We start from the raw sequence: 144,179 nt of genomic DNA, 5'->3' as shown, positions 1-144,179 counted from the left end.
TTTATTTGTTTTTTGTATTTTTTTTTCTGTTAGTTTTCTGTTAGTTTTTCTCTCAGTTTTAGCCAAAGCAGCCTGATACCAGTGGTCACCACAATGATGCTGGTGAAAGGTAATGATCGCCAAGATGGTGTCAATGGTTCTGGAAGTAATAGGATGTATGCAAGAAAAATATATGAGGTAAAATTAAAATCTCATAGACTGATTGGCAACATTGTATAATGTAGTAAAAGTAGGAGTGGTCAATGTTTACCCAGTACTGACTGAGGAGAGAGTCCTGGACCTGGAAGCTGTGGACAGATCCAGGACCAGACTTGGAAGCTGCTGACCTCACCAAGCAATTGATCTCACCTTTAGGCACTGTTTGGGGGAAGGGGAGACAATTGGTTTTCTACTCTGATATAATAAATCAGTTCTCCCAAACTTCACAAACTAAATGTAGAGAACAAGAAAAAGAAAGTGAGTAAATCTTAGTCCACAGTCTTTGGACTCATTACTATTGAATGGTGATTTCACTAATAAATAAGGAATTCTGGAAGGGGGGAAAAATGGGCTGAAAAGTTAACTTTGGTTTTGGTCAAGTCAAGTTTTAGGTGAAAGTAAGGATACAAAGGTATAGATCTCTAGAAGGTGACTGGAAATTTATAAGGTCTGAAACTTATGCAGAAATGCTGACTGAAGGCAGACCCATTTTATTGAGGCTATGAAATCAGTCAGATTGCCAAGAGAACAAGACAGAAAGCCAGGGTAGAGGAAAATGCTTATGTTTGTAGGTGAATATCCTCCATGTGATGAGCACAGCATTAAAAGTTACATGTGTTATCAAATTTAACCAACAACAAAATAAGGAAAAAACTACCAATTCCATTTATAGGAGAGCAAACAGGAGTCCAGATAACTTATGCATCATTCCCAAGGTCCAACGGGTAGCACAACCAGGATTCCAATGTCAGTCAAAAAACAAAAGCCGCTGGGCATATATCTGGAGAAAACATAATTTGAAAAGGCACATGCACCTCAATGCTCATAGCGGCACTATTTACAATAGCCTAGACATGGAAGCAACCTAAGTGTCCATCAACAGATGAATGGATAAAGAAGATGTGGTATAAGTATACAATGGAATATTACTCAGACTTAAAAAAGAATGAAATAATGCCATCTGCAGCAACATGGATGGACCTAGAGATTACCAAAGTAAGTGAAGGAAGCCAGACAGAGAAAGACAAATATCATATGATATTGCTTATATGTGGAATCTAAAAAAAAAAAAAATACAAAAGAACTTATTTATAAGACAGAAGTAGACTCACAGACATAGAAAACAAACTTATGGTTACCAAAGGGGAGGGTGGGGAAGGATAAATTAGGAGTTTGAGATTAAAATATACACACTACTATATATAAGTATATATATATATATATAATATATGTACGTATTACTGAATCACATTGTTGTACACCTGAAACTAACATTGTAAATTAACTATATTTCAATTAAAAAATTTTAAAGCCTCTGTACCTTATTCTTTTCAAATGCACATGTTAAAAATTTAGTTGTAAGGTTGCTATAATGCCTATTCTTATTTTAATTTTTATTATTAAAAAATCATTCTTACAGGACTCAACTCATAAATATAAACTTTGTATGAATAGTGTAGAAAAGGTATTATTCTCCCAATATTATATTTGGGGAAACATGCTAAAGGTCATATACAAAACCACTCAGTGAATCACGAACCTAATACTAACATTTAATAAATGTTATTGACTCCTTACTGTATGTGGGGAATGAAAGCTACTAAAAGCCCAGGCACTCTCAACAAATTTACAGTCTAGTTGGAGAGATGATACATATATACATATAAAAACTGACAGTACAATACCAGATAGTATAGGATAAGCTATTAGAGTCAGATATTCACATTTTTAAAAATAACTATCTTCCCAACAAATCACTCTTGCTCTGCATTAAAAAAGTCATGAAAGACCAAGCCATTTTATAATAAATTGTATTTAATCAATTGTATTATGCCTGTTTGAACTTAAAAATTATTCCTAAATTGGAATGAAAATATATTCAGATATACTTGCAAGTATCTAAGCAAGTATATTCAAACCTACATTATATTTTTATGCAGTATTTTCACATTAATAGTCTAATATATGGATAAAAAATCACAAAGTTTTCATGGAGTGTTTTCTTCTACCCATGTCATATTTACTGACCTAATCGTACTTATTTACTCTTGTTACATCACCACTAAGTCATTGTTTCAACATGTCAGGGAATATGAACCTCAAGTACATTAGACATTATGCTAGGCTCTGGAGCCAGGAAGATGAGTAGAGAGTGTTCTTACCTCAAAGGAGCTCATAATCTCATAGGGAGAAAACAATTTAGAGGGTTGCTCACTTGGAAACATATTTCACAGCTTACAGTAAGAGGTACATTTCCACTAAACACACATTTCAACATGCTAAAAAAAAAAAAAAAGGAATGTATTTGATCCAAGGAAATTGCAGACTTCGGACTGGAACCAGTATTAATGAGATGCTAAACTAAATTCTTCTCACTGCAGAAAACTAAAAATTTTTGGTATATTTTCCACCAGACTAAAAGAAAATTTATACAGGTAAATAAGAAAACTTGCCATCTTTACACAGCATTTTATATTAATACTTAATGAACATGGTGGTGTATTTTCTGATTTAAATACAGCCACTTAACAGAAACAAGCATTTGAGTGTGTACTAAAGTGAGACCAGGAAATCTGAAAGAGAGAAATTAGAAAATAGCTGAACGTATTATTCAGCTGTGAGAAAGAAGGAAATCCTGCCGTATGTGACAACATGGATGGACCTTGAGAGCATTATGCTAAATAAAATAAGTCAGGCAGAGAAAGACAAATATTGTATGATCTCTCTTGTATGTGAAATCTAAAAAAAACCACAAAACTGAACTCACAGAAACAGAGAACAGAATGGTGGTTACTTGGTGCTGAGGGATGGAGGAGACGTTGGTCAAAAGGTACAAACTCCCAGTTGAAAGATAAATAAGTTCTGGGGATCCAAAGTATAGCATGGTGACTATAGTTAACCATACTGTATAATATGCTAGAAAGCTGCTAAGAAAGTAGATCTTAAATATTCTCATCACAAAAAGAAATGGTAATTATGTGATGTGATGGAAGTATTTGCTAACACAATGTTGATAATCATTTTGTAAAATATAAGTGTATCAAATCAACAGGTTGTACACCTTAAACTTTCACAATGTTATATGTCAATTACATCTCACTAAAGCTGGAGGGAAAAAAGAAAATTGTTGGACAAACAACAATAAAAAATTTTAGGAGTCAAGAATGTCAAAGATCATCTAAGAGCAGAATTCTGTGAATATATTCATCATGTAAATATTGGAAGATGTAACTAAGCACCTTAAAGTTATTGATAAATACTCTAGAGATATTTCATACCAAATGTGGTTCCCATCTTTACAATCAAAGAAAAACTCTCTTTAAACTCTAATAAAAGAGTTCATATAGTAACAGGAAAACAATATCCCACCATTACCTCATGCCATACTTGCAAATTGGTTTTAGCATGATTTTTAAGTTTCTTTTGAAGACAGAAAACCCACGAGGTCTCTAATATATGTGTCTGAAACATTTACACAGTAAAGTAACATGATAAATATCTCTCCTGGGCTTCCCTGGTGGCGCAGTGGTTGAGAGTCTGCCTGCCAATGCAGGGGACACAGGTTCGTGCCCTGGTCCGAGAAGATCCCACATGCCACGGAGCAGCTGGGCCCGTGAGCAATGGCTGCTGAGCCTGCGCGTCCGGAGCCTGTGCTCCACAATGGGAGAGGCCACAACAGTGAGAGGCCCGCGAACCGCAAAAAAAAAAAAAAAAACTCTCTCCTTCTTCTCCTTTCTATGTCTTCTTTCCTCTTCCTTTAGGCTGACTGCCTTGACCATTTTTTATATTGATTGAATCTATTCAATTAATAGGAATACGGCATAAGGAATTCTGATAAAAATTATTCACACTAAGTTGTTAAGAGAGAACAACAGCAGCAAAAAAAAAAAAGACAAAGACAAAGAAAAAATATGTTCAACACATGGAAATGAATCACTTAATGTGGAGTTCAAGGAAACAGTGGGAGACATCTCTTTCCCCAGACTCCTTCAGGATGTCCCCCTAAGTCATACCCATGTATGGAACCACCTTTTATTACAATAAACAAGGTCTGCCATCCTCCAAAAATATAAAAGTTTGAAAAATGAATAGGGGTAACAATAAACTGTGTCTATACCACCACATTCAGAGAGAACCAGATGGAGAAATTGAGTCAGCATGATTGCTATATTTCTTGGATGTCCTAAAACATTAGAATAATAAATATTCTGCCTATTGTTGTAAAAACAAAAAAGTAAAAATGTCCAGGAAATGTCAGTATGTTGGCCAATTTCCCAGACTACTTCTCCTATATGGAAGGAACAAAAAAAATCTCTGCCATCCTAGGTATTCCAGTTGGGGCTTAAGAAAATGTCTCACCATATGTGAGCCACATAGTAGAATAAAAACTATGATTAAGAAAAATCAGTGAAAAATTTAGCCAAACACATTATGGTCCTGCATTTTATTCATGGTGGTCATACAACCTGATCATGAATCACTAGTCTCAGAAGGCTACTTATAGAACCCCATACCTGCTAAACTCAAGGGAAAATTCAAACTAAATCTTACGTATCTGTGGTATAGTGGTGACCATAGCTGCCTTGCAAACTAAATCTTGTTTTAGGAGTCCTTCCTAGGGTCATATAAGAGTATAGTCTGGAAAATTTGAGGAAAGACCTCCAGTCTTGAGTGCATTCTGTTCAACAGGCCCATATCATTCATTCAAAAGCAGTTTCCAAAGCCTGGGCATGGAGACCTCGCTCCATGGTTCCCTAAGACTCCAGAACCTGAGAGGTCCTGCCCCTTCATAGGGTCATGTGTGGCAGGGTGGCCCAGGTCCTCTCTCTCACATATCATGCCTCCATGACCCTTCTCTTATTCTGGGACAGCCTCTTCTAGGACCAGGAAAATCTGCTCTTCCCCTCTTAAACTCAACTCAAAACATCAGCTTCTGTCTCTACCTGCTCTAGGGCATTAGTGGATCTAAAAAACAAAGAAGAAAACATTAAGAGAAAGCAAGTAAGGACATCTAAGATCTTTAGAAATACCATGCTGGATTCTTCTTCCAGGAATGGATAAAGAAACACCATTTTTCTCTTGGGAAAACTTCAATAGAATACATTAAAAGAAAAAAACAGAAAAAGAAAGTTCAAGAGACCATCCATATATGAGCTTGAAACATACAAAATTGCCACTTTCTTATTTCAAGATGTCTAAATATCAACAAGTTCATGTGGTTCAGCCTAATATTTTCTTAATAACTTATATTTGTTTGACTAATTTCCATTAAATCAATTTTTAATTGATCAGTTACTTGAGCGTCAACTTCTACCTAAACATAAAAACATGTCAGTGACTTATCAACCTTTCCCCAGAAGCCATTATTATCTGGCATAATTCTCATAGATGTTTCAATATAATGCTGTCTAGTGTATACATCCTACCAGTGTGTAGTGTGTGCCTACATTTAGGCTGTCACCTTAGTTACATTGGCCCAGCCGGCAGGGAGAGGTCCAAAAGAAAAATGGAACCCAGGTACCTGAATAAACTGCAGTTTTTACCTCTCCCCTAAATCATCTGAACCTCAGAAAGTAATTTTTTTTTAATTTTATTTATTTATTTATTTTTGGCTGTGTTGGGTCTTCATTGCTGCATGCAGGCTTTCTCTAGTTGCGGTGAGCAGGGGCTACTTTTCGTTGTGGTGAATGGGCTTCTCATTGCAGTGCTGCTCTTGTTGCAGAGCACGGGCTCTAGGTGCAGGCTTCAGTAGTTGTGGCACGTGGGCTCAGTAGTTGTGCCTCGCGGGCTCTAGAGCACAGGCTCAATAGTTGTGGCACACGGGCTTAGTTGCTCTGCAGCATGTGGGATCTTGCCGGACCAAGGCTCGAACCCGTGTCTGTTGCATTGGCAGGCAGATTCTTAACCACTGTGTCACCAGGGAAGTCCCAAAAAGTAATGTTAAAATATTTTCTAGCTGAAAAGCATTTGGTACATTTCTCTTCTCCCTTATAGTATCAGAGTAATTAATGCCATGATGACCAGAAAAAGGCTAAAGGAATAAATAAAAAGAAAAGTTTGATTTGTCTTTTTTTAATTTTTAAAAAATTAAAAAAAAAATTTTAATTTTTAAAATTTATTTATTTTTTTGGTCACACAACATGTGAGATCTTAGTTCCCCAACCACGGATAGAAACTGCGCCCCCTGCATTGGAAGTGTGGAGTCTTAATCACTGGACTGCCAGGGAAGTCCCAAGATGCTTTCATTTCTCTTGAAAATTATTTTCAATAATTTAAAAAATTACTTCAAAAAGGAAACCTCAGTCGAGTTCCAATCATCTCAAATGCCTAATCATTTCCCATCAAGTTAACAGTTTTAAGGTTCTCCAGAACAGAAAGAAGGAGTCTCCTTTCTGTCTAGTAGAGGATGAGTCTAACTTCCACCCAGGGGAAAAATCAGAGGAAGGGGGCCACATTGTTGCTCAGGCTGGGTAGCCTTTGCTGGTGGTCTACAAATGGGCAGACTGGTACTCACTCAGATTCAGACTGATATTCATTCCAGAACCCTTTCACCAGAATGACACAAACTAGACTGTGATGGACATTTCAGCATTCTTTTACCAAAGGCTTAAGGGGTGTCCCAGAGCAGCACAGGATCCCAAACTTCAAGGTCATTAAAGTCTACACTTATCTAGACCTTTTGTAGCACCTGAGTAGAGCAACATCTTCCTATTTAGGTCTTTGGAGGGTGCTCCTGTGGACACTCTCCCTCCCATTCTCTCACCTTTCTCCCAAGCATCTTTGGGTTTCCTTCAGCCACCTTCTTTTTAGGCCCTCTCCACACAGCACATGTAGCTCTTCCTCTCAGGAGACCTAAATCCTCAGCCTGGTCTCATCTTCTGCTTTGCCGACTGCCATCTCAGATTTTTTGGAGAATTCAGAGATGTTTGTCTCTGCTTAAGCTTCCTCTGAGTCAGTGGTTTATGGAAAGGGTGGGTATTTCAAGGTCAGTTAGGACATTCTTCATCCATAATGTCGCAACTCACTTCCTTCCTAAATACTTGAAGGTTTACACCCCTTCTCACAGAGAGGGTTCATTTTCTTCCAAAGACTCCATGGTGTGGTCTCCTTGAGCAAGGCCCTCTCTATTCTTCATAAGGAATGTGCATATTAATTATTGCCTTGACTTTGACCCTTATTCCTTGTGAAATAACACCTTTAACCTTATGATGGCAAAAGCTCATGGCTTTCCTGGCCTGGTTTTTACTGGAAGGTCTCCACATTAATTGAAAATGCTCCTACCTGGGGACTTCCCTGGTGGTCCAGTGGTAAAGAATCCACCTTCCAATGCAGGGGACGTGGGTTCAATCCCTGGTCAGGGAACTGAGATCCCACATGCCGCAGGGCAACTAAGCCCACGCCACAACTACTGAGCCCGTGTGCGTCAACTAGAGAGCCTGCATGCAGCAAACTACAGAGCCCACGCGCTCTGGAACCCACATGCCACAACTAGAGCCCACGCGCCCTGGAGCCTGTGCACCACAACTAGAGAGAGAAAACCTGCACGCCACAACTAGAAAGAAGCCTGCATGCCACAACGTAGAGCCCGCATGCAGCAACTAAGACCTGACGCAGCCAAAAATAAATAAAGTAAATAATAAATAAATGTTTAAAAAAAGAAAAGAAAATGCTCCTACCTGAGTCATTCAAGATGAATCTTTCCAGGCTCAAAGAGTGTCACACTGACAACCTAGTTTCTCTCATGACAGCAGATGTGACATTTACCTGATGCAGATCTAGCTAACCTCTGGAAATCAAGACCAAGTAAATTCTATTTAGGTATAATGCTGAAAAAAAAAAAGAAGCTGGTTTATGTGACTCAGGCATAGCTTCCATATCCTTACCTCCCGTTATCAAAACTATGATATACTTATTCATACTCACTTGAAGTACCTGAAGAAAAGCATGTTTATTGATTCAAAAGATTATTAACCTAGATCAGATCAACAAACCTTTCCTCTGACAGTTTAGCTATTAAATGCTATCTAAACTATCTCTGTCACAGCTACTCAACTCTATTACTGATGCTTGAAAGCAGCTATAGACAATACATAAATTAATAGATGTGACTGTGTTCTAATAAAACTTTATTTACAAAAATAGGCAGTGGGCCACATTTAGCCTGCAGGCAGTCATTTATCAAGCTCTGTTATAGATTCTCATTCTAAACTGTAGAATTTCAATAAGACTTTAGGTTTATATTGATTCAAAGATTATTATCAAAGGTATATAAAGGTATTTATCAGGATAGATCTATTTACATGCAAGATATTAATAAAGAAAACAGCAACAAAATTTCAAAACTCAAGACTTCAAGAAAATTGAGAACACTTAGTTCATGTACCTTATTTTACAGATGATAAAAATGTGCAACAGATTTTAGCAAGAACAGCTTACCCTAATCCAAAATTATCATAATCCAAAAAATATATTACAAAATTGAGAAAGCAAAACACAATGTGCACGTAAGTAACTCTGGGGATATAAGTGCTATCAGTTATATCATAAAGGTTCTTTGGCCTACTAACACCTACAGAGTTAGATGGAATTCCAGCTATTTCTCCTTACTCCAGTCTAAAGGGCCCTTCAAATATTAAGAGCTGATCCCAGAGAAAACCCCCAATCCCCACCTTAATACACACACATACACACATCATGTATACAGTTATGGGTTTCCAAAATTCAGCCCAGGCCAACACAGGTATAAAAATTCAACTGAAATTTACCTTGACACTGGCCAATAAGAGTTACTTCCACAGTTAAAAAAAAATAATAGGGGCTTCCCGGGTGGCGCAGTGGTTGAGAGTCCGCCTGCCGATGCAGGGGACACAGGTTCGTGCCCCGGTCCGGGAAGATCCCACATACCGCAGAGCGGCTGGGCCCATGAGCCATGGCCGCTGAGCCTGCGCGTCCGGAGACTGTGCTCCGCAACGGGAGAGGCCACAACAGTGAGAGGCCCGCGAACCGCAAAAAAAAAAAATAGGGTTTCCCTGGTGGCACAGTGGTTGGGAGTCCCCCTGCCGATGCAGGGGACGCGGGTTTGTGCCCTGGTCTGGGAGGATCCCACATGCCGCGGAGCGGCTGAGCCCGTGAGCCACGGCCGCTGAGCCTGCGCGTCCGGAGCCTGTGCTCCGCAACGGGAGAGGCCACAACAGTGAGAGGCCCGCGTACCCCAAAAAAAAAAAAAATGATAATAATAATAATAATAATAATAAAGTACATCAAGATGTGAGAAATAATAATACTTGGAATTAAGTCAATGGAAATTTAAAATACAAGATAAAAATATTAACACTGGTTGGATCTTTAATAACATGTATTTTAGTTTTTGTAATTTTTTTCTGTATTTTCTAATATTTTTCCCATCTGCATTTATAATCTGAAAAAAATTAACCAAAAAAATTACTTGACACAGGATATATTATGTAATAAAAAGTAACCCCTTGAAGAATGACTTAATGTCACATTCATCTCTGTTATCACTAGTTCCTAGCGAAATACACATAGCAGGCATTTAATAGGTGTGTATATGGTAGGTAACTTGAGAACATTCTCAGTTAAACAGGTAACATTAGTGAAAGTATCTAAACACTAAAATATCCTAACAAAGTCATTCTCATCTTTATTTGTAATATCCATTATTAGCATGCAAAGCTATTTGGCTTTATTAAACTCCAGAGTTATGTTTCACAGCTGTGTTTTTGTAGCTGGGAAATTTAGTCCCCCAATTACGTCTTAGCTGTTTACATTTTAGCTGTGAAATAGGATTTTGTTTTTAGCTAGCTAGCAAGAGAACTTTTGTAGCATCAATTTCATAAATTGTCAAATCAGAAATAACAGCTTTAAATATATCAAAATGGACCTTGCTTTTTCTCATGTGTTAATATCTGCCATGTAATAATTAGTGAGGTTAAACATTTAAATCACTTTTTTTCATAGAAACTTCTATTACTTTTTGGTAAAGAAAACATCCAGGGCTTCCCTGGTGGCGCAGTGGTTGAGAATCTGCCTGCCAATGCAGGGGACACGGGTTCGAGCCCTGGTCTGGGAAGATCCCACATGCCGCGGAGCAACTAGGCCCGTGAGCCACAACTACTGAGCCTGCGCGTCTGGAGCCTGTGCTCCGCAACAAGAGAGGCCACGACAGTGAGAGGCCCGCGCACCGTGATGAAGAGTGGCCCCCGCTTGCCACAACTAGAGAAAGCCCTTGCACAGAAACAAAGACCCAACACGGCCAAAAATAAAAATAAATAAATTAAAAAGAAGACTCAACATTTAAAAAAAAAAAAAAAAGAAAACATCCAATCTAAGGAAATGGCACAGGGTCATTGCTGCTTCTTCATTGAAAAAGTACACGGAAAATGCTCTGTTCTGAGGCAAAGTACACAAGTACATGAACACAAAACAAATATTTTGCTAAGGAACAAACTAACACATTGTAGCTTAATGTGAGTAGCAATATCCATGAAAACCAAGATTTAACTGGCTTACCAGGGATGTTTAGAGAGTCTAGGGCAGTGATACTCAGAGAAAGGTCCCTGGATCACCACATGGGAACTGCTTAGAAATGCTCAGTCCCAGGCCCCAGCCAGAGCTCTTGAATCTGCATTTTAACCTTAGAGAATTCATGTCCACATTGAATTTGAGAAGCACCAGTCTACTGAGAGATGTTTTCAGCAAGAATTTTGGACATAATGTGCAAGCTGTACCTTCAGAGACAGTAATGAGAATAGTTAATCACAAATATACCAGAATATTTGTATTTGCATTCAGATTTGTGTCATTCTTACCATAGTTACATTTGGAAACCACATACTTATTTCCCTGATATTCCATTCTTCACACTGTATTTGGAAATTCCTTTTGGAATTTGGTAAGACTCACAAAATCAGTGTCATTACTTTATAGCTTCACCTTCTTTGGGACCAAAAGCAGCTTTTCACACTGATTTTATTCATAAAACCAAGCCAAATAACTTTGGGCTCTTTCCAAAATCAAAACCATTTTCAAATATAAATATTTACTCTCTTTGGGAGTAAAAAGATTGGGCTGCAGGCTCTGAAAAGCAGAAGAATTATTTTTTTAATATTTGAATGATGGCAGCGTAAGTGTAAAAACGTATAGCAAGTGACTCCTTTAAAAAGGGCAACTCTCACTATGTGTAAGTTCTGGCTTTTCTGTGCTTTAAACTGGGCACCCCACTGAAGACTAACTGATTAACAGGATGACCTGATGAAAATCTTAAGTAGTGCTGTGCTGTTACCTCTTTAGCAAGAACATACCTTGAGATTTCCGAAATCTAAACAGACATTTGCATTTTTATGGTCTGGACCATTCTATTAACAAATTAGCTCTATTGTCAGAGAAAGGAGGGGAATAGATCCTTTGTTTGGGGCCCGGGAAAGGGAAGACTGCTGATATCTGGGGGTGAACCCTCAGAGGTTGAATGTGGGACAGTGGATTCTGAGATGGGGAATACAGTGGGGGGGGGGGGAGAATGGGGAGCACATCTACACGGGGTCCTTGGATGGTGCATGAACTCAAAGGATGGGCACCAAGATCAGAATCCTGGGGAAAATCCCCTTATTCAAAGGATGGTCCTAGCTCAGAGCTTTGTGGAGCACAGTGTGGTGACAGGAAGCAATGCTGCCTTGGTCCCAGAGGCTCTGGGCCCACAGTGGCCAGATATCTTCTTTGGAGACTCTGTAAACCCAAAGAACTCTTGGATAAACCAGGAGAGGGGAAGAGGTGCTCCAAGGGTACAATATTGATGTTTACGCCTATCAAAAAGATCAGATGCAAGCTAATTCCAATTCAACGCAGAAATATATAACAGAACAACAGTTCCTGCAACCCAAGCGTTAGAGAGCAAATCCTACCTATACCACTATTTTCTGGCCATACCAACCAAGGATGTTAAATAAAGATTCTCACAGGCAACAGCTGTTAAAATGGTCAATTCTGTGAAGAGCCACTTTAGAAGTAACATGGGAGAACAGTGAGGTAGCATGATCCAGATCTGTGGAGTGGGATATGATGGGCCAGGTGATGGAAATGTAGCCCAGGGCCTAGGAAACGTGCAATATCCATTCAGTCTTCTAACTGTGTGCACAGAGCTCTTTCTCTATTACAGTCATTGTGCTAGGCAGAAAGGATACAAAGCAAACAACCACTTTTCTGGGGTTCATGTTAATGAAAAGAAAGAGATACATAAACATGCAACTGATATGTGCTATCAATGGAGCAAAGCAAAGTGGTTAAGTTCATGGGTTTTGGGCTCAGACACATCTGTCTGAAAACTTACTACCCAAGTGATCTTAGGCAGGTTATATAGAGCCTCTGATTCTTGTTTTTCTCCATCAATAATAAAATTGTAGCACTTGAGAATTCAGTAGATGTTAGCTATTATTGTTTTTTATTAAAGTATATCTTAATGGAGTGATATATTAATTCTACCTGTAGGATTAAAAGGCTTCATCAGAAAATACATTTGAATTTTACCCTATAGGATGAGTGTAATTCTACAGGTAAAAAGTAAGGGAATGGTATTCCAGGCAGAGAGGACAACGTGGATAAAGTCACAAGAACATTCAAGTACATGGTCCATCCAGGGACAAAAGAGCATTTAAAAATACAACGGTAATAAAAAGTCTGGAGAAGGAGGCAGAAATGATGATGAAAATGTAAAAGAGGGCTGTCATGCAGCAGGCCATATAACCTGTAAGTAAGGGAGAGAAGAATCAGATGCATATTTTAGAAAGATAATTGTGGTGCCAGGTAGAGACTGGACAGGAGGAGAAAAAGTCAGTAGGCCAGGGCATCTAGGATAGGAAATATCTGATGAAATCAAATAAATATTCCCCAGAAAACCTTTGGGAGCTGTTGGTGTGGGAGATCGGGAGGCCAAACAATCTGTACTGCTTTCCTTCTCCCTCATTTACATACAAACGCACCCTCAGACACATGTATTTATGGGTTGGTCATACAACCTCCATGCCTCAGTCTTCCCATTCATAAAAAAATAATAATAATAGAATGTTCTAAAGACTAAATGGGCTGATACGTGAAAAGTGTCAGGCCCATAGTAAGGGCTGTATAAACACTGTTACTATCTCATGTCTTCCTATCATATCAACACTTTCCATTTTTCCCTGGTTTAATCACTGTCCCCTTCCCATTGTCAATTACTTTCACATCACCAAAATTCCACTCATAAGTTTTTAGGCCTAAAATATTCAAGGAGTTCCATAACTTTGATTCAATTCAATACATTTTAACTGGTTCCCTCTTAACTTAGAAGAAGTTCCAGACAAGGTAGGGAATAATAAAAGGAATCATTTTCTTCTCCCTGCACTAAGGAAGCTCACATTCCAGTCAGGGAAAATGAGAAGTCCATAAGGTAGTAAGTAAAATGTAGTGTGTTATAAAGCAAAAGATAATGAGATAAGTTACAACCAAATGCAAAATGGAAAAGCACTTTGATGGGAGTGAGAAGACCCATGAAGGATCCAATACCTAGTGGCCAAGTTGCCTGGGACAAGTTGCAAAAGCTTGGCTAGGCAGAGAGGTGAGATGGTTAAGCACTTGTGTCTAGAACTAGACTAGATGAGTTCTCATCTGACTCCACTACTTACTCACTGTGTAGCTTCAGAGGTTACTTAACCTCTCTGCACCTCTGTGGTTCAATCTGTAAAATGAAACGACAATAATAATTTCTACTTCCTGCAGCTGCTATCTAGATCAAATGAATTAAAACATGTGAAGTTCTTAGAAGACTGCCTCACACAAAGAAAGCACTCCATAAAAAAGTGATCTATTTTCAATATTTCTGAACCTCAGTATCCTTTCCTATAAAATAAGAATAATTGTCATCACCAACCTATCTTATGAAGTTGCTGTGAAATAACTTACATGAAACGAGATAATTTATGGGAAAGTTTTTTGTCGATTGTTGAGTGTATAATATACAAATAAATGTATAATGTTATTTGTAATACAAAATGAACATTAATACCATTAGGTAACAGATAATTCCTTTTCAGAGTGTCCTTTGGCCACCTTGTAATCTGAATTCCATTTGGAACCCTTCCTAAATGCATCAGAACTGGAATGAAATTTTTAGATCTCTCTTGCTGGAATTCTATTCAATGAGAATTTGCAACAATGTGGAAAATGACAAAAAGTATTGTTGGATTTTTGTAATAATCATTTGAATGGGTTGTCTTAACCAATGAACCTGTAGGCATTGATGACCATATTTTTGAGATGATATTAGAGTAAATACAGGAAGTTCAATCTTTTTTAAATGTTATCCACTTGGGATGTCTGTTGACATTTTGCAAAGCAAACTATAAATGTACTTAAACCGATGAGTAAAACATTAAAATTAAAAATCAGCCTATCTTTTCTCAGAGTTCCTTTTTCAAATAGCACAGAGAACTTTACACAAGCTCCAGGCACCTCTGTATTTAATTCCTAGGGGCAATGGTATTCATTGGTGCATTTAGCAGCCTGGTCAGGTACTGCTGAGTCAACCCTGTTCTGGGACTTTCCTTGTTTGTGAATGCAGCACACAGGCCTAGAGATGTCATTATTCCAACGTTATGATAAGGCACTCACTTATGCTGCTTTACAGGAGAGAGAACCAAAGTTTAAAAAGCCAGAGCCACTGATTTATATTATACTACTGTAACACTCTTAAATAGAATCTCATTTTAAAAGACAGGACCTGGAAGAGAAAAAGCTTTACTGGCTTAATCCACAATCATAGAATTGGTCGCCATTTCAAAGGTGTTTCTTTTCTCTTTTTACCATCAGGAGCTTCATTTTCACTGGATACCACAGTCTTGGTACTAAGGCAGCACCAATTTATTTGTAGCACAAAGCATGAAGACAATCTTCCCTTAACGGGAAAACTACTGTAAGTCACCAGAGTGATAATCTTCACAGTCCAGTACCTCGTAGCTTGGACATGTTTACTAAATACAATTGCAGCAGTGATGACAAAAGGTATGAGTGCATGCTTCTAAATTATCTTATTTGAATAAATGGCTGCAAATTAGCTTATTTGGGGGAAATGGACACTTTCTCAAAATCTTCAAAGTGCACTAGAAAACATGAAGCTTTGGTGTATTATAATTAACTTAAGCAGGAAAATGTAGATGGTAGGTGCCTCCATCAATGCAATTTGGCATGATTAATGAGAGAAATCTATAACAGCAAAGCCTATGGCTCATAAAGTGCTTCCTGCTGGGGGAATCTTAAAATCATAAATAGTAACATGTTTACTTTTTTGCCCTTTTATAAGAAAATTATGGTACAAATACTTTTTCCCAAGGTATCACAGGGCCTTAACAAAGCTAAAATGTGGCATCTTCACCCCTTGATTTATAACCTCTATAACCTTTACTTAAGAATTTATCCAAAGTAAATTCCGAGTGCCTACTTTACTAAATATTTCTTTTGTTTGACTACATAAATGGAACTTTTGTTTCTAGAGTCATTTGCCAGGGGGTGATGCTGATTATGAGAACTGAAACTAAAAATGACATGCAAAGTCTCATAGGTAGCAACTAGATACAATTTTAAGTTGGAAAAACAGTTTGCTTTATCAAGAGAACGAGGATTAGAAACAGCACTCCTTCTCGATCGCAATGCTGTTATCACTTTTTACAGCTGAGATTGCCCTCTTCTCTGCTCTAAACCACACCCAGAAAGCAGTCAGTCTCTGAACGTTTGTTTACCACTCTCCTTCCCATCTTATTACTGCCATGGCTGCCCTTGACAAAGCAGCTTTCAAATAGCCATGAGAGGACTAGAAAATTTTTAAATAAATAAATAAGGCTTTACGTAGGTAATTCACAAACAATTGATATTTGACTGTGGAATTCTGAGGCATGCATTAAGATATGCCTATATGCCCACAGGCTCACACACTGTGCCTGAACTCAGCACCTATTTTGTACAGTCCAGCTGTCAGCTTTTCACGATACCAGCAAGAGACGAACAAGAAGAAACTAAACCCTTGAGGGTTGACAGGATAGACCCGGATCTGGAATGACTGAATCCTCACAAGTGTTTAGAACCCCTAGACTGGTGGTGTCAAGTAGTCATCCTGTATCCAATATGTGGGGATTCAGCCTGCCAGTAAAGCTCACCTGAACCTCGCAGAGCTAAGGGCAATCTCTCAACAAGGATGGAGGAAATATTTAAAAACAAGTCATAGTGCTATACTCAGAAGTACATAGACGCTCAAAGAGTTAGAAATCTGGGTAATCAGCGGCACACATGTAAATTCACACATGCTAATCATCAGCAGCTCTAGTTAGTCTCTCCTATTACAGTCACTAAAACTAAACTAGTTGAAGGGCAACTCCCAAATGACTGTGAACTTGTGTGTTCTTCTATACATTTAGCTAAGTAGGTTTTATCTAGTTTAATGCCACACAGTATTTAACATCAGGTTACACACTTAGCCTCTGGGGGCAAATAACTAAACACATTTACCAAGATAATACAATAACCATTTACAAACAATCCACATTATACATGACAACACCCTGGACAACTGTGGTTCCAGTCCCTGGAATCAAGAAACAACACACCAAAACGACTCAAACAGCCTTCAACTGGTAAAAGAATAAACAATCTATAGTGTGTCCACATGAATGTGTTATGTCCAATGAATGTAGTATGTCCAATGAAATACTGCTTAGCAGTCAAAAGGAATAAACTTTTGATACACCCAACAACATAGATGAAGATCAAATTCACTATGCTAAGTGAAAGAAGCCAGGCACACACACACAAAAGCTACCTACTGTATGATTCCATTTATATGCTGCTCTGGAAAAGGCAAAACTATAGGGATGGAGAACACATCAGTAGTTTCCAGAGTTTACATTTATGAGGGAGTTGACTACAAAGGGCAAAGGTTGACTACAAAAGCAAAAGATAGCACAAAGGAATTTGGGGAGTGGGGTGATGAGTGTTCTGTTTCCTACTAGTAATGGTGATTACAGGACTCTATGCATTTGTAAACCTCATAGAATTTTATAACCCCCCAAAAAGTGAATTATCCTATATGTAAATTTAAAATTATATAAAAAGTGTACAAATTTTAAAATTATTTGTTCTAGTTCTGTGAAAAATGCCATTGGTAGTTTGATATGGATTGCATTGAATCATAGATTGCCTTTGGTAGTATGGGCATTTTAACATGATTCTTCCAATCCAAGAACATGGTATATCTTTCCATCTGTTTGTGCATTCTTCAATTTCTTTCATCAGCATCTTATAGTTTTCAGAGTACAGGTTTTTTGCCTCCTTAGGGAGGTTTATTCCTAGGTATTTTATTCTTTCTGATGCGATGGTAAACAGGATTGTTTCCTTAATTTCTCTTTCTGATATATCATTGTTAGTGTATAGAAATGCAACAGAGTTCTGTATATTAATTTTCTATCCTGCAATTTTACTGAATTCATTGATGAGTTCTAGTAGTTTTCTGGTGGTGTCTTTAAGATTTCCTATGTATAGTATCATGTCATCTGCAAACAGTAACAGTTTTACTTCATCCTTTCCAATTTGGATTCCTTTTATTTCTTTTTCTTCTTTGATTGCTGTGGCTAGGACTTCCAAACCTACATTGAATAAGAGTGGTGAGAGTGGACATCCTTGTCTTGTTCCTGATCTTAAAGGAAATACTTTCAACTTTTCACCATTGAATATAATGTTAGTTGTGGCTTTGTCATATATGGCCGTTATTATGTTGAGGTGTATTCCTCTATTCCTGCTTTGTGGAGAGATTTTATCATAAATGGATGCTGAATTTTTTTTTGTCACTATAGGATAGTTTGCTTTTTCTAGAATTTTATATAAATGGGATTATAAAGCATGAACTCTTTGTTTTTGCCTGGCTTCTTTCACTCAGCTTAGTTATTTTTTTTGACTTGAATTATATATATATATATATATATATATATATATATATATATATATTTTATACAGCAGGTTCTTATTAGTCAACAATTTTATACACATCACTGTATACATGTCAATCCCAATCGCCCAATTCATCACACCACCATCCCCACACCCCCGTGGCTTTCCCCACTTGGTGTCCATATGTTTGTTCTCTACATCTGTGTCTCAACTTCTGCCCTGCAGACCAGTTCATCTGTACCATTTTTCTAGGTTCCACATACCTGCGTTAATATACGATATTTGTTTTTCTCTTTCTGACTTACTTCACTCTGTATGACAGTCTCTAGATCCATCCACATCTCAACAAATGACTCAATTTCGTTCCTTTTTATGGCTGAGTAATATTCCATTGTATATATGTACCACATCTTCTTTATCCATTTGTCTGTCGATGGGCATTTAGGTTGCTTCCATGACCTGGCTATTGTAAACAGTGCTGCAATGAACATTGGGGTGCATGTGTCTTTTTGAATTATGGTTTTCTCTGGGTATATGCCCAGTAGTGGGATTGCTGGGTCGTATGGTAATTCTATTTTTAGCTTTTAAAGGAACCTCCATACTGTTCTCCATAGTGGCTGTATCAATTTACATTCCCACCAACAGTGCAAGAGGGTTCCTTTTTCTCCACACCCTCTCCAGCATTTGTTGTTTGTAGATTTTCTGATGACTCCCATTCTAACTGGTGTGAAGTGATACCTCATTTTAGTTTTGATCTGCATTTCTCTAATAATTAGTGATGTTGAGCAGCTTTTCATGTGCTTCTTGGCCATCTGTGTGTCTTCTTTGGAGAAATGTCTATTTAGGTCTTCTGCCCATTTTAGGATTGGGTTGTTTGTTTTTTTAATATTGAGCTGCATGAGCTGTTTATATATTTTGGAGATTAATCCTTTGTCCGTTGATTCGTTTGTAAATATTTTCTCCCATTCTGAGGGTTGTCTTTTAGTCTTGTTTATGGTTTCCTTTGCTGTGTAAAAGCTTTGAAGTTTCATTAGGTCTCATCTGTTTATTTTTGTTTTTATTTCCATTACTCTAGAAGGTGGATCAAAAAAGATCTTGCTGTGATTTATATCAAAGAGTGTTCTGCCTATGTTTTCCTCTAAGAGTTTTATAGTTTCTGGCCTTACATTTAGGTCTCTAATCCATTTTGAGTTTATTTTTGTGTATGGTATTAGGGAGTGTTCTAATTTCATTCTTTTACATGTAGCTGTCCAGTTTTCCCAGCACCACTTATTGAAGAGACTGTCTTTTCTCCATTGTATATATTTGCCTCTTTGTCATAGATTTGTTGACCATAGGTGTGTGGGTTTATCTCTGGGCTTTCTATCTTGTTCCATTGATCTATGTTTCTGTTTTTGTGCCAGTACCATATTGTCTTGATTACTGTAGCTTTATAGTATAGTCTGAAGTCAGGGAGTCTGATTCCTCCAGCTCCGTTTTTTTCCTCAAGACTGCTTTGGCTATTCGGGGCCTTTTGTGTCTCCATACAAATTTTAAGATTTTTTGTTCTAGTTCAGTTCCTTTAGCATTTGTTGTAGAGCTGTTTTGGTGGTGCTGAATTCTCTTAGCTTTTGCTTGTCTGTAAAGCTTTTGATTTCTCCATCGAATCTGAATGAGATCCTTGCCGGGTAGAGTAATCTTGGTTGTAGGTGCTTCCCTTTCATCACTTGAAGTATACCATGCCACTCCCTTCTGGCTTGTAGAGTTTCTGCTGAGAAATCAGCTGTTAACCTTATGGGAGTTCCCTTGTATATTATTTGTCATTTTTCCCTCGCTGCTTTTAATAATTTTTCTTTGACTCTAATTTTTGCCAATTTGATTACTATGTGTCTCGGCATGTTTCTCCTTGGGTTTATCCTGTATGCGACTCTCTGCACTTCCTGGACTTGGGTGGCTATTTCCTTTCCAATGTTAGGGAAGTTTTCAACTATAATCTCTTCAAATATTTTCTCTGGTCCTTTCTCTCTCTCTTCTCCTTCTGGGACCCCTATAATGTGAATGCTGTTGCATTCAATGTTGTCTCAGAGGTCTCTTAGGCTGTCTTCATTTCTTTTCATTCTTTTTTCTTTATTTTGTTCCACAGCAGTGAATTCCACCATTCCGTCTTCCAGGTCACTTATCCGTTCTTCTGCCTCAGTTATTCTGCTATTGATTCCTTCTAGTGTAGTTTTCATTTCAGTTATTGTATTGTTCATCTCTGTTTGTTTGTTCTTTAATTGTTCTAGGCCTTTGTTAAACATTTCTTGCATCTTCCCCATCTTTGCCTCCATTCTTTTTCCAAGGTCCTGGATGATCTTCACTATCATTATTCTGAATTCTTTTTCTGGAAGGTTGCCTATCTCCACTTCATTTAGTTGTTTTTCTGGGGTTTTATCTTGTTCCTTCATCTGGTACATAGCCCTCTGCCCTTTCATCTTGTCTGTCTTTCTGTGAATGTGGGTTTTGTTCCACAGGCTGCAGGATTGTAGTTCTCCTTGCTTCTGCTGTCTGCCCTCTGGTGGATGAGGCTATCTAAGAGGCTTATGCAAGTTTCCTGATGGGAGGGACTGGTGGTGGGTGGAGCTGACTGTTGCTCTGGTGGGTGGAGCTCAGTAAAACTTTAATCCACTTGACTGCTGATGGGTAGGGCTGGGTTCCCTCCCTGTTAGCTGTTTGGCCTGAGGCAACCCAACACTGGAGCCTACCTGGGCTCTTTGGTGGAGCTAATGGTGGGCTCTGGGAGGGCTCACTCCAAGGAGTACTTTCGAGAACTTCTGCTACCAGTGTCCTTGTCCCCACAGTGGGCCACAGCCACACCCCGCCTCTGCAAGAGACCCCCCAACACTAGCAGGTAGGTCTGGTTCAGTCTCTGCTGGGGAGTCTCCTTCCCCTGGGTCCCGATGCACACACCACTTTGTGTGTGCCCTCCAAAAGTGGAGTCTCTGTTCCCCCAGTTCTGTCGAAGTCCTGCAATCAAATCCCAGTAGTCTTCAAAGTCTGATTATCTAGGAATTCCTTCTCCCGTTGCCGGACCCCCAGGTTGGGAAGCCTGACGTGGGGCTCAGAACCTTCACTCCAGTGGATGAACTTCTGTGGTATAAGTGTTCTCCAGTCTGTGAGTCACCCACCCTGCAGTTATGGGACTTGATTTTACTGTGATTGCACCCCTCCTACCATCTCACTGTGGCTTCTCCTTTGTCCTTGGACGTGGGGTATCTTTTTTGGTGAGTTCCAGTGTCCTCCTGTCAATGATTGTCCAGCAGTTAGTTGTGATCCTGGTGCTCTCCCAAGAGGGAGTGACAGCACGTCCTTCTGGATGCTGAATTTTATCAAAAGTTTCTTCTACATCTATTGAGATGATCATATGGTTTTTAATCTTCTATTTGTTAATGTGGTATATCACATTGATTGATTTGTGGATATTGAAAAATCCTTGCATACCTGGGATAAATCCCACTTGATCATGATGTATGATCCTTTTAATGTATTGTTGGATTCAGTTTGCTAGTATTTTGTTGAGGATTTTTGCATCTATGTTCACCAGTGATATTGGCCTGTAATTTTCTTTTTTTGTGATATCTTTGTCTGGTTTGGTATCAGGGTGATGCTGGCCTTAAAGAGTGAGTTTGCTACCTGAGGAGACAAAAGACCTGTATGCAGAAAACTGTAAGGCACTGATGAAATAAATTAAAGATGATACAAACAGATGGAGAGATATACCATGTTCTTGGATTGGAACAATCAACATTGTGAAAATGATTATACTACCCAAAGCAATCTACAGATTCAATTCAATCCCTATCAAACTGCCACTGGCATTTTTCACAGAACTATAACAAGAAATTGCACAATTTGTATGGAAACAGAAAAGACCCCAAGTAGCCAAAGCAATCTTCAGAAAAAACAGAGCTGGAGGAATCAGGCTCCTGGACTTCAGACTATACTACAAAGCTACAGTAATCAAGACAGTATGGTACTGGCACAAAAACAGAAATAGATCAATGGAACAGGATAGAAAGCCCAGAGATAAACCTACGCACCTATGGTCACCTTATTTTTGATAAAGGAGGCAAGAATATACAATGGAGAAAAGACAGCCTCTTCAATAAGTGGTGCTGGGAAAACTGGACAGCTACATATAAAAGAATGAAATTAGAACACTCCCTAACACCAGACACAAAAATAACTCCAGATGGATTAAAGACCTAAACGTAAGGCCAGACACTATAAAACTCTTAGAGGAAAACATAGGCAGAACACTCTATGACATAAACCACAGCAAGATCCTTTCACTCACCTCCTAGAGAAATGGAAATAAAAACAAAAATAAACAAATGGGACCTAATGAAACTTAAAAGCTTTTGCACAGCAAAAGAAACCATAAACAAGATGAAAAGACCACCCTCAGAATGGGAGAAATATTTTCAAATGAAGCAACTGACAAAGGATTAATCTCCAAAATTTACAAGCAACTCATGTAACTCAATAGCAAAAAAACCAAACAACCCAATCCAAAAATGGGCAGAAGACCTAAATAGACATTTCTCCAAAGAAGATATACAGATTGCCAACAAACACGTGAAAGGATGTTCAACATCACTAATCATTAGAGAAATGCAGATCAAAACTACAGTGAGGTATCACCTCACACCAGTCAGAATGGCCATCATCAAAAAATCTACAAACAATAAATGCTGCAGAGGGTGTGAAGAAAAGGGAACCACGTTGCACTGTTGGTGGGAATGTAAATTGATACAGCCACTATGGAGAACAGTATGGAGGTTCCTTAAAAAACGAAAAATAGAACTACCATACAACGCAGCAATACCACTACTGGGCCTGAGAAAACCAAAATTCAAAAAGTGTCATGTAGCACAATGTTCACTGCAGCTCTGTTTACAATAGCCAGGACATGGAAGCAACCTAAGTGTCCATCGACAGATAATGGATAAAGAAGATGTGGCACATATATACAATGGAATATTACTCAGCCATAAAAAGAAACGAAATTGAGTTATTTGTAGTGAGGTGGATGGACCTAGAGTCTGTCATACAGAGTGAAGTAAGTCAGAAAGAGAAAAACAAATACCATATGTTAACACATATATATGGAATCTAAAAAAAAAAAAAAAAAGGTTCTGAAGAACCTAGGGCAGGACAGGAATAAAGACGCAGACATAGAGAATGGTCTTGAGGACACAGGGAGGGAGAAGGCTAAGCTGGAATGAAGTAAGAGCATGGCATGGATATATGTATATATACACTACCAAATGTAAAATAGATAGCTAGTGGGAAGCAGCCACATAGCACAGGGAGATTAGCTCAGTGCTTTGTGACCACCTAGAGGGGTGGGGTAGGGAGGGTGGGAGGGATGCAAGAGGGAGGAGATATGAGGATATATGTATATGTATAGCTGATTCACTTTGTTATAAAGCAGAAACTAACACACCATTGTAAAGCAATTATACTCAAATCAAGTTGTTAAAAAAATAATAAAAAATTAAAAGTTAAAGAAAAAAAAGAGTGAGTTTGTAAGTGTTCCTTCCTCTGCAATTTTTTGAAATAGTGTGAGAAGGGTAGGTGTTATCTCTTCATTAAATGTTTGATAGAATTCACTCATGAAGCCATATGGTCCTGGACTTTTGCTTGTTGGAAGTTTTTAAATTATTGATTCAATTTTATTACTGGTAATTGATCTGTAATAAAATAGAAGAAAAGTAATAAAATAGAAGAAATATTCTCTATTTCTTCCTGGTTCAGTCTTGGAGGATTGTACCTTTCTAAGGATTTGTCCATTTCTTCTAGGTTGTCCATTTTATTGGCATATAGTTGTTTGTAGTAGTCTCTTATGATCCTTTGTATTTCTGTGGTGTCAGTTGTAACTTCTTTTTCATTTCTGATTTTATTGATTTGGGTCCTCTCTCTTTCTTTCCTTGATGAGTCTGGTTAATGGTTTATCAATTTTGTTTATCTTTTCAAACAACCAGCCTTTAGTTTCATTGATTTTTTTTTTTTTTTAGTCTCTATTTCATTTTTTCTGCTCTGATCTTTATGGTTTCTTTCCTTCTTCTAACTATGGGTTTTGTTTGTTCTTCCTTCTCTAGTTCTTTAGGTGTGAGGTTAGGTTGTTTATTTGATATTTTTCTTGTGTCCTGAGGTAAGCTTGTATCACTATAAACTCCCCTCTTAGAACTGCTCTTGCTGTGTCCCATAGGTTTTGGATCATTGTGTTTTTGTTGTCATTTGTCTCTAGGTATTTTTTTATTTCCCCTTTGATTACTTCAGTGATCCATTGGTTGTTTAGTAGCATATTGTTTAGCCTCCACGTGTTTGTGTTCATTGCAGTTTTTTCTTGTAGTGATTGAAAATAAGGAAACACAAAAGACCCTGAATAGCCAAAACAATCATAAGAAAGAAGAACAGAGCTGGAGGAATCACACTTCCTGACTTCAGACTATACTACAAAGCTACAGTAATCAAATCAGCATGGTACTGTGACAAAAACAGACACATAGATCAATGGAACAGGATAAAAAGCCCAGAAATACACCCACACACTTATGGTCAATTAATCTATGACAAAGGAAGGAAGAATAAACAATGGAGGAAAGGCAGTCTGCTCAATAAGTGGTTCTGGGAAAACTGGACAGCTACAGTACACATAAAAGAATGAAATTAGAATATTCTCTAATATCATATACAAAAGTAAACTCAAAATGGATTAAAGACCTAAATGTAAGACCAGATACTATAAAACTCCTAGAGGAAAACATAGGCAGAACACCCTTTGACAATCACAGCAATATCTTTTTGGATCTGTCTCCTAAAGTAAACAAAACAAAAGCAAAAATAAATGAACAGTGCTTAATTAAACTTAAAAGCTTTTGCACAGCAAAGGAAACCATTAACAAAACAAAAAGACAACCTACTGAATGGGAGACAACATTTGCAAATGATATGACCAATAAGGGATTAATATCCAACATATATAAACAGGTCATACAACTCAACATCAAAAAAACAAACAACCCAATTTAAAAATGGGCAGAAGAATTGAATAGAGATATTTTTCCAGAGAGGAAATGCAGATGATCAACAGGCACATGAAAAGATGCTCAACATCACTAATCATCAAGGAATGCAAATCAAAACAACCACGAGAGGGACTTCACTGGTGGCACAGTGGTTAAGAATCCACCTGCCAATGCAGGGGACACAGGTTCAAGCCCTGGTCCAGGAAGATCCCACATGCTGTGGTGCAACTAAGCCCGTGTGCCACAACTAGATGCCCATGCACCTAGAGCCCATGCTCTGCAACAAGAGAAGCCACCACAGTGAGAAGCCCACACACCACAACAAAGAGTAGCCCCTGCTCACTGCAACTAGAGAAAGCCTGTGCACAGCAACGAAGACCCAACACAGCCAAAAATAATTAAACAAACTAATTAATTAATTTTTTTAAGTCTGGGAGTTAAAACTTCATCAGGGACCAAAATTTAAAAAAAAACAAAAAACAAAACACCATGAGATATCACCTCATGCCTGTCAAAGTGGCTATCATCAAAAAGAACAGAAGTAACAAATGTTGGCAAGGATGGGGAGAAAATGGAACCCTTGTACACTGTTGATGGGAATGTAAATTGGTACAGACACTATGGAAAACAGTATGGAGGTTTCTCAAAAAACTAAAAATAGAACTACCATATGACCCAGCAATTCCACTCCTGGGTATAGATCTGAAATAAAAAAACAAAAACAAAAAACACTAATTCGAAAAGATACATGCACCCCAACGTTCAGAGCAGCATTATTTACAATAGCCAAGATATGGAAACAACCTAAGTGTCCATCAACAGATGAGTGGATTAAGAAGATGTGGTATATGTATACAATGGAATACTACTTAGCCATTAAAAAGAAGAAAATTTTGCCATTTGCAGCAACATGGATGGACTTGGAGGGCACTATGCTAAGTGAAATAAGTCAGACAGAGAATGACAAATACTGTATGACATCACATATGTGGAATCTAAAAAAATATAACAAACTAGTGAATATAACAAAAAAGCAGACTCACAGATAAAGAGAACAAACTAGTGGTTACCATAGAGGGGGGACAATATAGGGACGGGGGAGTGGGAGGTACAAACTATTGAGTGTAAGATAGGCTCAAGGATGTCTATTGTACAACATGGGGAATATAGCCAATATTTTGTAATAACTGTAAATGGAAAGTAACCTTTAAAAATTGTATAAAAATTAAAATTTTTTTAATTATATAAAATGTGTAAAAGCTTCAGTACTTTTCATGTATTCAGAGAGAATTGTCTTTTGAATAGTCCTGTTAAAAAGCCTTCCCATACTTCTCTATGTCCCCTCATCCTTCTAATTCTTCTTCTTTTTTTTTTTAAGGGAAATAACATTACTCATAGAGGAAAAACCCTTATGGTTAAAGGATCCCTCTCCCCCCAGGGGTAACCTCCATCCCGAAATTGGCATGCATCCTTCCCTGACATGTTTTTATACTTTTACTATGTAGTTATGTACCAACAACTTTTGTGTTTGCAGAGCTTTTTAAAAGAGATTAATATTACATTAATATCACATTTCATTTGCAATTTGTTTTTTCATCCAACATTGCTTTCAAAACAGTCCATTCATTTTTAACTGCTGTAGAGTATTTCATTGTAGGAATATGCCAGTATATTAATTCATTGTAGTCCAGACAGATATTTATGCTGCTTCCACAGTCCATGTTACACTGTACCACATTTATCTGTTATATCTCTTCTTCCTGCAAGACCATGAGCAACTCTAGGACAGAAAACTTCCAGAATTCCTGTTCCAGTACACCTGAGAATCATGGTGCACATAATGTGCTTTGCATGTAAGACGATGCTGTGTACCTGGCATGGAATAAGCACTCCGTAAAAATGTGTTCAATGAATAAATGCTGACAAGATATTATTTCATCTTGTGCTCTGTACTTACCTCTCCACAGTGTAAGATTTGAGGGGGAACTGACTCAGTTTTCACTAGAAATTCGTGTCAAAGTAGACATCTATGAAACAAAGTCACTTCACAATTATCCTGCTTTCGCATTAGAGGATCTCAAAGCACTATACGAACCGCGATTTTCTCCAGTGACACTTTTCCCTTCTATGTGCCTCAAGGTCAGTTCAGAGCAGTATTCAAAGCCTGAATACCCTTTACCGGTGGCTGGCTGGCTGGCTGTAAAAGACCGGTAAATCAGAGTCTGGATGTAAGTTAACAGTAACAACCTACTACTCCCAGGTCTTGTTTTTTCTTCGAAGATTTGGTTTTTCTTTTCATGGGTCTTGTTTGCGCTCTAAGCGCTCAGCTGTGCCACTGGAGGCGCTGACTTTAAATGGCACACCTCAGCAGGCCTTGCGCCCCCAAGCCTTCTCCTCCAGGCGCCCGCTTCTCACTCTCCCTGATTCTACTAAGCAGATCTAACGCTGTTTGATCTCACCTCCAATTCTTTGCGGTTTAAGGAGCTGTGTAGCCTTGATGCACAAGACAAATACGCACTGTAGCTCTGGACTTACAGAATCATCTATCATTCTGCCTTGGGATGTGACCAGTACATTGTGTGTTTCACAGAAATTAATCTGGTGCTTAGGAGGAGAAAGGCATTTCAAAATCAGTCTGCGTGCAGAACCTTCCTGCAGACCCTGCAGAGGCATTTTCAACGCCTTTCGCCCCGCCCCGGCTCAGCAAGTCTCAAACTTGACCTTCGAGAGGATTTCAAGGGTAGTGCCTTCCTCCCTTTCCCTCGTAGGCCTCCTTCTGGGAAACAGCTGCCCGGGCCCAGAGCTCTGAGAATCGCCCGTCTAGGCGCTGGGTCACGGCGGGGGAAACCAGAGGAGGGGTGGGCGGGAGGTGGGGAGGGGACTGAGTTGGGGGAGGAGGGCGTGGGGGGGGCAGAAGATGGAGGGAGGAGGAAGATCATCTGCATATGCATGAGGCACCCAGCACTGCCCTCTTCCCCAGCAGCTGCTCGGGGCGGGAGCGGAGGAGGGAGGGGGTGGAGAAGGGAAGAATGAGGAGGGGGCGGGGCGGCAAGAGTAGCGGCTGAGGCGGACTCAGGTTTGGAGAACGGAAGAGGTGATTTGCATGGAGCCTGGTGATTGGCTGAGGGCTGGAGGCTGGGCCTGAGAGGCGGCTCCTGAATGGTTTAACGGACAAATTACAGGATTCATTTGGCTACAGAAAAGCCGGAGAGGGCCAGGTCTGCGCAATATGAAGCCTGGCCGCGAGGGGGCGCAATGTCCCATCTTTGTTCTAGTTAAAGGCTCCTTTTCTCTCCTCCCCACAAGCCCTCCGCCCATCCGTGTCCCCACCCCCCCACACACACACAGACACGCAGAAAGTGCAGAGAAATCCTGTGATCCAGTCAACTGGCTCTGCCCCGTCTATTAAGAAAGATGAAAACTCCTTTCTCTTCCATCTCCTTCATGGGAGACCACTTTTCATTTCAGACTATCACAGCAATAAATATTCCTCAAGGAATAAAAAAGGCACTTTGCCAAAAGATAAGAGAATATATATGAAACGGGTGGATTATAGAGACAGACAATTCATGTAGGCAGGGGAATAGGCACACGTATGTAAATATGCACATAATCACCCTCAGAACACAAAACATGGAGGGGGGCAGAGACATACAGGAGAGAACACACATCACTCACAAGGTGCTCACAGGTTGTACACACTCTCCCATACACCCACTGACCAGCACACCACCACACACACACACACACACACATACACACACACACAGACACGGACCTCAGAAAAGGCATCCAAGTGAATTCACATGCAGTGGAAAGACTGCGGACAAAATATGAGAAGAATTTAAATGGCTCATCCCCTCCCCCTCCAACAAATACTCAAGCGGAATGATTCTATTTGCATAATACTAATATACACAGGACGCAGACACAGGCAACAAAAAAAAAGGCTCCATTTGAGGCACACACCGGAGAATGCGTGTACACATGCGCGCGCGCACGCACACGCCCGCGCAACTGTGGGCGGGACACACCCACAGCCTGTGTCCTCCGCCCACGGGCACAAGCAGAAGATAGATGCCATCAACAGCGCTCAGTACAGTTTTCCAGAAAACACTAACGCGAGAAAAACGTAAGAAACCCACCCTGCTCAGCCACAGAAGCACCATTAGTGAACCCAGGTTTTCTAAATACACACACACACACACACACACACACACGCTTGTCAGACGAGAGTTGGGTTCAAAGAAATAATGGATGCACAATAGATAACAGAGCTAGAGCATGTCATCAGGTTAAACAATACTTTGAAATTACTTCAGCCTGAGATGGCTTTCTGGGATGCTCCTGAAAAATCATACCTAAGAAAAATCAAATATTTTCATTTATTCTGCTTTTCCTTTCTTTTTTTCTCCTTTCCTTCTTATTTTTAAGACAGAATAGGAGAAGCCCCCTTCCGCAAAGGAGGATAGCCCCTGTTTTTGTTTTGCGAGCTCCTGAGCTCTGCCGTTGATTTCCCTGGGAGGAGGGTGCTAGGGAGCTGTCCTCTCCGCAGCCTCCCAGCCAGACAGCACCACAAAAGGCATTATTACACATTCCAAATAACAAGAGCTGTCTATATATTTACAAATCTGTTCAAATATTTAACCTCTTAACTTGCTAAATATCCCCTCTTCTTCCTTTCTCTCTTGCGCTCTCCCCACTCCCTCTCTTCCTTTTCCTTTCTCTTTCTAAACAGGCTGGAGACGGGGAAGCGCACTTCTGGGGTCCAAAATGTGGCCAGGGGTGCTGGGCTTTACCTGACCCTCTATGAATGCCTATTTCGTTTCCAGGAAATTGCTCCTTTGCCTGCCAAAAGATCGGGTTCGAACCACCAGAGCTACCCTTTTCTAAAGGACAAGTTTTGATGTTGCCTCTCGGTTTTTAAACTGCCGCCAAAAGGCATCTCCTAAATAGGAGGGATTTTCCTGACCCTTTAGAGTTGCCAGTGCCTCCAATCTGGGAAGTTTTCCTCTACACTGTACCTCAAACCCATCGAGGAACTGGTTAGTAGAGGGGCAACTTATATAATCCAGAACCTTCTGAAGCCAGGGAGTTTCAACAGTATTTGGTGACCCAACCAAGGCCAGGGTTTAGGCACATGCCTCTTGCAGGAACCAAACTGGAATGCCACCGTTGAGAATTTCTTACTGCCCAAATCTTTCTTCATGGGGCTGATAAACTCACTCTAAGGGCCAATGTAGAATGTAAAGTTGTATAGTAGTGGTCCTTTAATGCAGCATAAACCTTAGATTAAACCAAAATCCAGGTGTTCTCGCTTTGATGCATAAAGGGAAAAGAAAAGTTGTGTGTGAGCTCAGCGGGAAAGGAGCAGGAGACCCGCTGGGGCAGGGACGCTGCTCACGCCCTACCCTCCAGGCAGGTGACCTGGGTAGACTTGCCTTTGAAGTACCCACAAGTACCCTTACTCTGGAGTGTTCCGGCTTCATCCAGGACCCTGCTGTGACACAATTTAAAGTGCCCTAAGGGAGCTTCTCCGCGCCATTCTGGGGTTTTCTTTTCGTAAAAACAAAGAATTGCAAGGAAAATCCAGTACTTTTAAAGTTGACGCCGAAAGGAACACTTCCTCTGGGCACGTTTCCTCTGGCCTCAGATAACTTTTTTATGTATTTTGTTTGGGGATAATGCAAAGAGTGAAAGTGCAGTTTGGCGAGATAATGAAATTTATGTTTCCATGTCAGATTTGTTCGGTTGACCATATTTCAACTTCACCATCTTCAGACGTCTGTTCACCTCTGAGGCGCCCTACCCACCAGTGGCCAGAGAGCACCTTAGACAAACCAGCCTTCACCTCGGACCCTAGCCCTCAGCGGACTCAAGTTGGGGATACACCTCTGAGCGGTCCAAGAACTCCTTGCCCCGGGTATCTGCCAGTCGCTGACTCTCCCAAAAAGCTGAAACGCGCCCGCCTGCGCGGTAATGACCTTTGCTCGCTGCTGTCGCGGCTGGCACGCCAAGCCAGGGGCACTCAGGGCCACCCAAGGCTTTGGCAAGGGGAAGGCGGAGGGAGGGAGAAACTAAGGTGTACTTTTGTTTTAAAGAAGTATGCTAAATTTTTTACAAATGCTAAATAAGAGAAGGAGAAGGCTGAGTTTTGCTTTTTTGTTTTGTTTTGTTTTGTTTCTGAAAAGTATGCTTACTCTTTGTGCCACGCCAAACCCGGAGGAAAACGTTGGCACTGCATTATTATGCTGTGAATTCTGTAAAATGCCATCTATTTGCATGATCATGAGATGGTCAGGACATTTCTCCCCTATTGCACAAACCCCTTAGGAAAACTGTGGGCAGTTTAAGAGTTTTCTAGTTTTACCCTGATTGGAAAAGATATTCATCCAGAGACATTATCTAAATCTGCGAAAGAATGAGGGCTGCTTGTTATGCGTCCTTCGTCTCCAGTAACGTGTGCCATCCAATTAGAAGCAATTTAAGCAATCAAGGCCGTTATGAGAGAAGGGGGTGTTAAAAATAGGTTTTCTATAGCCTCAGCACTCTAATTCGTAAGAAAATCTAAAATTACATATGTATCATTTCTTTATATGAAATAAATATATAATTCCAGTGTCTCCTGTTCGCTCTTTTTTCCTCCATGGTCCCTCCCCCACTGCCTGCCTTCCTTTTGGAAATTCATAACAGAAGCGAAATGTAAAGCTCCGATGAAGAAAAGGGACTAGGGCTCCTAAAAAGTCTTTCTGAGACCAAAAGAGAGGATCTGGTTGGGTCTTGGCCCAGCCTTTCCCCGGGCTCCTCGCTGTTGTAGCGCCCTTGGTAGTGGTTGCTCTCTGACTTCCAATCCGTGGTGAGCGGAAAAATCCCAGAAGTAATGCCCAGAGCGGAGGGACCCCACTCCTGGAATCGAGCTATATGACCCCAGGGCTCCCGGGGGTCAAGGGCTGGCCGACGGAGACGGTGCGCTCTGGTCACTCGAGGCAAATCAGGATAGATGCTGACACACGCGTACATCTTGGGCGTTAGGGGTGCAGAAAAAGGGCAAAGAGGGTGTGTTGGGATAAAGAAGGTAAATAAAACAGGTACATGTTTCCAAACAGAACGGGAAAAGTAGAAATCAAAAAAGTAAATCAAAACAAAAGATAAACCGCAAAGCAATGTCCTCTAGCAGAAGCAAGAATGCAGAACTAGGGGGTACCACTTCCCACCCATTTCCCGCGTTCCCACCGGGCCTGCGCGGGAGGAGGGGGTCCCGGACCAGGGGCAGGTGCGGGAGTGGCTGACTCTCGCGCCTCTTCCCCACCCCCGCCGAACCTGGCCCTCCCGGCACTGCGATTTGAGAGGCAATTTTATCCTCCCCAGCTCTCCCCAGAGAGCTTTAGCGAGCCAGAGAGACCGGGTCAGGAAACGGACAGAAGCGAAGCTGTCAGAACTTCCAGGAAGCGAAGGGCCAGTCCCCGTGCTTCCTGCAGGCGACGGGTCCGGAGTTTTTGATACCTTTGGCCACGCGGGCCCTAGTTCTCTGCAGTGAGTTATGCTCAAAGCCAAACGTCTAGGACCTGAACCCTGAAAGCCCTGGCAGGGTGTGGGGGGCGGAGAGGAGTAGCACCCTGCGCCTAGCTCTGGGCCCAGAGTGGCAGGAGGTCGCCCCTGCACTCACGAGCGGACAACAGCTGTCTCCAGGGGGCTGAAGGCCTCCAGAGGGGGAATTAATCACGTGGTAGTAACACCCTTCAGAACCCAGTCCTCTGGAAGGAGCTCAAGGTCAAAACAACATTCCCTTTCCAAAACTTCTAAGGGTAGAACATGAGTGAAATGCGGACGGTTCTTGTCTCAGAGGTGCCACTGTTTTCCAAAACAATAGAAGTTCCAGAGGAGGCAGCGATGCCTCAACAGGACAAGCTGAGGATCAAGGTCTGGGTTTGTCGGAGTGTGAGCCACAGACCAACTGCCACAAAAGCAGAGGCAGACGCCAGGGCCCCTCTCCACCCGCGGGCGATTCTTCACAGAAGGTTCTCACACACAGCTATGAAACTACTGCAATATTAAAATCCTTCCTAATAGCACCTAATTTATTTCCTATTTGTTCTGCTTGTTGGTATCTGTTTCATGAACTGAAACCATTTGATTTTTAGCAAAGTGATCAATTTAATAATTCAGAAATTATTTCTATTTTCAAATAATCTTCCCTGGAAAGTAATGATGAAATTTTTTTTTGAATTTAAAGCTTCATGAAAGTTTCTTTGAAAAAATAAATATACTCTATTCCTACATAATTGAATTAGAAATAGGTGACATTTAAAAATGTACAGATATTAAGAATATTTATGCTAATGAGGTTTTCTGATTTCATAAATATAGTTACAAGCATTTCTTCATTTAATTCTTCCTTTTGCTACCTAATGCCCTAATATGTTAGGGTAGAAATCAGAATAGATATTATTGACAAGTAATGGTACCCTTTTAAAAGTTAAATTTGTCCTTTAAATCTACTCTTTTCATATACCAGATTGGAAGTTTAGTACACACATACACTTACATGCATAAAATATACTATATCATTTTCTCTGCTATAAACTAGCTGGGTGAACTTGATGAAGTCTTTTGTCCTTACTGGGTCTTGGCTTTGTTAATTTTGGGAGATTGAACTAAATAATCTACAGTTCAAAAACTGTAGAGTTTATGAAATATTTTACTTCAATATATTTTGCAGTTATATAAAATTATAGGACAATATTAATATCAAAATAAATATTTTCCTATTTTATACAAATAGTCTATATTTAAACTGTCTACTCTATGTAATACTCTATGTTTTAACTGTCTAAGAGAACTTTCTAACCTGATCCATCACCCCTAACAGTCTAAGGGTCCATGAATGTACAGGAAGGATCATAAAGAATTTTGTATCTTTATGCATATATCTACACTTCTGTAAATGAGGTCATAACTTTCACTAAATTCCCAAAGTGATTCATGATTCTAAAAAGTTTAAGAACAAGTGATCTATACTGGAAGCATTTATGAACAAAAACACAACCACCACCCCAGCAATCCTTGCATTTGCCTTCCTTTGCATGTATGAAAGGGTTGGTTCTTAAAGTAATTTAAGGGCACCAAATGTTATGTGAACTTCTACAACAGCACCCGATCTAGTTGTGGAAATGAAGATCTCAGGAATGGTGTTATCTATAAGAATTGTATGCCCCTAAAAAGAGCTTAAATTTTTCCTCCAGCTACTGAAGTTAGTGAATTAATACCTTTGATAATGTTACAACTTTCTCTGGAAGACAGCTAGTTAATTTCAGCAATTATGAGAATCAGAAACTATGCAGAGAATGTGGTCTCTGAGACTGTCCTTGAAATTGTCTTTTTGTCCAATAATAAAGAATTTTTTCTCAGTTCTTTTCCTCCACTCCCCCCATCCCTCCTCTTTTCCCAATATCCAGTCCACACTTAGGACCATTTTTCCAGACTGACATGAGCTTATTTAGTCTGAGCAACATTTTCAGGGCTCATCAGCAGCAAATTACAACAACGAAATTTTTTTTTTTCAGTTTGGCCCCAAGTCTATGAAATTAATTTCTATGTCTACCATTACAACACTTCCCTTGGAAATATCAGTGACTGCACAAGCCACAGACAGATCAAGTGTAGGTGCTCCATCATCTGAATGGGGTTGGGTTATGTTTTCAATTGGAACAAGGTATTAAGTGATTAAACTGTGCCAGCAGACATAGCACTTTTATCAAGCCCTTTTCTTTCCAAGCAGGCACAGGGATAGTCAATCTCTGGTCCTGAAAGTCTCCAAGGAAAACTTGGAATGCTTCAGGAAATCATGTTTGCAATTAAAGCACGGGCATTTTTCTCCTCATCACAGAATAAAAGCTGAATACCATTTTTGAAACTTTACCTTTTTTTTTTTTTAATTTCAATAAGCTGCTTAAGATCCTCTTATTCATTGACAGGATTTTTGGCACCATTCTGCTGCACTAGTTCACAACCATTTAATTGTTAAATGTTAACAGATTACAAGTGACTTAACAGAGGCACATTCAGAATTCCAGACATCATTATCTTAATTCCTACCACATCCAGATTCACACAAGACAGAAGATTAAATACCAATTTGGGCACCGTATTTTGCCTGCCCTTTTGTTGACAGAGGTAGAATGCTGGTATGTCTTCACCTTATCCCCATCAGCATACCTGGCACATGGCTCAGAGAATAAGTGAATTAGTAAATGAATGAATAAATATGCAGGCTACGGACTTCCCTGGTGGCGCAGTGGTTAAGAATCTGCCTGCCATTGCAGGGGACACGGGTTCAAGCCCTGGTCAGGGAAGATTCCTCATGCTGCAGAGCAACTAAGCCCGTGTGCCACAACTACTGAGCCCATGTGCCGCAACTACTGAAGCCATCAAGCCCAGAGCCCATGCTCTGCAACAAGAGAAGCCACCGCAATGAGAAGCCCACGCACAGCAACAGAGTAGCCCCCACTGGCTGCAACTAGAGAAAGCCCGTGTGCAGCAACAAAGACCCAACGCAGCCAAAAAAAAAAAAAAAAATACAGGATACTTAATGTCTATTTGACTACTTGGAACCATAGAAGTGGCAGTTTTTTAGTGATTTCTATAATGGGTCCTTTACTATAAATGCTCTTACATGAAAAATACAAAACGAACACAATAAAATACTAAATACATATCATAAATCTGAATAAAATTGTTAAGCTGTTCATTATCATAAAATTCTTTTTAAGTCTTCCAACTGATGGAAATGGGGTAAGTAAAATCTAAACTTCCTTGGGAAGATCAGCAGGTTACAGTGTCAGGCATTGTTCTTAGAGCTTTGTGTGGATTATCTCATTCAATCTCCCAGGAAAACTTCTGAGATATGGACTATTATGACCATTTTACAGGTGAGGAAATAGAAGCCCAGAGCGGTTAACTTACTGCTCAGCATCGTATGATGCTGATGACTGGTCTATGCTGGAGCCAAGATTCAAATAGAGGCAGTTTGATCACAGAGACAGAGCTCTTAGCCATTAGATGGTACCTAACACAAAACAGTGTTAAACTGATGCTCATATAATTTGTTGAAAGAAATATACAAACATGAGAACTAAATAAATACTCAGAAAAATAGCAGGTACTTGCTTCCAAGAATCTAAGGATTATACTTACATTGCTAATGGCAAATGGATAGGTAGGTAGGTAGGTAGATATGCAGCATAGCATGGACTGGAGAGTCAGGTGAGCTGGGTTCACATCCTATACTCCCCATCCTCCCCACAGCATGCGGGATCTTAGTTACCCCCAGTGACTGAACCATGCCCCCTGCAGTGGAAGTTCAGAGTCCTAAGCATTGGACCACCAGGGAATTCCCTGGATTCACATCCATAACTCCCCATTTTTTGACTGTGAGACTTTCGGCCAGTTACCTAACTTCTCTGAGCCTCACTTCTTCAACTGTAAATTGGCATTAAAAATACTAAGCCCACGGAATTGTAATGAATAAACATAATGGATACAAAGTACCTGATATAAAATGAGTATATAATAAATGTCAGTTATTATTATGTAGACATAAAAGACTGAATTGTATCCTAATTGCAGCTCTATTTTGAAAATTGAAATGACAATATTCAGTTAGGTTAGACTCCCCTAGCTACTTCTACAATATCCCATGTTTTTTTACATTCTGATATTTTCATAGAATGTTACACTTAATATGTTCTCACACTTAATATGAAACCAAACAGTTATGTTCTTTGTATGTCAGAGATAAATTTGCAAACAATCTCCCTGCCCCCTACTAAAAGTACTATCTTGGAAGTGTTAAGAATATCTCATCTGGAAGAGGCCTGAAATATGAGGAAGATTTGGGCAAGGGCATGAAGGAGCTTGAAAGGCAAGTAGACAGTCTTCTTAATCTGGTCATTAATTTTCCTGTAAGAAGAGCTCTCTCTGCCCCTTATTTATTTTTTATTATATTTATTTAATTATACAATACTTACTTATTTTATTTATTTATTTGCCATATGGCAGGGCTCGTGGGATCTTAGTTCCCTGACCAGGGATTGAACCCGGGCCCTTCACAGTGAAAGTGCCGAGTTCTCACTACTGGACCACCAGGGAATTCCCATAATATTTTTTTTAATTTTTATTTATTTTTTTTGCGGTACGCGGGCCTCTCACTGTTGTGGCCTCTCCCGTTGCGGAGCACAGGCTCCGGACGCCCAGGCTCAGCGGCCATGGCTCAGGGGCCCAGCCGCTCCGCGGCATGTGGGATCTTCCCAGACGGGGCACGAACCCGTGTCCCCTGCATCAGCAGGCGGACTCTCAACCACTGTGCCACCAGGGAAGCCCAATATTTTAAATTTTTAATCAAAGTAAAGCGTATGCATGGTTTTAAAAAATAGTGTAGAATGACTTAAAATGAAAAGCCACAGTCTCCTGCACTAACTTTCTCTACTTCCATTATAGTTCCTCATAAAGAATAACTTTAAATATTTTAAGCTCTTTCTGGTTGTTCTTTTTCTGGTGATTACCACCATATTGTTAAATGTTTATACATCTACCATGGGAAATGCAGATATAGGTTACTATACCACGTCCCACACCTTTTCCCAATATAGTTTCATCAGTATTTTTTAGTTTCTATATTGTTTGCCTTTTAAATTCTAAATAATACATTTTGACATGTATTTCTTGATACAACAACCTCAGATAATTTCCTTTGATTTCACACTTTAGCTCTCCTCCCATCTTTCACCACCCAATTAGCATTCTTTGTATTTTGTACTTACCTTAACAAAATTGATGACCTTACATTCTGCTTTTTTAATTCATAAAATTAAGTTTATGAACATTCTTATAAGTTGAATATAAAATTCAAAATCAATAGTTTTTAATTTGTTGTGACAATGTAAATATTATTTATTGTACAACCATAATTATATTTCATCTTATATGCCTTTTTGTTTTTCTTGGAGTTTCCTATTGTCTTTCTTTTTTTATTTAATTATCTGTCTTTGTTGCCTCCATAAGTTTTGCAGGGTCTCTAACATGGTATCAAATCTTTGGAATCTATTCTTTGTCTAAAATCTCCCTCCATACGCCTCTCCTTTTCTGCTCCAATATTGACAAATTTCTCTCCAAGTTATCTCACAACTGCCAGGTTGAGACATCCCTTCATTACTTTCCAGGCTGTAGCCAGTTTTCTGCGTTGGATCTCACATCATTCTTTTTGTATCACTCCTTCCACTTCCCCCTTTTTTGCTCAAGTAACCTCCTAACGTTGAGCACATAGGAGACAATTTTTCTGAGTTCTTTTTTGTCTAAAAATGTTCTTCATTCAGTTTTCACACATTGATAATTTGGCTGGGTGTAGAATTCTCGGTTTAAAATATTTTCCCTCAGAAATTTTAAGGCATGATTCACTGTCTTTTGCTGTGGCTGATGTGAAGACTGAGCCAATCTGATTTTCATTCCTCTGTAAAAACTAAAGCTTTTTGCCCCTTTGGAAGCTTTTAGAGTCTTCTCTTTCTCCTTAGTGCTCTGTAAATTTAAATAATGTATCAAATGTGAGTTTGCATTTATTCATTGTTCTGAACATTTAATGGATACTTTCGTGCTAATTACTCATGGCCTTCAACTCTAGCTCCTGTCTTTAGTTGTCTTTTTTTGTTTCTGAAATTCCTATTTGTTGGGAGTTGGTTTTTGAGATTAATTCTTTCTCCCTCACATTTCCATTGTTTTTTCCATTTATTTTTCTACTTGTTTTACTTTCTTTTAAATTAAATTTACTTAATTTTATTATTCAACCAATTGATTTTTTTTAGTCTGATAATCACATTTTTAGAATTTTTAAATTTTTTTATTATTTATTTTATGTATTTATTTTTGGCTGCGTTGGGTCTTCGTTGCTGTGCGTGGGCTTTCTCTAGTTGCGGTGCACGGGCTTCTCATTGCAGTGGTTTCTCTTGTTGCAGAGCATGGGCTCTAGGCACCGGGCTTCAGGAGTTGTGGCTCACGGGATCTGGAGCACAGGCTCGGTAGTTGTGGCTCACGGGCTTAGTTGTTCCACGGCATGTGGGATCTTCCCAGACCAGGGCTCGAACCCGTGTCCCCTGCATTGACAGGCGGATTCTCAACCACTGCGCCACCAGGGACGCCTGATAATCACATTTTTAAATAGCAAGAGCACTAACTTGATCTATAATTTCTTTTTCATAGCATCCTATTCTTTTTTATAGCATCCTGTTCTTATTTTATGGATGCATTATGTTTTCTAAACTTTCCATGGTATGAATTAGAATATTTAAGGGTTTTTTTTGTGGCTGTTCATCCTGAATTACCTGTTTCCTTCAGAATGCTGCCATCTCCCTGACTGTTTCTCTTTAACGACTGGTTTTCTTGGCCTTTGTCACTTATTTTGCTGGCTTTTCTCAAATGATCAGAGATACTTGTTTCTGTTTATTACTAGGAAATAGTAAAATGGCTCACTGGTAGCTCTCTGAACACTGGTAGAATCCTTTTTACTAGCAGTTCAATAAATGAAATGTGATTGGGCAGCTGGCCATTTTGCTGAAGAACACACTCTTGCCATAATTCAAAGGCCTTGTTCTGGGGTGGCACTGCCTGCACTTTGACAATTTCTCTTGTGGAGGCTCTTCATTGTATTTGCATGAGAAAGATATAATTTCCTGTACTCTATACACTGGGGTGGGGGCTTTGATGGTATATATAATCAGTTAAATGCCTGTTTTTACTCACACATCTCACCCCCATCCTCCCTCACACCTGCAATTTCTGAGTTATGAGCCTTCCAGGATTCCACAGGGCAGACTGGCCCCATCTTTGCCTGATTCACTTCAGCATATATTCTAGGTAGTGGATGCTTCTTTCCTGGTACATCAGTTGCCACTCCTGAATCTGTTTGTCAGATTCTGGAACATTTCAAAATCTCTCTTTTGCTATTAGACTCTTATGTTCTTTAGTTTATACTTTTAAAGATGGTTTTCTATAATTTATTAATGTTTTAGGAGGGTCAGACTGCCATATTGAGTCAGAAGCTTATGTTTAAAAATTTAAAAGCTTTTTTATATTGTTTATACTTATTTCATACTACACCTGATTTATTGCTTTTTATTGGCAGTTTCTAATTAATCATGAACCTGAGTTTAATTTACAGTATAAATTGGAAAGTTAGTTCTAAGACACAATCTCTGATGATTTAAATGACCAAACATAACTCTTTTTCAAATTTATGCTTCATAATATAAAATGGATATGAAATGTTTATTTCTAGGGGGTCCTATGTTAGTGTTAAGAGCCTAGAAAAGACAATGTTGGATTTACTGAAATTTATTTATACCACACATATTTCAAAAGCTACTTAAAGAAACTAGAAAATCCTACTTGTAGCAAAAGCATACACACCAACAGTTGGCATTCCATTACTAGACAGATGTAAGTTTGCTTATCAACAAAAAGAGAACACTGGATCCTTCCTCAAAAGTATCTTCAGTACCATGACAATGGTCACAACAGTTTACTTGATATTACAAATGACACACATTCTTTGACCCTCATTCACTTATTCACTTTATAGATCAGCTCCACAGGGATTGTGGTCACATCTATTTTTCACTTGTGCATCGCCAGTGCCTAGCATAGCTCTTGCACATTGTGGTCAATTGATAAACATGCATCAAGTAAATGCTGAATGAACTATGTGTCCAAACGAGATCCTAAAACTCATAATCCGGTTTGAGAAATTAGATGCATTAAGATTTATTAGGAATAAGAGCCTGCAGTGTGTGATATATGTTATAGGGGTCACCTGAGCAAGTGCAATAATAGGCATTCAAAGGAGGGAAAGATTGCTTTAAGCCAGGATGATTGCAATATCAAGCAGAAAATGAGGGATAGGATTTTGATAGGTAGAAATAAGAAGGGAAGAGCTTTACATGGAATAAAAGGTTTAAGTCAAAATAATATCTATTTTACAAAGTGTTTGTAGTCATTCAATATATTTAACTTAAAAAACAAAAGCCTGACTTACAGAATTCAAAAGTAATAGTTTCATAAAGAAGCACTGAATGCAGATCAGATTTTCTTTCTTAGATCAAAGTTACTGAATTGACATTTAGACATAATCATCTTGGTATATAAAACCACATTCTTGAGGCAAGGTTAAAGTGCTTCATACCACATCTGCTTGGCTTTGGGGCTGAATTAAAATATACTACTAATTCAATATGCAAATGTCCCTTATAGTTTTTTGTCTGCTTTTGAAAGAAGGACAAAATCTCTCATTCCTGATTATTTTACTAAGTTTTGGCAGTTTCAATGCGTAGCTCTTACATTTTCTTAATGAAAACAGAATGCCTGGATATTTTAATATTTGTTTACAAATATCCAGGTGCTTGCACGTTAATCATATAAAACAGAGTGGATCAGGCAGAACTAAATGAATCTGGCTGAAATTCATCAACTAAGCACTGCCCACAACAGACTGTGACGTTCAAGTGGGTGGATGCACACACTTGCAACAGTATTTATTATCTGGGGGCCCTTTGGAGCAGAGTTGAGAGTCACCATCAATTTCGATTTTCTGATAAGAGAAAGCACATCTCAAAAAGCTATATTCTAACATGTTAAGTCCTCTCCTAAAAGGGGTATATCATGCTCTTAAGTAGAATGAATGATCAACAGCGTGGTGGTAAATAGCACACTGGTGAGATAAGTCTTGAAAATGTGGACTCTAACCTCAGCTCTGGCAAGAATCACCTATGTGAGGTAACCACATGGACCAAGGTTTTTCAAGCACTCTTAATGTTACCAACTACTCACATACTAGAGAGCTACTAAAGGCCACCCTCCCCCCATCCCACTGCTGAACTGGTTATGCCTTGGAACTGACTTCTCTGTATTTAGTTTTGTCCCGATTTAAGATTACCTTCTTCTTAATGAACTAGCTCAGTTCTATCAATACAACTCTAGCTCTAAAGAGATTAAATGTTGTCCCATTTACAGCCATCACGTGGAGAAGTCATGTACTTTTCAGGACATCTCAGCTGTGTAAATCCATTTTAAAAGGCAGAATTATACATGTGCTTTAGCGGAACCCCACATTACAAGTCAATATCTAAACCACCTGGTCATTTTAAATTTCAAAGATTATGCCTTATTTTTCCTATTTTACATAAGCAGGGCTTACTGTTGCTCTAAACATGTAAATCAAAGTCCAGCAAAATAGTGTAAACTAATGGCAAAGCAGAAAAGTATCATTAAAACCTGCTATTACAGGGCTTCTCTGGTGGCACAGTGGTTGAGAGTCCGTCTGCCGATGCAGGGTACACGGGTTTGTGCCCTGGTCCGGGAGGATCCCACATGCCGCGGAGTGGCTGGGCCCGTGAGCCATGGCCACTGAGCCTGTGCGTCCAGAGCCTGTGCTCCGCAACAGGAGAGGCCCCAACAGTGAGAGGCCCACGTACCACAAAAAAAACACAAAAAAACCTATTACAAAGTTACTGACTCTCTCAAAAGTACCAACTATTTAAACATTAGTCTCCATGCATCTCAAAGGGACTAAAAGGTCATCTTCTCATTTTTCAGTGTCTCAGCCACCTTGCCCACTCTTATCCCATTTATTTTCCACTCCACATATACCTATACCCATTCAGACACTAGTATTCCAGTAGTTTTTTAGACCAACAGTTTATAATTCTGGCAAAGCCATAAAACAACAGAAGGCTGCTCTGGAGTTTGCAGCATTGCCAAAATGACACCCATGTGTGAGCTCTTCTTTTGTGGCATGCAAGTCTCCAGAACAGAGGCTCTGCTGCTGTTAGCAATGCAGTATCTCTGGGGGGAACGTTCAGAGCCCCCAAGTGTAAAGGAGCTACACCTGGGAAGATTATGAGAGCATTTGGAGGCTGTGCATAGTACTAAAAGCTCTGCCGAATTGTTCCACTGCAGCTGTAGTCAGTAACAAATTGAAGCACTTTATAAAATTTGTAGCTCTTCAATAATTTTGAATCACTTTAAAGTGCTCATGCTCCAAACCATAAAGTCTTTCTTAACCATTGCAAGCTTATGAAAGGCACATCATCAAAATGACAGTAATCAACTCCTTCAATTTCAGGTGTGAAATTGTTCTATGTTTTTTCTCCTTGTTTTTGTTGTTCACCAAGTGCCAAAAGAAAAAAAAAAATGGTCATAAGGACACAATGTAAAAAATCTCCATTTTTCAACAGCACCAAGTAAACAAAATTCTAAGAAGGTCTCAGATTAGGAAATATTTGATTTTAGGTAAGATCCCCTAAGGGGGGAGAAAGAGAGAGACAGAGAGAATTATATCTGTCCAGGATCCTAAATGAACAGAAAGAGGCAATTCACAGGTACAAAGAAGACTGTTGATGCAAGTTTTGGGGAATGCCCTTGAAATAACATGCTCAATTTGTCAGGGAAAGTAAGAGGTGGGATGACAAAGGAAATGGATTACGCACTTTATAGTGTATGAGTTTCTTTTTGAGTTAAAATAAATGTCCTATGGCTTAAACCACCAACTGAAGAACACTAAAACTCATGTTGACGCAATTTTCTAGTTTGCTTTTGTCTTTAAATTATTGAGTTGATGCCATTCAGATTACGTCCTTCTAGATAATGGATTATATCAGCCCTGGTTCAAACTTGTTCACTACCAAACCAAGTAAATCCACACATTACTTTCTAAGTGAAGGTGTTGCACCAGACTACTGTAATAATGTCTTCCATTTCCTGGGACAGCTAGAAATTATCTTAGAAACGTTCTATGTCCAGTTTCAGCACAACTCAAATTTAGTTCACTTGAAAGCATGCATTAAAATGAACATATCGTTACAAATTTGAGGTTGCAGTGACACACATCACTTCTGCTCACTACTCTAGCTCACCCTAGTTGACAGAACTAGTCACATGGCCCTGCGTAACTGCCAGAGAGCTGGGAAGTATGGGAGAGCACTTACATATTTGAGAAGCAGTAAATATCTCTGCCATGGGTTCTACCCAAAACAGAGCAGATGTACCCTACTAATTTTTTAAATCATACCAAGTTTTTATACAGAGCTTACGCTCAAGTCTAAGATGACCTTTTTTTTTTTTTCCAAACATAACATTTGTTGAACCTTATTTTTCCTTCCTTTATTTATATAGTTGGTGGAACTAGGAGCAGATTTTTTCTCATCTAAACAAGAGCTCAAATTCATAAGGGCAAAACACAAGCAAGCTTTTATTCTTTTGAGTCCCAATGTGCAATGGACTAACTATGTCCTTCCCCAATTTTATGTAGAAATCCTAACCCCCAATGTGATAGGAGGTGGGGCTTTCGTGAGGTGGTGATTAGGTACTGAGAGTGGAACCCTCATGAATGGGATTAGTGCCCTTATAAAAAAGATCCCAGAGGGCTTCCCTGGTGGCGCAGTGGTTGCGAGTCCGCCTGCCGATGCGGGGGACGCGGGTTCGTGCCCCGGTCTGGGAGGATCCCGCATGCCGCGGAGCGGCTGGGCCCGTGAGCCATGGCCGCTGAGCCTGCGCGTCCGGAGCCCATGCTCCGCAACGGGAGAGGCCATAGCAGTGAGAAGCCCGCGTACCGCAAAAAAAAAAAAAAAAAAAAAAAAAGATCCCAGAGAGCTCTCTTGTCCCTTTCCTCCCAAGCGTGTGCTAGGACACAACTCGAAGACAGCTGTTTGCAACACAATGTGGGCATTCTGATCTCAGACTACCAGCCTCCAGAACCATGAGAAATAAATTTCTGTTGTTTACATATGGCCACCCAGTCTATGGCATTCTGTTATAGCAGCCCAAACAAACTAAGACACAGTGGGAAAGAAACAGATCTCTAGCTGAAGGGTCTGGTTTCTTCTCACTGCAGGTCAGCTGGTGTTCACGCCAGTGGTAAGAAAGGGGGATGAACTTGTTCCACAGCCTGTGGAGCCTGAGAGAACATGACGCTTCCTTGTCTAATCAGGGAAAGAGTACTGCCTTCAGCACATCACCAGGTATGACAGGCTTGGGCCACCAAGGAAACAGGGCCCTCAAACCTCCTCTATTTACAAGCCTGCTGAGTGTAGCTCTGGCTCTTAACTAGAAGTTGATTTGCCCAAACCCAAGTAATCTACCACTGCTATGAAAATATATAGCTAACAAGCCAATAACACACATTATATATACAGTATTGGGGCCTTAATTTAAACTAATAACCCAGTTGCTTCAGACAGCTTTGTATTTATGACTTGACATTATTTCAATTAATTTAAGAGACATTTCAACAACAGAAGAAAACCTCTTTTCAAAGCAGCACTTGGATTTGGGCCTCCGAACCCCCCAAAAAATCAACAGCAGACATTTACCAACCCAAAAGCATGTACTTCTTCTTGATCAAAAAATAACATTGATTTGACAAGGCTAACACACTTGAGTAGAACTGACTGATGTACTAAAACTGTTCCATGTAAGTGAGTTTTCATGTGAATTAGTGTGAATCTAAGAATGTAGTGGGAAACAGCTACTATACAAGTTACAAAGAGCTCCAGGGGTTCTCAACTACAGGAAGGGTGCCTTCCTAGGAGGCAGCTAGAAATGTATAGGAGTTCTTTGTTTTTTGCTCTTCAGTTATCTCAAGTTTTTTTTTTAGCAGGGGACCTTCAGTGGCAATAGTGAGTGGGGAGTCAGGGATACCAAATATCTTGCAGTGTGTGGACAGTCCTACAATAAAGCATTTCCTGCCAAAAATACTGAGCTAAACAAATGCAAAAACTTAGGATAAAAGAAATCAAGCATGGACTCTTATATTCTTCTTCCAATGAAGCAGAACTCTCCCTATCACATACCCAGAGAAATGCAGATTAGTCTCGAAAAAGATAAAACGCATCAAGAGATTGGAGAAATTTGAGACAAAAGTTAATAACATCTTAAGTTAGTTTTTATTCAGACATTTAAAAAGTAATCTTTGATCCCTTCCTCTTCTCGAATGCGAGGCATTAGGTGGGCTGAGCAAGATAGACATCCATGCTGGGAAGAGGGGGCTCTGCCATCGTCAGTATATATCAAAAATAAATGAAAATAAATATAATTGCATTTGTGTATGTTTTCGTGTCTGTGTGTGCGCACTCACACTCCTATATTCCATAGCTCTATCCACTGTCCACTGAGAGGGCTTGGGAACGACGACAATCCAAAAGCAATAAACAGAACTAAATGCTCATCTCATGGTTTCTAAATACCATTCTCCACCAAAATAAACCAGGATTTTGTAGAGAAATGATTGATACCAGAGTAGGGAAAGTATGAGTCTGGTATATCTTGCTGTGCCAGAGTGTAAGGGAGCTCAAAGAATGATGGGAACGTGTCAAAGGTCAGAGAAGCCAGCTTGAAGAAACTTTCACTGGCAACATCTGGGACAATGAGTATCAAAATATGTAACAGATAGTGAGTGGCTCACTTAATAAACATGAGTCCATATGATTTAAGTAATTAATGAATTATAAGTTTGGTGAGGACCAGGATATTTACAATGCTTCAAGGTACCTCTCCATAAAATACTTATTAATTACAAAAGGATAAAAACATCTTTACAGTGGCAGGCACCACCTTAAGGGATTACAGTGAAGATCATCAGGAACTGTGTGTCAGCTGATAGGCAAGACTCCACTGTTCTAATAATCCTGCCAAAGTTGAATAACCTGAATTTACTCATAAGGAAATATCAGACAAATCCAAACTGAAGGTCCTTATATAACCTAACTGGCGAATAATCTTCAAAATGGTTAAGGCCATGAAAGCTAACAAAAGATTAAGGAGCTATTTCAGACTAAAGGGCATGACAACTAACCTCAGTGGATGATTCTGCACTGGATTACATACAGGACATCATTGGGACAAGGGGCAAAACTGACTGTGGTCTAAAGTTTAGACAGAAGTCACATATCAGTATCAAATTCCTGATTTTGATGGTTGTATTATTATTATATAGGAGAATGTCTTTGGCAAAGAAACACACTAAAGTATTAGTGAGTGAAGGGGCATTTTGTGAGCAATTTACTACGAAATAGTTCAGCAAATTTAAAAAACAAAACAAAACATGCCCTTTGTTCTGTACTCAAAACTGTGATGTAAATTTAAGAGTCTCAAAATAACTAACAGTAATAATAACCTTTCTTTTTTAAAGGGTTTGTTATAAATCAGGCTATTTGCTAAGTCCTAGGAATACAGGAGCAGGAAAAAAAACCTCAGTTCCCGCCACTTAGTGCTTATAGTCTGGCAGGGGAAGCAAGAGTTGAACAAGTAATTATAAGTGCAAGAGAGGAAGCTGTTCAACTGTAGAGACTGAAGGAAGGTCCCCCCTAAGAAGGTGATCTTTATGCTAAGAATATAATGATGTACAGGATGAGCTGGGTGATGGGTGAAATGTGTACTGTGGGGCATGAAAATTTTGGACTTTGGCAACAGGTATCACTGGTATGATATAGCTGTGTAAAAATCACCAGACATGCAGTGAAACTGATTATTTACAATGTTCACCATCAATACCAAAGGACTTTAAAGTGTGGATACCAATAATTTAAGCTCTTCAATAAATGATTAAAATGAATTTGAGATATTATTGTTTAACAATAATGTGTAAAGAGTAGATTAAATTTTAAAAGAAAAATATGCTATAACATCTTGATTTTAAATAGCTCCTGCCCTCAAAGGAATTCAACATATTTTCACTTATTAGTCAAATTTTAAGCATTATTGTTAGGGAGTGGTTTATCTATACTATTTTACACTTGGGGAAACTGAGGCAAATGACTTTCTCAAATTCATATCATTTATCAGTTGTAGGGCCAGGACTATGTCCTTAATTTTTAAACTCCCACTCTAATGTTTTTTTAAATTACTTGCATTGAAAATATATCAGCCATGTTATCATGGCATGAAAAAGAAAGTATTTTATACTCTTTTCATCATAGAACCAAATATATTTACAAACTAAGAATAGTGCTCAGTACTCAGTACAAATATAGAATTACTTTAATCAATGTCAACTTATTTTCTCCACTATAAGCCTCACTCTCTTCTGTCCCAGCTCTTTTCTTTTTGATGACTATTCTAGAGATTTCAGACTTTTCCCTTTGCAACTCATTCTCAAACAGAAGTGAGCTTCTTCTTCAATGATTCTTAACCTATTTTTAGCTACAGATCTCTGAGAATTTGACAAAAGTTATGAACTACTTTATCCTCAAAATGTTCACACACAGAAACATTTGCATGAAATTTTAAGGAGTTTGCTGAGCACTCTCCCTTCTCAAGGTCATTCATGTACCTCAGATCATGTGTCAGTCACTGATTATTTCAACTTTATTTTCGTGACAACCCTGCAAGGAAGGTATTGTTATCCTCATAATACAGAAGAGGAAACTGGGCCATATGAAGTGGTATAGCTGGAACTGGAATCAATGTGTCTTTCCTTCCCTAGGTCCTTTCACCTACATATTCTTACCTACAAAATAGGCCTCAAAACTCACCCAACTAAATCTAAAGTCTTACATTCAGCCTTCACCCATCCAATGAGCTTCCTCCACATGCCAAATATTTTAACCATTTTGCCACTCATCTGAGAAAAATCAAGTCTAGGAAAGCTGCCAAACCTCTCAAGAGGTTTACAGAATTATTATTTTAATGGTTTTCCTCATGCTACGTGGTCTCTGGAGGCTGCTTCCTAAAAACCAGTCTAATTTCTAGGGTCCCGGGAAGCTAGTTTTAAAAGCTGCTCAGTGAGGACTGGTTCCTTTGTCCACAGCTTCCAATTATAACTACCACGCTGACGATAACTAGGGATATGGCTTGGCTTGGCTTTCTAAGTACTCAGCCTCCTTCTTCTGACCTGTTAATCTCCTTGGTGACAAAGTGCCCTCATCTCTAGAACCATTCCTGCACCTCTCACCCTCTCTCAGTATTAAACAAAGAAGGAACTATATGGCAGTCAGGTAGCATTTTGGAATAACTGGCTACACATAACTGAAACTCAAGTAGGTGAAAACAGTACTTCAACCAGGCAGTTACTTTTTAAAAATTTGTATGTCTAAATGTGAAATAAAAATGTTACCTTCTTATACTTCTGTGCTTTAACAGGCAGAGAGACAAATTATTGTTGTTTGATTGATTGACTACTAGAGCAGAAGAGTGAATGAGCTGAAGTCCCATAGATGAATTTAACATGGGTAGATTCAGGTTTTGTGGATCCTGAAACATAAACAATTTGGGGGACTCTCTTTAAGAAAAATACATAATTATGTATTAAAAATTAGGTTAAAAAGTGGAGTTACTGGGAATGAAAAATCACATCAAATCACAAGTATTACAACCTTGAAAATAACACAAATGTCAAAAAATCCAGAAAAATAACATAATATTTTTATTAGGTGACATACCTCTGGCCCATCTCATGACATGATGCTGGATGAGTCAGCATAGTGAGAGGCATATTCTAGAAGTCAGCCCTATACTTCGATGACCAGCAATAATTATACATGGAAGTGACAGAAAGCCACATAAACATACCCCACTAAACCTGAAGGACACGTTTATCTGTAATTCAGCTCCCCCTTTAATGGATGTCCCAGACACTCCAACACTATCCAACCTCAGGAACAGTGTAACAAGGGGAAGTCTGAGTTTGAGCCAGCCATCTTAAACAACTGCACATTTTGCAGAGAATGTTAACTTTGGAAGAAATACAGGAAAACAAGCTGCTACAACTTGCATTTTGTCTATTAGAAAATAATTGTCTTCATCTCAGACCATCACATGACCTTTGCCTTGGCAATGAATGTAGAAAGACACTCTGCTATTAGATTGCTCCTCTCTCCTCTGCAGGAGAGAACTCATCCCTTTCCCTACTGTCCCTAATCTGAATCCCAAACCTAGGCTCCATTATCTTTGTCTCTGGACAAATGTATGCCCTACACATTTAGTATTTTCTGCTTTTTCATTAGCAACTACAAAGATAAAGAGATTTATTGACTTTTTTCATGGAAATAGAACCAAAAATCCTAAAATTTATATGGAACCACAAGACTCCTTTTCTTTCCTTTTTTTTTTTTTTCTTTTTGGCTATATGGCACAGCATGCAGGGGAATCTTACTTCCCCGACCTGGGATGGAACCTGCGTCCCCTGCAGTGGAAGTGTGGAGACTTAACCACTGGACCACTAGGGAAGTCCCTGAAAGCCCCCTTTTCTGAGAAAAAAAAAAAAAAGAACAAAGCTGGAGGTATCATACTCCTTGATTTCAAATTATATTACAAAGTTGTATTATTCAAAACAGCATGGTATTGGCAGAAAGATGGACACACAGATCAATGGAACAAAATTGAGAGCCCAGAAATAAACCCACACATATACAGTCCATTAATTTAGGACAAAGGAGCAAAGAAGATACAATGGAGAAAGGATAGTCTCTTCAATAAATGGTAATGGAAAAACTGAACAGCCACATAAAAAAGAATGAAACTACACCACTATCTTACACCACACACTAAAATTAACTCAAAATGGTCTAAGACCTGAAACCATAAAAATACTAGAATAAAACATAGGCAGTATGCTCTTTGATATCAGTCTCAGCAATATCTATTTGGATATGTCTCCTCAGGCAAGGGAAACAAAAGCAAAAATAAACATATGGGACTACATCAAATTAAAAAGGTTCAGCACAGCGAAGGAAACCATGAACAAAGTGAAAAACAACCTACTGAATGAGAAGATACTTGCAAATCATGTATCTGATAAGAGCTTAATATCCAAAATATATAAAGAACTGATATAACTCAACAACAAAAAACAAACAACCCTATTAAAAAATGGCCAGAGGGCCTGAAGAGACATTTTTCCAGAGAAGACATACAAATGGCCAAACACATAAATGAAAACATGTTCAACATCATCAGAGAAATGAAAATCAAAACCACAAGGAGATATCACCTCACACCAGTTAGAATGACTATTATCAAAAAGGCAAGAAATAAGTTTTGGAGAGGATATGGAGAAGAGGAAACCAACATACACTGTTGGTGGGAATGTAAATTGGTGCAGCTACTATGGAAAACAGTATGGAGATTCCTCAAGAAATTAAGAATATAACTACCATATAATCCAGCTATTCCACTTCTCGGTTTTTAAACAAAGAATATAAAAACACTAATTTGAAAAATATATACACCCCTATCATCATCACAGTGTTATTTACAACAGCTAAAATATGGACAAGCCTAAGTGCCCATTGATGGGTGAATAAAGAAGATGTGGTATATAAATATGGGGTGCTACTCAGCCTAGGCTAAGGTGATGTTGTTTATCTGGTTTCTCCACTGACAAGTTAGCTTTTTTCCCCTTTCCATACAGTAGTCTTTGTAAGGAAATCACTATGCATGTATTACTACTCATTACTCTGCTGAGTAGTATTGCATTGTACAAATATACCAATGTGTTTATCTATTCTACTATTGATGGATACCTGGGCTGTTTCTAGTTGGGGCTATTACGATTAAAGTCGCTATGAATTTTCTTATCAAGTCTATTTGTGTGTGTTTTTATTTCTCTTCGGTAAACACTTAAGTGTAGAATTGCTGGGCTGCTGGGTAGCTGTGTTTTTAGTTTTATAAAACGTTGCCAGAACTTTTTATAAAGTGGTTGTATCATTTCCAATGTGGCTGCACCACAAAGTATCAATATGAAAGTTCCAGTTGCTTCATATTCTTGTCACCATTTAGTGGTGTCAGAGTTTTAAATTTTAATCATTTCAGTGGATACATTCTGGGATCTCGTGGTTTTAATTAGCATTTCCCTAATGAGAGGTGATGTTGAGTGACACATCTTTTAAAATAACATATGAATGGAAGGCTGTCTCTGAACAGACTCTTGGTGGGGTAGAAAAAGTCCCCAGTAAAAAACTAAAACTTAGAAGCCGGGGCCTTTCACTTCCAGCCAAGGTGAAGTTAATAGAGAGCAGATGCACTTTTTAATTTTACAAAACTAAAAAACTGAACAAAATACATGAAACAACAGTTTTCAGATACTGAACAGGGAGCACAGGACAGTGATTCCTGAGAGAAAAAAAAATTACGAGGTAAATTCTGCTCCAGCTTACTGACTGAAGCGTTCAAGCCACACCTCTGGGGGGAAGAAAACAAAACAAAAAACAAACAAAAAAAACCTTAAACTAAGCCCAGTTGTCTCCCTGAGTTGTGAGAACCCGGTGAGGCAACTAGAAATCATAGAAGAGTATCAGAAAGGAGAGCTGCAAAGAGAGTGAGCTCTAGAGATTGGCAGAGTTCCTTTACATCTTCAGCTGAGCTCTGATCAATAGATGCATTTGAGGAAATCACACAATGTTGGGGGAAGAATCACCAGAAAGGAACAGGCACAAAAATCCTTAGGACTCAAAGAGGGGTAGGGATAGTTCCTGTTCCCACCAGCCAAAGTGAGAAAACTTTGTAACACATGGGGAATTGGTAGAATGCTCAGAAGAGTATTTCCTCAGTAATGGGTAAAAATTAACACTAAATTAAAAGCTGCTCTCATTTTAAAAGCAAGCCTCAAAGAGTCAAAACTGTCTCCTAGGTTTCCAAGTAACTTAGCCACATTCCTGAACAAAGCTCAGAAATATTTAAAGAAATACAAAAATATCCAGTACCCAACAAAGGCAAATTTCAGTGTCTGGCTTCTAGTCCAAGATTTTCAGGAATGCAAACAAACAAGAAAATATGAACCACAATGAGAAGAAAAATCAATCAACAGGCACAAGTTCCAAAGTGACACAGAAGATAACATCAGTAGACAGACACTGAATTAACTGTTATAAATATATTCTATATGTTCAAGAAAGTACAGTATAAACATGTTAAGGAGAGACATGGAGAAAATAAAAATGACCAAATTGAACCTCTAGAGATAAAAAATACACCGGATAAGTTAAATACAATATTAGACACTGAAAAAAAAAGAAAAGAAAAAAAAGAAGTAGTGAACTTCAAGACATAGCAATAAAAACTATCCAAAATGAAACAGAGGGGGGAAAAAGAACTAGAAAAAAATGAACAGGGTATCAATGAGTTGTGGGACAAATTCAACTTTTTTTTAATAAGAGACAAAAAATTTTTTATTGTTCTGCAAGCCAGTTAAGTAAGTACAAACACCATACTTCCAAATTCTCAAGTAAAGTGACAAGACCAGAGAGTGGTCTTCCATTAAAATGCTAAAACTGAAATCTACTACTTCTGTGAAGAACCTTAATATTCTCAAGCAGAATCAATACTTAAAAAGGTAAAGAAAACTATTATCAAATTTACTGCATATGTCTGATCATATAATTGAAAAGCCTTTTGTGGCGGACCCAGGTAGTACTATTAATATTTTATGTAACCATCCTAACTTCTAAAGATCTAATACTCTTTTCTTTCAACACTTTCTTCTGCAGAAAGAGCTATCAAAAAAATTATTGTAAAATCCAACAGTGCATTGCAACTGTGTTTCTACTTCTTTCCCCAGGATGGAAAAATTAGTCAGTCTTTAACTTGACCTGAGGTAAAAACCTAGTGCTCTAAGAACCTCAATGAACTCAGTGCAATAAATATAAGAAACTGTAATAAGGACTATCATATTAAAATTGCTAGAGATTAAGCACTTTTCCATGTGCTTTTTTGTTAACTGTGAAGTATCTATATTTCTTGCCCATTCTTTGTTTTGTTTTTTTTTAGTCGTTCTTCATTTATCCTGAACATTAGTCCATTGTCTCACATTTTGCAAATATTTTATCAAACTATGACATGTCTATTTTCTTAACAGGTTTTTTGATGAGCAGAAACTTTTAATTTCTTTGGAATTTTATTTGGGCTGGCCAAAAATTTGTTTCGGTTTTTCCATTAACATCTTACAGAAAACCCGAACAAACTTTTTGGCCAGCCCCAGTAGCATTAAAATTAACTTTCTGGTTAAAATTGTTTGTGTCCTAAGAAACTTTTGCCTACCCCCTAAAATTATCAAACTATTCTCTTATGACTTCCTCTAAAAACTTTATAGTTTTAGCTTTTACAATGAAAAATATGGTCCCTCTTGAATTAATTTTTGTGTGTAGTATGAGATAGGGATTGAGGTTCATTTTTTTAAATGTGGATACCCAATTACTCTAGTGCCAATAGTTGAAATGACTGTTTTCCCCATTGTTGCAATGTTGCTCTTTTAAGATTTTACTATTAAATTTAAAAAATTGTTATTAAAATTTTTTAAATAAAATTTTGTTTTTTTCTATAATTCAATTCTTTCTCTGATGTAGCTGTTCCGTTTCAACAGACTATTAAGTTGACAGACTACCAACTTTAGACATCAGCTGCTTATCCAAAACAGGTACACAGACCATCTACTATAATGATGGAAATTTAAATACGTGGAAAAAAATTACATTTCATGCTCTAAGGAATTGTTAAAAATAGAAAAGACAGAATGAGCTTACACATATAGGGTAAACAAAACACAATTACAATAATTCCTATATCTTATCATTGCTACTTATTCAAAGTAGCCCTACTAACACAGTTTCATTTGTTTAGTCTTTTGGAATTTCCTATTCATAAGTACAAATTGTTTCACTGTAGAATGACAGAAAGAAAATACATTCCAAACAAACTAAATAGATTTTAAAGCTAATTTTTGTATAGAACACTATTTTAGAAATATATATCTCCCTCATATTTAATACTTCAGCAATGGGTACTTAATATATTCAAACTGTGCTATATATATATTTAAATTTTTGATAAGATGTTACTAATCCAAATTTGTCCTCAGCTATGCTACCCTTTGCATAATTACATTTGTGTAACAGATTATCTGACAGATAAAGAACTATGGGTAAAATCTGTCTGCCATATACATATCATATTGTCCGCCAAATGGACATATCTTCAACTCTTTTGCAACCCTTTGAGTCTTTAAAAGTTCTACTGAAATAAAATGCAAAAATGTCCAAATTAAGTTAAAAAGCACTTGACAGAAAAACTATAAAAAGTAGACTCAAGAGATTATACTTATTGCATATTTTAGTTCATTAGTAAATAAGCAGCATTTAATTCAATGGCTATAATCCTTCCTATACAATGCACCAACTGAAAAGGGGAATATACAATATTGTCCATTTCTTAAAACATTTCTTTAGTGACCTCACACTTAGCAAAGTCCAAGTAATCAGGGTGTTTTGCTGACCAATGAACCACAGTGATATAAGAAGAAACCCTATGATGGTATTCATTTTCTTCAAAGCATTATTCAGAAATCATCTTCTCAGTGAGGCTTTCCCTCAATGCTCCATTTAAAATTCTATCCCTACCCTCCAACTTCATTTCCCCCTTCCCTGATGCCCCCCCATCCCCTGCTTATTAGATCTTATCACTATCTAACCTATCCCACATGTGATTCATATTCACTGTTTAGTGCCTGCACTTGCCCACTAGACTCTAAGCTCCTGGAGGGCAGGGATTTTGATATGTTGTTTACTGCTGTATGTAGGGCAGTTTCTGGAATATTATAGGCACTCAATACATATTTATTAAACAAATAATTGAGTACAAACGAAAATACTCCTGGAGAAAATGTTCTTTGTAAAGTCATTCTCAACTAACAATAAATAAATGTCCTCTAACTAACATGATCTGTAACCATTCCTGAAGCCAAAAATAGCTATTCATTTTTCTCATGCTAACATAAACAGAAATAAATATCAGACTTGGAAATGTATAGCCATACATTTAATGTAAACTATTTATTTTATTTTACATGTGATAAACCTGAGGTCAATAGTGATGGTAATTCAGTTTTGTTTAATTAGTATCAGTTAACGCCTAATAAGTGCAAAAAAACAGCTAACTGCAGGAAGAAATGGGATGAGAAGAAATGCTTCCTGATTCTTAGATCAACATTCTTGCCAGAAAATTGTGCTGCTACTTCATTTATAAAATGGGTAGCCTTTTGCCAAATGGGGGAAAGGAGGGGTGTAGCTACGTACAGGGAGTTATCAGGAAAAGGAAAAAAGACAAACACAAAAACAAAAAAAAAAACAACAATAGGATAGAAAAATACAAACTCTCTGAATCATTAAAGATAGGCCCTTCCAATGTAATCTTCTGTAGCTAAAAAGGAGTTCAATGGTAACAAAAGAGGATCATATGAACAGGCTATATCTGGTTTTCTTTTTTCTTAGGTACGAAATAAGTCAAGTGTTTACCATTTTAAAGAAGGGAAAGGTTACTAACACAACATTGTAAATCAACTATACTCCAATGAAAATTTAAAAAAAGAAGGGAAATGTTGACATTAGCTCTTTGATCATCCTTAATGCCCATGTCAGAGTTTTCAGGGTGTATAACCAGCTCATCTATAAACTCAGGGTATAGACATGACGGGACAAATGGGAATTAAAAGATGAGATTGTATGACTATTTGAGACACTGAGTTCAAGCTCTAGGATCATAATCTGATTCTTTAAGCCACCTAAAGCTCTGTGAAGACAAAGGATGATCCACATTCAAAAATCACTGAGTTTTATTTTGCTGAATAGAGCCATATACCACGACAGACCATTTTCAATTATGTGATGGCTCAGAAAGTGTGTATGAATTCAGAGAATGTTGAGACCCCATGCTTTACAATACTGAGAAGTTAATCTTTCATTTGAAAGAATAAATCTATCCAGTGAAGTTCCAATTACAGATTTCATAATGAATTCTACTTATTGCTTCCTGGACCTATCAATTCCATTAATAGATGAATATCTCTTCTGAATCAAAACTCAAGAAGAAATGTCACTATTTTACCAATGATATTTATATTAGAAACAGTAAGACAATGAGCCCACACTGCATGGATGCACTGGTCATTTATGCATAACAACTGAAATTCTGGGGAAAATACCAAAGATAATCAAAATGCATGCAGTATTAAGATAAAATTATATGCTTTTCATTTCAGACAAATCAATGGGAGTAGGAAGGATAATAAGCTCTAATTTTTATAGTGCAATGGGGGGGGGGCTGGAACCAACAAGTTGTCAAGCAACATTCTACAGATCATAGTAAAAGCAAGATTTTACGGGTTCCTAGTTGACTTGGCAAAAATATAAAATAAAAATAACTGACTTCTGAAGCATTTATACTGACTAAAGCCCAATATAAAAAATAAAAGATTTCTACTGGCCTAATTTGGGGTATTCAAAAATATTATTTGCAATCATTTTGCAACATATACATGTATCAAAAATCATTATGTTGTACACCTAAAACTAATACAACATTATATATCAATTATATCTCAGTTTAAAAAATATTACTTGGTTTACACAAAGTACAAACCCTTTTGCATTTAACATAATTATTGGTACAAAGACAACATGCTTAAATAAACCAGTTAGTAGCTGTAACTATCATTCTCTCAAAATTTGCTTTAAAAGGCTAAAAAAACCTAAACCAACTCATCACTTCAGTTAACAAGCAGTTTGTGTAAGTTCATAATATACTTAGGGAGAATTCAAGTTTAAAAAGAGTCAATCAATAGTATTTCAAAAATACGTTATTCCATCCAATAATGAATTCTATTCCTTTCCCTCCATATTACTCCACTATACAATCCTTGAAAATCAAAATAATAACTTTAATTATAATTTTCACAGTATAGCTTTTTAATAAGAATGGTTATAAATACCAGGTGAGATTTTTTGCAACTCCAACATGTAAGAACTTTCATAAACAAAATAAATGTCATACTTCATATAATCTTGTTATAAGATACTTATTTTAGTGATGCTGATATCTCAAGATATATTTGGAATGCTGCTTTTGGAAATACACATGAACTATCATTAGACTATATTCACAATTCATTTCAACCAAAGAGTTTTATCCAACTTAAGCATTTACTTTATCACTCAGTCTTATTTAAAATATCATTTATTTTCAAAATATTTAACCTACACCAAAAGACAGGAACTTGCTGTACTGAGATTATTTAAATGAATATGAACCACAAGCCTTCAAAGTAATTCCAAAAGAAGAGTTTCAAAATTGTTTTCAATAGTGACAATAGCACTGAAACATAATACATAGCCTCTCAAGACAGTTATATGAAAGAATATTTACCAGTAAATTCTATTCATTTGGAAAAAAACTCAACAAAACAAAACTGTTTATCTCTTATATTCATTCCCTATAGAAAAAAGCATCCCCAAAAATTTACTTTTTTTCCCCATTTCATTTGAATTTTTCATTCGAATTACTTCAATTTCTGCCCTATAAAGTAAAAACACTACAAATAAAATAAATAAAAAATAAAATACAAACACTACAAATTAAAACAAGTCCTATTTAACATAGGTTTAAATAATACTGGTAAATCTGTCAAAAGGTTCTAATTATTTTTAAATGACAGAAAAAGAATTTTAATTTGCCAGGAACCACCTAAGTATTTATAAAATCGGAAGTACTCTCACACATAGGCAATACAAATAAATCTCTTGCTCAGATGAATTTTCAAAATGTATTTTAATCTTGTTCCAGAAAGAAAGAAAATTTCTAGATACAAATACATCTCATTCAGTCACATTTTAAAATACATTCAGCAACTTAAAATATTATAAGAACCCAATATTTTCATCTTTTATAATCTCAATATATTATATATTTAATATATAATATATATGTACAATACATACAGGTAGTCAGCAGGATTACAAAGTAATTTTTTAAAAGTTTGATCAATATTGATAAATATCTTTAGACTATTAAAAAGAACTATACTTAGGATCATAGAATAAAATGGGCAGTCCAAACCTAATAGCAAGACTGCAAATGTTCATGTAGCCAATTATTTTAAAAGATCCCTCAAGTTGGCTAGAATGCATTTTAAAACAATATTCTTGCTACTCTCAAGCAGCAGTACTTGTAGATATTAAGCATGTACAACTCCATTAAATTTAAAATTACTATGCAGCTTTCTTTACTGTAATATACAGTAGCTATTCCTTTCTGTTGGATTTTGCTGTTGTTGCTGTTTGAAAAGTGACTCACATAGTACCAACAGAAGTGACTTTAGCTCCTTTCCCTCCTCTAAAGCATGGCTCAGTTTGAAGATTGTTCTATAGGCAGCCATTATGAATATTAACAGTACCTTAATACCATTAAGAGCAACCAATCAATAACTGGAGTCATATGAGAAGTTTCAAAGACTGATGGAGGTTTCTGTAAACCAGGGTCATCAGAAGTATTACACTTGTAGATAGCTCTCTCACATCCATTAATACAAGGAGTTAAAATTCCAATGCCACAGTATAGCAGTTAACAATCTATTCTATAATTTTAAATATTAATACCATTAATCCACCCTGAGAATACAGAGGAAGTATTTAAAACAAGATATTCTGATATGGTTTTCCTTCCTTTGTATTTGCTTTCTTCTGGTTTTTGTCAGACCTTCAAGGGTACGAGTATCTGAATTCAGAGTGTGACTTCGATATCCTTTTTTGTTAACTGAGATTCACGCCACAGTGAGATACTGGTGATAGAAAAGCCCAAAAAGGCTTGTAGAAAAGAGACAAGCAGCAATCCACCAGGTCAGAAAAGACAGAAGTCCTCGAAAAAGCAGAGGAGTGAAAATGTTTTTTAAGCTGCTCAGTGCCACTGTTATTTGTGTAACAGTTACCTTCATCTTCCCATCAGCAGATGGTAATTCAGAGTAAACAGAATTGGAGGGCGGACTATTATCCACTGGCAAGGTAGAGATAGATTCTGGATAAATCCCCCAGGAATGATTACCTAGAAAATTCAAGACGCAAATAAAACGTGAAAAGTAATTCCAAAGCTCCTTATTTAGAAAAAATAAATTCTTTAACTTATACTTGAAATTAAGAACAAAAAGTTTAGTGGCACAACAAATTATTCAATGTTGAAAATAAAGTAAAATAATAATCTTTCTACACACCTGGGGAAAATTTACTTAACTTGACCAGACTATAATCTAACCTTATCAGTAGAGGAGCACATAAAAGCTAAAATCTAATTTAATTAACTGCACTAAAATCTGGTAAAATAACAAAAACATTTTTTTTCTTGTATAATCCATGAATCAACTACCTCTAATGGGGTGACAGGGACAGACTCTATAACTTCTTAGAATCTTTTCTACCTCTAGAATATCAGAATAAATTCTTTCTCAGAAACTCTCTCTGATGTCAATGTGAGAGATTATTAATAGCTTCCAGAAATATTTTTATCATATACTTTCCTATTTTGGATAGAATATGAGTCACATAATTTACAACTGAGCTACTCTTTTATGTTCCATAGATTCCTGAAGGACATTTACATCTATCACAGCTCTAAAGCATCTATAAGCCCACCCAATAATGCTCTTAGTTCCTTTGGCTTCTGAAATCCCAACACTGGCAGACTGCCTGACCTAAGCAAAGAAATGATCAATACAACAATAGATTCTCGAGTAACACCACAGATGGGCTGGATTGCTTAGTGAACAGACTTACAGAAACACTTTGTTCTGCCACTGAGAAATCTTTACTCTATCAATGTAAGTTATCTGAAGCAGAACTCACCAAAGAGTTCTGTAATTCATAAGTTTACAAGTACCTTGTAATAATTTAAATGTTATGCACTAACAAAACTTTAAATCACTCTCTTACAACACAAAATATTAAAACGAAAAGTGATCACTCCAGTTACTCAGAATTAACCTTTAGCAAAGAAGTCTTTTAACATTATAAAATGATATGGGCCTGAATTTTCAAAATCAAGATGATAAATCAATGAATCAACTTCCACAGCTTAAAGTTTCGTATGTTTCCTCTTAAAACTTTTAAAGAGAAAAACAATTTTAAGAGGATTATTTCTTTGTAGGTAACAAAAAGCATTATTAACTATAGGTAGAAAGTAAAGCAACATGTTTCCCAGTTGTCAGGGTATGCCTACCTAGAGTTTTCAAAAGCAGGGTTGTGTGAAGCAGCATGACCAGAGGAGCCACATACTGCAGTGCAATGACACAAAGGTAATAAAAGACTCGAGCGACCTGCAACCAACAACATTCTTAAGTTTCTAACACGGTTGACATGTTATGAATGAATTAAACTTTCATATAATTGTCAAACTGAATTGCTTAACAGATGAATAATCCTTTCATGGGAAGAAAGCTAAATGGTAATATATTTGTACTTCATTATAAATGCCACCAGACTGACTTCAGAAAGACTCAGTTCAAAGGTTCTTTAAAATGTGAAAATATTAAAATAAATTCCTTAAAAATATTTCTTAAGTGATTAATACAAATTGGAGAAACAAAACCACTAAAATTCAAATTGCTTATATTCACTTACTATTTCACATATAAAACAAAATGCTAAAATCTCTAAAGACAGAACCTAAAATATCAAACTAAATAACAATAAGTCATATATGAGCATAAATAAAAACATTAATCCCCATTTATATTTGACTGAGGTAAAACCACAAAGTATGAAAATACATGAAAGGTAAAACATAAAAAAAGTTGTTTGAATCTTGATAGACACTTCTTACAATGAAATTTCGAGAGTAAAAAACAGAGGACCCAACACCACATTTCTTCAAAAAGACACGATCAGGTTATAGGTCCAGTCCATTATAATGGTGGATGGATTCTTAGCACCTTCCTTCTCTGGAATCCCCATTAAGTTAAATTTTATGTTTCATGTTCAAGTACTTGGAATAATGTTAAAAGGAATACATTTAGTCACTAAAACTAGTATTTCCTACTCTTTAAGTCGTAAAGGCTATACAATAAATTGTGATGTCTTTCAAATCAATTAGGGGAGTCCCATTTACCAAAAGTAGATATACCACAGCTTTGCAACCTGAACTGTATGATACTTAATGTACTTAAGGCAAGAAGGGGAATTGAGACCCTTTCTTCACCTAGCACCAAAATCAGATCAAAGTCTCTGACATGTCAGTTTAAGATTTTCCCATCTATTTATAGTCATTTACAACTCAGTATTTGCTATTTTTCATTTTGACTGCAGTATAAAACTTACCATTTTCTGAAGCTCAACCGTGCTTATTCGCCCTGCTTCTTTCTTCATCTGATCCACACATTTCTGGGCTAAGTTTAAGTAAGCTTGCAGGTGACTACGCATCATGGCCAACCGCAAAGCACACAGCAGGATTATTAACCAGAGTCGCAGAGTATCGAATGTAGCTTCTGTCATTCTACAGATCAAAAAGTTGATATGGTGCTCTCAAAGACCAAAATATGCTAGCATGCTAGTTATATGTGTTAATGTTCATCATTTAAGATATAGGGAAATCTAGACTTAGCTACAGATGGAGATATAAAAAGTATCCCACTCTACCACAGACTTACCTACATGATACTTTCACTTGCTTAACAGATAAATGTATCATGAAATAAAACAGTACGAGATACATCTAGCAGAAAAAAGTAGAGCAACACTTGGAGATTCTTTTCTCTATCTACCCTCCTCCATGGAGGGAAAAACGGCTATAAAACGAAAAGGGAAGTTGGGTGCTCTTAAACTGGAGACTATGAGAAAGAAGGAAGGAAACCAGAGGAGCTTGCCTGTGGAACTATCAAGTTATCAACCCATCTATTTCTGGCTACAGTTTTGTTTGATTATATAAATACCTGAGTAGGATCTTTCACTCTGCTGAATTCCTGATTGGGATCAAGAATTCTGATATAGTGACAAAATCAGATGTTCCCTAAAGGACTTTAGAAAGAAGAGGTAAATTCTGATGCCCTTTTGGGGTCCACGGTTTCTGCTTTGATAAAAGATAACACTGTAATTTGAAAATAATGCCTACCCCATGCCTGACTCTATTCAAAGCTCTAGCACACATCAGGCGCTTAATATGTGACTGTTGAAATGTGTGGAGTGATCTGCCAGACAGGATCTGGAATTTATAGGGGTCTCCCCCAAATTCTTAAGACCATGAGGGTAGTATGGATGGCTATAAAGAACACCAAGTGGGAAAAGATAAAAAACCTTACAACACTTTGCTCCAAAATAGGCTCCATTATCACCCCTTCCTTCTGTCCAGTGTAAGCACCTAGGAAAGGGACTAAAACAACAATATGGAAGTTGCCTGCGGAAAGAGTTGAAGAACAGTACAGGAAACAGAAAAGGCAGAGAAGATGTGAAAGTGTACAGTTTGGTTTGAACTATTTATGAAGTGGAGGGAAAATAGGGATGGAACAAAGGCTTTATTATGTATGTTCTCTTTTGGTTTCCTTTTTATAAGGTCATGAGTGAACATGGATATAAAGCTCCAATAGAGATGTACTGTTGGTTAGGAAGCATAAAGGCATAACTTTTTATCAATACATTTACACTGTAATGAACAATGAGATTAAGGTATCAGTCATGTGAGACTGACAGTACACAAAAGTCAAGACCATACACAGCCTTGAACCTTTCCAGGGGCTTACAGACAATATCGTGCTCCCTGGTGTGGTGCAACCAGGAGGCTTGACTGGCAGTATTCTGAAGACAGCTATTACGCATGCTCTGAAGGAGACAGGTAACAGAAATGAAGCGAATGGTATAAGGCAGTGAATCAAAACATATCTGCTCTGTTTATGAGGAGTTCAGGATTTAGATAACAATCCCTAATTAAATAGTGCCGCTAACTCAGATTATTTAACCAACTTCATAAGGATTTGGTAAGTTGATATGATGGGGTATCTCAAGAAAGAGTCTGAGCTGGGACAAAATATACAGGTAAAGAACAGGCAGAAGAAACTTCTCCAAATTCCTGAAGCCATTCTAGGGTTCACCATATATGTTCTCTTCTGGTTTTCTTCTCACAAGGTTACACACATATGGACTCTGCTTGCTCACATTTTATTTTTTTGATGCCCAAGCAGAACACATGGTTGGATGAGTTTAAATACATTTCCAGATTGAAACTGCATTCTATCCATTTTTGCTTCTGACTACAAATAAAGGCCTTCGACAAACCATTTAATCCACGTGACAGACGAAGAACCTGTGTTGACGGGCAGCCATTTTTTCTCAATCTACAACATGGACTTTGGAGTTTAAACAAAAATTAAAAATCACCTGTCTAATCACTTAATGTAATGATCTGACAAATAAAAAAATAATAAAATGGAGCAGAGATATGACTGTAATTCTGTTTCATTTATGAAGGTCAGGAAAGGGAATGGGACAAAGGAAATAAAGCTATAGGAAGAGGAATCTAGGTCTTCATATGCAACAAAATTTTTCCTGTAATTTAATACACTAAGGGGAAAATTCCTTCTTCCTACTTCCTTTAAGCATAGTATTCACTACTAATCTGTACATAGTTTTGTAGGCTACAAGTGGGGAAATGAATGTTGGTATAACTACTAAATGCTTTACATACACCAGATCTGGCTGAATAACCTTAGCCAAATTATTTAACCTCTGAGTCTGTTATTTCATCTATAAAATGGAATGAGAACAGCAATCATAAATAGAGAATTACTATAAGAATGAATGAGATAAAATATGTAAAATATCAATACCCAGCATAATAACTGGTGTATGTCACAAATGCTAGTTTCCTTGTTTTCTTAATTAAACTAAGGCAAATATAAAATCAGAAAACATAATTACAGAAGTATAAAATCCAACTTCCATGACCAAACTTCAACGAAGGACTAGGAATGCTTTCAGCATCAAAGATGTGGGTTAAAAGTTTATCTGAGATTTGGTCTGGAACCCTACGATCCTTAGGATTACTTTTAAATACTCAGTGAACCTGTCAAGTTAAAATTACCATTAAAGCTTACTTGTGTGTGGGAAAAAATGTTATGACTTCAATGTATACTTTCTTAGTTCAATAAGATTAGGTATTTTTAAAAAAATCATGGTCATCACCGATTCTACACTTCAAGACAAATTTGTACCCGGATCTAAAAGAAATACATAATATAAAATGCATACTGTGGAATCATTGACTAGTCAAGATTTTCTGTTTTAATTTTCATGAGGCAAAGCAGTGAAAGGAACATTTATTAAGCACTTACTTCCAGCTGGTTGCATTACATGTGTTCTTTCATTTAATTCCAATGATAACCTTGTGAGGTGGATACTATTATCTTCATTTTCCAGATGGGGAAACAGAGGTTCAGTGAAGTAAAATAATCTCCCTCAAGTGACAGTTTTAGTGAGGATCAGAACTGGGGTTTGAATCCGCTCTGCCTGAATCTTTTTATTACTCTAACATAGTTCCATAAGGCTAATGAGTTAACATATCAAGTATAGTTATTAATGCCTTTTAATAAACTGTTTCTATGTTACCTTCTTCTGTTAAAATACAGTTGTCTAATTGGGGAAATACGACCTAACATTAGGTAACAACGTTAAGGTTTTATTTTTAATTTTGATAGCTATGATGATAATATTGTCATGTAGAAAAAAAAATCCTTATTTTTTAGAGATGCATACTGAAGTTCTTAGGAATAAAAATGTTATGCCTCTAATTTACTTGAAAAACTACTTCATCAAAAAACAAAACAAAAAACAGTGAAGCAAATATGGAAAATGTTAACAACTCTTAAGGGGCCTAACATATGATTTTCCATTTATACTACTCATTTTTTCCTCCATAATTTTCACAATTAAGAAAAAATAAGAGAAATGTAGTGTCTTTAAAAAAGCAGAAAAACTTACAACTGTATAAGATAATATTAGTGCAGAGTAATAATCACCCAAAACCATTAATGAAGATCACAAAAAGGTAAAATGATGACCTATAGTTTCTATTTTATAATATATTTTTAAACATTTCTATTAATGTTTTAAAAATACAGTGTCCTAATGTTATCATTAAAAAATGTGAACACAGTAAATAACATTTTAGAAAAGTTTTGATTATATAATGAAATAAAAATTAGCCCCCAAATACCCATACTTACAAAGGGACACTTTCTTTACCCAATGGTGGGTTCATAATGTAGTCTTTGGTGATTGGTTTTACCCAGAGCAGAACCATAAATAAAGGTGCCAAGAAGTTGATATGAAGTAATGTTCTGAAAGTATGTAAGAAATAAACATAAAAATCCAGAAACAAAATACACTAATAAACTACAGAACCTTGGGACTTAAAAAATGAAGGTAGGAACTTATATTCAGTACTCTATATTAAGGTACTATTGTCATCATTATTTTATATTTATCACTACTACTTAACACTGATTTGAGCCCTTGCACAAATACTTCATTATTTTAATTGTTCAGATGAGAACATTCAGATTGAGGAAAGTTAAATGACTTGCTCATGGCAATATTACAGGTTAGAAGGAGATCTAGCACTAAAATCTAAATCTGTTCACTCCTATTCTAGTGTTCTTTAACAATCTCCTACTGTATCCCTGATTTAATACACTAATACTTAAATGATTCTCTAACTTTGCACAATCAATGAATCCAGTGGATTTTCAGTATAGGAGTCATCTTTTGACACTTTTCAGTCCAGCTAAAACAAAGTGCCTTCTCATTATTTACAAGTAAGATACAGTGATTAGCAAGGTCCATAATACTAGAAGGCATATGGCAGACGGAAGCTACTGCAGCAACTTACTTATAAGTGAGGAAACTTTCAATATGTAATGAACATGTATAATGTTTTAATTACATTGTTAAAATCATAAATGACTCACATTTTTATTTCTTCTTGAAGCATTATGAACATACCTGAAATTAATTTCCCTAACCTATAAAAACCAAGGAAATTTATATTACTCCTACAAGGCAAAATACCCAATACAGCAAAAGGTTTCAGGTGTGAGATGTAATGTCATTGTTAATTGCTGTCCCAAGTTTGTATCCTACAGAGATAGATGACTGGTAAAGACTGTCCTTATTTCAGAAAGACAAAATTCTTCAGATTATTTTATTACCATGTACTGCTTTTATTACCAACCATGCTGGGGGAGCTAAACTGGAGGGTTTAAAATACACACACACACACACACACTTTAAAATACCACTACAGTGCAAGTGATAGTGATTTATGTGAGCAAATGGCCAGATCAGGAAACCAAGAACACCTGACAGGGAGAGGTGGAACTCTGGTTCTAAGCTCTGGCACTAAAACAAGTACTACTGCCTGGCCATGGGGGTAAGGAGAATGCTGCTCTTTGTGCCAGTCATGCTGCTCTCATAACAAAACTAGCTTCACACACCCTGTATCCGGGCAGAGTGCTACAACAGAGTGTGTGTGTGTGTGTGTGTGTGTGTGTGTGTGTGTGTGTGTGGCGTGGGGGGGCGTGGGGTTGGGGAGTTTGCAATACACTGAAAATAAAACTCGAAATGCTACAACAGTGTGTGTGTGTGTGTGTGTGTGTGTGTGTGTGTGTGTGTGTGTGTGTGTGTGTGTGGCGTGGGGGGGCGTGGGGTTGGGGAGTTTGCAATACACTGAAAATAAAACTCGAAATTCCCAAAGGGAAAAATCTTAAGAAGCCACATTTTACTGAGAAGGAAACTAAAATGTGCCCCCATCCCCAACCCCAAACCACCGCTAAATGCTTTAAATGTTTTTATAAAGTGATTCTTTCATCCCACAGCCTGGGTAAACCATCGGGTGCAGGGGAAGAAAGCAGCAGTATTAGGTATGCAGTGTTGCTAGGGAACACTCTAGTATCAAGGAGCAGCCCACAGCGGTTTCAGTAGCTGGTGAAGGGCTCCCCTCCACCCACTCTTTCAGCTTATTTAAATCATAACACTGGGGTTAGTGGACTGAAGTGTGTGTGTAGAGAGGAGGGGGGGAATCAGGTTTTGTTTTAAAAGGAGCCATTAGAGAGACGGATGGTGGGAGAAAGGCAGGATGTAGCCAAGAGCATGCTGAGTAAAAGGAGAGGAAAAAAGAGGGATGAAGAAGTGTGTACTGGGAGGTGAGAATAAGTAAATACACACACAAAGCAAATACAGAAAAATGGAGGTAAGGAAAAACACAAAAAAACTTCCAAAATTAAAATAAAGGAAAATGACACAGGTAAGAGATAAGAATGTGAAAAGACTAGAGAATCAGCATCATTAAATATAGGCTTTTAAAGAGCAGAAATGTTAGGAAATATGATTACTCAGAGAAACTTAATGACTATAAATACATATATCAAAATGGAATATTCTCAACTTAGGCTTCTACTGCAAAACAAAAAGAGGACTTGGAAATTTGGGTCTGGATATGAAATGAAGATAAAAATCTGTCACTCTGCCAAGGTGTCCACACCAACAACAACAAAACATCTGTGACAACCACAAATAATATAGTAAATGGGCTCTGAACAATATGCAGAGATTCGAATATGATTTCTCCATTTGAAAACTAAAATAGTAATCTATGATATTTAACACTGTACGGTATTAGCAATCCCGAACTAAAATAATCTTGCAAACAGATCAATAATATAAGGAAAACAAACATTTCTTATGTATACAGACTTACTTTCAAAACATTTTTAAATAAAATACTTTAAATAAAAAATATTAAATTATTTAAATAAAATTTATATGAAATTCAAATAAGTATTTTTAACTTAAAAATTCTGATTTAAAGAAATTTCCATAGATCCTTAGATCAGTGGCAGAGATTCCAATATCATAAACATTCATCTCTGAGTTCAAAAGAACTAACATAAATATTGATATTTCCATTTTAACACATAAAAGAGAAATTTAATAATTTAGTGGGGTTTTTTTTTACATAGGACTTAAAATTTAGAAGTGAATGAAAGAAGCTTCTTATAGTAGAAAGAGGAAGAAGAGTGACATCAAATGATTATTAATTTTCAATACAATAATTTATGATTTCATTACAATAATATACCTTCATTAAGATGAAAAACATATATTTATCTGCATGTGCTTATGTACATTTTCCGCTTACTGTGTAATTTTTTCTGTTGCCAAATTCAGGGCATCCAGATGCATTTGAGCCAGCCGTAATCCAGGAAATGTCAAAAAAGCCCCAATGAGTGAACAGAAAATAGCCAGGAAAAATTTGAAAGTAAGTTTTGAAACAGGTCCCCTAAAAATAAAATTTTTTAAAAAGCTGATAAACTTTTGAAGTTAACTTTCTAGAAATTTCCGTTCTTCTAATCACTTTACAAACCACAATAATAACAGTAATACAAAGTAAACTCCTACAAAAAGACTGCTCTTATTCAATCATCCATAAAGGATTCTGATGAAGTATAAAGTAAATCAGACATCTCTTAAGCCACAGTTTTAACAATCCAACCTACATGTTCAACATAGAAAATAACATGTGATTCATAAATTTCATTTACTCTCTAGTAGAAGAGGAATTAAGTTAAATAAGAGCAAATTCAAATGAGAATTCTATAAAAGATACTTTATACAAATGTAAAAAACATGAGTAAGAATATTGCTAAAAAAGAGACAGTCCTACTTAAAAAAGAACTCTTTTCACTGATTAAAAACAAAGAACCACTTATAGTAAATGCTATTTTACCAAAAATGGAAAAAATTAAATCCGAATAATAATTTTAAAAAACTTACTGAGATTCTAAACCTTGCTTTTCGAGAAACTGCATCGCACTGTCTGAAAAATTTGTAAACCCTGTAGGGGGAAAAAATTTACTCTTATCATAGGGGTAAAATACAGAATCTTTGGAAATAAAGTGCTAGAAAACAGAACATCTTAAATTTTGAAGTGATGAGCATAGCTCTTTCATGTGCTAATTAGTATGTCATAATGCAGTAAAATTTAGTTATTAGGAGAAATAGTCTTTGAAAACATCCCTTTGATATTTGTACATTCCATGAGTATGCATAAAATTTGCATTAAAATTTGCATCTTTATCTATGTGAGTCAACTTTAGCATTGGTGAAACTTATTTAACTTTAAGGAAAAAATGGGGTGGGAACAGCATTTTTGGAAAAAGGTAGCAAAAGCTTAGCTAAAAAAGAAACAAAAAAAAGAAGATCTTAAGAATAATAAAGATTAATTATTTAGAACATTACAGAACATACGCCTCAAACCTAATTTTAAAAACTTAACAGATATGAAATTATTACCTGTTTCGAGTCCAAATTCCAGATAGTTTTCGGTTACAATCAAGACTGCCATTGCTTTCACAAAGAAAAAAAATCCAAAGGTAACACAGACTGATCTTTCACCACCATCTTCTACTTTAAAATAGTGTGTAGTTAATGAAAATAGAACTTTGCTGCAGAAGGAAAAGTTCAGGAAAAACCACAAATAACTTTGTGGAAGTTAAACACAACCATCTTTACAGGGCCTGAACTCCAATAAAGTTTGACTACAACATTCATTTTGATGCTACAACATGCTTATCTACAAAGTGCCGTCTGGAAGTAAGTGAAAAACTAATGAAAATCTGAATAGTCTTCCAGAAAATACGACATAAAAACAAAGCAAATCTAAGTGAAGTTTATAACATTCTTAAATTAATAAAAAGTGTACATACACATACTAAGCTGTAATTAGGGAAAGAATGTATTTCTACTTTATCTAACTCAAATTTACTAGGAGGTTATTACAATAATTTTATGAAATAGGTTCTCAGTGAAACTATTATGAAATAGTTCTCAGAAAAGCCAAGGTACCAGTTATCTTAGGGAACTACCTTTTATTGGGCATATTTGTCAAGTAGTTTATATTTAGAATTAAACACACATCATAGGAATCATCTCTATATCATCCACTAATTCAAAATTTGAGAATTACTAATAGCCAATGTGTAAGCTGTGGCACAAAAACTAAATAAGCATTTGGGATCAGCATTTCACAGTAAGATAAAACAAAATACTTTAAACAAGTTCCTGTTGAGTACTCAAAAACAACCGAAGGCTCAACATGCTCACCTATTTTTAAATATTTAAATTTTATATGAAAATACTAAAGAGACTATTTTACCTGAGCCCTCCCCCCCTTAGTAATTAATCAAATCAAGAGCAAATCAGTGGATGATCCATAGCTAGAATCCAGATTTCCATTATACCAAATTGTTCTCCTTGAAAGCATAAACCCACCAAACAAAATAAGGTGCTTGGCCAAAAAAATCTAGAAAAGCAACTTTTACATTAATTATATGTCAAGCATAGGAAATAATAGCAGCTGTCATTTAGTACTTGCCAAGTGCTAAGCATTACCAATTAACTAATTTCATCCTTACATTAGCCAACTATTATCATTACTTTTCCAGATTTTAAAAAACTATGGCACAGATAGGTTAAATAGCTTGCTCAAGATCACACAGCTAGATCAGAGGCAGTTGGGATTTAAATCTAGGCAGTCTGGATCCAGAGTATGTTCAGCTAACAACTTAGTATACTGCCTCTAAGATACTGTATACAGCACCTAAGCTATGTGGTAGTTAGCAGCAACACATAAAATCATTTTAAAAATAGAGCTGCCTTGACGGAAGTAAATAGTTCATTCAAACATCCTCACAATCAGAAGTATTCGTATTAAGGAATGGATGGGCAAGGATAAGGACGCTCGTCCTTGCTCTTTAAAAGGAAGATGTCCTTTGCTGCCTATTTAAAATATGCTAATATAGTTATTACCCAGTCTCTATTAAGATCCTACCTAGGATACTGGATATAAATGTAGAGTCCCAGCTACTCTAAAGCTTACGGGCACCTACCCTAAGTAAGCCAACATGAAGGTAATAAAGACAGATGACTTTCTTGCATGTTTCAAATGCAACTTGAAATAAATCTCTACTAAACTCCGTATCAAGGATTCTTGTCTCTTGAGCACTGCTTAGTTAGAGGACCAAAAGAAGTGCCTGGCACATAGTAGGTACTCAATCAATCAGTGAACAAATTTTGCCATAGAAATAATGTTTTACATGGTAGTTTAGGTAAGCTGAAACTATTAACTCTATGCTTTAATGGTAAATAGACCTTTTGAAGAATGAGATAAAAACAATTCTTTCTCTGGGATAATATACTCAAAGTAAAAAAATAATACAGAAAAAGTTTTAATCTAAGATCTGTTTTTATCAGTGGTAATAACCAAAATACAAATTATTTACCACTCAGGATTATAAATTTAAAGGATGTTCTAAGTTTTATAAAGGCTTAGGCTTTGTTTTCTTAAGGCTTATTTAGAAGATAGTTCCCTCTTTTACATGTCAAAAAAAAATGAAGTATAAGAATAGCTCATTTTTATCCACCTATTCCTGGGGCAACGAGGCCCTCAGAAGTGTGTGATGGGAAGTGTCTTTATTAACCTCCTTTAGTCAAGCACCTCATTTTTCAGTGAGTATCATCCCCCTTCCTGACTTTCACTGTTCTCACCTCAGTTAATCCCACTCTAGCTAATCTCCCTTTCACACAAAACTCTCTGCTCTTTCTCAACTTCCATGATTCAAGATAAATATTTGCTATAATTTATTTTCCTAATTACTTACTGGCAATAGAATTATTTTCTTTGGAAAAAAATGTGGTCTTGTGTGCTAATTATAGATCAAATGAACTTTCATGGGCTAATCTGAAAGGAAATGCCATTTATAGCTTTATTTCTCTAAAAAGATTATTTTATTTCCAAGCATTTCAGAATACAATCTACATGCAAGGTGCAGGTACAATCTAAAAATTGCTGTACTAGGAATTTATTTCAACTTCTTAATATATTTCTTTACAGACTACTATAATATTACTTATAATGCTACATTCTATAAATTAACTGATTTCCTTTTAAGACAAACAAAAACAGATCATGAAAAGCTAGATGATACCCTATTAACTTTCTGATTAAAAAGACCTCTGCATGTTTTCATATTTGCTATAACAAATACATGCTTTAGGATCCATATAACCAGAAATACTATAGAACTTAGGCATACACCTTCTGAAGACATTTACCAGGTATGTTACTTTCATTCTAAATGTCTTCTTAAATCAACTATACTCCAATGAAAAATTTTTAAAAATTAATACCTTTGTTATTATGTTTAGAGAGAACTATCTTTTCAAAGAGATTTGGAAATTAAAAATCCATATAGTTGGGGCTTCCCTGGTGACACAGTAGTTAAGAATCTGTCTGCCAATGCAGGGGACACGGGTTCGAGCCCTGGCCCGGGAAGATCCCACATGCCACGGAGCAACTAAGCCCATGCACCACAACTACTGAGCCTGTGCTCTAGAGCCCACAAGCCACAACCGCTGAGCCCACGAGCCTAGAGCCCGTGTTCCGCAATGAGAAGCCACCGCAATGAGAAGCCTGCGCACCACGAATAGTAGCCCCCGCTCGCTGCAACCAGAGAAAGCCCACGCACAGCAATGAAGACCCAACACAGCCAAAAGTAAATTTTTAAAAAAATCCATATAGTTAAAAAAATAAAAATGAATGTCTTCTTATATTCACCATAACTCAGGTTACGTATATTATATATATATATAATGGTCAAGTATTTGAACAAATTACTTATTTATTTATTTATTTATTTATTATTTATTTTTTTTTTTTTTTTTTTTTTGCAGTACGCGGGCCTCTCCCTGCTGTGGCCTCTCCCGTTGCGGAGCACAGGCTCCGGACGCGCAGGCTCAGCAGCCATGGCTCACGGGCCCAGCCGCTCCGCGGCACGTGGGATCCTCCCAGACCGGGGCACGAACCCATGTCCCCTGCATCGGCAGGCAGACTCCCAACCACTGCGCCACCAGGGAAGCCCCTTAATTAATTTTTTTATTGGAGTATAGTTGATTTACAATGTTGTGTGACTTTCTGCTGTACAGCAAAGTGAGTCAGTTATACATATACATATATCCACTCTTTTTTAGATTCTATTCCCATATAGGTCATTACAGAGTACTGAATAGAGTTCCCTGTGCTATACAGTAGGTTCTTATTAACAAATTACTGCTCTAATGTAAAAATTAAAACTAATAAACATGGAAATGCCACTGGTTTACATTATTTCCTCCACCAAATATTCAGCACCCTGACACAAGGTTATCTTGCTCAATTTAACTCTGCAGTACTCTGGTTATTAGAGTACTGCAATACACAGATATCTGAAACTCTACTGAAGTAAAAGAGCTAATCCACATAATAATAGATGTCAGTTTTTCTATGATATTGAACATGAGGGAAAAAGGGAAGCTAAATTATTTTACAACAAGGGAAATAAATCCTCAAGTCTTATATATCTGTAAAACCAACAATCTTTGCAAATTATAGTAAGAATTTAAAGAGTGATATTTACACTCCAGTTCTTACTTTGTAATGAAGAATTTTGTGGTATTTCCATCTCTTATTCCTTCAAAATTCTTTCTAAAATCACCTAACATTATTGTTCAAGTTTTCCCTAAACATAGTTGTCAATCCTCTTCCTATTTTGGCTAACAACTACTAAATCATTTATAAGCAATAAGACTATACTACATCACTGCAGAAGCTGGCATGATTTTGTTATATTAAGCTTAAGTAGGGCTGTCAAATTGATAGGATGTCAATTTCAATTAAAATGATTGATGGGGGTTTAACAAAGCACATTTAGTTTCCATGTCATTTTAAATTGTGATGTGAAATTTTTAAACTTTTCTATAACTTAATCATTGCATATATCCTACCACTATTTTCTCCTCCTTTTCTGTAAGAATATCATTTATTTCAGACTTTTTGCATTTATGCTCTCACATCAAAGACACTGGTAGTCTACAGTTGCTTAAAGTGAAAAGACTTTACAGGGAAAAAAAATTAGGAAGACTATGTATTCAGGTCAGAACTCTGACAGTAATCAACAGGCTCCAGCTAGGGGAGATAAAGGCAGGACCTGTCCCACCATCAGCGGCACACCCATCCCATTAACCTGGGTTAAGATACATTGTTTGTAATGAAAGATGCCTCTGAGAGAAGTCAGCTGTGTGTGCAGGCAGGAAAAAAAAAAAAAAAAAGGTTACAAAGCATAACTCTAAACCATCTTGCATAAACTAAGCTCTTGGAAGAGTTTTCTAACTAACCAAAGTAATAAACACATTGTAGTTTAAATTTACATTACGAATGATTTTTTTTAGTAGTTCAATTAATAAAGAAAAACTACAAAGTTAAGACTTCCCTGGTTAATCTTCTGAACTTCTCCTTATAGGAAAGAACAGCATTATAAGAGTCTATAATACAATTATTTTTAAAATTATGTAATTTAAAAAGCATAACCTAATTATATTTATGATTAATGTGATATTAATCACTTCAGTAAGAGTTAAGCCAGGTTAAGTGTAGACAATACAAAAGCAAATAACAAAGGAAAAAATCTGGTTTTTAAATAAATAGGACTACTGGAGCTTTTCCCCATGCAAATAGCTTTTCTTATAATGAAGTAGAGTACCAAGTTCTCTAAGACAGCAAGTTAAGAACAATTTTACAAGTCTTAAAAGAAACTTCATCTAACTTTAAACATTCAAGATGCAGTTTTATGAAACACGAAACACTGTTTTAAGAGTGGTGATGAGATTCTAGAATACAGATGCTCAAACTTTTCTCTCCAAGATATTCTGAATCCCATGCTCCTTACTCATCTATCTCTTCTCTGAAACTTAAAAATAAAAGAAACAAAGCTAGTGGTTCATTTTACTACTATCAAACATTACAGGTCCATCTCTTTCTTGGCATTCTAACGAAGAGCTTACATATTAGGAGATAACAGGGAAAAAGGAAAAAGATTTAAAAACAAAACATAAAAACTCCAAAACCACAAATGAAATGCTTTTGAGATTTAGCTATGATCTCTCTCATTGCCTGAGGGCCCCAAGCCCAGGTTGGAAAAACACTGCTTCATTTTTACTGCAAATGGATACTACAGTCTATAAAGATACAATTTCCAACTTCTTCACTTACACTAAAAAGCAAAATAACACCTTTAGCCAAAAGTGATATCAAATGACCAAAATGAAATTTCTCAAAGATTATACCTACTGCCAAATTTTGTTACCACAGATTTATTAAATAAATTACAAAATATGTCAACACTAAAGGGAAAAAAAAAACAAAATTAGATTCAACCAAACCCAGGTTATAATGCCTACATCTTGAATTCATACTGAAGAGTAGATAAATCTTAAAACCAACTACTTATTGAGCTATGTTGGAACAAAACCTTCCCATAACCCAGACTGTAAACACACAAACAATATTCTGATATGTAATACTATGATCTAGCTACGCCCATATGTTCAAGTTTTCATTCAATAGTTCCCAAACCTCCACTTAAATCAGAACAGTGTATTTACCATTGCCTAAATGTAACAGTTATACTGTCTTGGATCATAACTTATTACCTGAACCACCCTCTTCCCTTCCCTCTAGCTAATCAAAGGCTCAGCTCAAGCTCCACATCCTTCACGAAGCTTACCATTTACCTCTTCTGCCCAGACCATTCCCTTCCCCTTTTGAACTCGTAGCACGTACTACTATAACTCACTTGCCGAGTATACAAGCTACCTTGAACTGTAGTGTGACACAGATATAAGAAAGTAGAAAAGGTGATGAAATGATCAATCCAGGAGGCACAATATCCAACCAACAAAAGTGAGAGGGAGAAAGAGAACAGGGGATGGGAGGATTACAGAAGGGAAAAAACTATCAGAGACATAGTACAAGATAATTTCCAAACTTGAAGGTTCCAAATTAAAAGAGCCTACCAAAAGCCCAGCACAAAGAATGAAAAAAGATTCTCAACAAGGCACACGATCATAAACCTTCAAAAACCAGACAAATAAAGAGAAGACTGTAAAAACCTTCCAAAAAGAAAAATAAAGCAAAACAAGTCATATGCAAAAGATTAAACATCATGACACTGTACTTCTTAACAGCAACTTTTGACACTGAGGACAATGGAGCAATGTCTGCAAAATTACGAAGAAAAATACTGACAACCCAGAATTCACTATTCAACCAAAATATCAATTAAATAAATGAGAGCAGAGAATTAAGACACTTTCAAAACTGCAAAGTCTAAAACTGGTTACCTCACATGTGCAAAAAGCTCCACCAAAACATTTGAACAAACCAAGAAAGAGAAAAACACTGATTCCTAGAAATGGGAAATTAAACTTGGGAGAAAGGCAAAGGGAATTCCTAGGATGACAACAAAAATAAGTCCCAGGATGACAGTTGTGTAGCAAGCCAAAAGGTCAACCAGTCCAGATAAAAGCCAGAGAACAGAGGTCTCTGGGAAGGGTATCTCTATGGGGCTGGGGGTGGGACGGAAGAGGAACTAATACAAATTATAAGTGATGTTGTGAAATAACTATATTGAAAAGCTAGTGGAATTAATAATAAACACACAGAAAAGTTAAGTAAATTTTAAAAAATTATTAATTAATGAAAAAACTGCAGAAGAAGATATAATACCTTATAATGCTCACATATGTGAACAGTACTTATATAGGTATAATAATCAGAGGGTTTCCCTGGTGGCGCAGTGGTTAAGAATCTGCCTGCCAATGCAGGGGACACGGGTTCGAGCCCTGGCCCGGGAAGATCCCACATGGCGCGGAGCAACTAAGCCCGTGCGCCACAACTACTGAGCCTGCGCTCTAGGACCTGTGCACCACAAATACTGAAGCCCAAGCGCCTAGAGCCCATGCTCCGCAATAAGAGAAGCCACCGCAATGAGAAGCCTGTGCACCGCAACGAAGAGTAGCCCCCGCTTGCCGCAACTAGAGAAAGCTCGCACACAGCAACGTAGATCCAATGCAGCCAAAATAAATAAATTTTTAAAAATCACTGAACTGATTTCAGCAAAAATTGTAAAGTAACTATATTAAGAACATAAAAAAGAGAAAACAGAGGATGACAGTTTAAGAAAAATCCTCAACTATTACAAGTGATGAATTAAGTGTCAGTAGTATAAGCATTATACGTAGAAATATGAAAAAAATTTTAAAGCCAGAATAAACAGCTAAAACAGGACCAGGAGAAGTGGCAAGAAGGTAAGGGACTCTTGGTTTTTAATACAACACTTTTAGAACTTTTTGTCTATATAAACAATGTATATATAGTATTTAATAAAAGTTAACATTTTGGAAGATTCAATCTAGATTTTAATAAAATCTTGATCTACAATGTACCCCCACTCTGGAAAAAAGTACATTATGTCCTAGTGTTTAACAGAACCTAAACTACACACAAATTCACAGTGTAAAACACATATGCACTGAGATTATTTCCATGTCCTATGAATTAAAATAGTAAAATGTTAATGATGATTAACATTAACCAACTATTAGAAAAGCTTCCCATGCTTGTTAAACACTATGATCATAAAAACCTTAAGATTTCAATACAGTCTAAGTCTTTCACTGGCAAAGATGTGACATACATACACCCAGGACAGAATACAACAAGTATTTGACCTATTTTATAGAGAAGTAAATAGGCAGCTTTTCTAACAGCTATACATTCCCTACAAAATAAGAAAAAAATCTGAGTATTTTCCAGCAACAAACCTTAACAGTTCATTCCTGGTCAAGAAGACACTGGCCAAGAGTTACACAAAGATTTGCTGAACCAACTGAAGTCTATTCTCGGATTTTATTTTGTAGGTGCTTCATTATGTTTCAACTCAAAACTCAACTGCTTATCCTACCAAATTTTTAGAGCAATGTGTATTTTATTCAATTAATATATAACAGACCCAAACAGTAGTACATAGTAGTAGACTAAACAAAAATCTCCTAAAAAGAAGACAGACTTTTGTTAGCATTAGACATATCAGAATATAAATCTGGCTTTTTTTTTTAAAGAGACAGGAGAAATAACTACATTATGGTACCACATTTAGTTCCTCACTAACAACTGTGGTAACTTTCTTTTGAGATCACTTATAGAGACTTTCTGTACTAGCTAAGAGATTAACAAAGTTTCTGGTTGAGATACTTATCAAATTTCTCGAATACTTATATAACAGATTGTTTCTAAATAAGGAAGAAACATCCTTTTATTCTCTAATCCCATGAATATGCTTATTAACAATAAGTTATTCATATAGAAAAATAATAAACTACACATGAAATACTATAGAAATGGCTTTCAAAATAAAATTTCTCTAAGAGCTATTTCCTTTGATCTGATCTTTCTTCACTAATTGTCCACAATTTCCAAGTAAATTAGATATAGTTATTTTTAACCCTTTTGTACACAAATACAACTCAATAATGTAACTAACATTATAATACCAAAATTAGGCTTCTATCAGTACATGTATAACAAAAAACACTTACTAGGTAAAAATATAACATTTATTTACTTATGACTTAATGGAAATAATGGCCAAGTGCCTTCACTTGAGTAAATGCTTCTCCTTACCTTTATCTTGCTATTATTACTTTCATAGATCATCCTGTACATTAGACTTTCATAAAGAATATTATATTAGTAAATATTCAAAACTATAAATGCAAAACCATTGATGCAAATAGTCATTTTCTTTTTCTTTAATAATTTTCCCCCTTGTTAATTAACCCCTCAGTCCTAGCTAAACGGGCCACCTACTTTGGGTGCTAGCTTATTTTGCTTTATATTATAAAATCTCAACCCCTGAAATAAAGAGAATGTTAGGGATGGAATATATTTTTTTCTGCCATGTGGCTGACATTTTTAAAGTTCTAATTTAATGTCAATGTATTTCACAACTGGAATTAGGCCAAAATTTATAGATACAAAAATTACAACAGAAAAGAAAAATCAAGGACAGGTAGGAAGATTTACACGGTAGGAAGTATTTTAAATATATTTATCTTTGAGCTGGAGATAAGAGCTTTGAAATAGTGAACAGGCTTAATTTTTAGTTCTAAAAATGGCAAATTTCCCTCATCTAGGATAACAACTTTCATAACATATCCGTGTCAAAGCACTACGATGTTTTAACATAATTTAAACTTACATTGCTTTAAAGACCCAATTCTCATATTAAGAAAATGTCTTCAACACTGTAACATCTTGAAATTATTCAAAGATATTTTATAAATGCTCTTTTGAGAAGGAAAGAAATACAAAGAAATCATATTCTGATAAGCAATGTTGCCCATTTTTTTGCCAATATACATATCTAGTGTATAGTAACCTAAGGAATAAACACAGAGGTTTCACAGACGTTTTTCAAAAATTTTTCACAAAATGTATAATTACCTTTTTAAAATAGATCACGTTTCCACTCAACTAAGCAATTTCCATGTAAAGTGCAATTTTTCTAATATGTGAAAAATTATATTGTTTTTGTGACCACTAACAAAAAAAAATAAAACCTTAACTTTTTTCCTATTCAAACAATTAAACCTAACACATCTAGTTTTCCATAAGAAAAGGCAAGTGAAATACTCAAAACATTAAACTTTGCATTCTTAAACTTTGCTGAAGAGAAACCTAGAAACTATACCAAGAATCTGCTACATAATGGACATTAAAAACTAACAATAAAGTAAGTCTTATGAGTTACCAAATAAAATCCTTGTCAAAATAATCTGATCCTGTCTTCAAATGTTAAAAAAACAAAATAAAATTTGGGTAATTTTTAACTAAAACATTTTTTCATGTTTTCTTGGAGGTGAAGGTTCAATTACTTTATTTTAGTTAAAATTCTCCCAGATATAAGCCAAAAACTACTATGCAACTTTAAAATCCATCCCACAAAACAGCTTACAGCCAGCCTCAACCTAACCAGACAATGGAAAGAAATGATGGCCAAAGATTTTTGAAAGCATAAAAACAAGGCTTTATTAAAAAATAAAAGCAAACAAACAAAAAACTATTAATTAATCTTCTGATTAAAATAGAGCAAAACAATCACACTTACATTTTTAGATTCAGAAGGAAAATTATCATTTCCTAGCTAAAAGAAAAGTCATACTTAACTTATATATCAATAAACAGAAAAAGTCCTATCTCCCATGTAAGTTCTCTATGTAACGCTAGGTTTCTGACCTGAAAGGTGAATAATCTGACAGCACTAATGTCACAGAAGATCTCCAAAAGTTTGTTAAAGAATCAAGTTTTGACACAACACGCCATGTACAAATTTTCAAGACAAAAAAAGTACCTTGGCTCAAATTCAATAGCTTTGACTCTGTTCCTTTCTCACTAGGAAACATGATATCTTATGCAGTTCACTTCAGGGTTTAGTGTTTCGTTTTTCTTATTAATCTAAAGCAGAACATTTTTTGTAAAGAATACAGTAATTTAGAATCGTTTAAGGAATTCAGAAGAGGTGACTAAGTTGCACTACTTTGCTGTAGTTGTCTATTTCTTAGAACAAACAAATACAGCATTTAATTTGTAGACCTTTAATTTACAAATCTACATATAGAACTGAATATTTAACACAGAAAACCTTAGAATTTATTTCAATTTAAACCATTCACAACTTTCTGCTTTGTATAAAATTTGCATGTCTGGCAACCAAGACAAATTAAAATTTTAAAACACAGCCTTAAAAACATACATAATAGGGTTTTGTACCTTAAACCATCCACATTGTAAAATACAAGCACTGTGGAAATGTGACTAATGATCCAGTCCTTTAACCAAATATAATAGGACTACTGAGAAGCTTTATCATTCTTTGTAGAATAGCTTTCTTCTCACTCAAATTCACGTAATTGACTCAATATTACTCTGCGATACAGCTTATTCATAAGAAAAGGTTCTTTTAAAAAAGAAATCCATCAATTGTAGAATATTTTAATTTTTAAAAGTTTTACTTCCACCAAAGGATCTCTGGATTTTTTGCAAGCACCATTTTTACCTTTTTACTTTTCTTTATTCATAAATGAAAATTACATGCTTCATATTATGAAATCAGTAGACATTTTTCCAGTGACTCTAAGATGTTATGGGCCATCATACAGGAAAGACAATTACTACAACCGCTCCATCCTCAATATAAGGCTTTCTTTATCCCTTACCTTCTACATACTATGTAACTTGGCATAAGTGGAACTGGAACACACAGACTTGGACAAATAGGTGGTTAGAATGACAAATGGGCAAGAGAGCAGAGTTGAGAATTTGTATGGGTTTAGGAGTAAGACTGGAAGCAGGTGTCATGGCTTAGATGCGTGTACAACTCAGTTGAAGCAGAAAGCAGAGCTGATGGGTCAGTTTTAGGTTCCAGGGTTCAAGATTTTAGTGTCACATGTTTTAAAAAATCATTCTTGTGCTTTTAAAACTTTCAAGATTATGTAAAAATTATAACTGTTGTCCGACACAAGAATGTCAAATAAAACTGATGGGGGGGGAATGACCACAAAAATAAAACCATTTTCTTCCTCACTTTGAAGTGAACCAATTATTTACGTTATATGTGTCTAATTTGGGAACCACTTTAACAAAGGACATTTCATCAGTAACAACTGCAGAGAATTTCTGAATCAACTGATGTATGTGTGACTCTGGAATTAAGTGGAGCCATTGTCCTATGTAATCAATGGAGACATGTGTTTGACTAATAAGTAGGCACATACAATAAGAAAATAAAGAGAAGCCAGACAGAGGTCACTGCACCTAGACTGTTCATAGGGTGTGAAAGGCATACCAGATATGTTATAACTAAGATAAAAGATAGGCTATTAACAGACTCTTCCTTGGTGTTAATCTGGATATCTGGCATTTAATTCTGGTTTCCTGCATGCCATTGAAGGCAGCAGGTCATTTTCTCACATGCTACAAGTTCGAAAGAAAATCATACACACAATTCTACTTTCCTTCTTCTTCTCTACCCGCTTTGTGGAGGTCAAAGTTGGCAGAAAATAGCTTGGATTATAAAGCCCTTCACCAGTTTCTGTCTTCTCTGGGATGGAGAGACAGCCAGCTACTAGATTCCCACAGGGATGCTATTGTTTGGTGCCTTTCACGAGCATGCTACTTAAAACTAAGCAGAGCCAGTTCAGTGCTGAAGACTGTTTGGGACCTCTGCTCTCATATTATTAGGCATTACTGAGTGAAATGAAAGATAAAAATTTATTCACATAAACAATAATTTGAGTAGTTATTAAGAAGTACGTTTTTCTAATTTCTCTGGTAAGTAGGTATTAAGGGCTGTATCACATTAAATAAAACTGGGTATCAAGATACATGTTTCGGGGCTTCCCTGGTGGCGCAGTGGTTGAGAGTCCGCCTGCCAATGCAGGGGACACGGGTTCGTGCCCCGGTCCGGGAAGATCCCACATGCCACGGAGCGGCTGGGCCCGTGAGCCATGGCAGCGGAGCCTGTGCGTCCGGAGCCTGTGTTCCGCAATGGGAGAGGCCACAACAGTGAGAGGCCCGCATACCGCCAAAAAAAAAAAAAAAAAAAAAAGATACATGTTTCTACACAAATACATCATAGCTACAAACCATGAAGAGAATGAAGCAAAAATGAGAATATTGCATAATAAACAATATTTCAGAGAACATAAAAACTCAAAGTATGAAAAAAGTAGCAAGACATACATTCAGCTAGTGCTAATTATCAAGTTAAAATATTTTTAGTGTGTTTCATATGACGATGTCTAGGGATGGTCTTTATTCTGACTAAATGATATTTTCATATACTTAATACTATAGAACTAAATAGTAATATTTTAAATCCTTGAATTTAATCTGCTCTTTAATCTGCTCTTGAATAAGTACAACACTGCATATCTGGGGATATTTCTCAACTGACACGCATGATCAGTATTTCTACCCAGTACAATATAAACTTGTGAAGACATCAACTCTTAAGGCTTTGTTCTGGCTCTTCTACTCTAAATTATACCTAAATCAATCCAAAAAAGTCAGTAGAGAGATAGCACAGTGGTGTCGTATGTCAAATCATATCATGTATTTCAAATGGTATCCACTAACAGTTTTAAAAGACAGTTCAGCAGTCTCTGGTTGAAAATAAAAGATATAAGATATGTATTAATTCTGCTTACTCCCAAAATCTGACTAAATAAACTACACAGGAAGTAAAGTAAAACTCCTCAAAACAAAGAATAGGAAAAGAGATGACAATAGAAAAAATTTTTCAACAAATTTTGGAAGACATGAAATAGATGGACAAGCAGTAACTGATTTAGGTTTCAGTTTTCTCTACTATGCTGGATCTACAAGGTGAGGAACCCAGTGAGAAGAAAGCCAATTAATTCATAACACATGATACAAACAAAAGTCAGGAATTGGAGACAGCAGGTATCTCTCAAGGTAGGGTTGCAAAATGTATGAAAACAAGATGATTGGCTGAATATCTGTATTAGTGTGATTAGACTTCCCAGATGTTCTGTCTTGCCTCATTATAGAGATTTGATGATGGCTTTTCCCCAATTCTGGCAAAACCCAGAATAATTAATTTTTAAAGATATTAAACCAGAGAAGATTGGGCTGGGGGGTATTATGTAAAACTTAGGGTGACAATGAAGAGCTGAAAACAAAGGGTAGGGGGAGGACTCAGACATGCAGTTAAATTAACGCCTGCAAAATGAATGTTGAGTCTCTGAGCCTTCTTCCCCAATCAGCTCTCTTAACACTGGTTGTCAGACTTAGAGCCCACAGATGGGAGAATGGACAATTCTCCTCTGGAGAAAACGATAGGCCCAACAACCAGCGGACACTGATATTTAGAGGTTCCCGAAGAATACTTCCAGGTCCCTATTCAATCATCCACTAAAAAGTCTACCAATCAACAAGCTCCAGTCACGTGCACAAAACTTCCAGTTTTTAACCTCTCCTTCTTGAATATAAACAGATACTCAAAGACCACAAGACATTCAAGAACAATCTTTAACACAGTAGAGACTGAACAAAAAAGGGGGAGGAGGGAGACTCAGAAAATAAACAATGCAAGGTACAAATTTAAACTTAAAAGCCATTAATATTCTTAAAAATAAAGATATTACATATCCATGATACAAGAGTGCTATGAAAATGGAATTTTAAAAGAAAAAGTCTTTTAAAAAATGACATAAAAATTCAACAGAAGGCTTAAAAGAGAAAACTGAGAAAAATCAAGAAAATAGTGCAAAATAAATGGAAAGGGGAGATAAAAATTAAAGAATCATTCAAAGATATCCAACATCTCACTAACCAGAGTTCCTAAAAATGAAGATAAGAAACAGAGAATCTTACCAAAGAGATAATATAATACTTCTGGATAGAAATAGCATATTGAGCATATCCACTTACTTTTTGCCTCTCCCTAATTCCCACCAAAATGGCAGTAAAGAAATTTGTTTTTAAGTACAGAAATACAGTGAATAGGAAGAGAAAAAGCAGTAAAAATCTGAAGCAAAAAGCAGATAAGCAAAAGGCAGATAAGTGGTAAATGACTAAAGAGAATTAGGAAGCTCAATCAGAAAGTCAAGATGCAACCTGCAGAACTCTCAAAAAGGATAAAGAATTGGTCAGATACCAAGTAATTATCTACATTGGGGTGAAAGTGCGAATATGTGTGTTGGAACAGGAGATAGTAAAACTAAGTACTTACTAAAAGGAAGTACTTTTAAAAAGTAACCAGTTCAAACTGTCCCCTCCTAAAAGAAGTCTGGAGATTTATGCTTTGGAGAGGTTAAAAAAGATGATCTCTGGCCTATCAAGATTATTCAACAACTTGCCTCACCATATGCTCAGAGCTTCCATTCAGCCTTTTAGTGCCTCACACTTAAATATAAACAGGCAAATATTGATCACCAGATCTCTCTAAGTCTTTAACATGAAAGACAGCGACCAAACCAAAGAAACCAAATCAACTCAGAGTAAAAAGATAATTGGTGGAAGGAAAACTTTTACAAAATCTATCAATATCTCAAATATACATGAGAAGATAATGTAATCTTAAAACAAGTATGGGACTTCCCTGATGGTGCAGTGGTTAAGAATCCGCCTGCCAATGCAGGGGACACGGGTTCAAGCCCTGGTCCGGGAACATCCCACATGCCGTGGAGCAACGAAGCCCATGTGCCACAACTACTGAGCCTGCACTCTAGAGCCCGTGAGCCACAACTACTGAGCCCACATGCCACAACTACTGAAGCCTGCGCACCTAGAGCCTGTGCTCCGCAACAAGAGAGGCCACTGCAATGAGAAGTCTGTGCACCACAATGAAGAGTAGCCCCTGCTCGCCGCTACTAGAGAAAGCCCGCACGCAGCAATGAAGACCCAACACAACCAAAAATAAATAAGTAAATAAATTTATTTTAAAAAAAAAAACAGGTATGATCCCGTGAGGGGTGGGGGATAGAAACAGAAGAAAAAGAAGACTTGAAAATTAAAAATTATAGCAGAAATTAAAAACAAAAATTCAATTAAAGGGTTGGAAAGGTTGGAAAAAACTCCTAGAAAATTAAAATATAAAAATATACCTTGCACTGAAACGAAGACCCAACACAGCCAAAAATAAATATAACAAACAAACAACAACAACAACAACAAAAATATATAAACATTTTTTGAGAGACAGAAGATAAGCACCTTAGAGAACCAGTCTAGGAAATCTAATATCTGTACAATAAGCATTCAGAAACAGAGAAAACAAAGAAAAGGAAATCACAAATAAAATAATTCAAGAAAAATTTCTAGAAGTCAAGAATATGAGTTTCCAGATTGCTGAAGTCCTAGCACAATGGATGAAAACAGATCCTCAACAGAAGGCATATCTTCATAAAATTTCAACATACCAGGTAGCCAAAGAAAAAACAGTAAAGATTCCATACAGGGGGAAAATACTGGACATATGAAAAATCAGAAAGGCAACTGGAATCCTTGAAGAGCAAGAATGGAACTTCAAAGACAGAAAAATAATGCCTTCAAAACTATAAAGAGAATGATGTAAAACCTGGAATTCCATTCTCAATCAAAGGATCAATTAATTTTCAGGCAGGGTAAAAATATTTTCAGGTGCGTGAAGTCACAAAAAATGCATTTCCCACACAACCTTTCTGAAGATAATACTGAAGGATACGTTCCACCAAAATGAGAAAGTAAACCAAGTAAGGGGCAGACATGGAATCTAAGAAAAAGAGTCCCATTCTGAGACATGTAAAGAGAATCCGTAAGAAGATAATAACTGGTGCTTCCAGGGGAATAGCTGTGCATCAGTTGGGAAGCCTAACCAATCCAGAATAGGGCCTATCTGAGGGCTCCCGAAGAACTCTCTCCAGGAAGATGAAACTGACATACCACCTGATGCTTCTGAACATACTGAGTTTGCAGTTGAATTAACAATATGTACAAAGAAAACAATGCAAATGAAAAGGCAAGTATTTATCTGTGAATAGCATTTACATGATCATAACATAAATAATGAATATTTCCTTAAAATACGACATTACTATAGTCAGAAGATAAGGTGAATGGGAAATGATCAATGGTAGGTGACAACCCAGGCAGATGTGCTAAGTCCTCATTTCCAGAGTGAAATGACAATAGTTAAAGCCTAAAATTAAAATCAGGCAGTGGCCCTGTATGCATATGGAAATATGGATATAAACATCAAACAGAAAGGAGCTAGAAAAAGTTGCCTCCAGACAGGAGGAAATTTAAGAGAGAATGTTTAATTTCAATAAAAAAATTTTTTAAATATAACAAAAATATTGCCCAGTATTAAAGGAAATGAGTTTCCAGTTTAAAAGCTAAACCTAGAACTTAACACAGTTAATGATGAAGTTTCAGAATACCGTAAGGATTCCAGTGAAAGAGAAAAAGCTTCTGGAGGGTGAATGTGAGTGGGGGGAGGGGAGGCATATGCCAAGAGCAAGAGGGCATCCAATTGCTCAAAACTCTGAGGAAAAACTATTTCTTTCTTAGAATTTGCACTGAGCCAAAATATAAACTGAATATGGGGAAAAAAATAAAGATAACTCATGCATGCAAGATTTCAAAAAATAAAAAATGTACCACACTTTCTAAAGACACTATAGGAGAATGCACTCTGCCAAAACAAGAGAGTAAACCAAAGAAGAGGAGATGATGTTATCCAAAAAGGGGCACAGGGAATTCTTGGGAAGATAGTGAAGGAAATCCCAGGATAACAGATACACAGGAAGTTGAGAGAACTGAGGGCTCTAGGAGGATATTTCCATGGAAACACAGAAGAGAAATGATGTTATCTGGCAGCCACTATGGAAAACAGTATGGAGGTTCCTCAAAAGACTAAAACTAGAACTACCATATGAACCATAATTCCACTCCTGGATATACATCCAGAAAAAATAAAGACACTAATTCAAAAAGATAAGTACATCCCACTGTTCATAGCAGCACTATCTACAGTCGGCAAGATATGGAAGCAATCCAAATGCCTATCAACAGACAAATGGATAAAGAAGATGTAGTATGTATATATACATACATATACATACACACACACAAAATGGAGTATTACTTGGTCAAAAAAAGAATGAAACTGACATTTGCAGCACTGTGGATAGACCTAAAGAATATTATGCTTAGTGAAATGAGTTAGACAGAGAAAAACAAATACTGTATGATATCACTTATATGTGGAATCTAAAAAATAATACAAAAAGGGAATTCCCTAGTGGTCCAGTGGTTAGGACTCCGAGTTTCCACTGCAGGGGGCGTGGGTTCAATCCCTGGTTGGGGAACTAAGATCCTGCATGTCGAGCCGCACGACCAAAAAAAACAAAAACAAAAACAAAACCCAATGAATATATTATGTAAAACAGAAACAGACTCACACATATAGAAAACTAGTGGTTACCAAAGGGGAGAAGGAAGGGAGGAGGAACAAATTACAGGTATGGGATTAAGAATTACAAACTACTATGTATAAAATAGATAAGCAATAAGGATATATTGTATAGTACAGGAATGGAGTATAACCTGTAAAAAATGCTGTACATCTGAAACTAATAGAATATTGTAGATCTACTATACCTCAATTTTAAAAAAAAAGAAAGAAATGATGTATCTGAACTACTGAGGTTTAGAATTCTGTAGGAGAGATTAGCTTCGATACAACAAGAATAGAAAATTGTTCAAGGAGGGTAACGATACTACAATGCTTAACTATCAATAATATTTTCATAGGTGTAACTAAAACCAACTACTGATTTAAGTAAAAAGCTGTCTCCTTAGTATTTGGAAAGAAAAGAAGGGAAGGAAAAGGAAGGGGGAGAAAGATGCAATAATACCTAAAATTAAAGAAATACCATTATCACATAAGATTTAAACATATGGAAGGAAATCTCAAAAGAAATACCTAAAAGAGGTAAAAGTGGCTCCTCTGTGACATGAGTCAGACAGGAAAGGGAAGGCAGGGAACTGGTATCTTTCCTTGTATTTCACTTTTTAAACTATTTACCTCTATTTTGAAAATTTTTTTCAACTAAATAAAGAGGATTTCAACAAAGAAAAATTCTCTAATGATCTAAAATCCTTTTTAAATCAGAGACAAGATCTAATGGTGTTAGCTGTAAAAGGAAAACAAATTCATAAATTAATATTAATGATGTTTTGAAGGATACATTGCAAAAGACAAAACAAGCAGGCACCAGACTAAGCTGATATTCATTTCCTGTGTGGGCTTCATAAAATTGTAGTAGACTTCAGTTACTAGATACACAACTGTAGCAGCCACTGTGAAATCCACCAGCCACTGATATTCTGGAAAGTAATGCAATGCTGAAAAATAAAGGTGTAAGAAAGAAAGCTTTACTTAACCTTTCATAAACAGCTTAGGAGGATTTATCTATAATTAACTTCAAACATGCTAGATTTTACTGTTTGATGATTTGCAATGTAAGGTTTGCAAATATGAGAATCTAAAAATGCAGGAAATAGATCAAGAATGTTGGAATCCAAAACTAAATGTTAATACCTCATAAATTAAATAATTAAAATAAACCTGAAATGATTACCAAAAATTATTTAAATTGTTGTTAAAAATATATGATTGAAAAATGAGTTGGTATTTTTTAACTACTCAGCTTCTACAGAAATTATAAATCATGATTTTTTTAAAAAGAATCTGAGCTATAATATTTTAGCTTTAGAATACAACTTGATGTAGAGTACTACAGGTTTATTTATATTCATTTCTGTGAAGCAAGAGAGTTGAACATTATGTCACATTTATTAACCATACTAACGGAGGATTAGTAATTTTGTGAGTTACTGCAGATTAAAATAATAAATTAAATAAATGTACTTTTTATTCTCTCTTCTACTCCTGCAAGAAAAGCTGATGAAATGCCTGTCAATTTTCCATATAGCCATACTACTTCAACAAACTATTCACTGACATTAAAATTAGCATTGTCTGAAAGTAAGTATAATTCCATCCCTTTTCTTCTCAGATATGCTGGTTTACTTCTGCCAGGGAGCAGTCTAAAATATCAACATCATTTTGTAGAAGGCCTCCTAAAAATGTGGAAATATATCACGTACTAAAACAGCATTTCCTACATTCTCACTGGCACATAATAAAATGATCTACATTGCTTTGGGAAAATTTTAGTTGTAAAAATGTAACACCTGAGGATATTTTGAAATCAGAATTTACAGAAAAAATGTTTTAAAAATAAAATACCACTCAAAATAAGACTTATTTAAAATATCAAAACAAACTAACCAAACTTACATTTCTATGAGGTGACAGCAAAAATTCCAAATCCTTTTATAATTGGGTAAATTATTTATTTGCTTCAACTTAATTTAACAACACTTAATTTGCCTTCAAGTTATTTTAACTGCTTTAGCTTTTTTGCTGTATTAGACCTAATAGCTTCTGAACATCACTCTGAAAGATTTACCCTAAAGTGGTTGCAGAATTCCTACTCTGTAGACCTCCCTCCTCCCCTCTAAAGTCACTCGAGGTGAGCTTTTTAAATAACTTTCTGGAAGGATAGCGGAGAAATGGATGGGACAGACAAATATCTGTTTAACTGAAAGTTTTCAGTTTTTATTAACAAAAGTTAAAGTAAATGTTCTAATTCTCCATGCCTGCCCGCAGTCACACAGGCTTCCCTCAGGGAACTCATTCACAGCAAACAGCCAAGTGACATTCAAATGTTCTTACATTCTTTAAGAGGTTCTTGTAATAGAGAGCTAATACAAATTGAGAGACTATAAGATAGTTATTGGGATATCAATAATATATACATTCAACAAAAGAACAAATTATACATTCTTGGCTATACATTTAACTCAAGTATTATATTCTTCTTTCTGTATTCAATAATGTAATTATATGCATGCCTCTCATAGAATATTGGAATAAAAAGAAAACTGAGAGTTCATCAATCCCAGTGGTTTGCATTAACCTTCTGAGAGTCCCTAAAGTTCAGGCAGAAAACCTTCTACTTTTACCTAAACACAGACACAGAGCATGCAATCATGGATGATTACATAAATATAAATAAAATATCTCTCTGTTATTCTGATTAACTACAATGATCTTAATGTTATGTGACCAGTTGTTTAACTAGTATCATTTGCAGTTAGTTCTCAAAACTGTAAAAGTAAAACAAAATACTGAATAAGCTGAAGCCACATTACCCCTAACTTCAATTTTTTAAGTTTATTTAAATAGCCTAATTCTCACTAAATGGCTCTACCACATTCAGTGAGTAACCCTGGTCAAGTTATTTAACTCCTCTATCTAATGAGCTAAAAAAAAAAGTCAGTAACAGTTACCTACCTCATAGAACTGTGAGGGCAAGTTTATACAAATAAAGTACTTATAACAATGTCTGATAAGTACTCAATTTAAACTACTATTAAGGTTAATTAGCTGATAACTATTCAATAAACATTAATTAGTAAAAATAACAAAAAACTGTCTTAGAAATCAGGAAACGTGTATAAGTATTCTTGTACAAGTAAGCACACATATAGGATTAATAAAACAAATGGGACAACTAATCAGAAAGTTCAAGTGCTTTTACATGTTTTAAATTTTGCATGAAAAATAGTTTAAAAGAAAAAAGAGGATGACATAACCAGTCTCAACAGTCTGAATGACACCAGACAACTGATTTATATTGCTCCTCACTGACATCTTCTAGGACAACCTTTCCATATATATACATACAATCTTTGTAAATGTAGAATCGACTTTCAAATGTATTGAAGCCACCTTGTATCACAAAATAATTCTTTATGAGATGCTTAAATGAATCTATTAAGGTTTTTCTGAGGTGCTATCATTTAACCCAAGAAGGACCAAATTACATAATGATACATTACACAACATTACCCTATTTAAAAAATTTTAAAAATTTAAAAAATTACTTTTTTAAATGTGTTATTTTAATTCCTCACTTATCATGTAAACCATTAGTTCTCAAACCTGGTCAAAAAAAATCAGAACCACGTGCAACATTTTAAAAAATACAAATTCCCAGAAGCCAGTCTAGATTTACTGAATCTCCAAGGGTAGGTATGGGGGTATCTTTATTTTTAAAGAACTGCTTAGGTGATTCTGACATTCAGCCAGGTTTGAAAACTAGTATTCTAAACAGTATCACCTTAGATGCCTTTCTCTTCTAGGATCTGGATAATTTCATATAAATTTCATTTTAAATTTAAAGTCATCATAGTTATTATACAATTATAAACACCGATATACAGGGAAAAAATTGAACGACTTATTCAGAGGTATCCAATGGGTAAAAATAAATCTTGAATAAAGTTTTCTATTCCTAATCTAATTCATCATACTAAAACCACTTTCCTTTCCACTAAATGCAGCATAAAGTTGAACTGTTGTAAATACAGGTAGTTTAATACAAACATACAAATGCATTTCTGCAAGCAACACTATAAAACGAGTAAACTGGTGTAGATGACAATTTAGAATAGAACTTGAGATACTGAAAACTGACTGTAATTTCAACATAAACAAAAACTGTGTAACAAACTTGTGTAAGACAGCCTCTTCTAAAAAATGGGAAAAATAAGGCTTACTACAAGTTAGGTGGATAGAAAGACAAATTCAATTCAGATGAAGTCATTCTGAGCTTCTAAAGCTCTGAGAAAGATTTCAGTCTATATAATGGACTTAATGATTAGGAAAACAAACAAAAAAATCTAACAACAATAGATAAAGTACTTTCACTAGCATAATATAAAACTGAGATTTACAGAACACTTTACCCAGATTTCCCTTACCTAAAGTATCCACTTCTGTAACTGACTTTGTTTCTAGATGGAGATCAATATCCTTTGGAATGGTTAGTGGCTTACTTTCAATGTGACCATTATATTTCCTATAAAAATCAGACAAGTGACACAGAAAACAAGTTACCCTCACTGTTATTCAAGTGTTTGTATCAAACTAACTACAAATGAGGTTATAAATTTCACAGTGAAAAAGAAGAACTTCTAATATTTCATCAAAAAGGACGTAAGGCACTCAAAAGTAGTTTTTAAAGGGGGAACTACAAAATATGGATGTAAATTATTATGAGAATATATATATTACCAAGGCAAGAGTTACCTAAACTAGTGACAGAAACAAAACCTTGATTGCTAGCTTAGCACTGCACCCCATTTTTTCTGCTCTCTCTTCTGTAGATTTAAAGACAACCCTAACATCTCTTTCCTTAGGCACAAGAGTAAAAGGAAATGAAGACAAATGCATTTCACTTTGAAATTATACACGTACACACACACATACATATGAACAGACCTGTAGGTATAAACAAGTCAGAGCTGAAAAAATATATTAAGGTTTATGTGCATGAGAAATTCTGAAATGTGAAAGGCTAGCTCAGAGTTGCTTTTACTAAGAATCATGGATGGAGGAAAACAACAGAATTCTTCAGGTGCATGTGTATTATTTCCAAATTTAATTTTTAAACACAATCAAACATAAATCAAAAGCAATAAACTTTCAGTAACAATAATTATAATAACAAGAAACAATTTCGCATTTGTTCTTGAATAAGTATAAACTGGGAAAACCTCAGTAAAAATTTTAATTCACGTCAATAAATCAAATAATAATTATTGCTACTAAAACAGAAGAGTGTTGTTAGTGCATCTTTCTGTAAACGTAAAGCATTTTCAACATATAAAAATTATTGTAAAAATAACAAAATTATTGACAAGGCATATAATAAGAATTCAAATGTTTATAGAATAAATACTGTACTACATAACTAAGTTTTACAAATGTTGACTATGGTAGCTGTGAAAAGGCAAATGTGGAATAGTTTAAAAGAAACACAGAAACTAAAAACTGACCTGGATTAAAATCCTGACTCCTAATAGTTATGTGACCTTGAACAACTCATTTAACTTCTTTGATCAACAGCTTCCTCATTAGTAAAACATAAATTACAGTGACTATTTAGGGTTACTGTGTGGATTAAATAAGACTGTGTAAAAGTGTTTTGAAAATTATAATATTAGGCAGAAATATTTTATTAAAGAACATAACCACTGGAATACAGAGAAGGATTTGCACTTAATATTCCAATGAGCTTCAAGGTGTATTTGTAATGATAAGTGAAAGAGAAAATGTTAGCAAGATCAGAAAAGACAGTCTTTTCAAACTTCCAATTTCATGTCAAATAATCATTAATCTTCAAAGAATTTTTTTTAGCATCCATAAATCCATTAGCCCACATTAACAGAATTTTTATGATATACATGAGGAATTTTGGTGACAATATGTTGTCACTGACATTTTATAATATATTAGAATCATAGAATCAGAGCCTAAGAAGTCCTCCCCAGCTAAGGAAACTAAGGCCCATTTAGAGAGGCTAACTAACATGCACTTTCCTTGAAAATTCAATATAAATAGGGATACAAAATTTTAAAGCTGGAAGAATCTTTCACAGTTACTATGTTTGGTCCTTCTACTTCACAGAAGAGGCTGCTGTGGTCTATTCAGGGAGGTTTATTAGCAGGCAGTTTTCTTCAGAAACTTTAAGTATAATATTCAAGAGCCTAACGGGACCTAAGAAGTTAATACTGTCCACCCCTTTTATTTAAAAAATGAGAAAACAGAGGTAAAAAGCAAATGAATTTGCCCAGTATCTGAGTGGTAGCAAAATCTGGAAAAGAACCCAGACCAACTGGTATCTTTAAATGAGTTGTAAAGACGTGGGTTACAGGTCTCCCCTATTCAATCTCCCACTAACAATTCTTAAGTAAAATAATCACTTTTGTGCTTATATATTAGATTACTACACATTGGGTGCTCTTAAAGGGTGATTCAATATTATTTTAGATCATGGATTTTGATCTCAGATTTACCAACTGTTTATAGCATAATCAGTAAATGTTCCTTTAACCAAAGTATCAAAATATATTTACATAAATTCTATTAAATATTTGACACCTTACAAGCTTGACAATATAACTTACCTATCTTTTCTGCTTTTCCCTTTTTGCTGCTTTCCTGCAAGAATTCTTAATTCTTCTTCTGTAGGATGTTGATACCATCGCAAACTAAGAAAAAAGTAATTCTTTTAAATAAAGAATTAAGATCACCAAGATTATTCACTTATTCTACAAATATTTGAGTTTCCTAATTGTGAAGACACTGCAGGGAAATATCAGGTGAAAAACTCTAATCTGAAACAGATACTACTGTTTAAGTCTTAAAAGGTTTAGATTCAAATCCAGCAACCACTTACCAGCACTTACTAGATGCCAGACCCTGCAATGTTGTTTGTAGGTATTTTTCTTACAACTGACAGTGTATTAATATATATTAAGATCATATTGGCTTACTTTAACAAACCCTGCAGGCAAGCTGACAGAAACACATTAGAATTCTCCACCCATTACACGGAAGGAATTGTTACTTGTCTTAAAAAGAGAGTCCTTTGAATGCCCTCAAAACTACAAGTAGTCTTTGCTTTCCTTTTCTTTCTTTCCTCCCTTTAATTTAGTTGGAGAATTCGCGAACTTTATGTGTATAAGGATTCAAGTGAATTGCTGTATTTACAAAACCCTTTACTCTTGGCTATAGCTAACCCTCTTCAGTTAGGGCTCCAAAAACAACTGACTGTATTTATTACCCCCACCAGCCAGTCAAAACAGCCAAACAAGTCATTGTTATTCCTTCCCAAGCCCCTACCTGCTCATTCTCAATTTCCTGTCTCACCTGAAGTTTCTATCTGCCGGCCACCTAAATTTGATATTTGGTTTTACCTTCAATATGCCCTTTCCACATATTATCATTAATTTGGTTCTTTAACTCTTAAAATTCTAAACTTGCCTACTTCCCTGAAAGGACCTTAGTTCAGTGTATCTTCTTCTCTAGCTCTGACTATGGCAAACCTCCCCTTCCTTTCCCCTGGACTAAATGCATTCTGATCCCACCTTTATTTATTTTTTCATAATGCAAATCCTATCAAGGTATATATGCCTGCGTAAATCCTTTCCAAGACTCCTCACAGAGTAAAGCAGTGAGTAAGGCAGTTAGGCAAGGACTCTGACCAAGGTCCTGCTGTTATGAAAAAGAAACAGACACCTAGTATTGATAGATCTTTCAAGTTTTCAACCACAAAAATCTAGATTTTTAAAGTGAAATACCCCGATTTTTAAAAAATGCTACTGCTGATTTGCTGTTTTAAAAATACTGCTGAACTGGCAATTTGAGTAATAACTGGATATTTAATGATGTAAAGAAATTATTGTTAAAAAATTTTTGCTGTAATAATGGGATTATAGTAATTTTTAAAAAGCTCATATATTTTAGAGATATACACTGAAATATCTACAAATGAAATAATAATAATATTTGCTACAAAATACTGTTGGGGGAAGGAGAGGTGAAGGGGAGCACAGATGAAACAAACTGGCTACCAGTTATTGTGATGAATACACAGGAGCTTATTATATTTGTTATATATTCATGATATTATTCTGCCTATATTCGTTGTATACGTTTAAATGTTTGCATTAAAGCTAAAACACACATTACAAGGCCAAATATAGAGTTTGTGACCTCCTATTTTCACAGCCTTTCACAATCTGACTACTGTCTGCTTCACCAGACTCACCTTCAAGAATTCTCGGGCTTCCCTGGTGGCACAGTGGTTGAGAGTCCGCCTGCCAATGCAGGGGACACGGGTTCATGCCCCGGTCTGGGAAGATCCCACATGCCGTGGAGCGGCTGGGCCCGTGAGCCATGGCCGCTGAGCCTGCGCGTCCGGAGCCTGTGCTCCGCAATGGGAGAGGCCACAACAGTGAGAGGCCCACATACCGCAAAAAAAAAAAAAAAAAAAAAGAACTCTCCTTTTGTACATGACATTCTACCTGGACTAAATGACCTTTATTCCACAAATTCTTTCATCCCTTGGCATTTCTGCATATATTCTTCTCTCTGTTTGTAAATACCTATGCTACTACTGGCAAACTCCTAATTTACCTTTGATGGTTTATAAGGCAGTCTCTCTATGGTATATAATAAAGAATATACCTGGTCATTGTCCCCATTTCTTGGCACAGAGTTTCAAAAGCCCTTGAAATTTTCTGAGTGATAAAGGAGTCTTTGTTATGCTAATGTGGGGACTCAGGGGGGACCTCTAGATAGCTTCAGGAAGGGAGGCAGGTCACCAGTAATACCAACCTCATGATTAGAGTTGGAACTCTCAGCCAGCTGACCTCCAAGAAGAGGAAGGGGGTTGAAGGTTAAGTTCAATCATGTGGCCATTGATTAAAAATCATGCCTATGTAATGAAACTCCATAAAATCTCTGGACACTGAAGCTCAGAGGAGCTTCCTAGCTGTTAAACACACTAAAGTGCCTGAAGGGTGACATGTCCCGATTCCACAGGGACAGGACATGGAAACTGCTCCTTCCCAAATGCCATCTGATGTGTAATCTTTATAATAAAACTGTAATCACTGCACTTTCCTGAGTTCTAGTTGTTATACAGAATTATTGAACCTGAGGTGGTCATGGGAACGCCCTAATTGGTAGCCAGTAGCTGGTTGTCAGAGTATGGCCCAGGGATCCAAAGAACTTGCAGCTGGCATCTGAAGCCTGAGCATTCTTATGGAGGACTCTGCCTTTAACCTGTGGGATCTGTGCTAACTCCAGGCAGTTAGTGTCAAAATTGATTTGCAGTTGGTATCAGACCGGTTAGGTTAAAATGGAATATTCCCCTAGCTGACAGATCCTTGGAGTGAAGATTTTATGACTTACTTGTTTTTGTATACTTCAAAACTAGTACAGTGACTGGCATATAGTAAGTGCTCAAAAAGGATCAATGAATGAATTCAGTTCTCCTCTTAGTTTAAGGGTTTTAAAATAAAATATATATATCCCAACCCAAAATTCCCTAAACTATACTTAATACGGGTAAGGAGGCACTTCCTGAAATTTCGATTGAAGTCCAGAATTTTAACTTACAGTCGATTCTTGTTATTCGCGGTAGTTATGTTCTATAAAGTCGCCGCGAACACTGAACCATTGTTCCTAGGGGAAATACAGGGTTAGGTTCCCACGAGCCTCTGGTCACAACATCTTCATCAATCAATCAATACATACCCTTGTTTTATGTGTGTTTCTGTTTATAAAGTACCTTACTTAATATATACTGTTGATTCACTAATATTAAATTCATGGCCAACAGTAATAAAACTCATGCGTGAGCAAAGTTTTTCTAATAACTGTAATCATAAGTATAGTATTTTCCTGATTTCTGTGAATATTTCTAGTGAATTTTCTCTATAAGGCACATCACAGCCTTCTTGCGCTTAGGAACACTAGGTATCAAGCACTTCAGCACTACATGTGGGGGCCATTTTAAATAGCGAAGTCACCAACAAAAAGCAAAAAGATGAAAAACATGGCACTAAACAGACCACAAAAAGGATACTTTTACAATATGAGAGGTACAACAAGAAGGCCTCAGCTAGGAACCTGGGCCTCAGCTGGGAACAGGCCACTCAAATTTTTTACCACTCTGCATATGTCTATAAATGACCTTGAAAGCACCACAAGTATGGGTTTTGGGGTTACAAATAAATTTTAGCAAGTAGAGAATCTACAAATAATGAGGATTGACTGTATAACATTTAGGAGAACACATAAGCAATAACTCATTTATAAAGACTAAAATCAGTTGTTTATTTCTTTGAGAAATAATTATCAGTGAAAGACTCTTAGTACTATAGGAAAACTTAAGTTACATTTAGAGTCCTGTAATAATAAAATATTGTAAGACCCTTACTTTCTCTAGGACCCACTTTCTTTTAAAATATTCTCAAACTTGTTTAATCTTATTTTGTGAATCCATTTTTCTAAAATGAATTGCATTTATTACATTCAGGTCATCTTCATTAGTAACAATTACTGTTCAAAGCTAGAATCTAAAAGTACTGAGTGCTCTCAGGGACACTTCCAGTCTGTTACTCATCTATCTATTCATCTACCCATTCATCCATCCACCCACTGATCTATCAGACATTTATGGAGCCCACTACGGTCAAGTACTCTGCCAGGCAACGGAGATATAATCACCCATAACAAAGCCAAAGTCCCTGATTTCTTGATGTTTATATTTCAGTTGGGGCAGAATTTAACCAATATTTAAAAAGACAAACATTGTATATTGGATACTAGGCAAAAGAATCAAATACTTAGTGAGAATGAGAGACAAGCCTTAAGGTATTAGGTTACAAAACCTCTCTGAGATGACATTTGCCCAGCAAACTAAAGAATAAGAATGGAGTGCGAGAGCATTCCAGGCAGAGAAGAGTATGTCCAAAAGCACAAAAGCATGAAACAACTCAGAACAATGCAGTAACCAAAAGGGCAAGGAGGCAGTAGCACCATGTACAAGGAGAAACACATGAGGGAGGCTGAAGAGATAACAGGGAACAGGTCATACAAAGCCTCTTGGGTCCATACGGAGTGTAGATTTTATGCTAAAATAATGGTTTCAAAGCAAGAGAAATAACTTGATTTACATTTTAAGATTTCTTTTACTGCTCTGTGAATTAGAACAAGGCAAGAATAGCACGGAAATATATTTCAGAATCAACAGTTCTTGTAAGGTAAGGAATGGAAAGAAAGGATGGAATGAAGGATGATATTTACACTTCTGATTTGAGGAAGATGGTGGTACATTTTCTGACATGGAATAGAGCAGGAAGAAATCAAGAATTTAAACATGCTGAGTTTTTAAGTACCTATGAGACATGAAGTGAAAATATCAAGAGGGCTACTGTATATTAGAATCAAGAGCTCACAGATAACCTGGGGCTATTACATAATTGTGGTATTTAAATCCATAGGCATGAATAAGATCACCTAAGGGGAAAATAAAACATGGTAGAAGGCTAAATAGTTAATAAGGAAGTGGGAAAATCGAGTTCATGAGGACAAGTATGTAACAAATTCAGCGTTGATGGAAAACAGGCCCAAAACTAAGGAATAGATAATGGGAGGGGCTTTGTTTTTTAAGAAGGAAGGGAGGCAGAGTTGTGACTCTTATTTGTTGTTGCTATTATTTTTAATGGGAGACCTTAAAAAAAAAAAGTGTGCTAACAGGAATAATCCAACAGAAAGGAAGCAATTAATGGCAAAGAAGAGAGGAAAAGGCCAAAGAAAAAAGGTCAGGGTGAAGGTTAGAGGGAATGGGATACAGATCACAAATGCTGGAGTTAGGTCTTGATAGCAGGATACCTCCTCCATAGGCCAAAATTGAAATATATAAACATTAAAAAAAAAAAAAAAAAAGAGAGGCTGCACGTGTAACTAGGGTTGTGGGTTTGATGGCATGAAGATGAGAGTGACAGGCTCTGGTTTCAAGAGCTTAGAGTGAGGCTGAGGCAGGCATGTATAAATGAAGAGAGGATTTGGGTTGAAAAAGCTGTCTGAGAAGTGGAACACACAAAAAGACTGCCAGGTAGCATGTAGTAGCCATCTAAGGACATGAATTCAAAGTAAAACCTAAAGGTACAGTTGCACAATTTTCTTCAACAGTCAATGCTTCATACACAGTTTGATTTCATATCATATGATTCCCATCTACTATACTTTAAGTTCTGGTCTCAATTTTTGGTCTTTTCCTTTGCAAAATGACTTGCAATTTGCTTGCCCTTGATACACTAGCCTTTCAAATATGGGCTTAGAAGACAGATATAAAAGTTTATCAGCCTTAGATTTGATGTTAAATAACGGTTACAAAAACACAATTAGAGAAAAATGCTTTATGTTAAGCAAAAGAAACATGATGTAAAATTACACATGAAATAATCACATCCATGAGGGGAAAATATGAATAGAAAAAATTAGAAGGAAATACAACAAAATTTACACAGAGTCTTTAGCTGAGAGGAATATAGTTTGCTACCTCTTATTTTTCCTTTTTATCAATTTACCATCTTTTTCTACATCATAGGCATGTATTGTGTTAGTAATAGAAAAAATTAAAAACAGTAAGTATTAATAGAATCTCACTACAAAACTGAACCTCTTACATTTAAGTTAAATTGTATTTTATGACATTTACTTTGGCTATTTTCACTTATATTCAGACTGTCAGCAGTGTCTCAGATAACAAAGCCAACTTGGTGTTATACTCTACTAAATCACTGAAATAATTTTTCAATAATTTTCTTGCATAAACCTCTTACATAAAGTAATATCAGGCTACAACCTTTCTTACTAAGGCAGTTCAAGAGCACTGAAAAAACATATACCAGAAAATACAGAATGTACTGACCTAGATTCTTTTAAAAAAATTTAAGCAGCGATGCTATTTAAAGCAAACTACTTAAAAATTTTTCAGAAGTAAAAATTTCAGAAATTTAAAATGAAAATCTGAACATGAACAAATATGGAAAAGCTTAGTATTGAGAGAAAGCTAAAAAAAAGCTTTAAACATAATCATACAAAACTCTTTCACAACATAGGCCACAACATAGTTTTAGTCTCCATTCTAAATCTCTAAATAATAATTTAGAAGTGGAAAAAAAAAAAAACTTAAGGGAAAACAAACACCACCTAAAACCTAGAAAACCTTTCAGTACAAGTAACTAAAATATCATTTATTATACATATACATTCTCTTGTTATTTATTGGAAACTTTACTAGAATATCATGACATTCTGGAACTGGAAGTTAAGACAGCTAAGGGAGGAAAGCAAGGACTCAGGCATTCCATAAGGGTAGTAGCATAAGGTTTAAAACTTTCCCTTAGGTCATAGGTCCCACCTACTGTGCATTTGAATAGTAGGTTTCTCTCACCAAAGGGAATTTGTAAATTCTTGGATCAGGCAACAGGCAAAAAGAGTTAAGAGCAATTGAATAGGGTGTTTTCACACCTTCTTTACCCAATATAGGATGAGACAAAATCAGAATAAATCCAACCGTAATATATTTTGAGTCAGGGACATATGAAGGGAAGTAGCTGACCAAAGTGAGAGCCTAGGGGAATAAAGGGGTAGAGAAAAATGCATAAGGTTTGAGCTGAACAATCAGGAAAGTGGAAAGCAGGTTCAGCAAGGAAGCTATAAAGGAGAAAAAGCAAAATCCTACTCCTCATGCAAAACCCACTATTCAAATGTACAAAGAATGTAACCTATCACTTACCTCTCCATGAAAAGAGGGGCCAAGCAAACTTCAAAACAAAAATGAACTTTAATTACATTAGAAAGTAGAGAATACTTTGGCTACAAATCAGTGGTATGCTGGACATGATAAAGAACTAACATCTTTAGGCAACCTGAGCAATGGTTAGAACAAATGTTCCTTGCGTTAGGGAAAGCAATTCACAGTAAAGGTAAAGAGAAACCAACTTTCCACAATTTTTCTTTCCTTTGGGGAGGAAGGAGAGAGTAGAGCAACCTAAGAGCACTAGACTCTTCACACCTGAGTTTTTTAAGGTCAGTAATACTTGCTCAAAGGTTATGGCAAGAAAAATTTTGCTCCTTAAATTCTTGTTAAAGCAGGAATGCCTCAATAGTCTGATAGTTATATTAAAAGGCATGTAAAAAAAGGAGAACTAACAACATTTTCTAGAAGAAAAACATTTATCTATTTAAAAAACTGGAAGAATGCAATACAAAATAATTATAATTTAGTAATGTGGAATAAACTTAATCTCAAATGGTGAGGAGAGGTATAATTTTAACAGATGATATTTCTTAAACTCTTCTTCACACTTAGCATGATTTTGGTAATCAGAAAAATGCTGATGTGCCTTTTAACTTAGAATAAAAGGTGACTGTAATCCTAGAGAAGCCAGATGAATAAGTAAAGAGTAAGTAAGTAAAGAGAAACCATATACTGCTTATAACCTGAGGATATCTTCTAGAAGGCTAAGCACAGCTAGGGAAAAAAGGTGGAAAAAAGAAAACCTTCAATAAATTACTCTATTAACTGCCAGCAGAAGTCACAATGGTTGTAGAAAAGTTCACCTCCACCAAATTCAAACCTTGGTTCAAGTATGTTTGTTCCAGGACAAGGGTCTAGAATTTGATGAGCAGCCATAAATCAAATAATTACTAGACTATGAATCAGACTTCAGGGTAAAAGGCCTGGATCTGTTTCATTTTTCAGTATGTAAACAGGAGTAAAGCTAAAATTTTCTCATCTGTAAAAATGGAGACATGGGCTTCCCTGGTGGCACAGTGGTTGAGAGTCCGCCTGCCGATGCAGGGGACACGGGTTCGTGCCCGGGTCCGGGAAGATCCCACATGCCGCGGAGCGGCTGGTCCCGTGAGCCATGGCCGCTGAGCCTGCGTGTCCGGAGCCTGTGCTCCGCAATGGGAGAGGCCACAACAGTGAGAGGACCGCATACCGCAAAAAAAAAAAAAAAAAAAAAAATGGAGACAATATCACCTACAGCAAGGAAGGACTAGGCACTTACCAATCCTGCTTTTATTTCCTAGGTACAATGAAAAGTGTATTTCCCAGCCTGCCGTGCACTTTGGCATGAACCAGTCATAGGGCTCCAGACTATGTAATGTGGGCAAAAATGATATATCTACTTCTAAGCTTGGCCCCTAAAATCTCCTGAAAAATCCACAGCCCACTCTCTCTCTACTTGCCAACCAGCACAGCATCTAATAGAAGGACTCCAAAGCAGCAGAAGTAACAGAGGAGCCACAAGACAGAAGAAGCCTAGAATCCCTAAGTAACCACCTGAAGGACAGCTGAATCCTTGAATCATCATTTTGTGAAGGATCTACACAGAAAGCTGCCTGACCCCTCTCAGGTACCCCCATTTGACCCTGACTTCTGTCTGAGGAACTGAGTGACAAACTTGTATTAAGTTCAGACACCAAGATTTCTGAGGTCATAACATATCCCAATACATCTCCTTCTTCCAAATTCAGAGTGTAGAGATCCAAATGAGATAACAGAAATAAAAATTTTATCAGTACAAAGTTCTGTAACATTGTAAAGGTAATATTAATGGAATTAAACCAGGCTAAAGACTATACATTATTTTTTTGAAAACCTGGTATCTACAATACTAATTACAATGTATAAATGTTATTTAACAAGAGCTAGAAAACTAGTCAATTTTTAATATAAAAAATCAGCAGGTTAATGTATAAGCAAAAACTGCTAATTCCTTCAAGGTACTGACTTCTTCAGGAAATTGGCAGGCTTACTCATTAAGTCAACATAAGTCAAACAGGTGCCACTTCACACCTTCCATTCTAAAAGAGACAGAGGTTGATGAGAGATATGGACAGAAACTAATTTACATGATAAAAAGAGAAGCCATAACTTTTAAGAAAAATATGAATACTTACAATTTGAAGATATACTAGTGGAATAAATATTAAGTCGACAGATACCGAAACTAAAAAGAAGTTTCTTCTGTCGTACCCATGATTAACCTATCGTGGTATCTACACATCTATTCACTTGAATAGTTCCATTAAATAGCTATTCAATATAGTCACTCCCAAACCATTCTACACTATTCATAATTTTAAAAGTCTTCATAAGCTTCTCCCTTTAAATTTCAAGTATTTTAGAGCCGATAATCTAAGAAGGCCCTCAGATCTTTCTCCTTCAACTCAGCAACATCATATGGTTTAAAATGCAAACTGTCATTTCTGATCAATAATATTTTTACATGAGCAATTTAGAAGATTTTAGATTTTCTTAATATTAAAACAGTATCATTTCATATCACAAAAGGTTGGCAAAACAATAATTATCCCAAAATGATAAAATCAATATTCTTATTCAACAGAGTTAGGCAACAACATTGAGCAATATAGCTTCATGACCTAAAAATTTCAGAATTAATATTAAAGAAAAATAGATGATCTTAAGAACACAGAGCAAAACAAACAAAAACAGAAAGGAAATGAGACTACAGCAGAAGAGTAACTATTACTAGAAAATCCTGATTGGTATCCTTGGAACCTGATTTGGAATTAGAGACAGCATTAATTACCACTAAAGTTCATCTATTTATAAAAGCAAATCAAGATCACGAAAAACATCAACTTCACGTTTATTTTTGAAGGTTGAGCTCCTCTTCAAATTAGCAATATATATACTTATGACACATACTTGTCAAATGAGCAAAGATTTTAAATATATTGTTCCAATATTAACAAAGAGAATCAGTTTTCAAGCTCTGAAGTTTTAGTTTTATAGAAACAAATGCGATGCAGATTATGTAAGAAAGTAGAAGTTGCCTATAGACTAAAAAGGGACATGACTGCAAAGATCTTTAAAGCCAAGAGACATGGAAGTCTCCCTGGAGACTCATCATAAACAAAATCTAGAAATGTGCAATTCTTAGTAGAAAACAAGCTACCTTAATATGTACTTTACTTAGTTTATTAATTCAGATTCCTTTTATTTAGAATTAATGGTATTTGCCCAGCAGATGTTCACCCTTTCACAATCTATGAAAAAGGGTTTTTGCTAAGCAAAAAAAGGAAGCAAGATTGCACAGGGCATAAACATACATAGTTAAAAACCAGTCACAGATGATTTACTTTTTTCACTTATAAATAGCTTTGATGAAGCTTTTATTTAACTTTACTAAAACTTTAGTCATTATTTACTTTGCTAATAAAATACACATTTTTAAACTGCTGTTCTCTCACACATTCCACACACGTGTGTGCCTATCAGTGTTCAAAAAAAACTTTTTAAGCAGTCTAAATAATATTTTCCTATATTTAAACACTGATATGGAAAAAGTATAAAGCATTAGAGAAGAAGAATATACTTAAAACTAGAAAATAAATTTAAGCTTTATAGATAGAATTGCTTATTATTGGTCTTACAGTATATGAAATCATTACGAGGATAATAGCTATCCATTGCTTTCTAACTTCAAACAGTCTAAACAAAAGAAAACTGATATACAAATCAATAATAGAATTTGGTTATTTATTAGAGACAAATAATTGGAGTAAAACTATAGTCATGGTACCAAATCTATAATTTACATTTCATAATTATACAAGATTGTGGCATGTATTTCTGTATGCAGAGTTTCACTGCTTTTGCCTCACTATACTTCCTATATTTAACTTCTTTACTTTTGATTTTATTCTTTTATTGTACAAATTTCAGCAAGGTAACTTACCTCCTCTGCAGAAGGAGGGGACAGTAGTAAGCTTAAAGTGCAGTAAACAAAATTAAAATCCTACAAAACAACTTCATCGCCTCCTTACTAAATTAAAGTTTAAAATTATTTGCAGTAAAAAAAAGGGCCCCTAATTCTCATAATAAACTCTCAAGTAAGTCACCAATAATAGGATATGTGCTTTGAGTCACTTTTTCCAACAATGGTAAAAATATTTAAGCACTTCGATTTATAGTCTCTTCCTCTTGTTGACCGACTTTTATTAAAGGTAACTAGAAAAGTCATGTGATAGTTCCAGTGGCCATGGACAGAAAGGGATAGAGAAGGAAGGGACTAAATTCTTGACCATGACCCTATTACCTTTGTACTAAACAGATAAACTACTAATATCTCAAGTAAGAGAAATAAGGAAGCTAGATTTTCCTCATTATTTTCTTTTTTCATGTTTTTAGAAAATTGGAATTAGCACTTAACTTCTAGGAAGTTAATCAGCCTGGTAAACTAAACAAAGATTTGAAAGTGCCAGTCAGAATCAGCCTATCCTTGCCTTACCTGCCATTACAGAGTAGCCATCGAGCAAGAGAATAGTGAGGTATAATCTTCTGCATGACACTGGCCATCACCATGGTAACAACCAGCTGTATACCTATCACACCCTGTGTAAAGAAACAAACAAACACGTTTAACAATGAACGAATTTAGATTTGAGGACATTGCTGAAAAGCTTTCTATACATTTTGAAAATTATGCTTTAAGAAAGATGGATTTACTACCAAAATACATATTATTCTGCCATTTAGGTATTCAAGACCACATATGTTTAAACTTAAAATATGTGATCTCCTCTCATAATCCTCTACAAGTTAAAGTAGCATACACATTCAAAATCTATTCCCAAGAAACATTCTCCATTACTTAAGTGTACCAAAATGAAGTGAAAAATGGTGATTTTGTTTTTTTCAATCCTACTCCAGAGTTACTCTACTCAACACACTTAAAACACTACCTTGGCTAGGTCTAAAAGCAGTATGCGTTTTTTTAAATTCTAGGGTGGTAGTGAATGACTAAAGAGCATTAACTATAGTAAGTGTGATGGCAGAACTGGCCTGAAAGTCACTAGAAAAAAAATTTTAATTAATGCTGTCATCACCAACTTCCAGTGGGTGGGTCTTCAACAAGGTCCAAAAATGCCCGTAGTTTGCTCTCATCAATCCCTCTCTTGTTCTCCATAATACCTAATTCAAACCTTCTCCCATCTCCTCACACCTCCAACTTCCCTCAAACTTTTTTTAAAAATTCTTTTTATTGAAGTATAGTTGATTTACAATCACAGCAAAGTGATTCAGTTATACATACATACATATATACACACATATATTCTTTTTCATATTCTTTTCCATTATAGGTTATTTCAAGATATTGAATATAGTTCCCTGTGCTATACAATAGGACCTTGTTATTTACCTATTTTATATATAGTAACTTGTATCTGCTAATCCCTAACTCCTAATTTATCCCCCCCCCAAACTTCTAACTCTCTACTCAGTACAGAACATCTAGTTCCCAGAGAGAAAAACAACAGCATCAAATGAGAACTCTCACTTGCCACCGACAAGCTCACAATCACTTGCATCTTCACCCTTCTTCTTCCACACCCTCTAGAAATATCAGAACATCTTCAGTATAAAGCAAATCCCTCTATCTATGCTTCACAGCAAATCCTCTCATTGATTTTCAGGAAACTTAACCAATGAATAGCTTCCCTCCTGTATCTTCCTTAATCTCTTCTCTATTTATATCCTTCCTATCAGCATTTTAACACTTTTCACCTTTCTAAAAAATGCCAATAATTTTCTCTTATTCTACAGCACCCCCCTTCTTCAAATACGTAGCCACTTTGCAAAAGACTTGTTTTCACTGCTTCTATGTTCTCATATGCCCACACAGTTCCCATCTGACTTCTGCTTCGGCCCATTCCATTAAAACACCTACAATCACAATCACTTCATCTTGCCAAATTATCCTTCCTTATCTTAAATCTCAGCAGAATCCCAACAAGGTCTACCAAATCCCTTGTTTTACTCCCACCTAGATGACCATTTCTTTATACTCCTCTTTGTTGGCTCTTCCTCTATCTAAGCAGTCCAAAAATAAAGTTGAATTCCTACCTCAATGCCAAACAAGTGCATTAAAAAAAATGTTAAAATGTTTTTTAAAAAGTAGTATAGTTTATCTGGTTTAAGAGCATGGACTCTGGACCCAAACTGCCTGGGATAGAATCTGCCATCTACTAGCTGCATGCCTTCTAGACAGGTTATTCAAACATTCTGTACCTCTATTTCCTCTTCTATAAAATGAAGCTAATAATTCAACCTACCTACTAATCAAGCTGTGGTTAGTAATTGTGCCTGTTACAGAGTAAGCAGTCAATATGAGTTAGTACTATTTGTTGTTATTGTCATTATTATCACTACTATTATGGGATAACTTTGTTTTTAATTTCAAGAATAGAAGAGACTTTGCAAAAAATAACCAATGTTACTTCTATAAAAAATAAATTTAAAAAACAAAATAAATGGAATCATACCATAAAAAATGACATGTCTCCTAAGTGATAAAAGAACACAAAAAATTTTGAAAAAATCAGGTTTCATCAACTGTAACAAACTGTTCAATCGGTTGTACACCACTGTTACAAATGCACTATCATGATGTGGGACGTCGATAGTGGGGGAGGTTGCGCACATGCCAGGACAGGGGATACGGAACCCTCTATACCTTCTGATCAGTTCTGCTATGAACCTAAAACTGCTCCAACAATATGAGATTTTAAGAAAAGTCAAATCAAATTTATTCACAGAGAAACAATATAAACAGTGTCAAAAGACTAACTGGAAAAAGTATATGTAACTCATATCACAAAGGGAAAATTCACTTGTTAGATATTATATAGAGTTCTTATAAATCAATTAGTAAAAGAACAAATGCCTAATTTAAAAAGAGAACAAAAATGTACTTACTGTTCTTTAAAAAAGTAAAATGGCTCTTAAACAGGACTGTTTTTAAAATGCCTTTGAAACCTGCCTCAACTCTGGTTTCACTGTGGATATTTTAATGCCTTAAATTCTACCAATTGGGTTAAGATTCAGACCACTTTTATATTCACCTAACATCAAAGGTTACATTTTTACCTTTTTTCTTTCACATTTCCTATCACTTGAATTTACTATCTTATTTTCTATGTAGATTGTGATAGAAGTTCTGCAATCTCCATACAATGAATGCCGCTACAAAGAACTCTTTCAGGCAGAACAAGGCCAAGAAATATATTATCAAGTAGGTCAGAAGGTTAGTCTATTTGAGATTATAGACTTAAAAGCAAAAGATAATTTTTTTAGCCAGGGAAAGTTTTGTGGACAAAGTGAACCTCAATCTAGCCTTGAAAGAAATGTGATAGTATCACAGTATATTCAAGGTCATCTAGTACAATCTCTCATAAACATATAAAACAATTTATTAAAGTGTAAGCTCCTTAATAGCAGAAATCATATCTTAGTCACACCTAATAAATGTTACAGGTATTAAATGGCATTTCAGAAAGACTGATCTGGAAGATATATATATCATGGACTGTGAGGAAATGGGAAAAAGAGGCATCTTGCCAAACTCTCTCCTCTTACTCCAAATCACTAAGCATAAACTGCTGATAAACCCACTACTGAAGAATGTAAACCATGTGAAGGCAAAAACAAACAAAAATCAGCAAATTGAACTGACTAGAATTAAGAATAGCAACTAGGCTTCTGCAATGATCCAGACCAGAAATGATGACGCTTTAAATTACCGTGGTTATCTCTGGTACTCAGAAGAAAAATGCATTCTAAGGATATTGTTGAAGAATTCAGAGACTGATGGTATATTGAAGCAAAGGAGGAACTAAAGAGATCAACCCCAAGAAAGGCAAACGTCTTTCTCAATGCTGTATTTTGTTTGACTAAAAAACATTCAATGGAAAAGTGTAACTTCACTTCATTCATTTACCTTACTATGCCATTTCCATCTTTTTAAATGCAGTTGAAAATACTTTCTCAAAACCTCATCTATATACTGGGTTAAATATATTATATAATAGAAGTTTTCTTCCAACTTTCTAATAGAAGTCAATAAATCTTTCTGAGAATGAATCAGCTGTTAGATGACTATATATGTGGTACTGAAAGAAAATATGTTGCTTTTTTCCCAATACAAGAATCTACCTAATTTTTTGGAGAAGTAATTTTTAAATTATATGGAATATATGTCCCCAAAGTTATTCCTTTTCATACATATTTAGAAAAGAGTCCTCGGAATATATTTTCAAAATGGCAACCATTTTATAGAATTATATGCTATCAATTTAATATATTATTAATACTAAACTTAGATCAACTTTTGAGACATTACTATACAATTGACAATTACAGTGTTCACGCCAGGGATTAACATATTAAAATATAAAGTACTCAATTCATTAACTAAGAGATACAATCATTTGAAATTTAAAAACAAGCCATTTAAATAACCTGCCTTCACTCACCAACTTAAATGTCTATGTATGTCTAAGTTTATACAAAACAGAATTTTTGAAATGTTTAAAAACCAAATTTCCTGAATATTTTTCATTATTTTTAATTAAAAGATAATGCTTAAGTAAATTTAAGCATAAACAAACATAAATTTCACAAGAAAAACTATTAAACTGGGTAGATATGCACTGAAACGATAAAGTCCATCATGGCTTAACTCTCAAACACACAACCATATGGGTCATTGACCCAAGTGGCCTTAATGGTTTTATCAGGGCCTCAAAACAATAACTTGACCAAAGAGATGGTTTCTGTCTGGATTCATTGCCCCTAGGCCCCAATTCTCTTGATAACTGGAACTGGGGAAAGTCAATTTTGAAATAGCTCATAAGCACCCAAGAAGGGTGAAACACTGGGGCAACTTAGGTTTCAACCTTTCCACATCTATTAACCTGAGGCCATGAAGAGCAAGAAAAAGTTATTTGCCTTTAGTCTACAGAAGAATGATCATTTCAATTTTTGTTAGTAATCGTTTCTGGGTAGGTTAAAAAAATTCTTACCAAGGAAAATTAAACAATTCTCCAAGGAATAAAATATATCAAACAGCAGTATTTTACCTTGCTTGACAATACTGACAATAAAACTCCCCAAACTTAAAAACAAACATCTTGCAATTTTTTTTTAAGATTTTTTTTGATGTGGACCATTTTTAAAGTCTTTATTGAATTTGTTACAATATTGCTTCTGTTTTATGTTTTGGTTTTTCAGCCGCAGGGTATGTGGGATCTTAGCTCCCCGACCAGGGATCAAACACAGAAGTCCCAGCAATTTTAAAATTCAAACTTGGAACAATATTATGTCAACCTCAGTGGAGTTGACATTTTGTTTTGTTTCATTAAACTAGCTCTGCTGCTGACAAAAGACTGAAACAAAGTATACATTGTTTAGCATCAGAAGGCAAATCAGCATACATACTTGGACTCACACCACCCAAAGGGTTTTAATTATCACCCCGCTTGAATAAGTAAGAAGGGAAAAAAAAGAAAGAGGCTGTTACCCAATGACGTTGCTATTTTCGGTTTCTTAACTTTTTACATATTTTAGTGATAGCTAGACATGTTGAAACAGACTTCTTAGAGATGCTCAAATGATTTATACTACAAAAGAAGGGGTGAACTTTGTTATTTCAATCTAGATTCACATAAAACTTAGAATTCACACACTGAGCATTTAAGCAAACCATCTCTGAACAATTTACAAATGAAGAAATCAGGGTCCAAACAGCAAAGACCATAGAACTACTCAGTCACAGACTTATCCAGAACCCAGACCCCTAATTTCCAACCAAATGCACTAAGTCGTTTCAGTGCATTCAATGAACATTATCAAGTAACAAACTACAGGCACTGAACCACCTGCACACAATAGGGAGAAACAGCACAGTCCCTGCCATCAATGAGCAACCAGTCCACTAACAGAGTAAATGGACCCTTACAATACAAAGTTATGAGAGGATAGGCAGAGGATTCTATGAGAACACAGCAAGAGAGAAGAGAGAGAGAGAGTACTAAGGGCAAAAAGCTGTGAAAGGGGATTATGGAAAGTAAAGCATGGGTCAAGACAGTGGAATCAGCTTGATGAACCATCAGTGATATCTGCTTCACATAGGATGACAGTAGTCCAAAACCAGATACTAAAGCGCAAAACTTACAGGTTTAGAATTTAGCCTGAAAACAATAAGGAAACCCATGAAAAGTAATATGACCAGATCAGTATTTAAGAAAAGTTGCTCTGGATACCATGTAAAGATTGGATGAGGGATAACCCAGCAGCACTAAGACAACTGCCCAGGTATGAAAGGAGGAACTGCACTAAAGGTAGTAGCAGTACTGCAAGAAGGAGAGGTGCAGCCTCTCTTACGCTGGTGATAAGAACTATATAGAATCACTATATATTATAGCAACAAATGAGTTACGGTCTTGGCCAAACAATGTTAGAAATCTATAAATTCAAATTATGTCACTACAGAAATTATTTATTTATATCTATAAATGAGAAAAGCAAACAAAAAGTTAATTAACAAATATAGGCTGTCTGCCTAACATACATCCAATATCTTACTGGCTATTATTAGAAACTTGGCAAAGGACTTTTGTGTTTCACTGACTATTATAACCCAAATACTCAGAGCAATGACATTTAGAATAATTCAACATACATAGTAGGGTTGAAAGAATGAATGACACTACTACAAAACAATCTGTCTTAACAGAACTTAAAATCCAAGATTATCATATTAGGTAACAACAAATATTATTAAGACAATGTTGGAGCACAAAACTGCATAGTACTATGAACAACAGTTACAGAAATTCAAAAAATTGAATACAAAAGTTTCATAGAGTGGATGAGTAAACTGAAATCAAGGAAGGGGCTTCCAGGCTAAATGACAAATGTGAACAGAGTAACCATGGGACAGCAAAAAGCTTAACTCAACCAAAGCAGACTTTAATATATGACAAAGAACTGTGAGAAATCAGATGAAGACAGAATTTCAGATTGTTAAGAGTCTTTAAAACCAAGAGGAGGCATCAAGCTGAGGTGTCTATAAGGATCACCTTGGAAGGCTTTTTAAACAGTCAGGGATAGGAGAATAAAATAATGCAAGTAACATATAAGGAAAATTAGACACAGCAATATATTGAGCAATTAAAGAGAAAACCTAAGACTAAGGTAGAAACAGTTGAAACTAGGAAGGAAAGAACAAAACTAAAACTTGGTCAGTAGAAAACCAATCAGACTTTTGAGTGTGACTGACCATGAAGGAAACAACTATAGAATAAAACAGAAATGTCTCAAAGGTTATTTCAGAATGTTTTAGTTTCAGTGACTGGCAGAATCCTAAAGCCACTGACAGAAAAGTTGTAGGCTGAAGGGAGCTCAAGGAAGTGGACTAACAACCCTACCACAGGCCTCCCACCTTGGCTGTATCCTCAGCCATTCAGAACATACACAGAACACGTTTCTCTGGTCCAACCAATTCTACATCAGACAGACTGGCAATAATCAGATTTGTAAGAGTTCTAACAACTAATATACAGCGAAACATAAGCTATCAAGTGAATCAGATGCTCGAGTTCACTAAGTGCTCCACTCCATTACTGTCTTAATGATACACTGGAAGTCAAATTATAAACAGGCTGCTTGGTATGTAGTGATTCAGAGCAAAAGGCATCATTGAGGGATATTTCATTCACGTAGGTAGCGATGAAGTCTGAAGAAATACACAAAACAGCCCTCTAGAGTATAAAATACTCCAACACTAAATAGTTCTGGATAAGTATGCCCAATTCTGGCTATTTAAACTGTTTTTCTAGACTTTCAAACGACAAAACTACTTTCCAATCCTATTTCTTTAGACGAAAACCTATCTAAAATTTGCTCTATCTTTTGACATGTAAATACCATTGATTTGGCTACAATCTAGTCTACCTTAGGTCTTGCAAACAATCCACATCTAAGATCAAGGTGAGAGGACAACTTATTTCTTCCATCACGTGTTGATTTTATCAAACTCTTAAAATGTTAACCACCCCTCATGCCACCTACAAATAATATGTGATAAGTGGTATGGTAGAGGTCAGTGCCCAGGGTCATGGGAGCATTCCAGGAAAGGGAGTGATTAAATCTACATTAGAGAACTGGGAAAGACTTGTTCACAGAGGTGACATCTAAACCAATGTCACAAGGTTAAAGTAGTATCCCATTGTCAGACAGGAAAGGAATACAAGTTTAGACAGATACACCTATTTGTACCAAGAATGTAAATGGCATGAGCTGAAACAATGAGCAGTTCCACACAGCTAGATTTTGGTACGGGCTGCCCAAAACGGACTCTTCTGCAGGTACTTAGAAATAAGTCCAGGATCCTAAGCCTGGAAGTAACTAAACCAAATATATTTTGGAAGGATAACTCTGCCACTACAGTGGAAAAATAAAGTGGAGGGGGGGGGAAAGTAATTGGAAGCAAAGAGCTAGATCAGATATCTGCTGAAATAGTCCGACCAACACCATACAAGCCTAAACTAAAACAGCTTCAAAAACAAAAGCAAAATTAAGACATTTTTTTAGAGGAAAAAAAAGGAATTAGGCATGAGGTTAATAATTATCTCTGCAAGAAAAGTATCAATAGGTAAAGATTAAACTTAAGCGATTATGTAAAGATAGAATGAGAATAATGGCCATAATTATTCCTTGGAAAAATTAAGAAGTAAGAGGAAAATCTGACAGTTACTAGAAAGGTTCACATATAAAAATATACATCTGTAAGGGGGAAAATATACATACTTAAGGCAAAAGGGAAGGAACCAATATAAGGGGGCTGCTAAATATTCTAAAAAGGAGTTAACTGTGGGTATTGCTTATGAATCAGAAATAGATGAGAAAAAAGGCCTAAGTTGAAAGTAAAACTTTATGAGACGTATTAAATTGAAAAACTGAGGTCTTCAAAGGTTACATAACTTGGTGGGGTGGGATAAGGAAAAACTAGGTCAAGATTTTTGATGTCCTGCTTTCCACTGGATATAGTCATTTTGGAAAACTCATTACCTATCATTTCAAAGTCCTCAGATCATTCCCTAAAAACCATGATGGGGTGGGGAGTTGATCTGTAAAACAAAAGAGGGGAGGGGCAGCAAGTTGTGAGAATTTTGACATAAAAGTTAAGGAAGAATTGAATGAATAATTGCCAAGCAACTACAAGTCTGCATGACTCAGTAGCTCAGGTCCAACATCAGAGAAATGAAAGATGTGGAGTTAAAGGTTAAATCTGCAGGATAATTAAGTAGCTGGTCAAAAGAGCCAAAGAAATGACCAAAGCGGACAAAGTTTGAGAGATCTTGAAAAATAACCACATCAAGGTCAAGATCTTGGCAATGTGACTGAGAGGATGTCCAGAAACTTAAGAAAGGTCTGATGAACTTATACATGTAGATGACTGAAAAACCCAAACTGCATTTTTTAAAACAATTACTTCCAGTAAGTTCTTTAATAGAATTGAGGGCTATCTAAATTTCACCAAGAGAAATTCTTCCACATAATGCCAAAGCGGATAAAAGCATAAAACAATCATGAATAGGCAGGGAGAATTCCTCCCCACAGACCATCCCTAGAATCCCAGGGTTGATTATACAGGCTATCATGGCCTTTATCTGGTTTTATATCATAGCTCCAGCACTTACAGACACAGTAAACAGAACTGATAATAAGGAGGCCTTTGCTAAACAAATGAAATGAAAATAAAAGGTTTTGGTAGGAAAGCAGTTAAAGAATATGAATAAAGTCCCCTATTGTATTTAACAGACGTATTGATTGAATCATATGAAATCAGATATTTGTTTTGACCTACAAAACAGCAATTTCATATGGTTCAAATTGTTACTACAAATAGAATTATATACACATAATACATAGAAGGTAAAATGACAGGGAATTGGAAAACACAATTATTAACAACTATGATTTGAACTCAAACAACATGGGTTTTCAAATTTAAATGTTTACAGAATTAGTCCGGTTTGCCAACATCGATGTTTTGCACCACGGAATTTAATTTCTTTAGAGTAAAAAGTACAAGCAGAAATTTTTATTGTTTCCGAATTAAGAATAAGAAATTTAATGTACTTTAAAACTAAGGTCCAAAACCACAAACCTTCAATAAAATGCCTTGGTTCACCCTAAATATCTTAATTAGACCTACAACATAGTAGAATGCATGAATTTGACATAACTATATTCAGTAACAGCAGCTCCAGATTTTCTGCTGAAGATGATGATAGAAAGCCGTTTTTCAGAATTTGATTAAACTTAGAAAAAAACTTTAGATATTTTTCTTATGATATAAATTGATAAGGCAAAGTGGAAGACCAACAAGAAATAGAGTGCAAAGGGGCTTCCCTGGTGGCGCAGTGGTTGAGAGTCAGCCTGCCGATGCAGGGGACGCGGGTTCGTGCCTCGGTCTGGGAAGATCCCATGTGCCGCGGAGCGGCTAGGCCCGTGAGCCATGGCCGCTGAGCCTGCGCATCCGGAGCCTGTGCTCTGCAACGGGAGAGGCCACAACAGCGAGAGGCCCGCATACCGCAAAAAAAAAAAAAAAAAAGAAAGAAATAGAGTGCAAGGATCAAGATGCTTTTTTCCAAGAATACAGGACATTCTAATTAAATATAATTTATAAACCATTTTATTAATTTCAACACCAAATGTGTTGAAATTAACTTGTTTATTTTTTATAAATTTATTTATCTTATTTATTTATTTTGGGCTGCATTGGGTCTTCATTGCTGCATGTGGCTTTCTCTAGTTGCAGCGAGCAGGGGCTACTCTTCGTTGCGGCATGCAGGCTTTTCATTGTGGTGGCTTCTCTTGTTGCGGAGCACGGGCTCTAGGCACGCCGGCTTCAGTACTTGTGGCACGTGGGCTCAGTAGTTGTGGCTCGTGGGCTCTAGAGCGTAGGCTCAGTAGTTGTGGCTCGCAGGCTTAGTTGCTCCACGGTACGTGGGATCTTCCCAGACCAGGGTTCGAATCCATGTCCCCTGCACTGGCAGGCAGATTCTTAGCCACTGCACCACCAGGGAAGTCCCTAGTTGTTTATTTTAAAAGATAATTTTCCAGTTACAGTAGGTTGAATAAATTTATGCAATATCTCATGTAAAGCAATACCATACAGTCATTAAAATGTTGATGAAAACTTAAATATTTTTAAAGATGTTAACAAGCTACTTTACCTCTAAGCAAAACAGGCATAAATGTTTTATTATAATACTGATAAGTAACAAACAAAAGGTTTAATGTAAGACATCCCTAAATTCTGCGACTCTTCCTTAACTGTAAGAGTATTTTCTGACAATATAAAAAATTTCCCTACAGATCTATACTCAAAAAAGCTATTAGTCAAAACTAATAAATTTATATTTGACATTTACAAATCATCTTGCTTGTTCTAACCAATTCCTCCTCATTCCTCAACATTCATTTCCTCTATAAAACCTTCCTGGCTACTAAAAAACATATGCATAACTCCAAAACAGACTTTATCATGCTGAGCTGTAATTTAAGGGTCTCTCCCCAACTAGAACTGTACTTAACTCATTTCTTCAGCCCCAACTCCATTCCCAGGAAAGTGCCTTGCAAGGCAGGCTTTCATTACAAGTCGAATATTTACTTTTTAGATGAAATAAAAGGATAAAGCATAAATTTGCCCACTGTTCTTCACTATATTCAGTTTCCTATACATGTCAAACACTGAACTTTATTCACAATAAAGAAGAAAATTATTCATTTTAAGACTGAAAGACAATATATCATGCACTCTGCATACCTCAGAGTTAAGAGCTGTAGCTATTTTGGGGGTGGGATAGGGAGGGTGGGAGGGAGGGAGAAGCAAGAGGAAAGAGATATGGGGATATATGTATATGTATAGCTAAATCACTTTGTTATAAAGCAGAAATTAACACACCATTGTAAAGCAGTTATACTCCAATAAAGATGTTAAAAAAAATCGCAAAGAGTTGTAGCTATTTTTACAAGATAATCCTCTCAATTTAATGCAGTATATATCGCAAATACTTTCAAACTTTGTTAAGTGTGCTAATAAAGCTCTATTAAACAATTCAAAATAAAAATTCAACTTATCTCTAAATTTTAAGCCAAATACAAAAGCCAAGAAAACTTAATGTGCACCCCTAACATTAACTGTTAGAAAAATGTATTCACTGTTAATATTTTAATATGTTGAGTAATTAAACAGTAGAATCAAGGTAGTTCTGTCACTAACTAGCATTAGTACAGCAACCAGACAAGCCCTCTTTAGGACTCATTCCTTATCTACAAAATGACAGGAGTTGGCAAATGATCTCCAAAATCTTAAAAAAGCTTACTGATGATGACTGTAATACTTTAATTAAATAAACAATAGATTGTTGGCATTCACATATTTACCATTTCTAAGCCACCATCAAAGCCTGTGATATGTGGTTATTGCTAATGAGAATGAATAATTATCACTTCCTCATAAGAATTAAATGAGCTAATATTTATAGGAGACCTGTATAGAAATCAGAGCTCCAAGTTAATGTAAAGGAGTACACCTAGCCCACTGCCCAGCATTCTTACCTCAAATAGTGGTTTGCAGGAATTTCTCTTAGGAGATTTGTGAACGCCAGAGGTTCTACAGTCCTTTTTTTTTTTTTTTTAAACTTAGCTAATTGGCCAATTCTCTCTTATTAAATGATTCATTTTCTTTATGATTTAAAAAAATTTTTAGTGACTATCAAGAGAAAGAACTATGATGACCATAACTACTTCTGACAGTAATGATTGAGAAACTCTCTATTAAAGTCAAGAATAAGTACTCAATAAATGTTAGTTGAAATCAAATTAAAAAATAGTTTTAATGTCTCAGTTAAAGTTACTACTTACACTACAATGAATTTTACCGAAATTCATTCATTTACCGAAATTTCATTTACCGAAATTCATTACCGAATTTTACCGAAGCTTTTTTATCTGTCCCTCCTGACTAGAATATATATTTCGTTGGCAATTCTAATTGCAGTTATCCAGATTCTTTTCAAATTCATTTTTGGCTTAAAAATTGGACTAGGAAAAGATTAGTATAATCAACATGAAACATCTGACCTATCCAAACAACTAAACTGTCTAGGAATAAATGATACATTAAGGTTTCATTGTCTCAACGTTAATTAAGACAACAGAGCGGGAAGTCAGTAAGCATAAACTTAAACAGAAGTAAAATTCTACTAATGAATTAGCTACTAATAAAACCAAACTTTTGAGGAAAAAAAGGCATGGCTTCTCTTTTGAGCAAGACTGTATCCAGAAATAAATGATTCTAGTCATGGAACACTTAAATGCATATACCCATAAACCATAAAGAACTGGAACTATTTTCTAATCAATTATTTATACTCACCATAAAAAAAGCCAAAATCTTCAGAAATGATAAAAAATACTTAATAAACACTCAAGTTAATGAAGCTTTAGTCGAGCAGAACCCTCCAGTATGACTTTTTCTTTCAGGAAAAGAAAGCAGGAAACTATGGCACTGCTTTTTCTAGTGGATCATTGCACAGAGGCAAACAGTGGAAATCAACAGGTAGAAGATAACAAAAATCAGCTAAGCACTGTGTAAAGGGCAGACATTAAAACTATATATAAAAAACAAGCAATTCAAGATTACTGTTTCAAAAGGCTTTTATTACTTATCACAAAGATAAAAGTATTAAGTTTATTTAAAAAAAGAAAAATGGGGGCTTCCCTGGTGGTGCAGTGGTTGGGAGTCCGCCTGCCGATGCAGGGGACACGGGTTCGTGCCCCGGTCTGGGAAGATCCCATATGCCGCGGGGCGGCTGGGCCCATGAGCCATGGCCGCTGAGCATGCGCGTCCAGAGCCTGTGCTCCGCAATGGGAGAGGCCACAGAGGTGAGAGGCCCACGTACCGAAAAAAAGAAAAATGGCCATAGCCTTAGCAGTGCCTTATCTGTGACATTAACTGATGGCAGTCTACTATCATATATTTATAATATGGAGCTTGTTGAAGTTCCTACTTCCCAAGTAATTTCTACTGTTGGAGAAAAGTCTCCCTTTCTCTAACCAATGCCCCTTAGTATTTCCATCTCATCTCTTCTTCACAATCCAAACCTCTCTACTTCCAAGAATTTATTGCAAAGATTCATCATTATCATCTAGCACTTCTATTTTTTTCCCTAAAGGATCTTTATAATAAATATCTAGCTAGCTAGATAGATAATTAGCTCATGGTCTGTCAGAAGTTACATGGGGAGATAACTTTTACAAATTCTTCTAGCAGTAAAAACCTTTACTAGAGTGTGCTGAATGTCTGGGAGGGAAGGCAAAATACTCTACAAGACCACATTCTTCTTTGCAACTCAGGGAGGGAACAAAGTTCTAGTTGCAAGCAATAGGTAATCCAAGTGAAAAGAAAAGGAGCAAGCCAATCCTGGGAGCCCTCAGGAAAAGAAATGGGCTGTGAGACAGGCTTGGAACAAATGTGACACACTACATGCTTACGCTGATAAGAAATTCCAATTCACCACAGGTCCTCATCCCCAGTTCTCTAATTGCTCCACACTTCATCAGTGTTACTAGTTCAACCCCAGGCCTAAGGGAAATTAATGCTTTGGCGTGAAGGAGTGCCAGTTAAGGTAAAAGGAATATGACAGAATCCTTATTGTGACTTACTGCAGCAGTGTCAGATGTATTTAGCATCTGAGTTAGAAATGCCAATCATTAGCGCTACACATGACAGTAATAATTAATTTCTCTAATACCATGAGATGTGATACTAGGTAGTAACTAAGTTGGGAAGGATTTTCTAGAAATATAATCACTAATTATAATATTACTTCTATAGGAAAATGTTTTTGAAATTCAATCCTTTCATAAGTTAAAACTTATCAAAGATAAACAATAAGATTGGCACAACAGTACAGTGGCCAAACAGCCTGATTTAGAAGTCAAATTCCACCACCACTAGATGTGATCTTGGATGAATTACTCTAATGTCGCTGTGCCTCCATTTCTACATCTGTAAAACAGAGGTTAAAAAAAAAAGGAGGTAAAATACGGAGATTAAAAAAAAAAATAGTAGTAAGTTAAAAAAAAAAAAAACCCAAGACTGAATAACTTTGTAAGTATTTAGTTAAGTTAATATAAGTAGAGCAGATAAATATTAACTTTAAATAAATGCAGCTATTATTGCTATTGAGGAAAAGTAACACTCAATTTCTTATCTACCTGTCATACTTCCACTTACCCTTAAAGACCTAGTCCTTTGTGAAATCCTTCTTAAACTCCATACAAATTGAATATTCCCTCCTTTGTTCCCTCAATGTACATTCAACTAAAAGTACATCAATAATATTCACAAAATCACACATCCAGAATCACAGAACCTTGAAACAAACTATGGAGGTCATCTAGTTCTGGTTCAAGCAGACTTTCAATACCATATATTTATTGTATTCTTCCCAAAGTCATTTTTAAAGATACGCATGTTTGAGTAGTTGATTTCTGTAACATTTTTCAATTTTTAAAAAATAAATAAAACACTATAGTCAGATATTAAAATCCTGAGCTTCAACATCAAAGTATCAAAAGGTGAAATTATTTCAGGTTTTTCTAAATCTTTGTTTATGGTCAAAACACAAAAGATATTTAATTTACTTTAACAAAAGAATTACTAAGTCTGTTTAATGTAAGTAAAGATACAATGTAAAATAAGAATATTTTGAGTGAATAAGTTATATTCTCCCAAGATCTGTAATAACTTAAAAGACTAAAAATATGTGGCATAAAAAATGCAATGTATTCAGTAAAATATAATATCACCTACTAATATACGATTTTAAAACACACATTTCTATTATTTTTCTGTTCACTGCATGGAAAGATGATAATACATGGCTTTATTGAAAGATTCCCACTATAGTTAAAGAAACTATGAGCTTTGTGCCTGACACTACAACACTTTTTTAGGGTGCAGTTCATAAACACATATTCAAAGATACCAGGTATATAGGCTGAATACATATATGAACTCAAATCTATTTCAATGTCACCTCCTCATTGTGGCTTTCCCTGAATGCCCTATCTAAAATAACCACCCCAATCATTTCCTTAACTCTGTTCTATCTTTCCTTATTGTATTTACCACGACTAAAAAATATTATGTCTCATTTGATTATTGTTAGACTCTCTCAATAAAACATAAGGTCCATAAAGACAGGAATGTCTCTGTTTTATAAAGTTATATTTCTGTTGCCAAGAACAGTACATGACAACATGACATACGGATACTGCTTAACAGACAATGAATGAATGATTGAACAAATACTTTTGAAGTAAGAGCATGATTTTTAAGTGTTTGGTGAAACAAAAGACATAATCATTTCAGTTAAAAACAAGAGAATGTTCATCTCACCAGGACTTTAAAAAAAAATTTTTTTTCTGTAACTCAAGGATAGGTGGTACAGAAAGAGTAGGAGGGCAGTGTACAAAACGGGTTTATTTCTTCAAAGTTCCTTTGGGGCAAGTTGGTGTTCATTCTTGACTTAGTAACATGGGAAAACCATGGCACAATAGTAAGAAAATAATAAATTCTCTCTTAAAAAATGAACACTTTAGAATATGTTCTGATTTTCTAAAATCAACTATATTTGCTTTAAGCTTCTATCCCAGAGCAAACAAACGAATTAATTATCTAAAAAGTGGACAGAGCCCAAAGTATAAACCAGTCTTAAGAATCAACCTTGGGGCTTCCCTGGTGGCACAGTGGTTGAGAGTCCACCTGCCGATGCAGGGGACGCGGGTTCGTGCCCCGGTCCGGGAAGATCCCACATGCCGCGGAGCGGCTGGGCCTGTGAGCCATGGCTGCTGAGCCTGCGCGTCCGGAGCCTGTGCTCCGCAATGGGAGAGGCCACAACAGTGAGAGGCCCGCGTACCGCAAAAAAAAAAAAAAAAAGAACCAACCTTGAATCAACCAAATGCTAACCAAGAGAACAGCCTCTATGATTATTTGAACTAAGCCTCTTTTGGAAAGAATTAGTAAAGAAGTGGAGGAAAAGTCAGAGAACTGAGAAGAGGCCCAAATCTCTGCCACTATGTGGCAAACTGATGAAACCTGACCAGAATCCATCCTTCAAACTGCATATTCTGGGCCATAAAACATTTAACAAATTAAAAGGATAGAAAACATACATTGTCTGCCCTCAGATCACAATGGGATTAAACTAGAAATCAGTAACAGAAAATAACTGGAATATCCCAAAATACATGGAGACTAAATAACACAGGGGTCAGAGAGGAAATCTCACGAGAAATTAAAAACATTAATTTCTATGAACTAAATGAAAATGAAAACACAACTAATCAAATTTTATGGGATACAGCAAAAGCAGTGATTAGAGGGAAATTTACAGCATTGAATGCATATATTAGAAGAGATCTTAAATCAATCACCTAAGGCTCCACCTTACAAAACAAGAAAAAGAGCAAACTAAATCCAAAGTAAGCAAAAGCAAAGAAATAATGTGAATTATTTTCAATGAAATTGAAAAGAGGAAACCAACAGAGAAAAATCAATAAAACCAAAAGCTGGTTCTTCGAAAAGATCAGTAAAATCAATAAGCCTCTAGACAAGCCAAGTAAGAAAAAAAGAGAAGACACAAATTACTAATATCAGAAATGTCAGAGGGGATATCACTACAGATCCATGGACATTAAAAGAAAAATAAAGGGCTTCCCTGGTGGCGCAGTGGTTGAGAGTCCGCCTGCCGATGCAGGGGACACGGGTTCGTGCCCCAGTCCAGGAAGATCCCACATGCCGCGGCGCAGCTGGGCCCGTGAGCCATGGCCGCTGAGCCTGCACGTCTGGAGCCTGTGCTCCGCAACGGGAGAGGCCACAACAGTGAGAGGCCCGCGTACAGCAAAAAAAAAAAAAAAAAGAAAAGGATAATAAAGAAGCACTATGAACAAGTTTATGACCACAAATTTTATAACCTGGATGAAATTAACCAACTTCTGAAAAATACAATTTGCCAAAACTGAAACAACTAATAGACAATCTGAATAGGCCTATATCTACTAAAGAAATTGAGCCAATAATTAATAACCTTCCAAAACAAAAAGCACCAGGCCCAGTAGGGTGCACTGGTGAATTCTACCAAACATTTAAGGAAGAAATTATACCAAGTCTCTACAATCTCTTTCAGAGGACAGAAGCAGAGGGAATACTTCCTAACTCGTTCCATGAGGACAGCATTACCCTACTACCAAAACCAGGCAAAGGCATTACAAGAAAAACAAAAACTACAGACCAGTATCTGTCATGAACATAGATGCAAAAAGCCTAAACAAAATACCAGCAAATCAAATTCAACAGTGTATAAGAAGAATTATACACCACAACAAAGCGGAATTTATACCAGGTATTTGAGGCTAGTTCAACACTCAAAAATCAATTAAAGTAATCCACCACATCAACAAACCACACATCTGATTATCACTCAGCACAAAAACCTCAATATCTCCATCAAAGTTTCTAATGTCTGCATTAGAGTTCTTTCAAAGTGCTTTAAGGACCACGAGTTTCAGACTTAACTGTAAAACTCATTAATAATTAAATTCTCAGACTCCACCCCCCAATAATGGAGACCAGATAAGCATTTTTATCAAGCATCACAGGTGAATCCTATGTGAACTTAAGTTGAGAACTAGTGTCCTAATACACTTTTCAAAACTCAGTTGAAGTCACCTATTACATGACTCACCCCCCCCATTAGAATTAATTTCTTTTCTCTGTACTATTCTTTGAACACACGTTACATGTATTTCTCTTACAACTTATATCACATTATCTCTTCCCAACAGCCCTCCCCATTCCCCAAAAAGAAAACTTTATCATTAACTGATTACAGCAGAGGTTCACAACCTTTTTTTTACAACCAACACACCACAGCACAATCCCACAGTAAAAGTTACTAGAGGATGTTACATAGATAAAATAAGCCATGCGATTCCTGCAATTCTAGGAGTTAGCTCTAATCTACTTTTCTCCCACAAATCAGCCTAAATGGTGTAAAGATCTATTTGATTAAAGTTGATCTATAATTTTCAAAAAGTATAATAAAATAGCTTTATTCCTTTAGTAAATTTTCTATGGACTATCCATTCTCACAACATGAAAGCAAAAAAATTAAGAGTGAATACTCAGTATTTTTGGTCTGGATCATGAGTTTATATCGACTAAAACAAAAATAAAATCAAGGTGTAAAATAAAAAAGGCTTTGCTTTCCATTCCATAATTGTATTTAAAACAGTAGTAAATTACTTGACCTAACATATTGACAAAGATTCCAAGTATTACCAACCTGATATATTAAAAAATGAAAAGGTGAATGATTTTTTAAAAAAATCAAACTTGAGGATGGGGGACAGGACAGTGGAAATCAGACTAAATTTTACTTAATCAGAAACTTTCTGAAAATTCTGAAAAAAGTCCTGGGTGAAGTCACAAAATCATAAATATTAGAGTTAAAAGGTGTTTTAATTCCTATCAAGTTCCACTTCTCTTATCTAGAAGGAAATTGGAATTCTTATCTATGTTGAGTGATTTTGCCAAATTCATATAATAATGGGCAGAATCTGGGTTTTCTGACTTCTGTGCCCTTTTCATTATATCATTAGGACCAAGCAGTGCACAAGACCTCAATTCAACTAAGCTGAATCCTAAACAAATTCAACCCTTGTTCACTTCATATAATAGCTAAACCCTTTCCTTTGAAGGATTCCAGGCAATGACCACACCTGCATATACAGACATTATCAATTTCATAGTTGGGGAAGGTAAAGCTGCAAGCTTAGTAATTAACTTAGAACTATAAGCAATAACAAAATGGAGAGTAAACTATCTGGCTCCTGGTGACATTCTCCAGGTGACATTCTCTTAAGTGGCATTTTGATAAACATCATGAGTTTACCTTAGCTTAAAACAAAACTACCTTTTTTTGAGCTGGCAGGGGGAGAGAGGTTCTACTTCTATTACTACAGAATACTGACAACAAGTTCACATTCAGCTTCTTTGTGACAATTATAAATTTAAAGTTTTTAATTACACCCTATCTTCAACTTTTCAGACCAAGATATCAAAAACTGAGCTGAAATTTAAGAGCTGGAGATTTCGGTTATAGTCCAGACTGTGCCAAACTATCGCTACTTTAGGTAAATCACTGCCTATTTCTAGACGTCAGATCCTTCCCTCGATAAAATTGGGGTTGGGGGGAGGGAAGAAAGTGGTTATGCTAGTTATTATCTTTGGTTCCTTCCAGTTCCACTGCTCCTTATCTTTGTCTAATTTCATTGATACAAAAGGAGGAAAAAAAAAACTGTTAATGATTACAAATTGTACCATTCACTGAGGTTTAAAGAAACACAGACGCACAGGCGCGCGCGCACGCGCGCACGCACACACGCACGCGCACACACACACACACACACACACACACCAGTGCCCGAGTCAGAGGTTAGCTGGTAGAGAGCACCAGGAACCACATTATTTTGAAATTCTTTTGTTTCACAGTCAGTTAAGTTTCTGTAAATCATTCAAAAGTCAATCATTATACACAGCAGCTGAACAATGTCAACATTTGATCCTGAAAAAATATGGCAAACTCCAAATTCCAAGACAGATGTCTTCCAGATGAGGATTTGAAATCTTTTATATAGTCATGTAACTGACAATTTTGAACATTACCAAACCCCTGTGATATTGGGAAACAGCAAAGGTTAAGAAATCCTCCCATTGCCACCCTTCTGTGATCTGGAAATGGCTTACTGCAAAGAACCAACAGTCCCCATAGGACTTAGGTGAGCAAGACTCAGGAATTACCCACCCACCTCGTTTTACCTATAACAAGGGCAGACATAGCACCTGCAAATTCCCATTCTTTGCTTCAAAACTGACTAGTTGAACTGCTTGTCCCCATAGAGCAACCGGAACAAAATATTACCCAAATTCCAAGATCTCTACCCCTAGGTTCCTGAACTTTGGCCCACCCTCAGTCTGAAACAGGATACAACCCCCCAACAGTTTTTCCTCAGAACAGGTTTGCGTGGGGGTAAAACTTTCTCTGATTTACAGTCCAGTCGTACTACCCTTTCATCTCACTTCCCCACACCCAGTTCTTTCTAGCCTGTTTTCTCCTGCCCATAAAAGAGAAGCTCTTTTGCCACAAGGGCTGAGTTTGAAAGATAAACTGACTTTGCCGTTTCTTTACTTTGCCCTTTCTTTAAGTGACAGGTGTTAATCCTTTACAAGAAGGGAATGTACTGTGTCCACCTGGAAAGGCTATAGGCATTTCTAAGATCTGAACTTCTTGGCCACTGCCCTACAGCTGAGAGTAAAGGGAGGAGATCATCAACCAGGCAAGGTCAACTCTGGGACCACCTGGCCCACAGCCATACACAGTAAATGGGCCATGAACATTCTGACTACCTATTCCGTACTCCAGAACAGATCTCGCGGTTGGGCAGGACAGATGCTGCTTCCTCTAGGGCCCCGGCGCCCCGGGGCAGGTGGTAGGTCCTGTCCTACCGCTCACCCCATTGCTCTCGCCCGCTCCTTCCTCAGCTGGGCACCCGACCGGCTCCCTTCACAGGACTGACCTCCCGGCCCCTTCCTCCCGACTGTTGTTATTCCAGCCCTCACAGGAGTACTCACCATGGCGCCAAGGACAGGTCGTGGACCAGACGCCCAGGAGTCGCCGGGGCCGTCCAGGACCTACCCTCACCACTCTACAGCCGGGATCCACTCGACACCGCGAGAAAGAAGATCTTCCGGCTCTGCCGGAAGTTCAGCCTGAGCGGGACAGGAAGTCCCTCCCCTCTGCTGAACGCCGGCGACCCCACGCCACGCAGAGGTGAGGCTACGCAGGACGTCCTTCATTGCCACTTCCGTGGGCGCTAGGTTAGAGGCTGGGGGAGGTGCTGACCTTGAGAGCGCACGCGGGAGGCGCAGGCGCAGCACAGGTAGGTAGGTGGGCGGGCGGCGCGCCACTGTCGCGCCAGCGAGGATCCCGCGGTAGGTTGGGTGGTGTTGGCAAGAGCGCACCCTCTCTCTACAAGGTGATAGAGATAAAGGTTGGTGAATGAGGTGGGAGCCGACTCCAGATCCAGCGGATTTCTTGCAGGAGAAAACCACAGTTAAGCCCCGCTCTTGCTGAGACAACACTGGCTCAGCCACAACCTTTCTCTTTTTACCTTCTCGTTTTTCTAGCTGCCCTTTCTTGGAGACTTTCCTTACAGAACAGTCCCTCTGTCGTCTCTGCTTCCCGCTTTAGTGTCTCTTCCAGCTCTATCCTTCCTCAGGGCAGTGGAATTTGTTCGTGAGAAGTTTCTTCATTACAGGTACCAGCTAAAGCCAGAAGGACATCTACCAAGAGCAGAGAAACCGGCAAGAGAATTCTGCCTATTTAATACATTCCAGTAAGGACGGTTTCCATTTAGATTAAAAAGTATATGTCATCAGATGGAAAAAAGTCAAACTCCCGTATACCTTCTAATGTTGTGCTGGGTTTTTTTTCCCCAAAAGACAACTCCCATATACCTCAAAATGTTGTGTTGTTTTCTGTACCTATAAACTCTGTCTTTTTATTTGGTGATACATAGCACTAATGGTAGGCTTGAAGTGGATATACAGAGTACCTTTAACCCAGAAATTCATCTCACAATTTAGGGATCCTTGCTTAAGTCCCAACTGTATCTGCAATTTCATCTGTGGGATCTCTTTTTGCCAAAGGGTCTAGTTTTGTCGTAAAGTTGGAATTGGGATGGGAAACTAGGAAGCTTCAGAAGAACTTAAGAAAATTGGGTTGGCAGGGGTGTTTAGAGATGTTAAGTTTCACCTTCCTTACCAAAGTACCTGAAGAGCACAAATACCCAAGCTATAAATGGTCGAAAGATCCTGAGAATCAGAGTTCCCAGCCATCTAAAAGAAGCATGCTCAGGGCAGTTACTCTGTATTAGTTTTCACTTTAAATTTTATTGGGAGATGAATAGTGTGACAGTTAAAAAAGATGTAAGGGGCTTCCCTGGTGGCGCAGTGGTTGAGAGTCCACCTGCCGATGCAGGGGACACGGGTTCGTGCCCCGGTCCGGGAGGATCCCACATGCCGCGGAGCCTGCGCGTCCGGAGCCTGTGCTCCGCAGCAGGAGAGGCCACAACAGTGAGAGCCCCGCGTACCGCAAAAAAAAAAAAAGTAAGAATCATAAGTACTAACATTGGAAACAGCTGGAGGTGGAGTGGGGCTGGGAAATATTTTGTGAAACAGATCCTGTTGAGGTTGAATCCAGAACTTCGCTGAGAGTTTGTTCCACTTCTGCTGAACAAGGTTGGAAATTGACAAGCCCCAGGGCATTGCAGATGGTAACTGGGAGAGAGGAATTGGAGTCTGTCGGCAGGTGTGTCTGTGGAAAGCAGCTGCGATCCTTGAGGAAGAAAATGGAGAAGGAAAGTGGCTATAAGTCTGTCAGTGACAACACATCCTGCTAAGTCTTACTCTCCTTTCTGACACTGTGGGTCTTACATCTGCCCTAGACCTGGCAGCCTCATTGAGGTTCACAAAGCATCTCCTATGTGGCAGTAAGACTGAAATTATTAGGTTGGTATCCATTCCTGCCAGAGTAAACGAAAGGAAATCACAGTATTCGTTATCTGCTGATCATTTTAAATAGATCATGGGGTTCTGTGTTCCTTATTTGGTATATGGCAAGTTGATAAATAACTCTTGGTTAATATCCTTTAATGTTTCTGTTACAGTGTGAAAAATCTGTTATAATGGTTTTTTAAAGATTAAAATGCATGCATGTTTTAAAGCTGCAACCTCCCAGTCTTTTTTTTTAATCCTACAGAGTAATTATAATGTTGTGTAAGGTTACATGCCTTAAAGTAGAGGAATTTACCCATTTCCATTACTTAAAATAGATGAGAGTCTTTGACAAAGGTACAAAAAAAGGGGAAAATAATGAAAGGGGGGGGAATGTGGATGATGGAGATTAAGAAGAAATTTGGTTGTTTTTGTCAAGGGAGTTAGGAGTACAATCTTTGATTTAAAAAAAATCTTGGTTGCTCACTATTCAGGCTTTGTGATGAGTTGTCCTAAGTGAGAACTGTTCTCCAGTACTTAAGAACACTAACAAATAGTTACCTCGTCCTTCAGGACCTCCACCTATCTGGAACGTTTTCAACCATTAAGACCTATCACTTTTTTGAAGTCTAGCTCCATATTCTTTGCAAAATGTTTTCCAGATTAGCTCCCCTAAGAAATTTCCACTGCTTTTTCTACTTTAGTAAATATAATGACTTAAGCTTTCTTGTGCAGTGCCTTTGTAATCCCCCCACCTCTGCGCAATGTATATTGTTTTCCTAATTAGACATAAATGCCTTGGACTTCTTGTGTTGCCCACCCTCTTCCCCTTGAGAAATACCATTTAAAGGAATGTTGTGGACAAAAATCACTTCAGTTAAACTGCCCTTAAAATGATTTATGGACAAAAATGTTAGCCGTAGGAATTCGTATCATCATAAAAAATTAGGAAAAATCTTTAACAATTAGAGATTGGTCAAATTCTATCATGTATACTTAGTGGAATATTAACTAGGTATTTTTTAAAAGCCATTAAACTGGTCTTTCTAATGGAAAATGTGTGACCAGTATGATTGCTTTGACGTGAAAAAAACTAGGTATAGAACAAAGAGTAAAAAAGCAAGTAACAAAAATATATCAATCATTGTTACTGGAATGACCACTCTAAAACAACCTTTCTGTAAGGGAGTAATTTTTTTTTTTTACTTAGGAGAAGATGAAAGGAGATTTTTTCCCCCCAAAAAAATTATGCTTTGTAACATCGACCTATATTACTCTCACCTTTCTAATTTGGGAAAAACATACAAACACACATGTTCTTCAGAAGTGTATTGCAACTTTTTGATAGTTCAGTAGCCTCCCTCTGAAACTTTTCTCTATTGTTATTATAGTTGTATCTAGGACCGTACTACATATCTGACTGGTCGAAAAACTCCTGCAAATTTTACACAAATCATACAGTGCACATTTTCAAGGATTACTAACGTACATAAATGAGATCTTGATATCATTTGATACCTTTCCGTATCAGGAAGGTCTTTAAACAGCCACCACCGAGAGCAATAAAACCGTTAGAAAAGTTTAAAACCTAAGTTAGCTTTATTCATTCTTTAAGTATTTATTGAGTATCTACTCTGTCCTAGTCACTGTTCTATACTTGGGGAAACTGTGATAAATAGAGCAGACATGGTCCCTACTACATTTTAGTGATAAGAGACCATAAGTAAATAAACAAGAAAAATATAAGTTAGTAATAGTGCTAGGCAGAGAATTAACATAGATGAATATTTTAGATTAGGTCACTAAGGAAAACGTCTAAAAGAGTGTTTTTATTTAAACTGCTATTTGACAGGAGAATCCAGCTTTGCAGAAATTGGGGAAACCATTGCTTGCAGAGGGGACAAAAATGCAAAACCCTGAGGCATGAACTATCTTGGAATATTTTGGGAACGAAAAAAAGGCCTGCCTTGTTGGAGCATAGTGACTACAAGAAGAGAAAGTTTTGGGTTAGGAAAGAGCTAAATTATGGTTGCATTGAAAGCCAGGAAAGGGTTTAGATTTTATTCTAAGTGTGGTGGAAAAAGCATTTTAACCTGAGGAGTTAAATGCAAGAATATATTTTTAAACTCTACTTTAATGATATTTTTGTAATTGAAGTGTTTAGTTGACTCACATGTAACACAATTACTAATATACATGGACATAAATCTATCATATTACAGTAAGTCCCCTACATCCAAACCTTCAAGTTGTGAACTTTCAAAGATGCGAACATGCATTCACATGTCCAGTCACATGTAGTTCACGTGTCTGGCTTACATTGTCATGTGCGTGCATCCTCTACAAGTGGTTGTGCTTTTGTGTACTTTACTGTACAGTACTATATAGCCACCCAGACATCACTGGATTGTTTTTTCAAGAGAAAAAACGATAGAATTGAATCTAGCAAGGAACCAGAACTGTGCCATCAACATCAGGCGTGAGTGAAATTGCAGCTTGCCCTCTGTCTCCTATTGCCAATGATCCTTTAGCTCTACCATTTCCCACCTCCTCTCCCTCCAGTCAGTAACTCTTCTTGCCTGTTCGCTCGATGCCAGCCCCTGTATGCCGCTGTTGTACTGTACTACTGTACTTTTCAAGGTACTATACTGTAAGATTAAAAATGTTTTATTTTTTGTGTTTGTTTTTTATGTATTATTTGTGTGAAAAGTATTATAAATTATTACAGTACAGTACTGTATAGACGATTGTGTTCGTTGGGCACCCAGGCTAACTTTATTGGACTTAATGAATAAATTGGACTTAGGAATGTGCTCTCAGAACGGAACTCGTTCATATGTAGGGGACTTACTGTATTTGCTGTTTTTCCCATCTCTCCTATGTCCAGTTTCTCCTTTTTTGCCTTCTTTTAGATTGATTATTTTTAATCCATTTCTTCTACCCCATAAGCTTGACAGTCATATATTATTTAGAAATTTATATTATACTCTTCCTGGACAATGTAAAGACCTGAGAACACATCAACTTAATTTACTGCCCCACTGCATGTTATATACATTGTGTTTACTTAATATATATTTCCTAATTCCTTAAGACATTATTATTTTTATACAATTAATGTGTGTTTATATTTACTCAAACATTTACTTTGTCTGTTGTACTTTATGATTCCTTGAGTTTCTAAGCTTCTATCTTGGATCTTATTTCTTCTTCCTGAAGAACATACTCCAGTATTTCCTTTGTAGATGGCTGCTGGTGACAAATTCAGTTTTTGTATCTTGAAACTACTTATTTTACCTTCACTTTCAAAGAACATTTTTGCTAAATTAGCAGCTATTGTATTTTATCATTCTGAAGATACATTCCATTGCTTTTGGCTTCCAATTTTTTTTCTGAGAAAAAACGTTGGTTTTATTTTTGCCCCCTTAAAGTAATCTGTTTTTTCCTTTGGCTGTTTATAAGATGGCCATAGTAAAATTGAAGCAGTTTTATTATGATGTAACTAAATGTTGTTTTCTTTGTTTTTTTTAAATTTGTTTTCTTTTTGAGGTTTGTAACGCTTCTTGCATCTGGGATCTCATGTCTTACTCTGTTTTGGAAAGTTCTCAGCTCTTATCAGTTATTGTTTCTGCCCCACTCTCTGCCCTCTCCTCTCCTGGTACGCCACTTAAATGAATATTCAGTCATTTCAATTTATCCCTTATGTTCCATTTATTTGTCTCTGTATGGTTCATTCTGGATAATTCTTACCTTTCAGTTCACTCTTTTCTCTTTAATAGTCTCTAAACTCCTGTGAAACTTATCTGTTGAAGCATTTATTTCAGTTATGTTTTTGGTTGTTATTGGTTCAAGCATTTCTGTTTGGTTCTGTTTTATAGTTTCCAGTTAGCTATCCAGTTATCTCTCTCATTCTCATCTTTTATCTTCTCAAACATATTAAGCATAACTACTTTAAAACTCGTGTCTAGTAGCTGTGGGGTCTGCTGTTGTCTGAAGCTTCCCTGTTTCTTTGTTGTGTTTGTTGTTTATCATATTATCTTATTTACTTTTATGAATTTTTTGTTTATATTATTTTTATTGATAAAATTTTTGTTAATTTATCTTATGTTATTTTTGATTGAATGCCAGAACTGGTATATGAAATTATACTTTGAGGTCTAAAATGATGATAGAAAGGATTTATGTCTCCTGTCAGGGGCTCTGGGCACTAGTAATCCAAAATCATCTTAATCTGGTCAGTGGCTGAGATGACTGGAAGGTCTACTTCTAGTTCAAACTTTTTCCTAAGGTATAGACCTTTGAGATCTCAGCTTGAAGCCTTTAGAGTTAACAAAGGCAGGCTCTGAACTCCAGTTTTTGTCTTTTTGACTCACTGAGTTAGTCAGATGGTCTGTTCAGCTTCTCAGCTATCTTCTCAGGAATCAGCAGATAACCCCAGAAAAAAGCTATAGTAAATGCTGGGTTCAACAACTCTGGGTTTTTCTTCTTCTGGATTTTCTGCTGCCTCATTGGCTCTCTCTGATGCCTTCAGATGTTTGTTTTATATTTTGTCTAACTTTTCTAGTTCTCAGAAGAAGGAGTACAGGCATACCTTGGAGATATTGTGGGTTCAGTTCCAGACCACTGCAAGAAAGCAAATATCACAATGAGTCACATAAATTTTTTTGTTTACCAGTGATTTAAAAGTTATGTTTACACTGTACTGTATTCTATTAAGTGTGAAATAGCATTGTCTAAAAAAAAGTACACTCCTTAATTTAAAAATAGTCTATTGCTAAAAAATACTAACCTTCATCTGAGCCTTCAGTGAGTTGTAATCTTTTATCTGGTGGAGGGTTTGAAATACTTTGAGAATTACCAAATGTGACACAGAAACATGAAGTGAGCAAATGCTTTTGGAAAAATGGTGCTGATAGACTTGCTCAATGCAGCATTGCCACAAACTTTCAATTTGTAAAAAACACAATATCTGTGAAGCACAATAAAGTGAAGCACAATAAAATGAAGTAAGTCTGTACTGAAATACAGATTTAGAAATGGATGCACTCTTATAAGAGATATTGATTTAAGACAGATGACATTGTAGGCCAATGGGAAAAGCAAGAGCATTCCAATAAATGGTACTGGATATCCATATGGAAGAAAATTAAATTGGACCTCCCTAGTTAACACCATACAGAAAAGGCAGTTCCAGGTGAATTAAAGATTTAAATGTGAAAGGAAAACCTATTAAAACTTCAGAAGACAAGATAGTGAGATATCTTTATGCTCTTGTAGTAGGTAAATACAAAACCTATAAAAAGAAAATTACATTCAAATACATTTTTAAAATCTCTGTTCAAAAGATATCATAAGCCCTTGGAGTAATAGTTGATTTCATTTAGGTACAGGAAATGTACACAATGAGCCTGGAACATTTTGTTTTGCAGTTTAGCAAGGAAGCTGTCATAGGCTACTAGGATCATGTCAAATGGAGTCAGGAGCCAGCTGAAAAGCATCCCTCTGGCCAAAGATGGAACACTTTGAGTATCAATGAGGACACACAGGTTCACAGAAATTCTGAAATCCCCTTGAGCACAAACTGGGACATACCAAATGCAATGGATTGGAACATCTGAAATTATCAAATGTCCTTATATTCATGAGTTCTTAATGATAATAAAACTAACAAAAAGCATCTAATTGATCAACATTGAAGGATGTTCTGGAATCATTATTTTGAAAAACAGTTTTTAAAAAGGTAATTGGGCTTCCCTGGTGGCGCAGTGGTTGAGAGTCCGCCTGCCAATGCAGGGGACACGAGTTCGTGCCCCGGTCCGGGAGGATTCCACATGCCGTGTAGCGGCTGGGCCCGTGAGCCATGGCCGCTGAGCCTGTGCGTCCGGAGCCTGTGCTCCGCAAGGGGAGAGGCCACAACAGTGAGAGGCCCACGTAACAAAAAAATAAAATAAAATAAAATAAAATAAATAAAAAGGTAATTATTTGTCCTGCCTTTCCTATATGAACTGTACCACAGGTAAGTAAATGAGGGGAAGTTTTTTATATAAATGTATTAATAAATGAATGAATGATAAAATTAGAAAATTTTAAGATTCCTAATGAATAAATAGGTTTATTCATTGTATATCAACAGCTGCTAACGTGACAAATAAGGAAACTTTATATGCCTCTTAATGGAAAAACACACCATCACCTATTAAAAACTTTTGCCAAAAAAACTGAACCTGATATTAGGAAATACAGAGAATGTGTTAAACACAGTGGCTGTGCAATCAGAAAATTTTCATCTATGGAAATCATGGGACAAATTAACTTCAACAAATATGTTGCAGGAGGGAGAGAAGATGGAAGCAAATGTAGATTAAAAAGAGACTCACCTAAAAGACATATGAAGCAATGTGTGAACTTGTATTAGTTATTTATTGCTGTATAACAAATTGCCCCAAGACTTAACAGCTTAAAACTAAAAATACTTATCTCTTACAGTTCCTGAGGGTCAGAATCCAGGAGTGGTTTAGCTAGGTCTCATGGCCCAGGGTCTCATGAGTTTGCAGTCAAGCTATTGGCTGGACTGCAGTCTTCTGAACACTTGACCTGGTCAGAGAGGATTCACCTCCAAGATGGTTCATTCACAGGGCTACCTGCATGTCCTCACAGCATGGCACCTGGCTTTCCCCAGAGCAAGTGATCCAAGAAAGAGACAAGCTAAAATCACTCAAAGTGATGCATTACTTGTCCTGTATTCTCGTAATCCCACAGATCATCCCTGATAAGAGTGTGGGAGGAAATTATGCAAAAGCATGAATATCAGGAAGCTGGCTACCACAATTTGACCTCCGTATGCCATCCCCCACCTGAGCACCCCCAAACATTCATCCCATTACAGCATTAACTCAAAGTCTAGAAATGTAAATCAATTCTAGGTGTAGATGAGGACTTGTGTGTGTACTTCCTTAAGGACAGGTCTTTAAATAGAGTTCCTCTTGATCTGAAGAGCTGTATACTAAAGACACACAGTATCTGCCTCCACACACTTAATATAAAATAGGGCAACCACTATGGATATGTGTTTAAAAGGAGGGAAATGAGGTACACAGGTTCACAGAAATTCTGAAATCCACCTGGGAACTGGTTGGCAGTTTCTTCATTAAGATTCAAGGCCTGAGAGTAAATCTCCAGGTCTCCTAACTCTACTTTAGTCACTTGGATCCACCCACTGAGTCATCCTTTGTTTTCCACATTTACACCTAGGTACTTGTCTCTGCCTATAGAAGCTTAGATATCCAAAAGCCTCTTTTTTTTTTTTCAAAGAAGATGTTGGGGGTAGGAGTTTATTAATTTTATTTATTTATTTTTGCTGTGTTGGGTCTTCGTTTCTGTGCGAGGGCTTTCTCTAGCTGTGGCAAGCAGGGGCCACTCCACTCTTCATCGCGGTGTGCGGGCCTCACTATCGCGGCCTCCCCTGTTGCGGAGCACAGGCTCCAGATGCGCAGGCTCAGCAATTTTGGCTCACGGGCCTAGTTGCTCCACGGCATGTGGGATCCTCCCAGACCAGGGCTCGAACCCATGTCCCCTGCATTAGCAGGCAGACTCTCAACCACTGCGCCACCAGGGCAGCCCCCAAAAGCCTCTTGATTTGGTGCTCTGTCCCTTTCAGTTCTGGCGGGCAAACAACGTACTAATATAACCCTCTTTTAAAAGTCTCTTTTAAAACATTATATTCTGCTCATATAATTCTTTTATCAACTTTGTGGATCTCCTCTGAATTTTATTTGAGTTCACGCCATTAGACAAAGCAATACCCATAAATATCTTCCATATAAACCCTTCTCTACCTTGGGCTTTTGATGCACCACACCCTTAAAATTCTTAGAACCTGTCACTTGAGAAGTTTCATCAGGCACATCCTTTATGTCTGAATAAAAATACTCTGAAGCACCATGCTAGATCTTTCTGAGGTCTTAAAGGGCTTTAAAACTACATCCTCAACTTCATATTTTTCCTGTCAGTGCTTTGCATTTGTTTGTTTTTTTTTAAATAAATTTATTCATTTTTGGCTGCATTGTGTCAGCTGCTGTGCACGGGCCTTCTCTAGTTGCGGTGAGCGGGGGCTGCTCTTTGTTGTGGTGCACGGGCTTTTCATTTCAGTGGCTTCTCTTGTTGCGGAGCACGGGCTCTAGGTGTGTGGGCTTCAGTAGTTGTGGCTCGTGGGCTTTAGAGTGCAGGCTCAGTAGTTATGGCGCATGGGCTTACTTGCTCCGTGGAATGTGGGATCTTCCCAGACCAGGGCTTGAACCTCTGTCCCCTGCATTGGCAGGCGGATTCTTAACCACTGTGCCACCAGTGAAATCCCTGTATTTGTTCTTGTTCTGAGCCATTTACTAATTTAACATCATCTGTCACCTAGAGAGACTAGGAATCTTCAAATCCCAAAAGTTCTGCCTCCTTTTTGTTTAACAGTTCTTCCTTTAACTTATCTCTTCCCTCTCACATTTTACTATAAGCAACAATGAGAAACCAGATGACATCTTTAACATTATTCTGGCTGGACATTGCCTTAACTAGATCACCCAGTTAGTTCATTAGGCATATTCTCTACTTTGCACATAACTGCAGGTGACAAATTTGCTAAACTATTGCCACTTTCCTCTAATTTCCAATAAGACTTTAAATCTGTAAGACCTCATCTGCAGCCTCCTCAAAGTTATCATGCATCTACAAACACTCTCCTCCAAGTCCTTCCAGCTTCTGCCCACTACACTTTTTTTTTTTTTTTTTTGGCGGCACTGTGCAGCATGCAGGATCTTAGCTCCCCCAACCAGGGATTGAACCTGCACCCCTTACAATAGAAACGCAGAGTCTTAACCATGGGCCCACCAGGGAAGTCCCAGCCACTCTTAAATTTTAGGTTTTTGTTATGTCAGCACCCCACTTCCAGGTGCCAAAATCTTTATTAGTTTTATATTGCTTTATAACTACCCCCAAAACATAATTTTTAAAACAACAAACATTTCTAACTCATGCAGTGTCTAAGAGTCAGAAATACAGGAGTAGCTTAGCTGAGTAGTTCTGGCTCACAGTCTCCTGTGAAGTAACAGTCAAAGCTGTCAGCTGGGGCAACAATAATTTAATGACTTAACTAGTGCTAGAGGATCCACTTCCAAGATGGCTTACTCACATTGGCAGGATGCCTCAGTTCTTCATTAGCTATCTGGCACAATACCTCAGTTTCTCACCATATGCCTCTCCAGAGAGCTGCCTGCCTCCCCCTTAAGCAAGTAATCCAAGAGAAAGAGACAGACGCTACCACGACTTTTATGTCTTTTCTGATCTACCCTCAAAAGTGACATACATTACACAGATATGTGACCCACAGGTTGACCACAGGTATATCCGGAGAAAAGCATGGTCCGAGAGGACACATACACCCCAGTGTTCATTGTAGCACTGTTTACAATAGCCAAGACATGGAAGCAACCTAAATGTCCATCAACAGAGGAATGGATAAAGAAGATGTGGTATATATGTACAATGGGATATTACTCAGCCATAAAAAAGAATGAAATAATGCCATTTTCAGCAACATGGATGGACCTAGACATTGTCATACTGAGTGAATAAAGTCAGACAGATAAAGAGAAATATCGTGTGATATCACTTCTGTGCAGAATCTGAAAAGAAATACAAATGAACTTATTTACAAAACAGAAACAGACTCACAGACTTAGAGAATGAACTTATGGTTACCTGGGAGTGAAGGGTAGAGGGAAGGGATACTTAGGAAGTTTGGGATTGACATGTACACACTCCTATATTTAAAAAGGATAACCAGAGGTAGCCTCATCCACCACAGGGCAGACAGCAGAAGCAAGAAGAACTACAATCCTGCAGCCTGTGGAACAAAAACCACATTCACAGAAAGATAAACAAGATGAAAGGCAGAGGGCTATATACCAGATGAAGGAACAAGATAAAACCCCAGAAAAACAACTAAATGAAGTGGAGATAGGCAAGCTTCCAGAAAAAGAATTCAGAATAATGATAGTGAAGATGATCCAGGACCTCGGAAAAAGAACGGAGGCAAAGATGGAGAAGATGCAAGAAATATTTAACAAAGACCTAGAAAAATTAAAGAAAAAACAAACAGATATGAACAATAAAATAACTGAAATGAAAAATACACTAGAGGGAATCAATAGCTGAATAACTGAGGCAGAAAAATGGATAAGTGACCCGGAAGACAGAATGGTGGAATTCACTGCTGTGGAACAGAATAAAGAAAAAAGAAAAGAAATGGAGACAGCCTAAGAGGCCTCTGGGACAACATTAAATGCAACAATATTCGCATTATAGGGGTCCCAGATGGAGAAGAGAGAGAGAAAGGACCAGAGAAAATATTTGAAGAGATTATACTCGAAAACTTCCCTAACATGGGAAAGGAAATAGCCACCCAACTCCAGGAAGAGCAAAGAGTCCCATACAGGATAAACCCAAGGAGAAGCACTCCAAATAATCAAATTGGGAAAAATTAAAGATAAAAAATTATTGAAAGCAGCAAGGGAAAAACACCAAATAACATAAAAGGGAACTCCCATAAGGTTAACAGCTGATTTCTCAGCAGAAACACTACAAGCCAGAAAGGAGTGGCATGACATATTTAAAGTGATGAAAGGGAAGAATCTACAACCAAGATTATGCTACCTGGCAAGGATCTCATTCAGATTCAATGGAGAAATCAAAAGCTTTACAGACAAGCAAAAGCTAAAAGAATTCAGCACCACCAAACCAGCACTACAACAGATGCTAAAGGAACTTCTCTAAGTGGGAAACACAAGAGAAGAAAAGGACCTACAAAAACATACCCAAAACAATTAAGAAAATGGTAATAAGAACATACATATCAATAATTACCTTAAATGTGAATGCATTAAATGCTCGAACCAAAAGACACAGGCTCACTGAATGGATACAGCAACAAGACCCATATATATGCTGTCTACAAGAGACCCACTTCAGACCTAGGGACACATACAGACTGCAAGTGAGGGGATGGAAAAAGATATACCATGCAAATGGAAATCAAAAGAAAGCTGGAGTAGCAATACTCATAACAGATAAAATAGACTTTGAAATAAAGAATGTTACAAGAGACAAGGAAGGACACTACATAATGAACAAAGGATCAATCCAAGAAGAAGATATAACAATTATAAATATATATGCACCCAACATAGGAGCACCTCAATACATAAGGCAAATGCTAACAGCTCTAAAAGAGGAAATCGACAGTAACACAATAATAGTGGGGGACTTTAACACCTCACTTACATGAATGGACAGATCATCCAAACAGAAAATTAATAAGGAAACACAAGCTTTAAATGACACAATAGACCAGATAGATTTAATTGATATTTATACGACATTCCATGCAAAAACAGTAGATTACACTTTCTTCTCAAGTGTGCAGGGAACACTCTCCAGGATAGATCACATCTTGGGTCACAAATCAAGCCTCAGTAAATTTAGAAAATTGAAATCATATCAAGCATCTTTTCTGACCACAATGCTATGAGATTAGAAATCAATTACAGGAAAAAAATGTAAAAAACACAAACACATGGAGGCTAAACAATACATTACTAAATAACCAAGAGATCACTGAAGAAATCAAGGAGGAAATCAAAAAATACCTAGAGACAAATGACAATGAAAACACAACAATCCAAAAATCTATGGAATGCAGCAAAAGCAGTTCTAAGAGGGAAGTTTATAGCAATACAATGCTACCTCAAGAAACAAGAAAAATCTCAAATAAACAATCTAACCTTACACCTAAAGGAACTAGAGAAAGAAGAACAAACAAAACCCAAAGTTAGTAGAAAGAAAGAAATCATAAATATCAGAGCAGGGCTTCCCTGGTGGCGCAGTGGTTGAGAGTCCGCCTGCCGATGCAGGGGACGCGGGTTCGTGTCCCGGTCCGGGGGGATCCCACATGCTGTGGAGCACCTGGGCCCGTGAGCCATGGCCACTGGGCCTGCGCGTCCAGAGCCTGTGCTCCGCAATGGGAGAGGCCACAGCAGTGAGAGGCCCGCGTACCGCAAAAAAAAAAAAAAACCAGAGCAGAAATAAATGAAATAGAAACAAAGAAAACAATTGCAAAGATCAATAAAACTAAAAGCTGGTTCTATGAGAAGGTAAACAATATTGATAAACCATTAGCCAGACTCATCAAGGAAAAGAGGGAGAGGACTCAAATCATTAAAATTAGAAGTGTAAAAGGAGTAGTTACAACAGACACCACAGAAATACAAAGCATCCTAAGAGACTACTACAAGCAAGTCTATGCCAATAAAATGGACAACCTGGAAGAAAATGACAAATTCTTACCATGACTGAACCAGGAAGAAATAGAAAATAAGAACAGACCAATCACAAGTAATGAAATTGCAACTGGCATTTTAAATCTTCCAACAAACAAAAGTCCAGGACCAGGTGGCTTCACAGGTGAATTCTATCAAACATTTAGAAAAGAGCTAACACCCATCTTCTCAAACTCTTCCAAAAAATTGCAGAGGAAGGAACACTACCAAACTCATTCTATGAGGCCACCATCACCCTGATACCAAAACCAGACAAAGATATCACAAAAAAAGAAAATTACAGACCAATATCACTCATGAATATAGTTGCAAAAATCCTCAACAAGGGCTTCCCTGGTGGCACAGTGGTTGAGAGTATGCCTGCTGATGCAGGGGACACGGGTTTGCGCCCCGGTCTGGGAAGATCCCACATGCTGCAGAGCAGCTAGGCCCGTGACCCATGGCCGCTGAGCCTGCGTGTCCAGAGCCTGTGCTCCGCAATGGGAGAGGCCATAACAGTGAGAAGCACGCATACCGCAAAAAAAAAAAAAAAAAAAAAAAAAATTCCTCAACAAAATGCTAGCAAACAGAATCCAACAACACATTAAAAGTATCATACACCATGATCAAGTGGGGTTTATCCCAGGGATGCAAGGATTCTTCAGTATATGCATATCAATCAATGTGATACACCATATTAACAAATTGAAGAATAAAAACCATATGATCATCTCAATAGAGGCAGAAAAAGCTTTTGACAAAATTCAACACCCATTTATGATAAAAACTCTACAGAAAGTGGGCATAGAGGGAACCTACCTAAAGGCCATATATGACAAACCCACAGCATACATCATTCTCAATGGTGAAAAACTGAAAGCATTTCCTCTGAGATCAGGAACAAGACAAGAATGTCCACTCTCACCACTATTATTGAACATAGTTTTGGAAGTCCTAGCCACGGCAATCTGAGAAGAAAAAGAAATAAAAGGAATACAAATTGGAAAAGAAGAAGTAAAACTGTCACTGTTTGCAGATGACATGATACTATACATAGAGAATCCTAAAGATGCCACCAGAAAACTACTAGAGCTAATCAATGAATGGGGTAAAGTTGCATGATACAAAGTTAATGCACAGAAATCTCTTCCATTCCTATACACTAATGATGAAAAATCTGAAAGAG

At 36.7% G+C, this 144,179-nt stretch overlaps 1 protein-coding gene across 1 annotated transcript; it reads right to left on the bottom strand.

Annotated features, from left to right (window-relative positions):
• Positions 1-59,844: 59,844 nt before the first annotated feature.
• TMEM161B (transmembrane protein 161B) lies at positions 59,845-107,479 on the bottom strand (the record flags this gene model as incomplete). The annotated part of the gene is made up of 11 exons (XM_079703122.1): positions 107,382-107,479; positions 95,655-95,738; positions 93,447-93,544; positions 89,801-89,957; positions 70,406-70,557; positions 69,887-69,947; positions 69,252-69,392; positions 66,280-66,393; positions 62,387-62,561; positions 61,290-61,386; positions 59,845-60,122 (listed from the first exon to the last, which is right to left on the bottom strand). The coding sequence occupies exons 1-11, from the start codon at positions 107,453-107,455 to the stop codon at positions 59,845-59,847; spliced, it is 1,431 nt and encodes a 476-aa protein (XP_079559248.1). The 5' UTR covers positions 107,456-107,479.
• Positions 107,480-144,179: the final 36,700 nt, after the last annotated feature.

The sequence above is a fragment of the Hyperoodon ampullatus genome (genome assembly GCF_949752795.1).
Source record: "Hyperoodon ampullatus genome assembly, chromosome: 4".
Taxonomy (NCBI): Eukaryota; Metazoa; Chordata; class Mammalia; order Artiodactyla; family Ziphiidae; genus Hyperoodon; species Hyperoodon ampullatus.
The sequence above is the reverse complement of the archived record's forward strand: the minus strand, read 5'-3'. Positions and strand labels throughout refer to the sequence as shown.